This window comes from Magallana gigas, chromosome 2 (assembly GCF_963853765.1).
Source record: "Magallana gigas chromosome 2, xbMagGiga1.1, whole genome shotgun sequence".
In the NCBI taxonomy this organism is placed as follows: Eukaryota; Metazoa; Mollusca; class Bivalvia; order Ostreida; family Ostreidae; genus Magallana; species Magallana gigas.
The window spans coordinates 1,089,028-1,193,746 of NC_088854.1; the positions used below are offsets into that span (position 1 = coordinate 1,089,028).

At 35.1% G+C, this 104,719-nt stretch overlaps 10 protein-coding genes across 18 annotated transcripts in view; 4 read left to right on the forward strand and 6 right to left on the reverse strand.

Annotated features, from left to right (window-relative positions):
• LOC136272619 (heat shock 70 kDa protein 12A-like) overlaps positions 1 to 1,049 on the reverse strand; it is a 5,734-nt gene extending 4,685 nt beyond the window's left edge. The window contains exons 1-2 of one of the 2 annotated variants that reach the window (XM_066074419.1): positions 748 to 1,049; positions 1 to 288 (exon numbers count right to left, since the gene is read on the reverse strand). The exon at positions 1 to 288 is cut by the window's left edge and continues 92 nt beyond it. In XM_066074419.1, the coding sequence (XP_065930491.1) occupies positions 1 to 253 (253 nt within the window). In that variant the 5' untranslated portion in view covers positions 254 to 288; positions 748 to 1,049. Of the gene's footprint in view, positions 289 to 395; positions 432 to 747 lie in introns of those variants that run through there. The other variant, XM_066074420.1, reaches the window with a different exon arrangement.
• Positions 1,050 to 3,139: 2,090 nt separating this feature from the next.
• LOC136272620 (heat shock 70 kDa protein 12A-like) lies at positions 3,140 to 7,507 on the reverse strand. Its single transcript, XM_066074421.1, has 5 exons — positions 7,462 to 7,507; positions 6,643 to 7,002; positions 6,320 to 6,541; positions 6,068 to 6,203; positions 3,140 to 5,613 (listed from the first exon to the last, which is right to left on the reverse strand). The coding sequence occupies exons 2-5, from the start codon at positions 6,982 to 6,984 to the stop codon at positions 4,568 to 4,570; spliced, it is 1,746 nt and encodes a 581-aa protein (XP_065930493.1). The 5' UTR covers positions 6,985 to 7,002; positions 7,462 to 7,507; the 3' UTR covers positions 3,140 to 4,567.
• A 4,957-nt stretch (positions 7,508 to 12,464) lies between these two features.
• On the reverse strand, positions 12,465 to 19,640 carry LOC105336614 (heat shock 70 kDa protein 12A). The gene is made up of 5 exons (XM_034444472.2): positions 19,412 to 19,640; positions 18,535 to 18,919; positions 16,863 to 17,084; positions 16,593 to 16,728; positions 12,465 to 16,275 (listed from the first exon to the last, which is right to left on the reverse strand). The coding sequence occupies exons 2-5, from the start codon at positions 18,874 to 18,876 to the stop codon at positions 15,230 to 15,232; spliced, it is 1,746 nt and encodes a 581-aa protein (XP_034300363.2). The 5' UTR covers positions 18,877 to 18,919; positions 19,412 to 19,640; the 3' UTR covers positions 12,465 to 15,229.
• Positions 19,641 to 21,597: 1,957 nt separating this feature from the next.
• Positions 21,598 to 24,780, reverse strand: LOC105336629 (heat shock 70 kDa protein 12A). The gene is made up of 5 exons (XM_034444476.2): positions 24,505 to 24,780; positions 23,902 to 24,275; positions 23,596 to 23,817; positions 23,118 to 23,253; positions 21,598 to 22,951 (listed from the first exon to the last, which is right to left on the reverse strand). The coding sequence occupies exons 2-5, from the start codon at positions 24,250 to 24,252 to the stop codon at positions 21,921 to 21,923; spliced, it is 1,740 nt and encodes a 579-aa protein (XP_034300367.2). The 5' UTR covers positions 24,253 to 24,275; positions 24,505 to 24,780; the 3' UTR covers positions 21,598 to 21,920.
• A 4,479-nt stretch (positions 24,781 to 29,259) lies between these two features.
• Positions 29,260 to 40,220, forward strand: LOC105336615 (uncharacterized). The gene is made up of 11 exons (XM_034444475.2): positions 29,260 to 29,415; positions 30,111 to 30,383; positions 34,825 to 35,010; positions 35,342 to 35,523; positions 36,358 to 36,571; positions 36,720 to 36,887; positions 38,254 to 38,387; positions 38,725 to 38,840; positions 39,006 to 39,139; positions 39,605 to 39,781; positions 40,044 to 40,220. Exons 1-11 carry the CDS (start codon positions 29,358 to 29,360, stop codon positions 40,199 to 40,201), a joined length of 1,800 nt encoding a protein of 599 aa, XP_034300366.2. The 5' UTR covers positions 29,260 to 29,357; the 3' UTR covers positions 40,202 to 40,220.
• A 350-nt stretch (positions 40,221 to 40,570) lies between these two features.
• Positions 40,571 to 47,931, reverse strand: LOC105336616 (cell division cycle 7-related protein kinase). Its single transcript, XM_034444478.2, has 11 exons — positions 47,737 to 47,931; positions 47,129 to 47,432; positions 46,677 to 46,763; positions 45,871 to 46,006; positions 45,640 to 45,733; positions 45,109 to 45,251; positions 44,419 to 44,560; positions 43,920 to 44,143; positions 43,220 to 43,302; positions 42,005 to 42,154; positions 40,571 to 41,745 (listed from the first exon to the last, which is right to left on the reverse strand). Exons 2-11 carry the CDS (start codon positions 47,352 to 47,354, stop codon positions 41,480 to 41,482), a joined length of 1,551 nt encoding a protein of 516 aa, XP_034300369.2. The 5' UTR covers positions 47,355 to 47,432; positions 47,737 to 47,931; the 3' UTR covers positions 40,571 to 41,479.
• A 2,320-nt stretch (positions 47,932 to 50,251) lies between these two features.
• LOC136272602 (dual specificity protein kinase splA-like) lies at positions 50,252 to 53,041 on the forward strand. Its single transcript, XM_066074356.1, has one exon. The coding sequence runs from the start codon at positions 50,252 to 50,254 to the stop codon at positions 53,039 to 53,041; it is 2,790 nt and encodes a 929-aa protein (XP_065930428.1).
• A 7,234-nt stretch (positions 53,042 to 60,275) lies between these two features.
• On the reverse strand, positions 60,276 to 62,770 carry LOC109619787 (uncharacterized). Its single transcript, XM_020070768.3, has 2 exons — positions 62,121 to 62,770; positions 60,276 to 61,857 (listed from the first exon to the last, which is right to left on the reverse strand). Exon 2 carries the CDS (start codon positions 61,764 to 61,766, stop codon positions 60,276 to 60,278), a length of 1,491 nt encoding a protein of 496 aa, XP_019926327.3. The 5' UTR covers positions 61,767 to 61,857; positions 62,121 to 62,770.
• A 1,463-nt stretch (positions 62,771 to 64,233) lies between these two features.
• On the forward strand, positions 64,234 to 94,637 carry LOC105336617 (glycerophosphocholine phosphodiesterase GPCPD1). Of its 7 annotated transcripts, XM_066074428.1 has the most exons (20): positions 64,234 to 64,369; positions 66,762 to 66,894; positions 70,460 to 70,789; positions 72,068 to 72,228; positions 72,331 to 72,387; positions 72,563 to 72,735; positions 73,631 to 73,711; positions 74,173 to 74,283; positions 75,668 to 75,821; positions 76,410 to 76,545; positions 76,829 to 76,883; positions 77,322 to 77,414; positions 77,940 to 78,014; positions 81,901 to 81,937; positions 84,057 to 84,184; positions 84,541 to 84,671; positions 87,818 to 87,956; positions 88,099 to 88,259; positions 93,221 to 93,329; positions 94,399 to 94,518. In XM_066074428.1, the coding sequence occupies exons 3-19, from the start codon at positions 70,572 to 70,574 to the stop codon at positions 93,321 to 93,323; spliced, it is 2,013 nt and encodes a 670-aa protein (XP_065930500.1). In that variant the 5' UTR covers positions 64,234 to 64,369; positions 66,762 to 66,894; positions 70,460 to 70,571; the 3' UTR covers positions 93,324 to 93,329; positions 94,399 to 94,518. The 7 variants fall into 7 exon arrangements, with proteins under 7 accessions (XP_065930500.1, XP_065930495.1, XP_065930499.1 ...); XM_066074423.1 differs by lacking the exon at positions 93,221 to 93,329 and having other exon boundaries at positions 94,399 to 94,637; XM_066074427.1 differs by lacking the exon at positions 93,221 to 93,329 and having other exon boundaries at positions 72,584 to 72,735; positions 94,399 to 94,637.
• Positions 94,638 to 96,952: 2,315 nt separating this feature from the next.
• On the forward strand, positions 96,953 to 103,607 carry LOC105336618 (putative ankyrin repeat protein RF_0381). Of its 2 annotated transcripts, XM_034444487.2 has the most exons (7): positions 96,955 to 97,171; positions 99,818 to 99,916; positions 100,677 to 100,775; positions 101,292 to 101,390; positions 101,920 to 102,021; positions 102,325 to 102,423; positions 102,630 to 103,607. In XM_034444487.2, the coding sequence occupies exons 1-7, from the start codon at positions 97,037 to 97,039 to the stop codon at positions 102,990 to 102,992; spliced, it is 996 nt and encodes a 331-aa protein (XP_034300378.2). In that variant the 5' UTR covers positions 96,955 to 97,036; the 3' UTR covers positions 102,993 to 103,607. The 2 variants fall into 2 exon arrangements, with proteins under 2 accessions (XP_034300379.2, XP_034300378.2); XM_034444488.2 differs by lacking the exon at positions 99,818 to 99,916 and having other exon boundaries at positions 96,953 to 97,171.
• Positions 103,608 to 104,719: the final 1,112 nt, after the last annotated feature.

The window sequence follows — 104,719 nt, forward strand, 5'->3', positions numbered from 1 at the left end:
CTTCATAACCAAAAGAGTTGAAGGATCTGTCTTCGTTCAGTAGGACGATGGAAGGGGCCTTGGCTGTTTTATCATGACTAAAATTTCCTATCCATTCATTGAGATTGATCTTGTTTTCTTTGATCTGTTTTCTGTCACTGTATGCATACCCTGAGTAGCTTGTTCCTATGTCAAATGCTACTACAATATCCCAGTTGTAGTTGTCGGAAATATGTTCTGATACATATACTGGTAGCTTTTCTTGATCAGCCATATCGCTTTGGAAATAACATTTACACACTTTCACTGCTGCAAAAAATTGTTATTATAAGAATTCACTACTCAAGCATATAAGCAATTCAAAATTAAATTGAAATAATTGGTGTTGTTGAAAAAGAAAATAAGGTATGTAATACCTTAAAGTTTTGAAATATGGGGTTTCCATAATAAACCGAAAACGAAAGTTAAATGACGTAAAAATAAGTGATTTAAAGCTTGAACAATTATTAAACTTTACATGATGAAACAATAAAAAAAAATGACTAAAAAAAGTTCTTAAACATATGCGTAATAATTGACCTACATTTAAACTTCAAACAAAAATTACATAAAATAATGGCCACCATGATTAATATTTTGATTTTATGCATATGCACTAGCTATGACAACAACTTTTATTTTTACTTATTAATTCGTTGTACTACTTCGCTGTTTCTTATTTCTTGTTAAAAGACGTTCTAAATCTATACAAAATGATGGAACACCAACCTTAGACTATAAATCCACGTGCCAGCTAGGTCTCTTTAACAGCAGAATGACGTATTTAAACTGATAAAACGTGTTTGTTTGACATAATACCGAAAACTAAGGGGCATGGTCATGTTTGACCTGATATTTTCAAATGTCTTTTCTTCTATTTTTACTCTTTCAACACTTTACTAATGTATTTCTTATGTGTAAGCCACTGTCAACTGCCGAGTAAAAGACAGAAATCAACCTCTGAATCCCAGTTGGGACTACACAAAAGGTGTTTGTGTATTGTCAATTCCACGTTTATGTTGACCACAAATTTTGTCAGTTATATTCTTTACCTTTCGAACATGCATTAAAATTTAAGATTAAATATAAACAAGAGGCCCATGGGCCACATCGCTCACCTGAGCGATAATAGGCATGATAAAATCAGCTTAATGTAGTCATAATAAAACAAGAGGCGCATGGGAAACATCGCTCACCTGAGCAACAATAGTCATAATAAAATCAGCTTCATGGAGTCATAATAAAAAATATCTGAACAGTGTAGTATTATACATTTAGATCCTGTATGAAAAAATCAGTTTCCCCCTGAATATTCTTATATTTATCATCAAGTCCCTTTTCTAAACTGATGATTATATTAGTCATATCACATTCAGCATTGCAGTTCTCAAAAGACCTTAAACAATTGTTTATATACAGGATATAAACCTACATCAAACTCTGAACCCCCTGTGAGGCCCAATAATCGTCCAGAGGCCAAAGTTTACACAATTTTAAAGAATTAGCAACATGTAAAAATGTTTGCATATAAGTAAAGGCGTTTATAATAACATTTCAGTTTTTGTGAATAATTAAAATGTTTTCCTTTGTACAACTGAATCCCCAATGTGGCCCCACCCTACTTCTAAAGATTTTGATTGACAGATATTCAAATCTACACTATCTGAAGTTGCTTTCACTAAAGATACACCTTTTCTACGCAATTGTTTGTTTGGATTGTTTTTTAAAATTGAAGGATTCTAAAGATTTACTCTACATATTCCTATATAAAGAGTCGATCCCCAATGTGGCCCTACCCTACCTCCGGGGATCATGCTTTTCACAGCTTTGAATTTATACTACCCGACGATTCTTCCAAATAAGTTTCAGTTTTCCTGGCCTAACAGTTTCTGAGAAGAAGAATTTTAAAGATTTACTCTATATACAACTATGTTAAAATTCAACCCCCCATTGTGGACCCACCCTAATCCCGAGGGTCATGATTTTCACAACTTTGAATCTACACTATCTGAGGATGCTTCTACACAAGTATCAGCTTTCCTGGCCTAATGGTTTCTGAGAAGAAGAATTTTAAAGATTTACTCTATATATTCCTATGTAAAAAGTCGACTGCCACTGTGGCCCCTTCCTACCCCTCGGGGTTATGATTTTCACAACTTTAAATCTACACTATCTGAGACTACTTCCACATAAGTTTCAGCTTTCCTGGCCAAATGGTTCTGAGAAGAAGATCTTAAAGATATACTCTATATATTCCTATGTTAAATTTTGACACCCATTGTGGCTCCAACCTACCCCCGAGGGTCATGATTTTTACAGCTTTGAATCTTCATTACCGGAGAATGCTTTCACATAAGGTTTATTTTTTCTAGCCAAATGGTTCTTAAAAAGATTTTTAAAGATTTACAAAATATACTTGTATGTTAAAATTCGACCCCCATTGTGGCCCCACTCCACCCCGGCGGTCATGATTTTCACAACTTTGAATCTACACTACCTGAGAATGCTTCCACATAAGTTTCAGTTTTCTTGGCTTAACAGTTTCTGTGAAAGAGATTTTTAAAGATTTACTCTATATATAACTATGTTAAAATTCACCCCCCCCCCCCCCCCACTGAGTCCCCATTCTATCTAACCCCGAGGGTCAGGATTTTCATAACTTTGAATCTACACAATCTGAGGATGCTTCTACACAAGTGACAGCTTTCCTTGCCAAAAGGTTTCTGAGAGGAAAATTTTTGAAGCTTCACTCTATATATCCCTATGTAAAAAGTTAACTCCCATTGTGGCCTCACTCTACAACCGGGGGTCATGACTTTCATAACTTTGAATCTACACTATCTGAGACTGCTTCAGTATATGTAACAGCTTTCCTGGCCACATGGTTTTTAAGAAGAAGATTTTAAAGATATACTTTATATATTCCTATGTAAAATTCGACCCCACCCACCCCCCCCCCCCCCGCTATTGTGGTGCTACCCCACCCCCGGGGGTCATGATTTTCACAGCTTTGAATTTACACTACCTGAGGATTCTATATATTCCTATGTATAAATTCGATCCCCCATAATATATTTATGGCCCATCCTACCCCCGGGGGTCATGATTTTCACAACTTTGAATTTACACTACCTGAGGATGCCTCCACACAAGTTTCAGCTTTCCTTTAAAATTTCCCGAAAATTTGTAATAATTCCTAGTTATCTGCCGTTATAAAAGCATGCGGTCCTTAATTTTCACAACTTTGAATCCCCTTAGCCTAAGGATGCTTTGTGCCAAGTTCGGGTTAAAACGGTCCAGTGGTTCTTGAGAAAATGTGAAAAGTTTACAGACAGACGGACAGACAGAAGGACGACAGACAAAATGTGATCAGAATAGCTCACTTAACCTATTAGCTAGATACGCAAACAGGAAGGCGGTTTAATAATATCAAACCAAAGAGCCGTTTATATTATAATTAGAGGAATTGGATAACATACTTCATAATAGTCACGAGACGAATGATGTTAAGTTGTCAAAAGAATTTGAAGATCTTTTGAAGTCAATTGAGTTCGTTTGAAGGGGTTGAATGAGCAAAAATAACTTGAAATACCAACAAATATGAAACTCTCAATTGTCTCAAAATCAGTCAAAAGAGAAAATGACTGAAAATATCAAAAGATTTGAACATGTATTAGGTTTTAAGCTCAATGCCCAGAATTGTATTTCTTCTAAAATAAAAAAATTAATAAAGACTTATCCAAAGTGACCAACAGAAATGAACATTACAATAGATCAATGCCGTTTGGTATTTGACAGGCTAACGTGGTTATGGCTAAAAGTGAAATAAACCTGTCCAGGCAATTGTTCCATACCTTAATGAAATAGAATTTATCATTTTAACCTATTGCAGTTTGCTTGGATGAACTATTCTTTAAGGAAGCAAAATGTATTTCTTACACTGGCAAGACAATATAGGTTTGTGTGAAAATATAGATGACACTTTACATGTAAATTATTGACGGCTTAATAAATATTTAACTTTGGTCATTTTTTTTCATATCACTATGCAATTTTCATCGTTTTAAAAGTACCTTTACAAAATTTGACACAATCCAAATTGTCGTTGTCGTTTTATAATATCAAACAACAATTAATTGAAGATGAAATTAACGCGATTAAGGTGATATAACATAATTGAGGCAATAACATAGAATGTAATGAAAGACCCACTTCAATGTAAGTTGACTAAACCCTTGTTGATTTAACTTTTGTGTTACCCTTTACATCATTCATTTAATCATCTATATATATAAAATATGTTTAAAATATCGTATCCGAAAAAATGATAGGTTTTGTTTTACGTATTTCTTTCATATGATATTTTCAAACATATTTGAAGATTTGAAAAGCCTAACAAAAAGGCTTTTTTATGAACTTTTCACTTAGATACTGATCACAAGAACGTAGAACTTTTATATGTTTGATACACATGAAGTATACAATAGCCCCCGTACACCCTTCCGTAAAGTCTCACATTACATAGTATTTTGTTGTAACGCTGTGGTATTCAGTCTAACTCAAACGATGTCTTCATGGGTACTTTATTTGCCGTATCGCAGGTTTCTATCCGGATGTTAGTCTGACCGAAGTATATCTTAATTGTATAGTTTACGATGTCTGGCCAACCATTTTCAGGGGGCTTGCAAACAATTTTTCCAACAGGTTTGAACCCTTCATCTGTAACAAAAGCCAACTGACCCTCTCTGACGTTCTTGGCTTCGTAAAGGATAATTTCTATTGAAACAAATTTCCTATCCTTGTTTCGATGTCGAGAAACTCCGGTATAACTTCTCTCTTCGTCGTACTTTATTAAGTCATTTTTGTACACCAAGGCATGAAAAACATCTTTGCATATCTCATCACCATCAATGATAACAAGTTTGCATTGAGGGTGAATCTTGCTCCCAAACGGCTTATTTACGCGCATACCGTATGAATAACGGCAGATTCTTGCCGAAACAGCACGAGGACTGTAGCCAAACTTCACAGCACCTTGAAGGACCACCGTACCCGGTTCGGGTGGAGAAATTACCTGAATGGTAGAAAAAGCAGGATGACTTCTTATGCTGTCTCTTAAAAACTCTGAGCATGAAAACCCTCCAACCATTATGAGGAACTCAACTGATTCTACTTCAGCAATGATGTTTTCAATGATATGAATTATTTTGTCTTTGGCAGTTTTAAAAAAACCTTGGAACTGTGTTTGGTCAACGTAAATGTGTTCCAATGTCATTGATTTGCCCTGATTTTGGATTTCTGTGTTTGCAAACATTTTTAATCGATTGGGAATCTGGAGTCGGATGTCATCCAGACTTGTATTACAGCTGATTTGTCTTTTCTTGGCTTCAAATTCTCTCTCAAAATCTAAAGCATCTCTAGGGGCTATCTCCCATAACTTATCAATACACTCCTCATTCTTGAATAATCCAGTGACAAACACCTTAAATTCGGCGTCAACAATAGTTCCACCCCAGTCTCCACCGCTGGCTTTATAGACTTCCGCTAATGTCTTGTCCTCCATGATCTTGTGAACCACTATGTCAATGGTACCCCCTAAAATAACAGAGAATGTTACACTTTTTAAATAACTAGCTTCATGTATAGATAAAAGTTTGTAGCTTACTACTGCAAACAAAAGCCCAAAACCACACAAAGCCCACTAGAACAAAACACCATTATTCATTGATATTGTAATGAAAGTCTAGAATAGATATCAGTTGAAAGGATAGTTTGTGTTTAGAACTTATCTAATATTTATCTCTAATAGTGTCTAATCCATAATAATATACCATGAATGTTGTATATGTTACAATCCATATTGTATTGGCGATAGTATTGTTTTTTTTTAATTCGGTCAGCTAGTTTGTTTTTATGCATTTTATTAAAACTTTACTGCGAGTCAAAAAATTGATCCTGAATTGTTGTACAAATACGAATATAAGAATATAAGAATATACATGTTTTTATTATATTTTTATCATATTTATGATCATTTAAGTTTCCTTACCTCCCATATCGAGGACCATGTACTTGGTTCCTGGTTCGAACGCCAGTGTAAGCATATGATCCTGTAGTTCCCTACAGTACAGTGCTGCCGCTTCCGGTTCTAGTGCTAGAAGAATCTGATACTCTGCTATCTCTGCCTGTTTCAAATAACATTTAAATAGATATAGACGTCTTTTTTTTTACATATTAATAGTGTCTTATATGTTGACACTCATTATCTTCCACATAATTAAATGATACATTTTTTATCAACCTTAATTGCGGCCTTTTTCATAAACTCCTTTGCAGATTCAGACCAAATTGCAGGAACCGTCAAGACGAAAAGGACATTTTCACATTTGTACACTGACCCGCAGCCCTTGGCAGCGATTTCAAAGTGACCTTTTAGCACTCTTATTATGTGTTCAAATATGTCAATAGCTGGCATGGACACACTCCCTGTGTCGTCTTGAATCTCAAACGTTTCAGTAATGTTCTATTACAAAAATACAACAACAAAAATAAAAATAACAAATGATCAATGAATTACGATATCTTTCTAAAATGCCGGCAAACTATTATATATAGAAACGGTACCTTTTCATGGTAAAGTCTCATTTTAAAATTGCGAAATCTGTAGCATTTATGGTGCGTTTTATCTTTAACCATCTTAGCGTAATTTGCCTCTGCTTCATAACCAAAGGAGTTGAAGGATCTGTCTTCGTTCAGTAGGACGATGGAAGGGGCCTTGGCTGTTTTATCGTGACTAAAATTTCCTATCCATTCATTGAGATTGATCTTGTTTTCTTTGATCTGTTTTCTGTCACTGTATGCATACCCTGAGTAGCTTGTTCCTATGTCAATGGCTACTACAATATCCCAATTGTACATGGAGGAACATTCTGATACCTGAACCGGGATTTTTTCTTGACTCGCCATATTTCCTGTTGTTTTATTCTGCTGAAAAATGAATTGCTTTTATAAGAATATACTATTGTATCAAGATGTTAATCAAATAAATATGTTACATTGTTGGTAACGAAAAGCTCTTACAACACAAAAGTATGGGATTTCCATATGGAATCGAAAATGAAAGTAAAGTTGAGTTAAGAAAATTAATTTTTTAATATAAAATAATTAAAAATTAATTTTGTCACAATGAAGCATTACAAAATACAAAAGAAAATTAATAAATATATGAATAATGATTAATCATTCTTCAAACTTCAAACTAAAAATACAACAAACAATGGCTCCCACAAGAAAATAATATTATTAATTTTATAAAAATGCATTAAATAAACCGACATTTTTTATCTTAGATATCTTCATTTCTTTATCTTCATCTACATCTACTCTGATGTATCTTTTGTTTTGTAAAATTTCTAAATATATACAAAATACCTAAACACCAACCTTGGACCAGTAATCAACATGTCCGCTAGGTTTCTTTAAATAGAACAATGACGTTGTTCAATTGATAAAAATTGTCTAATATTGACAGGATACTAAAACTTTAAAGGGGCATGGTCACAGTTTAAGCTGAAATGGATAATAGTTGATCCGTTGACGTTGGGTATACAACGCTGACCCAATGTTAAGCCAACGTCGGGTATTTGTTGGTTCGTTGGCATTGGGTACAGTACGTTGGCCCTATGTAGGGTTAAGGACCACATAATGTCCACACATCCTTGCTTGAGTACCGATGTTAGTTGGGAACACAATCTTTAGTCGACGTTAGGTCATCCTTGTAAATTTCTTTTAATTTTAGCGGAAAGCACGACATTTTCCAAACATTGATAAAACGTCTGTTAATTAACAATTATCTTTTTATATTGTAGTTCACCTACATTACAGGGTAGTTTATGTTTGATACACAGACTACTGTAACATTTACTATCTGTATATCAGAATTCCAGAAAATCGGGTTGTTTAAATAATGTCAAACCTAACAATAATATTTACATAATATCATGGGAAACGTGTGAAAATATACAATTTTATGTTTTACCGTTTAAAGCTGCATACAAAGAGCCGAAATCAAAACAAATAGATTATGCAAAATAGTACTCTGTTACATAGTTGTTCAAAAATGAAGAATTTACAGGTAATCTTGAGATCAGAGTATATTCACTGACCAACTAATTAAGAGAGAAAATTCAAGACCAACCAGTTTTTATGGGATTGGTTATATTTGATCGGTTGTTATGTCCAAGTATGCGTTCACTTAGCTTATACATGGAATAAAGTTAAACAGAGTCATGATAAATGCAGGGTTTTTTTTAAGAAAGGATTTTACAGTCATATCCAAGGAAATGAAACATAAATTTAAGTATTTATCTCAATTTTTTGTAGTGAAATTAATTTGGTTTAGCTAATTACTAGATTGGTAAACTCTATATTAAACAATGTGACTTTTTTAATAAAAACATGTTAACTGTCCACTGAACTGTTGTATACTCTACTGAGAAGAATCAATCTAATACTCTAATAACTAAGTAATCTGAGATATTTTAAGTGACTCCTAAAGACATTTTGATATATATTAATTACCATGCCATACCGATAGCAAGTTTCTTACCTCGGGCATATGTACAACCTGATAGATGTTATACATAATCCTTTCCTTTAATCCATTTATTTATTTAGAATCATTTTAACAAGGCATTGGACTTTCAGTAGACGTAACTATCTTTTACTTGCGTCAAAACAAGTTAAATATGTGCTGGTTTCAGGTGAAATATACAGACTGCAAAATCTTAGCTCAAAAGTCAGACAAACCTTGTTGATTTTAATAAGCCATGACTGAGTAGCCAACAATGAAATAGACATGCATACGTTTTCACATTTCACATTTTGCTGGTTAGCGGGTAGTAGTAATTCCGGTGGAGGTAAAGGCTATCTTTATGAACTCTTTGTCTTTTCCTAATTTTTCATGAACACGCCACATGCTCTCTGGCGAAAAAAATGAATTCAAATAACTACCATTTATTAATGATTTGACACGCGTTCATTAGTGTGCAAATCAAGGAAACAAAGAAAAATACATCTTTCTTTTAGTTTGCAAATATCAAATCGTCAAAGTTTCCCATCGTCCTTTTCTTTTCAGTTTAGAAAATCGTCAATCTTTTATACCGCCAATTTGCAGTATATAAAAATACTAGAGTGGACAAGGGAGAGTGATTTGTTACTTTTCTCAATTTCCGGAATTAAGTTAACTGTGGATATTAATTTACCCTTGTATATGGTTGCTAAACCCATTGATGACATCTGATTCATTAAAATGATATTTATCGGGGTTTTTGCATTCTTGATTTCAGTGTTTTAATATTTTGTGTATTGTTTAACCTACATTATATCAATATAACTTAACATTTGGCCAATGTTGAACTAATAAGGGACCAACATTGACCCAACATTAGACCAACATAGATCTTATGTAAAATAGTTTGGCCCACCGTCATTTGCCAATCTAGATCCAACGTAACCAATGATGTTGGCCAAACATTGGCCTAAAGTACGCTATCTATGAGACGCAAAAACTGTGGATCGTAAAAATGGGTCAGGCTAGCTACCATTTAGGAGATTAGATATTTCTTCGCATTTTGCAGTTCATTTCGGAGATTTATACGTTTTGCTTGGATGAACTAAACTTTAAGGAATAAGTATGTCTGTTCTTACTCAGGCTAGACATTTTGAGTTTTTTATGAGATGATAATAAAGATGACAACATACATATAAATTATTATCATTATCAAATTTTGATACTAGTTGAATTATCAACATTCTTAAAAACACTTATGAATGATTTTAGGGACTTATAAAAAACTTATTGTACGTTTTGAATCTCGTGGAAATATGTTCCCTCCTTTTCAAACTCGGTCTTCTTTTTAGGATATTTGGCAATTTTTATTTCTACCATAGCATTGACTAAATTGATATTCAGTCTCACTCAAAAGATTACATAATTTGTACTGTATTTGATGTCTCTTAGTTCTACTCAGTCCGAAGTACATTGTATATCTTGGTGGTATAGTCTACCCTGTTCGGCCAACAGTTTTCAGGAGGGAGCAAACATTTTTTTAATAAACCTTAATCCAATAACCAATTTTCGTTTTTAAAACAAAGCAATTTATTACCATGATTTACAAATAAAAACATTGAAATTGGAACTATACAGTAGACCACGTACAAAACAGTAGAAATACATCGGTTGAACCTTAAATGTTGATAAGAAAAAATGTTTGGGTTTCTTTTTTGTGTATTGGTTTTTTTTCTTGGTTTGTTTGGGGTTTTTTTGGAGGGGGGGGGGGGGGATTTGGGTGTTTTTTGTGTTTTTGTTGTTGTTGTTTTTAGGAGGTTTTTTTTTGGGGGGGGGGGCATAATATTTTTTCTTAGGTTCAGTATGTGCACTTAATGTCGGTAGTGGGTTTAAAATTTTGCGCCCTCTGCGCAGGGTATTGCGCATTACTGTTGTAAAACACAAATTCAAAGTAAAATGTTCAATGATACAGGTTATCATGTAACGTTTTTATTTCAGAAAAATTACACTCAAAAAATTATTTTAAGTGAAATGAATCGTTAGAATAATGTCAGAAGTATTTTAATTTTTTCGCTGCTTCTTTAAAATCGAGGTAATTGTCGTCGGAGTCAACGTCTTATGATGACGTCAGTTGAGACTGTGACGTAACAATTGACAAAAATTAACGTCGTGCATTTTCTATATTACAGCGTCAATAATGAAAATCAAAACTATAATTTGCAAAATAAAAACATATACGCGACCCTTCTACGTTCTGTGTGAGTGGAAATGTATTTTTTCCTCTAATACAAATAAAATTAAATTTGATTCGTAAACATCCTTTTGTATCATACAATTCTATAATGTAAAATGGCTGGCACGGCACGTTTATAGGATCAAACTATGAGGACGGATAGCCTAAAAACCATCCGGTCAATTTCTTTTTAATTTGGCAAAAAGTTTACTTATACGTTAACCTTCCATCGCTGAAAATTGAAAATCGTATGTATGTAGTTTTTAGATATGAAATTGAAAATGAAAACCCTCATTTTCCTGTATAATCCTATATAAAATGTCGGTGATGAATCGGACATACGACCAAAATTTGAGCACGACAAACAAATAAACTATCCGGTCATTTTACTTTATATTTTGCACATAGTTAACTCATAAGTTGACATTTTACTGTAAAAAAACATTAAAGGAAATCGTATGTTTGAAACATTCTCCCCCGAGACTCCTTAAGAAAAAAGATTAAAGCTTTTATAACTGACAAATCAAAAATGTCAAAACTGCGGAATTTCTTATTAGTATCTAGATAAAAATTTTCAAAAATGTAGTATGACATTGGAAATACGTCTCCCACATTGGATAGTCGTGTGTTTTATCGCTGTAATATTTAATCTAACTCAAATGATGCTTTTATGCTTTCTTTATTCGCCGTATCACAGGTCTCTATCCGGATGCTTGTCTGTCCAAAGTATATTTTGGTTGCATAGTCTACCCTGTCCGGCCAACCATTTCCAGGAGGCGTGCGTACAATTTTCCCAATAGACTTAAACCCTTCACCAGTAACAAAAGCTAACTGACCTTTAACCACGTTTCTTGCTTGAAAGAGATCCTTTGTCATCGAAACAAACTTTCTATCCTTGCTACGACGATCTGAATGTGTCGTATGAGTTCTCACTTCTACGTACTTCACTAACTCATCTTTGTATACCAAGTCGCTGAAAACATCTTTGCACTTCTCATAACCGTCAATAGTAGCACGTGAGGATGTATCTTGCTATCAAAGTCCCTTAGAACGCTAAAACCGTATGTATATCTACATATTCTTGCAGAGACTGCACGAGGATTGTATCCAAATAAAACGGTTCCTTTCAGGACCGCCGTGTCAGGTTCATTGGGAGAGATGGATTTAATGGAAGAGAAAGCAGGGTTGCTTTTTATCTCGTTTGTCAAAAACTCCGAGCCTGAAAATCCTCCGACCATAAAAATATAATCTATTTTTTCTAGTTCAACCAAAATTTCTTTGAGAATACCAATAATTCTATCTTTTACAGTGGTAAAAAACTCTTGAAATGTTCATTTTGAACATTCATGCGTACTAATGTTAGTGTTTGCTTATGTTCCTTTTGAATCTCAGTGTTTGCAAACTGCATTAATCGCGCAGGTAGTTGAAGCCGAATGTTCCCCCATTGCATTACTGCTGATTTGTCTTTTCTTTGCCTCCAATTCTCTCTCAAACTCTTAAGGAGCCAACTCCCACAAATTTTCAGAACATTTCTTGTTTTTGAAAACTCCGTTCACAAACTCTTTAGAAATGAGACAAAAATAATTGTTTTACAATATCATATATTCTTTTCATATATTATTTTATCTTATGAATAGATTTACAAAGAGATATAGTGACAACAAACAGTGTTCAAATCAAATGTCCAGAGGAAAATACAAGACAGGAACAGAGCAAAGACGGTCATCCACAAAAATAAGAGGAGTGAGCATCCTCTGCTGACCGGTCACATTCGCCATGTCGCAATCGGGAAAAGGGAAAAATACCATAACAATTAAGTAACAATTACCCCAGTCAGCATCGATCAAAAAAATTAAAAAACTAATGATTAATAATTAAATTGGTCAACCAAACACTGCGTTTAAATTGACCGGTCTGCCAGTTCATCATAAAATTGTTGACAATGACAATTTCTTTATTCTCCGAACTGCATAAATTACAGTGTTGAGAAAAATCACAAAAAATGAACAATAATACATATAATACATACATTGCATGCATTGGAGTGACAGTGAAAAAAAAAGGAAAAAAGTATGATTAGCAATTAACCTAGAGAGCTAACTCTCTCAATTATAACTTTAATGAATTTACACAGATTAATCAACAATTTTTTATTTTTTATTATTAGTATTAAAGAGTTGAAATTTGTAAACATTTGGTATGTATAAAACTCTCTTATCTTTAATTGTCATATCTGTACAATGAAATAAATAATGAAATCCATCTCCTATCTCAATACAGTTACATATGGTACATATACGGCTTTCACGAGGTATATCATACCATCTACCTCGTTCTATAGGCAATTTAGCATCACTTGTTCTAAAAGTACATAAAGATTTCTAATATTTAGAAGGCAGATCTAATAAGTATTTTTCCAAAGATAATGTGGTTTTACAAATTCGATAGTTAATACCTTTTGATGAATTATACATTTCACTATTCCATGACTGCTTGAAATGGTCTAGAAGTATATGAAAAACAGTTTTCTTAAGCCACTGGATATTTACATTTTGTTGATACAAAATAAAAGATAGACCACAATCATTCAATATTCTAACAATAAATTTAAACCAGGGTCCGTTCATTTTACCCATTGCATATTGTAGTTTTGACGAAACTTTATTATTTTGAGAAAAGACAAGTTTACTCCAAAATGATATCATGCAGACTTTAACATTAATTATTAGTGGGTATCGTCCAAGTTCCCCATAAACCATATAATTTGGTGTTGAAGACTTTAGGTTTAAGATATGTTTACAAAATTTCAGATGTAACTTTTCAACCAGTGTTATATTACCAAATCCCCAAACTTCACATCCATATAGTAAAATAGGTTTCGCAATTTTGTCAAACATATCTAATTTACAATCAATTGACATATCGTGTTTTCTACATTTGGCTATTACACTATACATAGCTCTAGTAGCTTTTTCACAAAGTTCTTTCACATTGAGACTAAATGATCCATTTTTACAAAAATGTACTCCAAGGATTTTTTTATTATCTACAATTACTTAAATGAATAATCTACACGTGATCTACCTTTATTAAAAATGACAATTTTTGTTTTATCACTATTAACTTTGAGATGCCAGCTTTTACAATATCTTTGAAAACATCAGGTTGATGTTGAAGATCATCAGGAGATTCTGATAATAATATTGTATCATCTGCATATAATAATACAAAAAGTCTTAGATATAAATTACATTTGTTTTCCAGTTGATATGATAGTGATGTCAAACCCTCTACATCCTTTTTTGATAAAAATTCTTCTAAATCGTTAGGAAAAAAAGGTGACAAATTTTCACCTTGTCTAACACCCACTGTATATGGAAACATATCAGAGGTTAAACTCGTGGCAGTTACATTCGATTTAATTCCCTTATACATATTTGTAATAACATTAAAATATTTGCCATCAATATTGTTCAATAAAATTTTGTTCCATAGACCAACACGCCAAACAGAATCAAAAGCCTTTTCAAAATCTATAAAAGCACAAAATAATTTTATTTTAAGTGTCTTTGATAATTCAATCAAAGAATATAACGAAAAACTGTGATCAATAGTCGAGTAATCTTTACGAAACCCAGCTTGATTTTCTAAAATAAGTTCTACTCTATTTGCATACTCAGTCAATCTTTCATTGAGGATAGAAGTAAACAATTTCCCAAGGCAGCTTATAAGCGTGATTGGTCTATAGTTTGATGAATCAGTATTGTTACCTTTATTTTTATAAATTGGGATAATGTTTCCATGTATCCACTGTGAAGGTATAATTCCAGTTAGACCACTACCTCTCAGCTAATTAAAATTTGTCCGATTTCGAATGGAAAAAACCTAAAAACGCCTCTGAGCTGTTCAACATAAATGGCTTGCTGTTACACAAAATTATACTTGCATCTGAAGTTGCGGGTGAAAGAAAATGGTTTTTGAATTGGACTCGGGAACATAATTCATTGGACTTCATGGCTGAAATGGTGTTCTTGTTCAGTTCCAACAATTATCATGTAGCGTTCATGCTCAATCAATGATTGTATATTTTGATATCTAATCTTTTGTTAAAATGACTGTAGCTGTTAATATTTTATAGATATAAGAATATTGTGAAGCAATTAAAAGCAAAATTTTAAAAAAGGTTAATAATAACTCGAGTTTATTGAAAGTCAGACAATCAGACAACATACAAGTATAACTTATTTTTCTTTTGTTGCAGTTTGGAAATGCAGGTGAATTTTTTATATTTCATATTTTTGCCGCAAAAAGAATTTTCGTTCTTAAATATCTTTTTAACGTTTTTTTCACCTTTTGACAGTTTAGAAATAACTCTCTCACAAAATGAATTTTTTTAAGCGCTGTAATATTTAGTCTAGCTCAAAGGTTGACTTAATGTGTTCTTTATTCGCTGTTTCGTAGGTCTCTATCCGAATGCTAGTCTGTCCAAAGTAAATTTTGACTGTATAGTCTACCCTGTCCGGCCAACCACTATCAGGAGGCGTCCAAACAATTTTTCCAATAGACTGAAACCCTTCATCGGTAACAAATGCCAACTGACCCTCTACCATGTTCTTAGTTTGATAAAGTTCAACCTTTTTTTTAACAAATTTTTGATCCTTGTTGCGATGAGTTGATTGTAAATTTTTCGTCCTCACTTCGTCATACTTTACTAACTCATCTTTGTTTACCAAGACATCAAAAACATCTATACACTTCTCATCGCCGTCAATATTAGCACGTTTTCCAAGAGGATGTATCTTGCTATCAAAGACTTCACAAACACCTATTCCGTAGGTATATCTACAAATTCTTGCCGTAACAGCACGAGGATAGTAGCCGAATAAAACGGCCCCCTGCAGGACAACTTTGTCAGGATCTTTTGGGGAGATAAACTTTATAGAAGAGAAACTGGGGTGGCGTTTTATCTCATTTCTTAGAAAATGTGAACATGAAAATCCCCCGACTAAGACGATAAAATCGATTGTTCCTACCTCTGCAAAAATGTTTTCAATGGCACCAATAATTTTGTCCCTCGCTGTTTTGAAAAAGTCCCTGAATTCTTCATTTTGAACGTATATGTGTGCTAATGTGATTGATTCAATTTTTTTATCTCCGAATTCTATGTTTGCAAACATCTTTAACCGTTCAGGGAGCTTAAGTCGGATGTCGTCATCATCGTCATCGCCGATTTGTCTTTTCTTGGCTTCAAACTCTCTTTCAAAATCTAAAGCATCTCTAGGAGCTACCTCCCATAGCTGGTTAATACATTGATCATTTTTAAATAAATTGTAGACGAAAGCTTTAAATTCTTTGTCAACGATAGTCCCTCCCCAGTCACCACCGCTGGCTTTATAGACTTCCGCTAGGGTACCGTCCTCCATGATTTTGTGAACCACTATATCTATGGTGCCCCCTAAAACAGAATATTGTAGGATATATAGTCTAGAAAACCCGACATAACTTATAACAGTGAATACTAGAATACAGGACGAGATGAAGGAAGTGGTGCTTAAATCAGATGAACTTAGTTATTATATGTGTAAAAAAAAATTCGAATAAACAAAGTAACAAAAAACTACACTAGGTGCGACATCCGAAAGTAAGACATCCACCTATTATATAAAAAAAAGATTGCTATATGTGAATATAACAACATTATAATAGGAAAAATTGCTTATCTAATCGATCTCTAAGAAATTGAGTATAGGTCTTATAGATACACATCCCTACCTCCCATATCCAGGACCATGTACTTGGTTCCTGACTCGAACGAATATGTCTGCATTCGGTCCGGTAAAGTCTTACAATAGAGGGCTGCCGCCTCTGGCTCTAACGCAAGGAGAATCTGACACTCTGCTATCCCAGCCTAGTTAGATTTATTAAATCTATACATAGACATAATGCAAGTACTCATTTGAAATGGTAAATACACGTAAATGTACTACAATCATCTGTTTGAACAAAATATAATTCAAAATGTAAAAATATAGAGAAGATAACCTTCATTGCAGCCTTTTTCATGAACTCTTTGGCGGATTCGGACCAAATAGCAGGAACCGTCAAGACATAGAGGACTTCCTCAGGTTTGAATACCACTCCCCTGTCCTTGGCGGCCTCTTCAAAATGATCCTTAAGCGCCTTTATTGCGTGTTTAAATATATCTATTGCAGGTAGAGATATGCACTTTCTCTCGTCTTGTATCTCAAAAGTTTCCGTGACATTCTGTAAATTTCAAAAAATACACCCAACGAATGGTCACACATAGATTAGTTTTAAACAAGGTATTATATGTCTTTGTACCAACTTGCATCCATTTTAAGTTAATATTTTGATACTCATAGATATATTATTTCCCCTAAAATATAATTTGTAGGGTTTGTCGAACTGTCTAACTAAGTCGAACGTATGAGCTACTAAGTTGTGCAAAGGAATATTTAATCATAATAACGAGATTAAATGTCGTACATACGAGGTAAAACGCCATACGAACGAGATAGTTAGTGGTTATAATGACATCAACTGATTCGTACTTACAAGATAATAAGTCGCTTAAACGAGATAAAATGTCGTACTTATTTATTTTTCATACATTTTATTCATTTTTTACTATATAAAACATTAGTTGCGGGAATAAATGATCATGGCATAGGATTCACGTACTAAGCTAATTTTTATGGATCGAATCGTAACAAAGCGTAACGGGCTTTATGGGATTTGATCACTTGACCAACCCGTATTTATATCCTGATATAAATCCAAAAATGATACCCTATTTCTTAAATAAAGAGATAACATGTCATTCATATGAGATATAATATGTCTTAAATTCGATACAATAGTCAACAATTAGTCGTCTGTACGATATAATGTCATAAAAACAAGATATTAAGTCGTTATAATGAGATCCTTAGTTTTAAGTATGTACGAGATAATAAGTCGTTATGACTAGATACCGGTAATATGTCAGATTTTTATTAAAAATTATTATCTCGTTATAACGACTTGTAATCTCATTATAACGACTTAGTATCTCGTTGAAACAACGTATTATCTCGTCGACATATTACAACGACTTATTTATTTACGTACGTACAACATATTATCACGATTTAGAATCTCGTACGTACGACATATTATCTCGTTATAAGGACTTAATATCTAGTACGTACGACTTAGTTTATGTCATTTATACAATATTATCTCGTTTTATCGACTTATTATCTCGTAGGTACGACATAATATCTCGTACGTACGACATTTTATGTCGTACGTATGACAGATTATCTCGTACATACGACATTTTATCTCATATGTACAACATATTATCTCATAATAGAGACTTAGAACTTCGTACGTACAACTTAAGTTAATATCTCCTATGTACGACTTCATTAAAAGATCATTTTAACTGGCAGCAATACGCTTCCGTAGTTCCGTCAGATTGAATGACGTACAATCATTTTTAAAAATATGTTACAAAAATATTTTATTTCATTTTTCATAAGGTAAATTCCATTCAGTCTTTGATAATCATTTTACATTTCTGTCAATTTCCAGGTAATAAGAAAAAGAATCATAAACATTAAAATATTATTCATTCAAAAGATCTTCAATGATTAATATGTGTATTTTTTAAATGAATTCGAAAAGAAAAGGGGCAATAAATGATTACCTTTTCATGATACAGTTTCATCTTAAAGTCTCGGAATCTGTAATATTTAAGGTGAGTTTTGTCCTTAACCATCTTCGCGTAAAAATCCTCTGCTTTATAACCAAAAGAGTTGAACGATTTGTCTTCATTCAGCATCACAACGGTCGGGCACTTGGCCTTTTTATCATGGGTAAAATTTCCACTCCATTCGTTTAGATTGATGTCTTCTCTCTTTATCTCTTTTTTGTCGCTGTAAGCATACCCCGAGTAGCTAGTTCCTACATCTAAGGCTACAACTATATCACATTTGTATCTCGAAAGATGGTCTGATGTCTGATCTGTGGGTTTTTCTTGATCCGCCATCTTACTGTTCGTGAAATTATTTTCACGCCTTATTTTTCATTTACTGAAAAATAAGATTAAATGAAAAAAGATTGATATATCATCAAACTGTATGTAAATGAATGTAACTACAAATGGCAACTTATTAGGAGCTAGTAGCATTATCTATAACAGAGAGTAGAATTTCTGTTGAAAACGAAAGTAAAAACATAATAAAGTTTTATTACAAATATATACGATTTTAAGTTTGTTTTGCATTACAAAGAAGAAATGAATATAGGATATATTAAGTAATAAGTACTTTTCTGACTATTTAATTTTATTTCAGAAGCAAAGGTTATCATTCATTATATCTATATATATTATCATTCATTTGATGAGGTCAACTCCTAGCGGAAGAAAAAAATTATTACAACTTCATGAAGCGTCATTTTACAGCAATTGTTGATTTATGCGTTTAATATTTTAGATATGCTCCTTTTTCTTGTTTTTATTACTTTACAATATCACACCTGTTTGTATAACCACATTCCTTTCTACTTTCGAATTCACTTACCTGGACTTGTTCTCTCTAATATCACACTTTATTGATTTGGCAAAGGTCCAGTTTTTAGTCATATATACGATTTTAAAGTTCTGTAAAAGGCCAATGATGACCAAATTAGATATCACAAAATGTTCCAAATATGAACTCAACTTTAAATTGCTTGAAAAAGATAGTAGTGGCTGCTCTATTTTTATCTTATCAATGTTTTTAGTACTGCACAGAGCGCATGTCATGGCCTTATTTATTTACAGTAAACATAGTCAGCCTATTTTAGCGGCGAACCTGCTGTTTCTGTTTAATGGTAGAAGTTTGTTATTTGTACCAAAAGGCAATGCAGAGACAAAAGGCACAGATGGTTAAATAGAAAATATACATGTGTTTTTTACATTCAATTTTCTTTGTTGTGACAAGGTGATGTTCACAAACATATTTATGAACATAAAAGGTTTATGGATAATGATCTTCTTTATTTAATTTGTATTTCGCGCCTTTTGTGTATGACTTAGTATTATTTACATTGTCTGCGCATGCGCTAGGAGATAGCGTCATTCGCCGTTGTTTTTATTCTGTAAAGGAGATCGGAGCAAGCCTTAGTGTGGTTTTTTGGTGTTTTTGCGAGCTTTAATTGATACCATACAGTACGATTGTCGTAGCAGAGGGAACATGTGACCTGAGGATACAAACTGATTGAAGACTCAGGTAATAATTCAGGAAAATCATTGTGTTTTTCATCGAATGGTGCTTCGATCGTCCGACTTTGGTGTAAATTCAAATCCGAGATCTATATTCGGACATTGAATTTCTCGGGGAATTAACTGTGAATTACATTTGGCGATTCTTATAACATTTCTAGTGATTGTATAGTTTAGGACTAAGCCTTATTTGCTTTCAAACTCTATAAACTGGACTGTGAAGCAGAATCTCACAATGTAAACAAGAGATCACGTGACCAACAATGACACAATGACGACGCTATGCATTGGCAGTTCACACGTACGGAGATTTCATCAATTCATAGGAACCCACCGATCTTCATCAGAAGTATTTAATATCGAACTACTACCTCAAGTTAGTTTCTTTGGAATTGGTGGAGCGAAAGTCAGTAGCCCGCGCCATCTGCAGGAGTTCGGTTGTGAAATTCAACGTATCAAACCCGTCCACCTGATAGTTCACTTCGGTGGTAATGATCTTGACAGTGTAGAATATAGTGTGGACATTACTATTCATGGCTTAATAGCGTGGTTATCACAAAATGTTCCAAATATGAACTCAACTTTAAATTGCTTGAAAAAGATAGTAGTGGCTGCTCTATTTTTATCTTATCAATGTTTTTAGTACTGCACAGAGCGCATGTCATGGCCTTATTTATTTACAGTAAACATAGTCAGCCTATTTTAGCGGCGAACCTGCTGTTTCTGTTTAATGGTAGAAGTTTGTTATTTGTACCAAAAGGCAATGCAGAGACAAAAGGCACAGATGGTTAAATAGAAAATATACATGTGTTTTTTACATTCAATTTTCTTTGTTGTGACAAGGTGATGTTCACAAACATGGACCGCCTATTGGATATCATTCACCACGTGACCTGTAACCATTACGATTCCGTCATGTCTAGGGTGAAACTATGATAAAGTATTTATTGCAACAGGTTCAGTAATCGGCAATTTTAAAACATACCTAAGAAAATCAAAGGTCTGGGTACCATTAGGCAGACTTTTCATTGTAATTTGACTTTAAAAGGTAGTAAAAACACAGTTTTGGTTAAAAAGACAAGAGATAAGGGAATTTCATTAAAAAAGGGTAAAATTGGCCATTTTCAGCAGTCTAAGTCTTTCTATATTCAAATAGTTATTTTTTCCCGGTAAGTACATAAAGAATTGTTTGTGAGTTTCAGATTCAACCATACAATGTAAGGTCATCTGTTTGATAATCCAGAACTTACATTGTATTCCCAAGAGTCATGTGTTTCACGTCTATTAAATGAATGCAGAAAAAATTGAGGCTTTTTTATAATAGTATAATTATTATCAGCAGTCTTGCATACTTAATCATTAATCATAATCATTTATTACAGATTAACCTATAAAGATAAAGAAGCTATGTAAAAATAGATTTTTTTACGGTTAAATGTTTAAAATATATTACTACTTTCGATAAGTCATTTTTTCTCAAAATTGTTTATACAAACACATATAAACTTACAAATATGATTTATTCTAGAGCAGTTGTTCCTATTGGCTACAGTAACAAAGTAAAACCACAAAATATTGCATCACTCAGTATTATTCAAAACCGAGTTAAACTTATAAATACCAATTTTTGCTGTATCAATTTACTTTTCTTTCATTGTATCCAACGTAAATTCTTAACTGTCAAACTCTGTATGTACATGGTTGGCTGCCAAGTGGAAGTAATAACTCAAATAGAGGTAGTAGTAATTGTACAGTAGTTGTAGCAAAGAGTATTAAAAGTAGTAATTGAACTCCAATAACCTGACAGTTATTATAAGTTTGCTGTATCACAGAAAATCAAATTCAACTTTAACAGTCACATTATTAGTAATATCAAAGTCTTCTATTTTGATTTCAGTTTGTCCAAAGTAAACTTTAGTTTTGAATTCTACAAGGTTTGACCACCCTTCTTTAGGGGCATGACTTATGATTTTCCCTAAGGACTTAATGCCTTCCTCAGTAACATACACAGTTCTATCTCGGGGGATGTTTTTCCCAGCAAACAGTTCCTTCCTTATTGGAATATGCTTCCTATCAGCTTGTCTGTGACTGCTTTTGGAGGTGGCAAATTTTGGATCATCGAATTTGACTTTTTCTCCCTCGTATACTAGAACATCAAACACATCCTTGCAGACAACTTCACCATCAACCTTATCTCGCTTGTCCGCCCGATGTATGGATTCATCGAAGTCTTGCAGAACACCGAACCCGAAGGTATACCGACAGATCCTGTACCGAACATCTTCTGGGTTGTACCCAAACAACACTGCTCCTTGAAGCACGGCAAGACCAGGTTCTTTTGGGCAACAAATATCGATGCCGGAAATGTCACTGTGGCTCTTAAGTTGATCGTAAAGATATCGAGAACTGGAGAACCCCCCGACCAGGATGATTTGGTCCAATCGCCCCACCTCATTCAAAATGTCTTTTATCAGCGATATAATTCGGTTTTTGGGATTCTCAAAGAATTCCTTAAATTTAGGATACTGAACGTATATATGGTCGAACGTTATTGATGACGTCACAGGCACCTTCCCGACCTGTTGTAACCGCGCGGGTAACTTCAGACGAATGTCGGCAGCCTTGTTGCTGATCTGTCTTTTCTGCATTTCGAACTCCCTCTCTAAATCATAGGCGTCCCTTGGAGATAAATTCCATAGCTCTTTTAAACACGTTTCGCTGTTGAATATATTTTGAATATATCTTTCAAACTCGCGATCTACCATCGTTCCGCCCCAATCACCTCCAGACGCTTTATAAACTTCCGCCAGGCCGCCATCTTCTAACACGTCATGCACAACAACATCGACTGTTCCACCTTTAAAAAGACACATAATACAAATATCACTTATATCTTGTGTCGCTCCCAATAGAGGTATTCTCACACAACAAAATAAATAATGTACACTAATTATGCGGAAACAAATTGTGTCAATGTTATGCTCTCTCTCTCTCTCTCTCTCTCTCTCTCTCTCTCAACTCACCGCCCAGATCCAGCACCATGTACCGTTTGTATGGTTTGAACGTGTCCGTCAATGTTTGTTCCGGAAGTGATTTACAGTACATTGCGGCAGCTTCCGGTTCCAAAGCAATCAGAAGCTGGGCCTCTGGAATTCCGGCCTATCAGAATTTTTTACCGTTCATAGTGATACTTATAATATTTCAGGAGATCGAGGAGTATAGATAATACAAAGGCAAGAATTATTTAAAGTTACCATATCTGTGCTTTCATGTGTATAGATCGAATCAATGTTTAAAAACTAATCTTGTTTTTGGCACAATTTTGTCATTTGTTCTTCCCTACTCGAGTACGGTTTTGACACAAGAATCATGATATAAAAATTGGACACATCCATTTAATTCATATAGAGTATGTATAAATTTTAGCTCAATCGTCAGACATAAGGTTATTAATATGAATTCTTAACCAGAGATGCAAGTTTTATTTTTTATAACATGTACCTGCATTGCAGCTTCCTTCATTAAAAGTTTTGCCGACTGTTTCCAAATTGCGGGAACTGTGACGACATAGAGAACATTGCCCGAATCAAACTGCAGCGCCCTCTCCCTGACGGTGTTCTCAAAGTGGGATTTGAGGGATTTGATGGTCTGAGAAAACACCTCTGACGCAAGCAAGGACGCTCTTCCAGAGTCATCCGAAATTTTCAAATCTCGGTGTACATTCTGTAAAAGAGATATACAAAATAATCGGACTGTCACTCAAGCGAAATGTTTAAACATGGACTGAACGAACTAAATCATACTAACCTTTTCCCGGTATAAAACCATTTTAAAATTTTTGAATCTATACCAATCGTCGTTTTTCTTCTCACAGACTTGAGTAGCGTAGAAATCCTCTGCTTCATAACCAAACGAATGAAATCTCATGTTTTTGTCGAACAGCACAGTCGTTGGGGCTTTAGCCTTAGGGTCCGACACCATATTCCCCGTCCATTGGTTGAAGGAGACAGACTTGAGGTCCATTTCTTTTCTGTCGCTGTAGGCGTACCCCGAGTAGCTGGTCCCGATGTCAAAGGCCGCCACTATGTCCCACGTGTGTCGGGGGGACCGCTCGGACACCTGTATCGGGTACTTTACTTCCGTTTTCTCTGTGCCCATATTCACTTGAAGAAAATTCGCGTCTAGGAAAACACAAACAAAGTTGGTGTATTTGTGTTGTTATCCGGTCAAACCAGCTACAGTTTTATTGGAGTTATAAAACTGATGACGTCCATTTCTTACACATGATCGAAATGTTTATATCGAGAAAGAAAATAAATCAAATGTGAAGCTGTCTTGTCACAAAAAATATGTATAAAAATACAAGCATTAACAGTTAAGACACAGTTATTTTTTAGAAGAAATACTTACATAAGAGACCAGACAATTCCCGAGCCCTTTACGTTTTTGAGTATCTGTTTGTAAACATTCGATACTTTCTGCGGCAGGTTCTGACAGACCGATCTACAGGCGCCTATTTAAAACACCTTATTATGTAGGTCACAAGAGTCCCAATATATGTCGATATATATCTATCCCTGGGTATTGATCAGATTCCTGTATTTACGTGAAGATGTGCCTGCTAGAATCGACAAAATGTGCGTACTCTTTGTTCGAGTCCGTGACCCTTTTAAATTAAAACGGTTAAAAACCAACTCGGTTGAATTACTTTTCTGATGAAGGCGTGCACTTCTTAGTATAGACCTTGAGTTCACGAGGCATATCTTTTTTTTTTTAAAGATGTTGGATGTTTAAGAAAAAAGGAGATTTAAATCCATATCTTCAAATTTGACTTTATTTATCACATAAGAATGAAAGAAATAATATTAAAGCATTTTTGAAAGTTATATTTTTTTCAATTCATATCAAGCACTTTCAATATTTAAAAAACATTGCTATGCTGTTCCGAGCTATCTACATAGAAATAAATAATACACTCTGAAATAGATCATAGGGCGCGGTCCAAAACAGAAAAATCAACCCTAGGTGCCAGATCAAACATGTAATCTTGTTTGTATCGTATGCGATACACATAACTAATACTCAAAGAAGATGTTACCGGTATTGTTATACACATTTTTAGGAATGAATTCGTCTCTAGAATTGAAAGGTTGTAACAGTTGCAGAACTTTGTTCAAATTGTTACTCTGTGTTGTCAGCTAAATGTATCCATTTTGTTTTACAATGTAACAGACGGTTTGGATCTGCTGAGGGATCAGACGATATGGTAGCAGAAAAACTGCCCAATAACTTATTCCATCTGTTTTAATGCGGATTTATCACGTTTTTAGCGATAACAATTCTTTTGCCGGTGTAACGAAGAATATTGACCCGGGTTGAAAATTGACCCGGGGGTCATTTTTCAACGTTGAATATTGACCCGGGGGGTCATTTTTCAACGTTGAAAATTGAGACCAAAATCGTGAAATTTATACCCGGGGTCATTTTTCAACGGTATGAGAAAGATTTTTCTAAACTCTGATGACCTCGACCCGTTGAAAATTGATCCTGTTGAGAATTGACCCAAACTTCAGAGTTTTGATCTGATCTGGAACTTACTCTACACGGTTTAAATGTACAATCATGCACATATTAAAATGTACATACATGTACTGTCCGATACATATGCGGACGTGGCTAATTTCTTTTAGGCTGATATGTTCAATTAATCATTTAGTTTTTAGATTGAAAATATGATATCCATTTATCATTACAATACTATGTAAATAAAGCTAAGAAGATGATCGTTTGCTTCGGAATGGAGCAGGCGAGTAGGGCTAGAATACTTTTTTACATAGGTGACATGGTTTTCATTCCCTCATGTGACAGAATTCAAAGTTTAAACTTGTCACAATCTCTGATAAACATATCTAACAAACATCTTGCCCGTTATCGTCACTTTTAAGGCAATTCAACCTCTATTCGACAGGCACCTGGCGTTGTATATTTTTCTAATAATTGAAAATATATAACCTCTATACTGCTTTATTGGGTAAAGGGTATATATATTTAAATCAAGACAAAAGGATATACTGTCAGACACCTATGCTTAATTTGAAGAAGTCAGAATATTTCACTGACAAAATAATAAATGAATGGTTGTCATATTTTTATCCTTTTTCATATATACTGGTTTTTTATACGTATATATACAGCATATATATATTTACACATGTTTTTAATTTTTTACGACTTAAAAATAATTTTTAATAAACTTGTATGATTAACTTTATTGAAGCACCATCCAATTTTCTGCATAAAGAGTCATAGTTCTTTTTAAAAATGCAATTTATTTCTATTATTTTGAGTTTTCAATTCTATTATTTACCAGTAAATTAGATAGGCAACTGACGTAATATATTTTCTCGAAATTAAAAACATATACCCTCTACAGCAAAAATGGTATTAATTTTAAAAAAGTAGGTTTGTATCTAAATATACAGTCGGAGGATGGTTGATCTAATTATATTAATGGCATATACATGAAAAGGTATGCGAAAAGTATACAACTGATAGATATGTTGTTTGGAGCAGCTGTATCAAGGACAAATCCGCTTCATTGCTTAAACATGTACAAATTGAAGCAACCAGGACAATGACAGGGATCAGAGTAAATTCTTCTAAACTAATTTTATATAGTGAGCTTAATTTGGAAACCTTGCAATCTCGAAGGAATAACCATAAACTAATTAAATTTTTTTGTGATATGTTTGTTAATATAGGTGTGAGTGAACATGTCTACCAACAATATGTCATACAATCATATATGATAAATATTCAGATAATTATTTAATATTCAAGTACCTCATGTCTTATATACACATAATATACACATTTAACACGTTTAAATTAAATTTATAAAGTAGGTGGCTGTGATAGCAAGGCCAATCATCTACTCCAACGCTGCTGTGTGATCTTCTCCTACTTATTTCTATTCAAAACATGCAATTTACCAATTTATTGACAAAAACAATTACTGTTAGTAAATTTATGATAAATTTTTGTGATCAAAGCAATTTAGAAACTTTAAAGCAAAATTATATTGTCATCCTGTACAAAAATTAGGTAGCTAAGTTGCTACAGATTCGATCATGAAGCAGAATTGGTAATGCCAAGAAAAATTAGCGATTTGATGATATTTAGTTACATCATAAGTTATTCTAACGGAACAAAAAACCCCACCAAAAATCGGCTTTCAAGATACAGTTACTACAGCATCGTTCATGAAAGAGTACATGTTAGCATATCACCATTTTTGTAAACTGTTATTGGCTGGATGGGTGTGAATACAAAATTCAGATAGTCACAGTTTTAACAAACTGAGTGGGTGCAAACACAAAAATCTCAATATGACATACTGTAATTTTTTTTTATTTACACCTACTCAGAAAATTTACAATAAACAAGATCAAAGTTTCAATTTTCTGGGTGAACGTAAAACCAATAATATGACGTATTGTAATTTTTTTAAAATTATTTATATTTGTACACTTCTCCAGCAAATTAATAAAAAAGAGTTTTACTGAATTGAATAATTTAAAGTGTAACCATGTATACAAATATTATTAAAAACATATATTTCTTTAAAAATATATAGATATCACACAAAACAACAATTATACGCGAAAAGTTTATTATGAATAAAATAGTTATTACATGTACATATTTAAAGGGATACTATGTAAATTCAAAAAATAATTATGTAAGTCTCATTTTAATACCTCACCCCCGTTGAAACATGTGAACATGTAAATCTAAAGAATAAATATATAAAAACTGATAATTTTTAATTAAATAAACTCAAGTTATAATATTGATTCGTTAATTTGTGCTTCTTTGCTATTGAATTTTGAACCGGTTTCATGATCAAAATTCCACGATGCGGGTCAATTTTCAACGGATTAGGGTCTTTATTCAACACCTTTGGTCTCAATATTCAACGTGGAAAAATGACCCCCGGGTCAATTTTCAACCCGGGTCAAAATTCTTCGTTACACCGGTAAATTTGTATTATGTTCCAAACGTCATATTTTAACTTACCTGGCCTCGACTTGTTAAGGTATGCATTCATTTCTAAAACAATACATTGGTTAGCTTTATATTGACAAATTCTGGCAGGCAATATTTTAAAATTAGAAATAGCTTTTTTTCTTTACCTCTGTATTCTCAATTCTACCGTTTGTTTATTGAATTAAGATTGAAAGCGGGTTTTTTTTCTAAATGCTTTTATCGGGATAACTTACTTTTGCAATAACTATATAACATATCATATTATTATATTTATAACGTGTTACTGTTAAATAAAAACCGCCTTTAAGCATAAGAAGTAAATGTTATATTTTGAAACAAACCTACATAATAATAATAAAAAAAAAAACCTAAAAAAATGTCCAAAAACAAGTACTATATATATATAACAACTTATTCTTTATCAAAAATGTTTTTCCTCGGAAAAGAATAATTCAATTTATCCATACTTTGTAACTTTTGAATTATTTAGGGTTAATTTTGGTGGATTATAACTATTTGAAAGGTTCGTTGGGATGTTATTTCGTTAATTTGATTCTATGTACATGCATGATAAATAGAGATCATGTTATTTCGTTAATTTGATTTCATGTACATGCATGATAAATAAAGATTATGTTATTTCGTTAATTTGATTTTATGTACATGCATGATAAATAGAGATCATGTTATTTCGTTAATTGATTCTATGTACATGCATGATGAATAGAGATCGTATTTTATGATTTGTTGGGATTTCCACTGAGCCCCACAAAATAAAGTGGATCAAACGAAAGTGAAGAAAAGACTGGATTAAAATTTTCATTATCATTTGACGAAAACCGCACAAATTAAGCTATGGAGGTTTTGCTCATAAGTCAATTTCTTGGAAATTATAGTTATCTTTTGAAAACAAAATTATCAAACGAGAATAGTTTTGTTCATACATGTAAATTAGAGTTGACAATTACTAACTTATCAATAATTTTATTTAAGGTATGAAACGTAATAGTTAATGTTAAGTGTGAGGAAGGAGGTTGAGCGTTGTTAAGTGGGGGTGGGGGGTGAGAGTGGTTCGTGCCCCACCGTGCAGTGTTACAGAGTTTATCTGCTGTATCCTATGACTGTGACAGCCGATCCACACAGCCGTGTCACCGTTCCACTCCACTGACGCCGTGATACCGTACAGCACTCAGTCTCAACAGCAGGTGGGAACCATGGCTTACCTCTGCAGGATTATTCTACTGTTATTGACCATTATTGTTACTAGAGCAGGTAAGGAAGACTTTGACAAAAATGTTTAGCGGAAATACAACCTTTACCATGTCAATCAAACTTGATACATGATAGCAATTGTTTGATATACTTTTAAGTAGGATACATGTATATACTTTACTTAGGAATTGTGAATGATTGACATTTTGCCATTGACAAGGAATTTTTCATTTACACTTTCCTTTTATCGCATTTAAAATACTTGCGTAGGTTTTTTTTATACTGATTCATTCGAACAAAGTTTAATCATTTTATATCAGATGTCTACAATAAAACCAATCACTGACGGCGATATGTATTGTATTCATAGATACATGTAGGTCAGTCATAACTTAAGGTTCTTCACGCGTATGTTTCAACTTTAAGGTTTTTTTCTTGCTTGAGTTAAAATTTTGGTGTCTTATATTGACACGCATTTCAACAAAACAGTGGTGGTTAAGGGCTGGATATATGGTAGATCTCAACCTAACCTTAACCCTAAGTAAATTGTCGATTTGATTTGATTGAAAAGATGAGAACACTTTCTTTTGAGATTTACATACAAAGCCATGGACTTTCTTTTTGACATGTTTAGCTTTTGGCTTTCCTTCAGTCGTCAAAATAATTTTTCGTTCTTGAAAATAATCAACTTATTAATTATTTTTTCAACGTCCAATCAATTTTGTGAAGACTTATCTTTTTTTATGAACAAACAGGTGTTGGCGCTTTTGATTTCCAGTACAAGTCTATCGGACCCGGTCCTTGTGTGCATGTCACTCTTGACGCCATTTTGACTCTCAAGTTAAAAAATGAATCGAACACACAAACCTTGTCCTTGACCGGGGCCAAGGTTACTTCCGGGACGTGTAAGGCGGACAAAACGGAGCTGACCGTGTCTACTGCACAGTCGCACAGAGTCCACTTCCTGTTTACCAAATCAGCTGATGGCGCCGTGTCTATTTCTTACAAAGTTGATTACAAGAGGGAAGGTAAGGATAGATGTGTAATATATTTAGCTGTTACCTGTACAACTCTGTCTACAAGGGATTAGGCGTGGTATATCTGTAACGCATGCACATAATTATTTCCTATACAAAGTTGAGTGAAAGGCAAAACACGGGTAAAAAAATTTCAATCCCCCAAAATGTGAATATAAATGCAATGGTCATCGAACCAATTTACTACAGATACCCACCTTGAGTCAATAATTTTACCTAATTCCTTTATTGTGATCGTTGCATTGAACTCTTTGGTGGGTCATCATGACTCTTTATATTTATAAACATGTGAGAAGGGAGATATTTTTCCATCTTGCTACATGAAAAAAAAAAGTACACATTTAATGAAACCTCACTGCGACATTTTGTTCAATAAGGCGAAAACGTATAATTCTGTGGATAGATAAGATATTATATGTTTATCTAAAATGCTCCTTTAATAGCAGTTTTACAGTGTAAATGGTAGAAAGGCAATACTTTGTTCATATTTCGGTATATACAGGGATTATTAAATCATACAGTTAGTTATATCCAGTAAACCTAACATTTATCAGTCGTGATAAATCAACAGAATTTTTTGTACAAAATATCCTTAAACCTTCTTTGTTATTGATTTTTGGGGTTTGATCTTTAATATAAAACATTTTATAACTATTGATTTCTCTATATAAATACATGGAAATGCATTGAACCATATACTCAATAGATAAACCTCATCCATGTGTTTAGATTAAACACAAATTTTCAGAAATTGAATATAGTCATTCTTTTACATGGAATAACAAAACATGTATACAGTTTAAAATTTAAAATTAAAATAGATTTATAAAAAGACAATACCGTCTGGCTTTTAAAACACATGTTTTATGCAATTCAAATTTGGCAAGTTTAGATATCTTGGCTTAGTACACACTAAATAGTACAAGTTGATTATAAGACATTTAAAAATCACAGTGCATTTTTAGTCAATGCACTATAATCTGAAATCAGAATTTTTGCTATAAAAACTTATGATAACTTCATTATCATTTTTACACGTGTGTAAAAAATGGACCTTTCTAAAAATTTCTCTGTAGGTTCCATAAGATCATTCCAATACTTCTCTACACCTCTAAAGTACAACTCTACAGACTTCCTTAAGATCAGTCCATTGCTTATTTAAGACTTTTATAAGATCTGTCCAGTATTTATCTACATTCTACTGTTCCATGGACTTCAGTAAGATCAGTCCGGTACTTTCTATAAACTTCTATAAGATATGTCCAGCACTTTTCTTTAGACTTCTATATCATCAGACCAGTAATTCTATAAAGCCTTTTAAGCTCAGTATTTCCGAACATTCTTCATGAACACCAGTCAAATACTTCTCTATAAACTTCCAACTCTCTAAAGACTTCTATAAGATAATATTGGTCTTAATTCGATTCGTTTTGATGTGCTTGGAACTGTTTTATACACTACTACAGTACTTCTCTGTATAGTTCCACAAAGTAGGTCTACTCTTACACTTCTAAGATATTGAACAATTTATTGACATTTCCAGCATCTCCCTATAGACTTCTGTAAGATTAATCCAATACCTTCATTTCGTCTTTTACAAGATCTGTCCTATTCTATTTTACAGAATTCCATAACAACAGTCCAGTACTTGTCAAACGTTTGAATTAGTTCTGTTTCTCAATTAAACTGAAGTCCTCTAAACTTCTTTAAGCACTTATAAAGTCTCCTCTTACACTACGATCAACCTAGTACATGCTTTTAATTTCTGTGAAATTAGCCCTGTCCTTTTTATGGCCAGTCATATATTTCTCTATGGACTTCAAGAAGATCAAGCCACTTCTTCTCTATAGAATTTTAAACATTTTGGTATGTCCTATTTATTTATTTCTGAGTTCGTACTTGTCCTTTTCTATACAGGTATGAAACAAATGTCCAATACCTTTCTAAAGACTTCTTTAAGATCGCTTCAGTATCTCTTTATAGACATTAGTTCATTTGTCTACTGAATCAGTTCATTATTTTCATTGAAGGTTTTCTGATGGACAAGATCAGTGCTTTTTATGATCTAATATCAAGATCAGCACCTCTGTTCATTGGTTATCATATTTCTGTTCTCTCTCTCTCTCTCTATTGGTTATCCTACTTCTATAGCACATCTCAGTTTTAACGTTCATCAATACCTCTCTCTATTGGTTATCCTACTTGTGTAGCACATCTCTTTTTTAACGTTACTTCAATACCTCTCTCTATTGGTTATCCTACTTCTATAGCACATCTCAGTTTTAACGTTCATCAATACCTCTCTCTATTGGTTATCCTATTTCTATAGCACATCTCAGTTTTAACGTTACATCAATGACTCTCTATATTGATTATCCTACTTCTATAGCACATCTCTGTTTTAACGTTACATCAATACCTCTCTCTATTGGTTATCCTACTTGTGTAGCACATCTCTATTTTAACGTTACTTCAATACCTCTCTCTATTGGTTATCCTACTTCTATAGCACATCTCAGTTTTAACGTTACATCGATGACTCTCTATATTGATTATCCTACTTCTATAGCACATCTCTGTTTTAACGTTACATCAATACCTCTCTCTATTGGTTATCCTACTTCTATAGCACATCTCAGTTTTAACGTTACATCAATGACTCTCTATATTGATTATCCTACTTGTGTAGCACATCTCTATTTTAACGTTACGTCAATACCTCTCTCTATTGGTTATCCTACTTGTGTAGCACATCTCTATTTTAACGTTACGTCAATACCTCTCGCTATTGGTTATCCTACTTGTGTAGCACATCTCTATTTTAACGTTACATCAATGACTCTCTATATTGATTATCCTACTTCTATAGCACATCTCTATTTTAACGTTACGTCAATACCTCTCTCTATTGGTTATCCTACTTGTGTAGCACATCTCTATTTTAACGTTACTTCAATACCTCTCTCTATTGGTTATCCTACTTGTGTAGCACATCTCTATTTTAACGTTACTTCAATACCTCTCTCTATTGGTTATCCTACTTCTATAGCACATCTCAGTTTTAACGTTACATCAATGACTCTCTATATTGATTATCCTACTTCTATAGCACATCTCTGTTTTAACGTTACATCAATACCTCTCTCTATTGGTTATCCTACTTCTATAGCACATCTCAGTTTTAACGTTACTTCAATACCTCTCTCTATTGGTTATCCTACTTCTATAGCACATCTCAGTTTTAACGTTACATCAATGACTCTCTATATTGATTATCCTACTTCTATAGCACATCTCTATTTTAACGTTACGTCAATACCTCTCTCTATTGGTTATCCTACTTGTGTAGCACATCTCTGTTTTAACGTTACATCTATACCTCTCTCTATTGGTTATCTTACTTCTGTAGCACATCTCTATTTTAACGTTACGTCAATACCTCTCTCTATTGGTTATCCTACTTGAGTAGCACATCTCTATTTTAACGTTACGTCAATGCCTCTCTCTATTGGTTATCATACTTGTGTAGCACATCTCTATTTTAACGTTACGTCAATACCTCTCTCTATTGGTTATTCTACTTGTGCAGCACATCTCTATTTGGCTTTTGCCTCTCTCTTCATTGGTTATTCTACTTGTGTAGCACATCTCTATTTGGCTTTTGCCTCTCTCTTCATTGGTTATCCTACTTGTGTAGCACATCTCTATTTTAACGTTACTTCAATACCTCTCTCTATTGGTTATCCTACTTCTATAGCACATCTCAGTTTTAACGTTACATCAATACCTCTCTCTATTGGTTATCCTACTTCTATAGCACATCTCTGTTTTAACGTTACTTCAATACCTCTCTCTATTGGTTATCCTACTTCTATAGCGCATCTCAGTTTTAACGTTACATCAATGACTCTCTATATTGATTATCCTACTTCTATAGCACATCTCAGTTTTAACGTTACTTCAATACCTCTCTCTATTGGTTATCCTACTTGTGTAGCACATCTCTATTTTAACGTTACGTCAATACCTCTCTCTATTGGTTATCCTACTTGTGTAGCACATCTCTATTTTAACGTTACGTCAATACCTCTCTCTTTTGGTTATCCTACTTGTGTAGCACATCTCTATTTTAACGTTACATCTATACCTCTCTCCTTGGTTATCCTTCTCTGTAGCACGCCTCTACTTTGGCAGTTGCCTCTCTCTTCATTAGTTATTCTACTTCTGGAGCACATCTCTGGTTTAACGTTACATGTATGCCTCTCTCTTCATTGGTATCCGATTTCTGTAGTACATCAGGCCTCTCTTTTTCTTGGTTATCCTCCTTCTGTAGCACGTCTTTATTTCAGTTGTAGGCCTCGCATTTCATTGGTAGTCCTGTTTATGTAGCCCCAACCCTTATGTTTATCACTGTTTGACTCCTCTGTTCCAGGTACGACTGACCTGGTCATGGACAGTGAGTCGGCGCCCCTGACGGACACTAACCAGACCTACACGTGCGCCTCTGTGGACGCTGTCCTTCTCCACGACGACTCCGGACACAATTTCGGAACCTTCTTCGTCTCTAACGTGACCTACCAGGTGTTCGGTTCCCTTAATGGCACCTTTCCAGAAAAAGGTCAGATTAGCCATTGTTTCTTACGTATGTTTTGTTACCTTTTTTTGTTCTGTTTTTTGTATTATTGAGGGGGGGGGGGGGTTGATTTATTTCAAATTTTCAATTAATAAAGTTTTATGATTTTTTAACTTTGTTAATACTTCTGATTGTTGTTAATATGTTAAGATACCTGCGTGAAGTAGTTGACACTTTCTATTTAAAAAGCAAAGTATTAAGAGATAACTAACTTCAAGCTTACATGTTGTATTACATTCGTGGCAAATGGCTTTCTTTATAATCATGTCTTAAAAATACAATTAGCCTTCTGCCTTTTTTATTATCTTTTTTATAGTTAAAACGTGTTCGATTGACAGCGCAAACTCCACGCTACATCCGGGGAACCGTTCTGAGGGCGAAGACCTGACGGACGGAAGTACAGAGTTCGTTCTAAAGAACGGGTCCGGTGCTGTCTGTGTCCGGATACATGGGGAGCTGGAGTTACAGTATCAGTACCAGCTGAGCGACGGAAACCTGGTGAGTACAACTAGTAGTGGTACTAACAGGCCACTTACAGCGGTCCAAGTGAGTGTCGGCGCCATGTGGAGGCGTCATTTGTCAGGGAGGTACTTGTAAGCGTTATCATTACATTCTGTATAATGTATTGATCAATGTTATCAGCATCTGTTTACTTTCGTTAAACTATGAAAGTTGATACAGATGTGTGTGTAATGTGATATATTTAGTAGTGATCCATTGCTGTTTTTCAGTCGGTCGATCATAATTTATAAAAGAAGGGTTGAGAGAAAACTAACACCAATATGAAATTACGATCGAAATAGAGGACCAATATACATAAAAAAAGCTTATTTTTAAAATATGGATTCATATTGACGAGGACTGTTTTTCCAATGGACGAAACACGTGTAAACTTATCTCATTAACATTGAAGTGCAACTTTTTAAATATTTTTGCTGATACATGTTTTCATGTAAAATTCATTTTGACAAGAATTCAAAATTCTTGAAATAATCGATTGTATTCCATATGCATAAAATGGCATTATGAGTTGGTTGCAAGTCATTTTTAAACAAATCACTACATGCGATTCATTTAAGTCAACTTGTAATTTATTTATGTTCACATGCAACTTGCAAAGTACCGTTTCTTTCAGAGAAGATATATATATAACGAAACTTTTATTAATTCTAAGCTTCATTTTTATGCAAGTCAATATGGATATGTTGCATACTGACCTCAATATCTTGCAATTCATTTTAACATACAGGAAAATATATTTTTATTTAGGAACAGAAATGTGCATCCTTGTAGACAGTATACATGTACATCTGGGTTTTTTTATCGCTACAGACCACCGTGAAACTAGCTGTTCCAAAAACGGCCCTCGTCAGCGGTTTCTGTGATGAGGAGAGGTCTTACCTTGTATTACGTTATAAAGAAGGGGAGGCAAACAGAGCCGTCGTCTTCTATCTACGTCACAAAGGATCTCAAACATTATTGGAGAACATCGAAACCATCATCAAATTAGACTCCGCTAAATTCCCAGGCGCCAAACTTGCGAATGGTTAAAATTTGAAATTGTTATTGTCAGTTTGAAGACGGGCAGTGGATATATTTTGGAGATCATCGTATTTTTCTCTCAATAGAAATAGTATACATTCTTGTACCCGTAGTCTAAGTACTTGCATTAGATGCTATGATGCTTTTTTCAGTTTTAGTTCGGTCTTACGGACGAATTGACTACCAACTCGAAACAGAGGGTAGTTTCTATGGGTGCCAGCACGAGAAGCAGTTTTTAGGAGCCGACTTTGCTCTAGTGACACGACATCTACGATTCCAGTCATCTGGCGCCAGTTTGGCCGAAGGTTTCTCTACTACAAGTAAGGTTAAAGAAGTAAGGTCAAAGTTTGTTAGTAAGATTCAGTCTGACATCGTAATAATGCTATTACTTTCAATTATTTTGGCTTGTATATGCAATTCAGATCAAATTATCATGTATGATACCTGTCCTTTCATATATTATGTATGACATGTATTTGTTGCATTTAATCTAATCAAAATAATAATTTAAATTAAAAATGGTAACGGGTATAATGTTTAAAACGCAACATAACATTCTTTTTATTCTGAAGACACGTCTACTGTCGATCAATCAAATATACAAATATTTTAAAAGTTTGAAATGTAGTAACAAATTGTTGCCAGGTGGTATCAGATTAAACAAATGGGCGAGCTTATCAAGACGACGGGATAATCGATAGAAGCACTTAGACATCACAGTCAAATTAACGTATACTCTTGTTTTTGTCAAACTTAATGTATCAGTCCCTGATCGAACACAGATCGCATAAATTATGAAACCAGATTCCTACTGCCTTAACTGTTGTGAAACAGAAATAAGCGGTCTTGTCGAGGTATTATCACACACTGTGCAAGCTGCATGTTATTGTACAAGTTGTTACAGTAATCATATATGCAACAGGTGCGCTGGGAATTCGATATTGATTACCGTCCCCTTGTCTCTATCTGTTTTACTTTAATTCACACTTCTGACTTGTAACAACACTTTCGTTGGTTCTGAGATGAGAACAGATAAGCTGTTATTGCAGTACCGATCAGACCCAACCTAACACCAGAGTAAACCCCATGCGCGGATCCAGAAAATTTTTCCAGGGGGGGGGGGTCCGAAGGATAATTGTGTTTGCCAGGGGGGGTCCGAGGCATATTTTCGCGATAATTTTACTATGGTAATTTAATAAATTTTCATTTTCCAGGGGGGGGGGGTCGGGACCCCCCGACCCCCCCCCCCCCCTCTAGATCCGCGCATGAACCCCTACTAAACCCCGGGTTTACTTTTTGGGTTTACTTGGGGTTTACTTTTTGAAAATTTGGGTCCACTCGGGGTTTACTTTGGGTTTACTTTGAAATTGCTTTTGAGGTCAACTGTATGCACTGAAGTGTGAAGCAGACTAGTATTTTATCTTACCATCCTACTGCCTGTAATTCCTACCCTTTGTATATTCCATATACACAGTTAGCGTCTGCCTTCAGGGGTATACATGTACTTCTGACTTGGTTTACTCTCTGTGTCCACTCTGGGTTTACTTTGGGTTTACTCTGGGTCCACTCGAGTAAACCCGAAGTAAACCCAGAGTATAAACCCAGAAAGTAAACCCATGGTTTAGTTGGGGTTTACTTTCTGTTAGGTTGGGTCTGATCGGTACTGTAGTTATGTTATTTCTGCAGGAACTGGTTGTCCTGAGGATGTAGTCAAAATGACAGAGACGGAAACGTTCTCCTCCAAGGAGGGTAACCAAACATGTCTTCTCCTGTCTGCTGCCCTCAGATTCTCCATTCCTTATACCTCCCGCCAAAACAAGGTACGTCCCTCGCTCATACCACGTGACCTCCTGCCCAAACAAGATACGTCTCTCACGCACACCACGTGACCTCCAGCCAAAACAAGATAGTCTCTCACTCCCCTCCACGTAACGTCTTCATTTAAAATAGAAGCCTCGAAGCAACGTAAAACAACGCAAAATAATTATTTTCAAAACTGGCTACAATTTGTGTCATTATTGTCTGTAGGTTTTTAAAAATAAGATGTTTGGCTTTTCATTGATTTCATGTACTAGTCTATAAGAGACCCGCAGAGTAAATGTAGTAACCTGTCAATGTGTAACCTCTATTTCAATTTTTATTAATTCTATTTTGCAGACCGAGAATCAACTGGTGAATGTCCCAGTTTCTCCAGATGTCGATGTCTCCGGTCACTGTAACTCCACAGTACAGCAGGACCTGACGTTGTATTTCTACAATAGCTGGAAACTCAGGTACACAGAGGCTCCGATAGACCAACTTTAAATCCAATGTTACACTCTGTTGTTCCACCTTAACCCATTCTTAAGTTTTTCATTCACTACATTTCCCCCCTATAATGCATTGAGTTTCTATGTGTACAAGTTGTTTAGATATTAGGCGTGTTTGTCGTTGTACAGGTTTGTATTCGTGTCCACGTCCAGTACAGGGGGTTCCCCTGGCTCCTCCATCCTCGGCTACACCCTGGATAACGTCACGCTGACGTACGAGGAGAACCCGCTGATTTTCTATAATTCATACACAACGACAACAGGTGAGCGTAACCAGCTTGCAACTGGCCAAGGTGTACTTTCTGTAAGAGACAGGTATTTTCAAATTTGAAGAGGAAAAACAACACTTTTTCTACTTTTGCCACCTCTTTACTAGAATACGCGCGATGGAAAATGCTAAACCCTACAAGTACAATCCATGCACTAAATGACTATCTTTCATAAGAAAAGGCCGCCTTAAGCGGCGAGTTGCACATTTCATACATTTTCTTGGAACTGCAAAGACCTCTCGCTCTTTTAAATGATTGCGCTGTTCCTTGACAACCAATGATCACTGCTCATTTCGAACGCGACTTCAAATAGTACATTGCAATACATAATATAAATGTAATGCATCAGCAATGACTATTTACTATAATCAATTTTAAAGCGAAGAATAAAATACCAGTGGTTGAATAGAGGATAAAATATTTTTATTAATGTGCTTCCACTGTTCATACTTTTATAAGGCCCGGTTAGGACGGTTTCCAGCGAGACATTTGAAACTCCCCTTAAAGCAACAGCTAATGGACACTATCACTGCGACAGCACCATGGAGATAACCTTCACAGACGGGATCAAGCTGGAGGTCAAGGACTTACGTTTCCAAGCTTTCAGGAGGAGCGAGTCCGGAGACTTTTCTGGGGGTGAGTGTCGATAGTACGTTTATTTTGGGTTTTTGTTTTTGTTTTTTTTTTGGGGGGGGGGGGGGGGGTGGTGGTAAAACTTAAAGAATATAAAGTCTCTCAGTAAAGCGATTCAAAGTCATGCTCTGTTATGATGTGTTCTGTTGATATTGTTAAAGTTGCAGTATAATGAACAGAGCACGTTTTGTCATGACGTTTTTCTCCGTATAACGTTACATCATGATTTTTTATAGTGTGTATTACTCTGTTGTCTGTATTCCAGACGTGTCTACGTGTGACGCCCTCTCCCAGAAGCAACGTCACTACACTGTCTACGTCATAGTGGCCCTGGGGGTCGTCGCTATCATCGCCATCATTGTAGTGGTCGGGGTCATGGCCATGAAGAAAAGGAAACGTAACTCTTACCAACACATGGAGTAATAAATTTACAGAAATGAGATTTTCTGGGTTTTTTCGTTTTCCCATAGGTTTGACAATTTGAGACTTTTTTCAGATTAAATGAAATTTTAAAGCAAAGTTATATTTAATCTTTAAAATATAATGTATTGTAATATTGCAACTGTATATTTAATGTATCTACCTGAAAATGTATGAATAACGTGTAATGATGTTCATCTGCTATGGTTTATGTGAAAAATGCTCAATCCAAAATAATAAATTATTGGATTTCCAAAATACTTTTCCTTTCAAAATGATTGTCATGAATCTTCTCATTATGAATTTAGCTGGGAATAAACCTCAACAACAATCTTCCTTTGTAATGGACTCATACAAACCATTTAGTAGAAAGTATATTTTATTTTTAATAAATTAACACTTAAGCTAAATAATATGAACATTTTATGATTACTGATGTAAAAACATAAATTGAGTAAGAGTCTGATTCTGTTTAAGAATTTGATTCACAAAAATATCTTCTCCTGTTAACTACCAGATAACAAAAAAATAGACAAATTGGACAAACATTGCTTTCATACAAGTCATACACAATGTCATGTAGGGCTTTGAAATATTGAAATACACATGTGCACTTCTTAATATCATACATTTAGAAGCATACAAGAAAATTTGTAGGATGGAGTATCTTTCAAAAATACTAACCTCTATTTTAATGGTGGTCTTATTAGATAAAAACTCACATTTACAACATTTTAGACAAATGCAAATGTACCAGGTACAATAAATTTTAATCAAGTAAAATTGAAAAAAAAAAATCAGGTTCCACATATTTATCATCTTAGTACCATCAACTGATTAACACTTTCACTTTACAAATAAACAGTTACATACATTAAAGCTGCCTTCGCAATGTCATTCAACAAAATTCTTCACAAAATGTTCATTCATCTTCAAAGACTGATGATGCTGCTGAGCAATATATCAGCTGCCTGTTGAGAAGAAATACCCTGTATTGTATCTGATTAAGTGGACTTTCAACTGAATAACTTTATGAAAGTTGATTCCTCTGACAATGTTTGTGAGCACCACCAACGACATAAGCTCCATCAATGTAGTTGACTCAGACTCTGAGAATGTTGAACAAACGTTGATACAGACTCTGAAAATGCCTTTCACAAAAGTTGTTTCAGTCTAAGAACACAGACACCGATGGTGTCAATGTCACTGAGCAATACCTCAAGCTGATTCACTCTGAGGATGTCGGTGTGCAAGAGAATGTTGCCTAGCAACACGAGGACATCAGCTTTGTGAGGAGGAGAAGAACTCGTGCTGCAGGGCTTGATCGGCAGTGATTCGGGTGAACGGATTCATGTCTAACAGTTTCTTTAGTAAGTCATATGCAGAGTCAGGGATGTTAGCCCACGATGTGAACGCCTCTTTCTCTTTATCACTGAGCCCCTCCTTATGAGCTGCATGCTGATTGGCTGCCGGGCCAGCACGGAGTTTGGTACACAGGACCTTCAGGTCCACGGGCTTGTTACCTGGGTGACATAGCAAATGTTTTCCTGAAAATTAGAAAATTGGTCATTAGATATAGCCAAAAAAAAACACATTGCAATAAAAAGATTACATTTCTTGTATTTGAAACAAACAAAAAACAAACTGGTATCAATGTTTATGCTTTACAAACTAGAATTAACTTATTCAGTACAAACCATTTCTAAAGACATGAAATGGCTTTTTAACTTTTTAATAACATTCATTTCAAATTGTCAATTGGTTTTGCATTTCCAATGTTCAGCAAAAGTATAAACATCGACTTGCCATATGCCTTGGCCGATTGGCTGACTTCCTCACTTCCCATGATGCTAATGATCTGTGCTAGTGCCGTCATGTCATCATTGGCTCGAAAAAACGGATAACGTCCACTCAGAAGGGAGAGAAAGATGACACCGGCAGACCAGATATCCACAGCTGTAATCATTAAACATGTATAATCATAAAAGTAGTGTTCTTACAAAACAAGCCTCACTGATTACTCACAAAAAATGTGTAATTATAAAATATGTAATCGGAAACATGTATGGGTATGTGTAGTGAATTGAGACTATAGCACAAAGCAAGAAATGACTTTTGGATATGTCTACAGCAGTAATTGAAAACTATATGTAAGGTCAAAATAAAATTAATTTTTGTTTGAAATTGCTTCCTGCCTCATTGAAATACCACCCGCTGATAGAATTTTAATAGCAAAGAATAAAAAAGCTTCTTTTGTATGTGAAGATTTTTATTTTTTACCAATTTTTAATTAGTTAAACTTCAAGTTTGAAAAAAAATTAAATTCTCTATCTTCCTCCTGGGTCTAGAAACCTCCAGGTTACAATGCCAAACAAACATTTTCTATAGATAGCCTAAAGGTGTGTGAAGTGAAATAGGAGATGTACATGTACTTGTACATGCTGTTAGAAAACGGGTACACACTGTACATTTGTCATATGTAGGCTTTGCCATAGAATATCAGAGCACTATATAAAAAGACTGTACACAGGTCACATATAGATAGAAAAGCTACTATAGAGTTAGTGTTCATTTTCATGTTAGTTATAGATGCGGATATTGTGTTGGATAACATTAAAAGCACACATTCCAGAGATTTCCATCATTTATGATTTGAATGTGACACAAAGAACTTAACAACTTTTGTTGATCACTGACATTTTGTCATCTGACAAATAAATGTACAAATTGTTGTAGTAAACATACATGTTTTAAAGTTTTAATTAATATCAATTCTTATTTGACTGAAATCTATTAAAATAACCCATCTTTCAAGCAGACTTTTTAATATCAACAGAACTTTATGAAATGTGGCAGATGTGGTTGTGGCATAGATATAATTCACTGTAACCAAATGTTTTAGTGTGGTGCAGAAAACAAGTTTACAGTTGCATTTGTACTTAGTAATAAAACTGTTCATTAAAACCTGAAATTCTATTAAATGACATGTGCAAATATATCATAAAAGAAATTTTAACATACCTGTTGACTGATCAGGAAATTTCATCAACACCTCTGGAGCCCGGAAACCGGGGGTCCCAGCTCGGGGGGCTTGCTGATTGGCTCTGGGGGTAAATATCGAATCGAATTGAACATATTTTATTGATTAAATCAAATGGATTAGACACAAGTTCTAAATAACTTAGATAGTCTTCTCCTAATAATGAAATTTTATAAATATTGCCAGTAATAACATTAGATATGAATACATAAATATACATGAATTAACAATCTACTACATATATAATATCACCTTATAAATTCAGACATTTTTTGAAAAGCGACCACATTCACTCAAAAAAATTTGTACCGTCTTGAAAATTTCAGTGTTTTGTGTATTTGTCAAAGAATCATCCCCCCATAACAGTAAATGTGCATCTATAATGTGTACATAACGTAATGTCAATAGCTAATTCATTAGAGAATTCCGAGCTCATGTATACTTTTTACAGACAAGAATATCAGATTCATAACAATAGACCACACTGGACTGGAAATGTTGGCGTCCATACCAAAGAATTATTTTTTAATACAACACATGACATTTATTATACATAGAAATGTTTGAAATCATTAACTTTTCTTTGATGAAATATACACAGATTTAAGAATGGAAATTTGAAATTTTAATAAATTTCATACTAAAATCTATATTTACATGTAATTGTCTAATGTAATTTACCTTGAATTACAGATACTGCAAATTTGAGGTTTCCCATAGCAGTCACAGGTGGACATCACAGCACTGACCTTGGCCCCTTTGTCAAGGTCAGAGGTTTTATTTTTAGCCAGCAGTGCTCTTTTAGCCAGCAACACCCTTCTGGGAGACTTTACTCTCCTGGCAAACGTTGAGTTCTCAAGTTCAGGAGTGACATAGTTCTGTGACTTTTTACCAGCTACTATTTTCTGTAAATTTACAATTAAACATACAACTTAAATCTGAACTTAGCTCTAACACTAAGTCAATGATAAAATAAACGTTCTGTATTAACTTACTTGTTTCATTTTAGTTTGCATTAAGGTTAAGGGATAATTTAGATATAACCAAATTATAACTATCACAAAAACATACTGTAACCTTTTACCCTTATATGGTATCCTCATCCTTATTTGTAAACATAATCTTCATGCATAATAGTCATTATTCGTAAACATTATCATACATGTATATACATACATACCTGTTTGTTGTCCTGTGAGGAGGTGGTGGGTGACAGTGGATTTCTGGGGGGTTTGACTGAGGGTGTCTTCTGACTTTTTAATTTCATTTCATTGGGCTGGGATTTCACTTTGTGGGCTAAACCAAAATCCACCAGTGCATATCTGCCAAAACAAGGGGGGTTACTGATTTCTTGTTTTTTAAAGCTTTTATATAGTTGCATCCCTAATTTACAAAATAGTCTCTCAATGAATATTTCTAAAACCTATACTGTTCTAGTGTTCTTGATACCACAAAAAGTATCCATTAAAAATCAACTCTACAAAACCCCCTCTTTACTTTAGTATTTTTAACAGAATTTAAATATCAGTTTTGAAAGACTGGAATCAATTCATTTAACAATTTTCATTATTCTCTACAAAAATGCCAATCCCATGTACTTATTATAATTATATTATTCAATATCTATCAACTCTGTCTAACATAACATTGATTTCTCTATACTTCATTTCCCATGACCCATACTCCTTTGCTTCACATAAATCAAGCTCCGAGACAGCTGAAAAATCGCGAACTTACTAGATGATACTTTGTACTAAAATTATTGCATCTTAATATTGATAACAAAATGCATCACTTGTTTCCAATCAGCATAGATAACAACAGGAACAAGTAACATATTTAACAAGTCCCCTTTCGTCATTGTTCTTACTGTTTGGTGGCGCTGTCATAAAGGAAGTTACTGGGTTTCACATCTCTGTGGATGACATCAAATTTATGCACACGCCTGAGAGCGATCAACAGATTTTTTATGTATCCTCGGACTTCGTCTACACTGAGTGTCAGAATATAGTCCTGGAAAGATACGAAAATAGGATGTTACTCTAAATATTAGATTAATGATCCATTCTTTAAAAATCTGAATTATCATAGAGAATAAATATAACAGCAATGACACTGTTTAAACAGAATCTACACTGATTGTCAGAATATACCCTTGTAAAGATACAGAAACAGGATGTCACAAAGATTACTGGAACAATGATCTATTCTTTAAACAATCTGACTCCTCTGAAGACTTATATGGAAATAAAATTAAACATTTGATATCATAATTTAAACAGAATTACAATAATTTCAAGCAAGGACTCCAAATAAAAACTATTTGAAATGAACAGCAATTTTGTGTGAGCTAAAGGTAACCACGGTAGGACATCCTCTGACAGGATCTACTCAGATTTACCTGGAATTTCCTGTGTGGAAAGTAGGGCATCACTATGACAACATGGTCCTTGTGTCTGATGCAGAGTTCTACCCCCATTACATTGTCACATCCACTGAAATTAAATTTTTTTTTATAAATTAACACTCGATCTCTATCTAACACTCTATAAATAGTTATAAACACTTCATCTCTTTCTTACATTTTATAAATACACACCCAATCTCTTTCTATAATTCAATCCATACAAACCCGATTTCTTGCAGACATCGGAGTTCTCCTTCAATGCGACTAGGATGACTTGTTGGTATGATGTGCTTCAAGGCAAACTTCTGTGGTAACTCTTTGTAGTGCTTTAACTGGGCCAGGAAAACAGAACTGAAAGTCCCTACAATAATACGACAGAATAATATCCTCAATACCTCATAAAGGAAAATAATAAGACTGAATGATATCAAACTATCATAACAAAACTGAATTTTTAACAGATTAATAGTAATCTTGAAAATTATATCAATGTGCCTCCTCTACTTACAGAGCACCTCTCTTTAAGTATGCAAATGTAATGAGATGGGAAAAATAATGACAGACCAGACCGGAATTGGAACCCGGGCCCCCTGACTCTCTAGTCAGGTGCTCTACCAACTGAGCTATCTGGCGCTGTATTTAAATTGGTCTGACCCGTCATTATTTCTCCCATCCCGTTACATTTGGTGCCATGCCAACCCCTGGAACTGATAGGTTAACTCCTGCCAGGAGAAGAGCCTGGGGTGATCTCAAGGGCCAGAGTCATTCAAGGGGGAGGAATTTGACAGTCAGACCGGTTCAAATACCAGTGCCAGATAGCTCAGTTGGTAGAGCACCTGACTAGAGATTCAGGGGGCCTGGATTTTAATCCCGGTCTGGTCCATAACTATTTCTCCCATCCCGATACACAATATTATTTAAACTCTTATTCAGAAGCAAGGTGATTCTTTGCATTCATAAATTAACCCTAACAATTACAAAATTATAGGAGGATATATATTGACATATTTCCCTATAATAGTAGCACTTACCCTCTCCTATTTTGTCAATAACCACAAAATGGTGATCAACTTCTGGAACAAACTCATATAAACACTCAATCTCCTCCTGTACATCATCTGCAAGATATATATATAACAATTAAATCTTTCTTTAAGATATCCTTCGTGTATTTCACTGTGTTCAAAAATTTTTAATAAGCAGAATGAAGTGTTATTCCATTATGTATGAAACAATTAATCTAAATTCCAAAAATGTTTAAAATAGTAAAAAAAAAAAAAAAATTGACAGAAAAAAATCTTCTAAAGAGTCAATTATATTACCGGTAAATGTTTTTTTTTTTTATACAGATCTATAGAAAGTAACATTTATAATTTGGCTTTTTTTTGGAAAATGCCAGTTTTTTTTATCTAGAATTTGAAAAAAAAATGCCCATATTTACAATCTGTCAATCATAAGATTAAATCTCAAATTTCCAACATACATGGTAAAGTCTTGATGTCTGGTGATAATACTGCAGATTTCAACTTTTTTGGAGATGAGCAGGTTTCTTCCGGTTCCTCCTCGACGTAATGAGACCCAGGAGCTCCACTTACATTCTCTGTTCGACTGAATGTAGGATTTGTCAAACTGGCTGGATTGCTGAAACCCCCATACGACAAACTGGCTGGTATATCGTCTTTCATTATTTCTCCCATTCTCTCATCCATTTTTTTTATATAAGTTGATAAGTATTCTGTATACTGTATGGGATGGCGTGTTATAGCTTAATATTTAGCAAACTTCATCTGAAAAAGTAGCAGAAAGAATATAAATATTACTATTATCTGTGAACCTTTATATGTTAACTAGGCCTATGATAGATTTACACATTTTCGATTTGTTTTTACAACAGAAAATTACATTAGATTTAAAAGGCATTTTCGCACAGTCAAATCCGAGAATACAATCATATCATTACAACTGTACAGTTTTTGGTATAAAACATTAGCATACATAATCACTTTCATAGATAATAGAGTCTATGTAATGTAGATCTGAAGTCTACTGCAGTAAACACTGTAAGTCTATATACTATCATAGCGTACATACCTCGGTCGATTAAAGCAGGAGAGTGAGGAAAGATAAGAAATTCGGCAAAATATATTTAGCTAATGCGTTTAAATACGCATGGACGGCTGTGGGTAAACCAATGGATATAATATACAAAGAAAATTGTCGTTTTCCCCTGTTGTCTGTTACAAATAAAGCGCCAACCGTTTCGCGGCCAATCAATTTACACTGTTCTATGTTATCTGTATCCCGAGCCCGATTCATTGGTCTGTACCTTTCTGCAAACAATCGCTACAAAAATACAGTTGGACTTAGTCACCAGATTGATTAGTTCAAAATATAAGTAATGAAGATAATATAAGATGCTCACTGTTATTTATTGAAAACAATTGACCTAATTATAAGTTGTTGGGTTTTTTTAATTTGTGTTTTAATAAGAAATTTACACTGAACCTTCAAAACAAGGCCCATTGGCAAAGAAAAACACCTTTATACCGAGCGCAGCGAGGCGGCGCGAAGCGCCGCTCGCGTAGCGAGCTCCATAGACAACGTGTACGAACGGAGGAAATTCGAGTTAAAATCTGCACATTGTTCAAAGTAGTCTCGTTCAACCAGACGCTCGGCTGTCTCCGTAAAACTCCGACGAGCAGATAGTCTCGTTCAACCAGACGCTCGGCTGTCTCCGTAAAACTCCGACGAGTCGGAGTTTTACGGAGACAGCCGAGCGTCTGGTTGAACGAGACTAACGAGCAGAGAGTCTGGTAAAGCGTCACGTTGATAACCGCTACCGATAGGGGGCGCCGATTTAGTTTCAGTTTGAGTTTTAACAGCTGTTTAATGGCTACCCCGCTAAAAACAAATGTTGTATCAATTGTGCCGTCTAAGGATTTGTGTGTTTCTTGTTCCGTCAGTTCCAACCAAAGGTATTATATTGTAAAGAAATCTGGAGAGAAAGGTCCGGGTTATGCCTTAGCAAGTGAAATGTAGTGTAAACGCATTGTATTATTGTATGTGTATTGTTATGCATGACCTCTGACCCTGGTCCACCCCAACCTTACCTGGTCCAACCTACTGGAGCTCCAGTTCTGATCCTGCCGTATAGCGCACTACACCTGTTACCCTGTTTTTCCTTATATTTTTACCATTGTCTGTTGTCTGCCGCATATTGTCAGGTAAGACACCAGATATTTGTACTATATGTTTTGTAGTTTCTCGGCTACACAACATTGGCGTCGCCGGTAGGATATGTTTTGTAGTTTCTCGGCTACACAACATTGGCGTCGCCGGTAAACTTTTATCGTATTTTTGGATATTTTTGTCCACACGGCGATACACATATCGCCGGTTGGATTTTCTCGGTCAAATTCGTTTTTGAGCATTATATTTTTTTATATTTTGCATTGGGCGTTTATTATAAGCGTCAGGTGCGTTATTCCTGCAATTTGACCGATAATTTCATGTTTTCATAGTGTTTTTTTGTCACGGCGTGCTGACAGTTAGCACGTGCGGCGTCGTGATAATTTCATATCGGAACTCAATATTGTCATTATTTTTTCTATTGTGTATTGTAGTTTACTTGCGTTTTCATAAGCGTACTTAGAGCGAAATTTAGTATAATTCGTCTTGTATTTTTGTCACTCGTGTTTCTGTAAACACGTGGGTGACCGTTTCTCATGCATGATAATCATGAATTGTAAACACGTGTTCAAGAGTATAAAATTTTCGTAGTTTTTCAATTATTTTTCGTATTTATGTAGTATATTGTCACACTCAAGTGTTTATCTAACTTTGAAAGTCATACTTGTAGTTATTATTACCTAGAAAAGGTTTTTCTTATTTTTGACATTTTGTTTACTGTTTCGGTCGTCTTGTCTGTCGCCATTTTTAGCGCCAAATCGACTGTGACGTTTTAAAGTGAAAGTAACTTTCACTTTCGATTTCACTTTTTCTGAAAACGTGTTTGTTTACATTAGACTAGTTAGTAGTTTATAAAATATATTTTCAAGCTTTAGTTAGTAGTTTTAAGTAAGGTTATTATTGTTTACATAAACATTTACTTTATTCATTAGGAGAAGTAATATTTTGAAATATTTTCTTGAACTTTTTTTGCTGCTGTTGCAGTATATCAGTTGTGGGCAGCATTATTTGATAAGTTCACAATATCATAAGGTCTTTTCATATCTGTTGACAATTAAATTGTATTAAATTAGTTGAACATATCATAAGTTCAAGTAGTTTGGGCTGTTATATTTGTTAATTTTTCAGATTTTTTAAAATTACACTTTAGGGGGAAAATTGTTTAAAAAAAAGAGAGAGAATTTTTGTTTTTTTTCTAAATTTTTCAAATTGTTTTTTCACTGAACTAGGTTATTATTGTTCAGTCTCTGTTTTAAAACAAATTTTTGAGTTAGAGATATTTCATTTATTTGTCAAAATTAGTTCAGGCTTTGAAAATACTAAAGTTAGAACTGATTACTTGTGATCACCAGCATGCAGTCAACTATGCAGTCAATAATGGACAAATCATTGACCTACCATCAATATGATCAACAATATGTATTATAATCCAATCAACATTGGATATATTAGTGAGGGGGTGAGTGCACAGAGTGCATTTCAGCAACCATTAGTAGGTCCAGTGTCTACAGGCCAACTTTCCCTGCAGACAGGTACAGTGCTACATGGTCATAATGCCCCTCCAGGATTCACCCAACATTACAGTGGAATCCCTGCACCATATGGAACACCATATTCAGCTCAATACCCTCCACAAAGTGCTATTCTAAAGCCATGGGGGGTAATGTCAGGTGTTTCAATGGGACCAGAAAATAACACAAATATGTTAGTTGGAAGTTCTTCCATGACACAGGGAGGTTATTTACCGTCAAATGTCAATGGAATGATGCCAACTGGATATACCGTTTCAAGGGCCACTGGAACAAGTAACACTGGTACATTTTCCCAGGCACAGGGTGGTTCGACTGGTTCCATACCGCCAAGTGTTCAGGGGTTAATGATGCCATACCAAACAACATCAAGTCTAAGTGGATTTCCTTCCCATGCAGCAAGCAGTTTCCAGTCATCGGTTTCTCAGGCATCAGTACTACCAACCACCAGTGTACCCATACCACAAAGCGGCAATATACCATTCAATGGTCAGGGTACTATTGTCAACATAGTACCATCTACCACCAATATACCTATACAACAGGGTAGTTATGTACCATTTAATGGTCTGGAAACCAATGTCAATATAGTACCATCTACTACCAATGTACGCCTACAACAGGGTAGTTATGTACCATTTAATGGTCTGGAAACCAATGTCAATATTGTACCACCTACAAACAATGCATCCATACCACAGGGTGGTTACGTACCAATAAGTGGTCAAGATACAAGTGTCAATAATGTACCATTTACCAACGGCGTACCAATACCACAGGGCATCTATATACCGATGAGTAGTCATAGTACGAATCTCAACATGGTACCAGGTACATATACCAACAGTACTCCTATACCACAGGGCGGTTACTTACCGATTAGTGGTCAGGGTACAAACGTCAATAATGTACCACCTACAAACAATGCATCCATACCACAGGGTGGTTACGTACCAATTAGTGATCATGGTACAAATGTCAACATTGTACCACTTACCAACATTGCACCTGTACCACATGGCGGTGTCATACCATTCAGTGGTCAAGGTACAAACTCAAACCTGGTAACAGTCACTACACCACAAGCGGGTTACATTCCATGTACTGGTCAAGGTGTTGATCTCAAGGTTATGTCACAAACATTGTACCCACCAGTTCAATCAACACAGAACTCAAATACTTCCAACCAGTATGTGCCATGTACACCAAATCAGGCTATGCTAAACAGCACTAAACAACAGGTACTGACACAAAATCATATTCAACCACCACCAGGTTTCCAACAACTGCAGCCACAACAAGTTTCACAAACACCCAGCCTGTTTCTTCAATGTACACAACAGCAGACTGTACAATACAATCAACAGGCTAACATGCAACCATTGAGAACACAATTTCAACCTACACAGCAGGTTAACTCTCAACAAATAACAACACAAGATCAGCTCACACAACAGGTACATGCTCCGACATTGCCAACGCTAAATCAGCAGACACAAAAGATTTACACTCAAACACTGCAGACCCAAATCAACATGCAACAGCCGCAACAACACAATTCTCAGACACAACTTGATCAGATTATCTCTCCACCACAGCATTACACAATGCAGCAAAGCAGGCCAAGTGTATACCATGTTGGTCAAGTACATCAACAAACTCAAATGCGAGATGTACCATGTCAAATACTGCAAAATGTACCATGCCAAAATACATGTGTGGCACCAGCTCTGATGCAGGATCTGACCCCAGGCCTAACGGATCAAGTCAGTCCGACTCTGTTAAATGGCAGTGAAATACCGGTACCTCCCCCTGGAGCAGGTTTGACAGTTACGGGTAGCATTCAGTACCAAGTTAATCCGGCAAAGTTACATGGTGGTTATGTACCACTAATGGCTTCAGCTAGTACTGAATCTATTCCTGGTAATGTGGAGAAGATTTCAAAGATGCAGATGCCTTGCTACAATTCTGAGTCGGTCCAGACAGTGGGCGCTTTAAAACCGCTAACTGTTGAGGTATCTGACCAGGGTTCTTCAGTGTCTGGCAATATCATTTTAACAGCTAAAGCAAGTGTTTGTTCTGACCATGCACGGATCACACAGCCCTATGGATCTAAGCAAACACTCATGTTATTGCAGCAGTGCCAACAACCACATTTGCAAGGTGTACTTGCGCCACTCCTAGCACTTCAGTTGCCTCCTGAACAATACATGGCACAACCTCAACATCAGCCAATCATGTCGCTCTCACCACACCAACAGTTTGTAGAATGTCCACAAGAGCAGCAGATGACACTGACCACTATCGAGCAGCAACCTGCAACAATGCTTCCAAAGCAACACTTGTCAACCCTGCCATCATCCCCAGATCACGCTAACACAAAAAGTGGTAACATACACAATGATTGTGGTGAAGATGATAGGCGAGATGTTTGGAATGAACATGAAATGTCAGATCTTGCTGGGGCACTGACTGATGGAAGAGAGCAGCCAGAGGTGTTTAATACATCTGAAGAAGACGCTTTGCTGCGGACAGTCAAGAGACATTATGTTGAGGTCTATCAACGGCTGTCCACCCTGAAGAATCATGTCGACTCTTTGGTCATAGACATGCAGACCATCACAAAGGGAATGGAGGCAATTGATCTTGAGCAGAATCATTTGAAATATGACTGCTAGTGAGAAATAACTGTAAATTTGTTAATAACTTATTATGATTCATTAAGCAGAATGTTACATGTATCAAGACATTTGCAGCTGCTGATAAATTTATGTTATTGACAAACCAGTATGAACAACAATTAAATGCTATACAGTTGTAAAAGTAACTTAAATACTATCTGACTATCACTATTTTAGTAGACATTTGTTTCAAAGCCAGTTTTCGTATTAGAACTTGTAATTATTAGTTATGTAGTATTTACTAGTAGTTTTCGTAGGTTAGTATAAACAAAAAACTGTACAGATACAATATGCATTTGTTTCAATATGTAAGATATGCATCATGTTCTGAACAAGTCAGTAGAATGTTATATGTTCGTCATTTGCACTACTGAAGTTCAATATACTTAAATTATCATATTATTGGTATGTTATTCAGGTACCTTATATTTCATTTGATGATGAAGTGGAGTTCCAAAACCAGGGTCACGTCAAATTTATAGTTTATTATTACCAATAACAGTATACTTAGTCAATATGTGTCATGTAACATTTTAAAGTTAACATTCCCCGTCCATGTTTTCATATTTTTGGTTGTTTATATTTTGATACAGTGTGTAGTTGAAAGAAGCATTCCTTTTTATGTAAAACTAGTTTGTTTTGTTATTTATTATACAAGAAATAATTTGTTACTCAAGAAAGGGTGATTGTCATAATTAGATTTAATCTATTTTGTGCTTTGAATAATTGATATTTGATAGCTCTCCGTTACTGTTAAGTTAGTTAATCTACCGGTATATATAGGAAACATCAGCTACTGCTTCAACATCCTCAAAGGTTTGTATAGACATACATACAAACAATTCCGGAATCTGACCTAATGCAACAGAAGACCATTTCCAAGTTACAGAATGGTCAGCTAGATCAACAGGACTTTTCCGAAGTTCATGACGGAGCAGAATGTTCTGCAGATCATGAGACGGCGGACTAAGAATGTTGCATCTTAAACTCAGCTGTAGATTTTACCATATGGATCAGAGCCTTTTTCCACATAGGCCCACATTAGTTATTGTTTATCTTGGTATATACCTACCTTCACTTCACCAGAATAAAGCTGCATTTAGACAATAATTTGTTGGTATATAATTGTACATACCGTACAAGTGTTTGTTAGTGGACTCTGATCACTCCATTACATAGAGGCCTTACCTTGCTCAGCATTGTCTGTACCCTAACTGTGAAAGGAGGGGAGGATCACCTTCAGCACCAGCACATCCTCAAGATATTTAGAAATATACGTCCCGTTTACTTAATTGACGAGACTGCATGCGATGAGCCAACTCCAGTACTCAAAATTCATATCTTTGATAATAGGTGCCTTAGGACGCTGATGTCCACAGCGCCATCACATTGTAATGTTCCTGCTAAATTTAGGGCTAGATATTGTTCTGCCCAATTCAAGTGGGATTTGTACTTAATCTCGTTGTATTTTCATATGGTAGTTTTCTTAAATAATTCCTCCAAAACTTGTTTAGAGAAATTTTAGCATATTTTTCAGTATCTTGTATTGTCAACCTTTTTAAAAAAGAGATTACCTACTGTAGTCTATGTACATTCATCTTTTTATTATAAAACGGGGAGGAGTGTAGTGTAAACGCATTGTATTATTGTATGTGTATTGTTATGCATGACCTCTGACCCTGGTCCACCCCAACCTTACCTGGTCCAACCTACTGGAGCTCCAGTTCTGATCCTGCCGTATAGCGCACTACACCTGTTACCCTGTTTTTCCTTATATTTTTACCATTGTCTGTTGTCTGCCGCATATTGTCAGGTAAGACACCAGATATTTGTACTATATGTTTTGTAGTTTCTCGGCTACACAACAGAAATATACAGTACTTCATTTTATTGCTGTGAAAATTATGGAAGTTACGTGTGTAAAACTTGTTATAGACTTCTTGACAGAATTATAGAAACCAAAAAAACCCAAGACAGACTCTCAGTTCGTATTTATCAAAATTCACAATCATTACAAATTCGTAAGACAGAGAAAAGAGTCATAAACAGAACGCCTAACAGCAAACAGAAGATTTGCCTGTATTCCTCGGGTACCTTGCTTACGCCTCAATCAATCTCTGCTCGTCGGAGTTTTACGGAGACAGCCGAGCGTCTGGTTGAACGAGACTATGTTCAAAGAAAATTTTGTGGACCCGCGTGAAAACGTTCTACTATCCCAGTGATCCTTTGCGGTGCATAGCAACACCGTGGAACAGGAAGTGTTTCTATAGAAAATTCTTACCTCTACATCGCATACATCATTTTCATTTAACAATAAAAAAATCCTTCTAAAAACATTACAGTAAACAAATAAGCTTACGTAAAAAAAACCTGAACTTTATATGACGTCATTTCCTTCTCCGAATTTGTCCGACAATTTACGAAAACTGTCGAGCGCAAACGAATGTTAACTATGACGTCACAAAGATTTCGGGTTTTAATTTCCCGCGATACATTTAGAGGTGGATCAAGCATATGTACTGGATCATGTGGGAAGTACTCAGTATCAGTGTTAACGGTGACTTTTGGCTGATTAGTTTTGTTTTGATGACTTTTTTTTTTTTGCTTAGTAAATACACATGCAAGTTCCATGCTAAATTTATTGTCATATTGATCCAATCATATATGCATACGTTAGGTAGGTGACAAAAAATTATTAAGAAAGAAAAGTCTAATCATTATTAGATCTACCTGCAGCCACGTCATTTTGTAATGAATAGATAAAAGAAAAGAATTAAACTGTTAAAATATCTACCGGTACATGTATTTGTTATATAGTTGCATATGTGGTCAAATAATATTGGATATCACACACTAAGAAAGGGGTGAGGGCACATGTCTACAACGCAGCGTCGCTTATATAGCGTACAAAAATTAAAAAGATTTAAAACAAAATTAATGTCACAGAGGAAAATAATTATAACACAGGTTACAACAAGGAACAAAATGAGAAATAACAGACAAATTAAAATTTATTTTTTACTGATTTTAATGATCATTATTAAAAGGTAAAGAAAAGATAAAACATAATTGTATCTACATAAAAAAACGGCGTTGTGTTTATCAAAATATTTTAATACAATGTAAGTCTGTTTAACATTTTATTAATGCTCAGTGGTAGTTTGTATAAGTGTATAAGACTAGGAAGGGGCCATTGGATAACTTCGGGTTCCTTGCGGTGGTAAAAGTTTTCGAGACAAAGCCAAAGTTTTTTGGTTAGGGCAAGTCCACGGGTTGCATTTAACAATGATGACAGATGTGTGGTTCCTTCTGCGCTCGCCCCAACGGTCACACCGTAAAACATATTAAATTATCGACACAACAGAAGGAACGACATATAGACAAACATATGATTACATCTAATGACAGCATATAGAGACCGTCGCTGACTCATTGTAGTTAAATCATTAAGTTACCGTGGTTACTGTTACTGTGGTTACCCGATTCGAGGAGGTTCTGACTTCAGTCAGGTCAATATTCCTGTGTAGATGACAACAATTAATTTACTCCGACATATTATTTGTCCAATAATTAGATCAATCGGCATGCCCTTACTTGATTTTTCTTGAATAATTGATTGCTACTTCTCATAAAATATTCAACATAAATCGCCGGTAAAAGTTTTAAAATATTAGAAAACAGTAACTATACTAAGAAACTTCGTGGGATACGCATTTATTGCCTAATTTTGCAAATATTGGTCAAATAATAAATAATCGTACAAAATACAGTTATCTGAGTAATTTCACTACTTTGATTTTTTTTACTGTAAAATCAGCGGGCGTGTTATATATTACTAATTTTAAAATGTGTACATTGTAATCGTTCTGCTATTTACATATGCGTTTTCGTGATGCCGGTACAGGTTGAAAAAGGTAGTTCTATCAGAATTGTTATAAATTCTCATCTTTACCATAAAATGAGTTACCGTGGCTTACGATTAGAATTACATTGACTTTAATTCTCAATATTGCGAACGTTATCATCGTCATTAAGCGAATTAGCAGCTACAAGTATATACGGTAAGTTAAATCAGGCTCCCACTTTTTTGGGAGTATGTAAAAAATTGATATGAAAATAAGGAAAGGAGGAGTGAAATTGAAGTTATATACTACGCCAGCCCCCCCCCCCCCCCCCCCCCCCCCCCCGGATTAGGATTTTGAAGATTTTAGGAAAGTTTTAATTTCCCCCTTTTTTTTCTTTTTTTTTTGCTTGTCAAGATTTTTTGGATGAGTCTGCCCCCCCCCCCCTTTCAAAAACGATGCTACGTGTCTGTAAATGGCTCTTTGTATTATTATGACCAAGCTAATTTAATATATCAATGACATAAAACAGTGAAAGGTCTAATGAAATTAAACAATGTAGGATTAAATGACATATCAAGGGATTATCAGGGATCTAATGACATTGAACAGCGAGGGATCTAATGACATTGAACAGTGAGGGTCTATGTAATGACATTGCACAGTGGAGGAACAAATGACATTGAACAGTGAGGGATCTAATGACATTGAACAGTGACGAATTCAATGACATTGATTAATTAGGGACCTAATGATATTGATCAATGGGGGATGTAATGACATTGAACAGTGAGGGTTGTAATGATATTGAACGGTAAGGTATCTAATGACATTTATCAGTGAGGGAACTAATGACATTTATCAGTGAGGGACCTAATGACATTGAACAGTGAGGGATCTAATGACATTGAACAGCGAGGGATCGAATGACATTGAACAGTGAGGGGTCTATATAATGACATTGAACAGTGGGGGAACAAATGACATTGAACAGTGAGGGATTTAATGACATTGAACAGCGAGGGATCTAATGACATTGAACAGCGAGAGGTCTATATAATGACATTGAACATTGGGGGAACAAATGACATTGAACAGTGAGGGATTTAATGACATTGAACAGCGAGGGATCTAATTACATTGAACAGCGAGGGGTATATATAATGACATTGAACAGTGGGGGAACAAATGACATTGAACAGTGAGGGATCTAATGACATTGAACAGTGAGGGATTTAATGACATTGAACAGCGAGGGATCTAATGACATAGAACAGCGAGGGATCTAATGACATTGAACAATGAGATGTTTAAAGACATTGATCAGTGGGGGATCTTATGACATTGAACAATTAGGGATCTGATGATTTTGGACAGTGAGGGATTCAATGACATAAAACAGTGTAAGATTGAACAGTGGGATTCAATGACATTGAACAGTGAGGAATTCAATGACATTGAACAGTGAAAGGTCAACTGACATTGAACATTGACATACTAAGTGACATTGAAAAGTAAAGGATTTAATGAAACTAATAACGAGAGATTAAATGACATTGAGCAGTGAGGGATTTATTGACATTGAACAGTGAGCGATTAAATGACATTAAACAGTGAAATGTTTAATGAAACGAAAAAGGAGATGTTAAAGGACATTGAACAGTGAGGGATTTATTGACTTTGAACAGTGAGGGACCTAATGACATTAAACTGTGGGAGACCTTATGACATTGCACAGTGGGGGAACAAATGACATTGAACAGTGAGGAATTCAATGACATTGATCAGTGGGGGTGTAATGACATTGAATAGTGGGGGAACAAATGACATTGAACAGTGAGGGATTTAATGACATTGGACAGTAAGAGATCAAATGACATTAAACAGTGAGGGGTTTAATGAAACGAAAAACGAGATATTAAAGGACATTGAACAGTGACGGATCGGATTTATTGACATTGAACAGTGAGGGACCAAATGACATTGAACCGTGGGAGACCTTATGACATTGCACAGTGGGGGAACAAATGACATTGAACAGTGAGGGATTTAATAAAACTGAACAGTCAGGAATCTCATCGACACTCTGCATGCGGATATGAGTCTACATGTACAAGCTCCATCTTTGTTGAGAGATGGGTATACATGTATGGGGTCAAGCTTCTGTAGGTTTTCACGATGTGCGGGATTTTATTAAAGTGGACAGTGAGAGATTCAGTTTATTTTAACAACGTGGGTCGCTAAATCGCTAAAGTGCATGCATGACTAAATGAAAAAAAACCCATGAATTGACAAACAGCTTGTAGCTGTCTTTTTATTTGCATGTAATCATTTTGCGATAACAGTGATAACAGTATAAGACAGCTTATAAAGGTAACAACGGAACATGTTAGTTATGACATACATAGAAAATCAATGAATAAATGAGCAGTTTCAGTATTAACATGCATGCGTGCAAATAATCACGGATATAAGGATTTGAAACAATATCTTGATTTTTGAGCAGTTTGAATAAAGAAAAGTTTCCTGGTATCAGTTAAGTTTATGATTTTTTTCCCCTGAATATCTTTCAGCGATGAAAGGGCAATATGATAACATACTTTTCTCCGCCCTCCCCTCGGGCTTCACCTTACCGGAACCCTTCTCTTCGCCATCAAAACTATCTGTACAAACAACAGTATCAACACCGTGAATATATATATACCGGTATATGATGCTTGTCGGGTGACTTTCACAGAAATCGTTGCTAACTGAATGATATAAATGTTACCAGACATGTCTTAACCAAATATTACTCAGTAAATTTTCGTACACGAGTCAATATTATACATGTAGTACATTTTAAAAACAATAACTTAAATTGCGATGATAACAAAAGTTCAACATATAGTATTGAACTATTAACACATAACTGTATTGCAATGGAAACATAGCTTTTTGAGAGGTGTTTCAAAAGTTAAGGTACACCGTTTAGCTATGAATGCCCATAGCAAATGCGCTTCCCAAATTAGTGTTTTTAATCAGTCGAATCTTTGGCTATTAAATTAAATGCCCTATAACTGTAAAGATCTCTGCAGGAAGTGACGAAATTCGAGATTGTTTTAAACGACACTAATTTGTATTTTCCTGAACAGTATAGGTGATACGTTATTATGACAAACACTGTGTATGACATGCATTTAAATCAAAATTAACTGTTTTCGGTTAAGAGAAAGTGGCTACTACTGGCTGATGTACAACTTATTAATTTTAGAGTACATGTTTTGGTATATTTAACTGATTTAAATTGAAACGCCCATAGTAACAGGTTTTAAAACACGTATAAAGTAATGCCATTTTTCACTGTTGATCACTTTGTTCTTTGTAGGCGTGCATCAGTGACAATAGTATCAAAACCTATCATCTTGTCTCTCTGTGTTTGTGAAGGACAGCTTTCGTCGTCTTTCCTGTAGGAAGTCAACGAAATCCTCTAGGGAGGGGATCAGACTGTGGAGCCCCGCCCTGGTCTCTGGCTGTCTGTACAGAGCCCCACCCACCCCCGCCCTGGTCTCTGGCTGTCTGTACAGATCACCACCCACCCCCGCCCTGGTCTCTGGCTGTCTGTACAGAGCCCCACCCACCCCCGCCCTGGTCTCTGGCTGTCTGTACAGATCACCACCCACCCCCGCCCTGGTCTCTGGCTGTCTGTACAGATCACCATCCACCCCCGCCCTGGTCTCTGGCTGTCTGTACAGAGCCCCACCCACCCCCGTCCTGGTCTCTGGCTGTCTGTACAGAGCCCCACCCACCCCAAGGGTGACGGCAGAGAGGTGCGGGGAGTTGCATGACGCTGACCGTTCATCGCCGGGCGGGTAACAGGTGGACGACATGCGTTTGGGGACACTCACGTTGTGTTTCAGGGTCTTAATGTTCCCTGAATCTGTTTGATTTGCATTTCGCTGTGTAGCTGGTCCCTGACTTGAGTTAAATTCGTAATAATACTGGTCATCATGTAACGTTTGATTTACATTCTTACACTGAACCCTATTACAATTCTCATCAAAAGACATGTCACTGCTGTCTAATGAGATCACATCGAAGGATGAATGCTGGTCAATCTCACCCAATCGTTCACTTCCTATAATCCGTGGTCCCTGGGTGTTTTCACTATAGACGTTCATTCTCGTTATTTTGTGCTGTGGTCCAAAGCTACGAACGCGCGTTCTGTTTTTTGTAAGTTCCGAAGCGCTGTTGACATGACGATTTACATCGGATGACGTAATGAGACGGGGGTCTTTGATCAACTTCTCCGGCATCAGGACTTTAACCAGCTGATTATCGGGAGAAAGAACCACTCCTGCTGGTGTTTCCCGGATTTCCCGTGTCCTGTCACGCGTTGAGCGATAGCCAGCCATGGAACAGTTCGACCCTCCAGTTTTACTGGATACAACAGATATCCCAGAATCCGGATCCACATAGCTAACACAGCTTCCGGACTCGTGCTCGGAGTCCCAGGATCCGGTCGCTCTCTCCCCACGGCTGGGTCTGTGTTGTGGGTGCGGCGTCACGGATACATTGACCTCCTTGCTGTACACGGGACTGTTGGGGTCATGCAGACTGTGAACGTGAGGGGCCGGGACTTCTGTAGACCGGAGTTGTCTCCTCCTGCGTCCCGTCGTCAGCGCGTCATGGTGACGTAGATGGAGCAGACGAAACCTGGCCCTTGACAAGGAATTACGACACTTCCGGTTAATGAAGGCGATGACGATTCCCATGATGATGAGGACGGAGACGAAGGTGGCGATCAAGAGGTAGGTGTCCCGGGTTTGGACCGGAAGCGAGTTGTCTGGCCGGATGTAGAATGGCGTCGTCGTCCCGTTCTGTGCGGTGATCGAAGTCATGTTACCGGAAGCATTGCCGGCTATTTCTGCCCAGAGAGATCATTCTGTCTCTTCTATTCTGATCCCCTGTGTCATTTGGTCAGGTATATGGCTGTAAATATATATGAGAATGTTGTAAATTTTTAATATATACACGTATACGTGACACTTAATTGCGAGTACACCTTGTCGACTGACGTGCGATAAATAGAAAATACACGTACCTTGTGTCTATGTGCTTGCCTGGAGCATTCATAGATTAACTTGAAATTCTAGTATATCTATAATAATTCTTTATTAATGCAGAATATAAACTTCTCAGAAGGTAAAATTTTATTTTCAAAAAAGAACAAAAAATTAACCTGCTATACATACCCAGAAAAAAGTTAATATCCGAAGATATGTAATATATAGTGCGCTGTTTATTTTGAGCTGTGACGCTGGGGCAGAAATCGACGATTTTCTGACTTCTTGTGTCCAGTGGACGGGGCGCATTGTTTGGGGGAGAATAGAGTTTCCTTGGCGATCCAACAGATGTTCTGATTCGTCCTCCATCGTACATGAAACGCAGGCTGAGTCACCGCTGTGAATGAAGATCTGAACAGATCGCTCAAAATCGATCAAGATTTCACAAAAGTAAATTTCTCAGGACGGTGTCAATAGGCCATGATAGAAAATCCTTATATGATTTTGTTTGTATTAAAAAATATTGTGCATGCAATTAATGAAAAATATTTATCAGATATAACAAGTAAATGTATATTATACCAAAACCGGTATATCCTGTATTTCATAGGTTTTAAGGGATTGATCAAGCGACCAACCCTCGAGTATCCTATTCCCCTCATGCTGTCAACAGAACCCTGTTACTAGTGTATGGATCTTACCAATTAACAGTTTTCGACATTTCACGAAGATAGCGAAACGAATTATCATCTGACATATACATGTATTTTTAATCTTATAGATCCATTATAGCTTTCTGCCCAACTGGTGTGTATAGTTGTACATGTCGATAGTTTGTAAAATGATACACAGCATGGCAATGTAAAATGTCGGTGTTTTATAGTTTTTTATCATTTTTTTTTTTTGGGGGGGGGGATGGTAATGTCGTGTTGTGAATTTTGTATTTCACACGACAGTGAGAACATTATGTGCAAAACGGTCTCCATTTCATTTAACTTAAATATTAAATTTCATATAATGCCATGCAAGATATATAAATATACCTATAATGGTGATGGGGGTATATCCTATGCATCAAATTTTCATAGTTTACAAAGTTTAGGCCCGCCCTCTTTTAAACGGCCTCATATTATATTCAATAATTGACTTCACTTGAAAACTATACAACTACGAGCTGTCATAATCCAAATACTTACTATGTAAACAACACCAGTAACTGTTATTCTATATATGAAAGGAATAGTTTTTCGAGATTTACATACGTCAATCAAAGTTTATCGCCATTATATATAATTCACATTCGTAAACTATAAGGTTTATGTACAACTGTCTGGTCATATTTTAAATCTAAATACTGTAAACTATAATTTTCTTTTTAAGGTAGGAATGTACATGTATCAATGATTTAAGAAAACAATCTAATGACAACTATGACCATTTTAACAAGACCTTGGACTTTCGGTAGGACGTAGACCTTGGACTTTCGGTAGGACGTAGACCTTGGACTTTCAGTAGGACGTAGACCTTGGACTTTCGGTAGGACGTAGCTATCCATTTCTTGCATCATAACAAGTTAAGAATAACGCTGGTTTCAAGTGAGATATACACATACTACGTAGCCTTAGCTCAAAAGCCAGGCAAGTCTTGTTGATTTCAAAGACCCATGGCTGAGAAGCCAACGATGAAATTCTAAGACATGACAGGTTACTTTATATGAAATGGTATTTGAAAAAATAAGAATTATCACTCCTTTTTTCTCTTTTAATTAATTAATGATTAATGTCTATATCAAGTTAGGGTTAGGTTTTACGCAGCCTCGTATTATTTTTTTTTAAACTGGGTGTGTGTATAGGGTGAGGGTGTGTGTGTGGGGGAGGGGGAATCTTGACCAGCCAACAAATAAATTAAAGGAAAAAAATGTGAACGAAGTGCTCCCATTGCTAATTTTGAGAACTATGAGTGTAAAAATTATAGGGAGACTTCAAATATTTAGATACTGCACCCCTTTCTCTCCATCCCCACGGATATAGGGGTTTTGAAGAATGGTACGAATATTTTTTTCTTTTTTATTTGATTTTTTTTTTTTTTTTGGCATTCAGATTGTCTAGATTTTGACCCCCTCCCCCCCCCCCCCCCCCAACTTCCACCACCACTTTCAAAAACGATGCTACGTGTCTACCTCTCCCGATAATTTTTAACACAGTCCGATAATTGGAGTTGTCAGGACAATTTTGGTTGCAAAATAATAATTGGGGAAGGGGGCACCCTCCAAACGCATACAGTATTTTTTTTTCAATTTTATCCGGACTCCGATTTATTGCAGAAAGGGAGCCAACTCTAATAAATGGTGTTGTCACCTTGATTGATAAATCATTAAATGGATACAAATTTTAGTGATTTTAGCCAAATAATTAGGACTTGATGAAATATTATTCAAGGTAATAGATACATATATAACTGTTTTTTTATGGATGAGAATAGATGATAGATATAATGTTAGATTAGTTATATACATTGAGCATTATGATGAGGTTGGTGGTCACCACAAAAGCCAGAGTAAAGGAAGGGAGTTTTGTCGGAAGCTTGGCAGCAGGTAGCTAGGTTGACAAACAGGATCATTTTCTTTCCGTTTAATTCTGTTGTTTTTTGTGAGATATTGAGCTAGCTGTACAAAATACTACCGTGTATACAGTAACCCGAGTTGTCGTCCTTGTTGTATCATTATGTGTCCGTGGGAACCACATACAATATAAAACAACAAAATATGAACAGCTACCAAAATAACCGGTCTGATCCTTGTACAGTATCAATTATCAACTTGTGAAGGATCAGCATGAAAAAATGTACTTGATTTTGTTTCATTGTTAGAATTATTTCACTATTGAGATTTTTGGGTTCAGAAGGTAACATTTATACACAATACACAGGTTGAGACCAATCGCCCAAATGGGATATAATAGCCCATTCAGGGTATAACAGCCCAAATGGGATATAAATTTAAAGTGCATTCAAAAAGTTGTTGCATTTGAAATATATTGAAGCGGATTTAAATCAAAAATTTCAAAATCAAGAATTTTTATTTTTTGCAATTTAAATTTATATCCCATTTGGGCTTTTATACCCCGAATGGGCTATTATATCCCATTTGGGCGTTTGGTCCCAAACTGTTACATATCATGATTATCAGAATCGATTTTTAAAAAAAATTTTCATTATCTCAAAGAAGAGGGAGGTTTAGTCCAGTCCTCAAGCATTTGTAACATGTATTAGCAAAGGTGTATGTCAGGGGACTGTCATAATCATGTCACAAATTACAAATATACATGTACATGAAGTGTCATATGATAGACTTACTAATACTGTCAAAATAAGGAAGGTGAATCCCAAAAATGTGCTGTATGGAGACAGAAATTAAGTAGAATTGTCTATAATTTAGCAGAATGGTGAAGATTACTCAATTTAACAACATTTTTAGTTTGGACGAAATGAACAAAATGCTTGCTCTAGATTTCTGTAGTGTCAGATGAGAATGATATACCGGTATATATCATTATTCATGTTATTTATAATGATGAATAACAAGGAAAAAGTGAAAGATAAATGTATTTACATGTATTATTTAAAAAAAACCCCAAATGCTAAAATATGAAAACCATTTGATATTTTATGGTTCGATGGACTTTACATTCTCTTTTACTCCCTATGTATGTATTTGTACATAAAAGGTGGGTATAGAATACACATGTAACGTGTATATCACATGTAGATAATGATTGTCCTGTCTGGAACTTGAAGGTTAAGTGCGGATAGCTAGAGACTTTTCAGGGTCACAGGAAATGTTCACATTATCATTATTATGGCAGTATCGCGGATATTTTACTGATACAGGACACACACAATATATATAAACTTATGTAAGTAATTAAGTGGTGAATGTTTATAAACCATGCTGTATTCCTGTTTAGCCTAAAAAAAAAAAGGTGTGTGTTTAGGGTAACCCAACCTAACCTACAAAAATGCCCCGATCCTACCATTTTTAGATGTCTATTTCTATCCGATTGTGAATTTTATATTAATTCTATTAAAAATTCCGTTTTTTAATTTGCTACAAACAAATATTCTTAGGATTCATGCAGAAAAAAATATGATAAAATTAAAAAAAATCCCTACCTACTTAACCTAATTTTTTCATCAGTGTTACCCTAAACACACAATTTATTTTAGTAGGCTTTATGTGAGTTGTTCTCAGCTGGGAGTAATATTGACAACAGCTGATGCTGATGCTGATGCTGATGCTGATGTTGACGGAGCGACTCGCTGATGGAGATATGTTTAATGTTTTATATCAGACATGAATGTAACTGAATTCTTACACAATAAGATATACACATGTTGGTGATGATAACGCTATGCCTTGTATTGTAAGTTACAATTCTTGTGATCAGAGTTGATATACATTTACTTAATATAGACTAGTACATGTACAGGATCTTGTATTGATGAGAGCTAATGTGTGGCAAATTTCTGTCTGAACTCTGAATGAAGAATATGTTCATGGGGTCTGTTATCAGTAGGACCTTGAATCAGGCTGTCTTATATAAGCAGTCATATACAGAGTAAACTAGACCTCAAAGACTACATACAGTTAACTAGAGTTAACTAGCCTATAACACATGTATTGTGAGAAGATTCAGCCACTGAAACAGTTGTAACAACATTTTCTGTGTCTTTTGTGCAGTGCCTGTTTATTAATGAGAAGTAAACATTTTGAATGGGATTTTACAAGAAGTGCTACTTAAACTTAATTTAAATTTTAATTTTCTATTGCAGATTTTTAGTAAGAATTTAGCCAGATCACTTGAGTACAGATTAAGTAGAGTCCTGCTGTGTATTGATGAGAGTATCTGCAGAATATTAATAGGAAATATTCTAAGGGCTGTCTCCTCCACTTAGTCTCCAAAAGGTAAAGTGTGTAGACAGATATGTGAATGTGTTTGTACAAAGACTGTTTATATGTCTATTGATTAGTTAATATTCATCCTAGAGAGTGGGATTTGAATGCAAGTATATATGAATTATCATGTTTGTATGTTTTGTTGGAGTTATGAACTACTTACAGTACCAGAGGTAAATGAGTTTAGACTGTTGTTTTGGTGCGAGATCCATCACTTAACTATTCTGTTCTCATTTTTCATTTTCCTGTACTTTGTAGCTATATATGGAGAAAAAATAAAACATTTCATTGATATTTTCATTTCTAGTAAATTAATATATTTACAGTATATAACAAATTTTCAAAGAAGAAATCAAAATCTTACAAATACATGCAGGACCCAATAAGCTAATTTTTATTTTCTTCGGTGCTGCAACATCAGGTCTTACTTGTTGCATTGATTAATTTGATGTATTGAAATCAATTAAATATTTTAAAATGTAAGAGGGCTGGATGGGCCATTTTTGAATTCCTTGTATGAGTCATGCAAACCATCAACAGGTGAATATCCATGAGAAGAAATATTTTCCCAGTAATTTAGCATTTGCAGTGATCAGTTGATTTTATTCTGGTCAGACAATTCACATGCACATTATTTTGAATAGAAATTTTGGGTTGTCTTTCTTGTTTCCATGTCAGTTTAAATAAAAGTTCTAACTGAATTTTGATAGTCATGAGATGATTGTTGATTACATACAGACAGAACATTGTATGCCAAAGAAAGGCTCCCTAAGTATTAGTAAATTGAATACTATAAATTAAGAATTCACACAACAGTTTTGACATTATAAGCCATTAAGCCAATGGTGCAGATGTCAGCTCATCTCTTTTGACCTATGAGCACATAAGACGGATTAACTGATAAAAATATATTAACTTTAATCTGCTTGTCAGTTTTTATCGCTGACAAAGAGTCAGAGTCCCATAATCAGTTAGGCCGGGATAAGATGATAACACCTTAACTGTTTCATCAGGGGTTTATTATCAAGGCTGTTTTCACTTCAGGTTCAAGGTAACTTTACTTTTTTGCAATTTCTGTATGGAAAAATTGTTTATATAAGCAAAATTTTAAAATTAATTTTATCACTTATAATGGAATATCTTTTTTATTTTTGCTAAAATATATTGGAATGGGGGGGGGGGGTCACTGTGGCCTGTGGACAGCTCTGCTACAACATTGAATAGTTCAGTGTTGTCAGATGTAAAATTTTGTTAATATTACATGAACTCATTATTTTACCATGGACCTAACTTTTGTCTGCGCTTTTACTATAGTATACAAGCTCTGCTACAACATTGAATAGTTCAGTGTTGTCAGATGTAAAATTTTGTTAATATTACATGAACTCATTATTTTACCATGGACCTAACTTTTGTCTGCGCTTTTACTATAGTATACAGTAAAAAAGAAAAAAGAGAATCTTCTTCAGTCATTGCATTGATTTGTTTTGTAATACCATATTTAATATATATATATAATATTTGTATACATGTACACCATAATTAAATATGTGTATAAGTACACAATAGTTATATACAGTACATGTACACACTATTTATATACATGCACAAGTTCACAATTTACTACAGACTTTTGTCTATTCATTGATGTATTGGAATTGAAATAATTTTGTGAAGCATATGGAACAATCGTATTTATAGTAAAACTACAACTAGTTGTCTAATTAAGTGTAAAAAATATTGCTGGGACTACACACCTGAGTAACAAATAAGCTTGAGCTTGGAATAGGGGATGGGATGTATGTCTGTTAATAGAAATCTGCATTTATTTAAAATATTCATCTGCACACCATATTGCATAAAAGTTTACAGTACACTCTGACAGTAGTTGCACACAACAGAAGAATTAATATCAATTATGGGATGGAGTGGGGCCTGATTGATGAAAAAAATTTTTTTTTAGAGATCTGTAAGGTATTAGTAAATACGACATAGCTGTATAGGGAATGAAAAGTTAACTCTGCTGTATTCCTGATTCATGTTGGCATTTGATGAAGGCTGCTGAACTTCTCTCTCAAACTATGTAAGTCCGTCTTAAGATGGAATAATACATCATCACAAAATGGTTGACCCCTGATGGAAGCAACATTTTGTTTTATTAAAAGGATTTTATCAACGACATCTAACTTGCTCCTTGGCAGAGTGGATAAAGTGTCGGTCTTGTGATCAGTACATCCAGAGTTCGAACCCTGCAGGGGCTTTTGTTTTGACTTACTAAATTGAATTTTTTTTATTAGATTATATTCATTTTCTTCATCCTCAAACTACAAATTTTTCATGTATTTGACATGTGTATAGTTCATTTATCATTATACCTTTCATAATCAAATAACTTACTGTTAATTTGAGTGACATTTTCCAGGTGTGCTATACCACCTTAATTCAACCTTACCTGGATGCACAGGTGTTAGGAATTGCGTAGTACAAGTACTTTTAAAGTTGTATTGAGTTAAGGACTGCTAAATTTATTCTGGTATAAAGCACAATTTTTGGACATTTATGTAAAGATATAAATTTTACTCACTGTATTTGATTTATACACAAACTGTTTTAATCTGATTATAGAGTGTTGTACTACCAGGTATTCATGGAATACCTTTTGTTTCATGGAATACCTTTTGTTTTATTTTTGATGACCTAATTTTTGTAGTCTCTGGTTAATATAAACTGAACACTAGTTTTTGAGAAATGAGTTTTATGCAAAACAAGGTATATCATGATATGAAAACAAGTTACAGATGTTTCCATTTGCTCAGCTGTAGAAATAGCATGAGAGGGGGGGGGGGGGGAGGGGTATCACCTGTCATTTGATATGCTATACATAGTTAGCAAAGCTCTTAAATGTTTGCATATTTGGTTTGTGTAGACTATGCAATGAGTGGATTGTATTTATTAAAATCTTGTACTTAATTTCATGGTAAGATGGGAATTTGAATACTCTTCCATAAATTGTATGCATTACCACTGAGAAATGGAATCAGTTCAGTGAGTCTTTTTCAAACAAGTTTCTTAACGAATTTATAATTAAATGAATTCATAAACATGTTGTGATGTATGGAGTTTAAAATTCTTACAGCTAATCAAACCCATTTTTTCTGGCTTGTTGGACCATGGCAAAACATCAATTTTAAACATCCTGTTTCAAGAAGCTTCTTAAATTCTTAATTTGCTGCTCTTAAATAAAACCTGGTTTATTGAACTGGAAATGTTTAATGTTTATTTGTTATTCATAAGTCTAGTCACTCTAGTGGCTCAGATTTTGCATTAGGTAGGTGTTTTTTTAGTTTACAAGTAGGATAGATCTATACTATCATTGCAAGGTTGATATTACAGACTGATCTATTAGGTAACATTGCATGATATTACCGGTACTGTTATTACATCATATTGTCTGGATTCTTCCCTGTTACACCTTAGTTAGGGATTTACCTGTGTGTTACATTTATTGATTACATTCAAGTACACATTTCACAAACATTAAGTTACATATGGCATTTGTTGTTTGTATTTTCAGATGACAGAGATAGAGAAAATCTACAGCTGACAGTGGAGGAGAAATAGACAGAAAAAGGCCACCTTATTGTTCATTACATTTGAGATTAAGTGTACACAAAGATCTCGTCACCATGACGATGATGTCGGTCACCTTCGAGGTGATGTTTCGGGTTGAGGCAGAGGTGGAGAGCGGTGAGGTAGTGTGTGTGGTAGGGGACTGTGACCGCCTCGGGAACTGGGACCCCCACCACGCCGTGGTGCTGAGTCGTGAGTCCAGCAGTCCTGGCCAATGTCGGAAAAACAACCAGCAGATGGAGAACAGGTGTGACAAAGAGAACAGAAAGACATGGTAAGGACCGCATGCACTAGTCTAGTATACACTGTAGAAACAGAAAGACATGGTAAGGACCGCATGCACTAGTATACACTGTAGAAACAACCAGAGAATAATAAAATTAGGGAAGGATATAGTACGGACAAGTGCCATTGGCATGATGTAAATGATTTTATTAGCCAAAAAAGATAGGAACAAGATCAAAAGATAAGGTTTTGATACATTTGTCCACCTGTGTATGAGGATGGTGGGATGTGGAGGCTGTGAGTTTATGATATTGTAGGTCTCTGTGTTCCCGCACAGCAGTAGTGACAGGGCCGTGTTTTAACATCTGAAGTGTTTTCTCAGCAGTTGATGCAAACACATATGGAGCATACTGTTTCTCAGTAACTTTATTATGTAGACACACGAGACCTTGTTCTGTCTTTGTAAGGATCTTAATAATGATGTAGATGTCGTCCATGGATTCAAATTTTGCTTCATTGGACTTAATTACATTTTCTCAGTGTTTTTTGGGGGATCTGAATTAGAAACAACACCAATTATTACATAATAATTTAATTGTGGTTTTAACACGCTTTCTGATTGGCTAAAAAATTATGTTATATTGTATAAAGAATGTTGCCTATGTCAACTAAGACTAACGTCAAAAACGTATCAATACGCCTAACGTTACGTTTGAATTTTGTACAATTTTACAGCATTTTAAAGGTCAAATGACCGTTTTTATCTACAATGAAGAGTAAAAAAATTAAATTATAAGCAGTGAATACATGTATGTATTTAAGGAATGAATTCAATATTTATTAGTTTTATACAAAATAAAATGGTTTGAAACAGTTTACACTTTTTTATAAACCGCTTCGCGGTTTATAAAGCGTAAACTGCCCCAAACCATTTTATATCATATAAAACAAATAAATATTGAATTCATTCCTTAAATACATCCATGTTTCAGTAGATGTATGTCATTGAGTTAATAAATCATGTCCTTGAAGTTGTTTCATTTTATTTAGACATGGAAGTTCAAAGTTTCGAAAATATTGACCATCAATCATTTATCATTCATGTTTATTGTATATCTTAATAAAAAAAGAAAATGCACAGTTCCAATTGAAAGTCTCTTTAACACAAGCGCTTTCTGGATTTAAACATTCGTATTCAGTTGAACATACATAAGATGTGTATTGTTTATTCACAGGCACAAAACTGAGTTTAAAAAGTTTTGTTCTCACATTAATGCCTAAGTGTACCTTGAATGATATTAAGGTGATTTTCTGGTCACTTTTACAGTGATGTCTGGAGAAAGAAAGTCAAACTGTGTGGGATGAAGAACTACAACTACCGATACTTTGTGTGTCAGATCATCGAGTCGGACAGCGAGTCCACGGAGCGCACGGTCAAGGTCATTCGCTGGGAAACCAACATTCTACCCCGAGTCTTCTCTCCAGCAGGTCAGTATCAGGTCAAACTGTTGTAATGTCCCAGGTATACCAGGGTGTACAGGTACATGTATTTTAAATGGATAATTGAAAAATTGTTTACTTTCATTGTAGATTACATGAAGGACCCAGGAAAGTACGATGCAGAAATCATGAAGTTTGGAGAATACGGTAAGTGGATAGAGATAGCATGGAGTTGTAGAACTTACTGGGATCATCAACACTCTGGATATATTTCATTTCTTGAAATCAAAATCATGTTGACTTTTGGAATTGGATTTATTACAATAAAATGTAGCTGTAAGTAGACTTAGTTTCTTAATATCTCCTGACTTCTCTATCAAAGAAATACATGGTATTTCTATAGGTGGAAAAAACCATGTAACAAAGGGCTGGCTGACTGACCAATCCGAAATACACATCCGAATCCACGGGAATCCGATCCGTATGTGGAAACCCAAATACAGAAAACAGACCTACAGGATCAAGTGCACTCCTCTGGATCAGCGATACAAAGATGTGAGAAGGATAATTTTTTTAAAGATTTTGTACAATGCTTTTACATACTTACAATGTTCAGATATTTATTTTTTTTTTACATTAAGACAGTTTTTCAGACAGTTGTTTTAAATTTGTCTTTTAAAAATATTTAAAGATATTAATTTGATGAGTATTGTGATGAGTAGAGCACCAGCACATTCAGTGTGTCCTGTGTTGTTCACATTGGGGTTGTGTTGATACTTGTCATATTTTCTATGTGATCACGATTGCAGTGTGTCCTGTGTTGTTCACGTTGGGGTTGTGTTGTTACTTGTCATATTTTCTATGTGATCACGATTGCAGTGTGTCCTGTGTTGTTCACGTTGGGGTTGTGTTGTTACTTGTCATATTTTCTATGTGATCACGATTGCAGTGTGTCCTGTGTTGTTCACGTTGGGGTTGTGTTGTTACTTGTCATATTTTCTATGTGATCACGATTGCAGTGTGTCCTGTGTTGTTCACGTTGGGGTTGTGTTGTTACTTGTCATATTTTCTATGTGATCACGATTGCAGTGTGTCCTGTGTTGTTCACGTTGGGGTTGTGTTGTTACTTGTCATATTTTCTATGTGATCACGATTGCAGTGTGTCCTGTGTTGTTCACGTTGGGGTTGTGTTGTTACTTGTCATATTTTCTATGTGATCACGATTGCAGCATCTAGATGAGAGAGAAGGTCAGTGGGAGACCCAGGTGTCCCCCTCTTGTATTATTCTCAGTGTTTTTATTATGCTGATACTTACCAAGTTCTCAGTGCTTTTATGTTGTTTACAGCATCTAGAAGAGGATGAAGACGAGTGGGAGACCAATATGACCCCCCTTGTATTATTCTGTGTGTTATAATTATTTGAAACTTATTGTGATTTTGTTGTTTACAGCATCTAGATGAGGATGAAGAAGAAGAAGAGTGGGGGACCCATGTGTCTCCCCCCTCCACCTTCACCAAAGTACTGGTCTCTGTAAGTACTGGGTAGTCAAGTACTGGTCTCTGTAAGTACTGGGTAGTCAGACTCTGTATGTACGGTACTCAGTAACTAAAGCATTCCAACAGACAGTCTGATAAAGATACTGACCCCACAACCCTCTAAAGCAATATATAGTCAAGTACTGGTCTCTGTAAGTACTCGGTAGCTAGCATGCCAACAAGTCTCAGTAAGTACTCTATCAGAGGAAGAGTAGAAGCCAGCTGGCCAACAGTCTGATACTAAAGAAATTTAAACTTTTAATGTAATAGATAAATAGACTACAACAGTTTGATAAGAGAAATACAAACTATCTGTTCCCTGCTAATAAACTTAAAATATTAATGTTATTTCTTTCATTCTGACGTTCGAAAACTGACATTAAAAACCTAAACTTAAGTCCTTATAAATCTAAATAAATTTAAAATATGTGTGTACTTTATTTTTTTCTGTTGTAGACTTTAGATGAGAGACAAATAAACCACTGTGTTCAGAGTGAATCAGGAACCATCTTTGAAACAGGAAGTTACATGATTTTTACAGCAGAAACCACAGAACCTGAAAGTTTGGTAGGTTAATTATCAGAAAACCAGAAAGCTTGTTAGGTTGTCAGAAAACCAGAAAGCTTGTTAGGTTGTCAGAAAACCAGAAAGCTTGTTAGGTTGTCAGAAAGCTTGTTAGGTTGTCAGAAAACCAGAAAGCTTGTTAGGTTGTCAGAAAACCAGAAAGCTTGTTAGGTTGTCGGAAAACCAGAAAGCTTGTTAGGTTGTCGGAAAACCAGAAAGCTTGTTAGGTTGTCAGAAAACCAGAAAGCTTGTTAGGTTGTCAGAAAACCAGAAAGCTTGTTAGGTTGTCAGAAAACCAGAAAGCTTGACGTTAGGTTGTCAGAAAACCGGAAAGCTTGTTAGGTTGTCGGAGAACCAGAAAGCTTGTTAGGTTGTCGGAAAACCAGAAAGCTTTAGGTTGTCAGAGAACCAGAAAGCTTGTTAGGTTGTCAGAAAACCAGAAAGCTTGTTAGGTTGTCAGAAAACCAGAAAGCTTGTTAGGTTGTCAGAAAACCGGAAAGCTTGTTAGGTTGTCGGAGAACCAGAAAGCTTGTTAGGTTGTCAGAAAACCGGAAAGCTGGTTAGGTTGTCAGAGAACCAGAAAGCTTGTTAGGTTGTCAGAGAACCAGAAAGCTTGGTACACTGTACACTAGGTTAATTTTTAAAAACCAGAAAGTGTTACTGCGTCAACAAGATAGGTTCTTATATATTATATACTGTATATTTACAGATATTCACATTCCACATATTTTTTGCTTGTAAAGTGTGTTGAAAGCTACGGCAGTTATAACACTGTAATACACACAGGGTACTCAAAGGTTAAAATGACGAGTTTTATTATGACATCACAAACGTTGAACGCTGTACACTGCAACGTCACAAGCTGAAAATCAAAGTTCAGGCTTGTGGCTGTTACTGTGGCTTTCCATTAATATGAACTTATTACCCTTAGGATAAGATAGGAATTTCAAGGTTTAAATCACATTTGCAGACAAGGCAAGAAGTTAAAAAAAAATGTAAATATAAGCATTAAATCATGATTTTTTGAAGTATACAGTCTCATAACTGCAGCGATGTGTGCATACAAATTTTCATAATTGCTCAATTTGAATATACACACCGCTGCAGTTATGAGACTGTATACTTCAAAAAATCATGATTCAATGCTATATAGTAGTTTGTAAAAAAAATAAAAACAAAGACAAAAAAACCCTGAAAGTTTTTAGGATTTAAAGAAAAAAATGTTGTAAGACCATTTTTACAGTGGTTTCATCAAAATTCATTAAATACCAATTTTCGTGGATTTTGTATTTTGTGATAAGTTAATCCTGTTCACAATGACATTCTTAGCATTTAAAGGATTAACCTTTGATATCAATTGTAATTAATTGATTAATTATGATTTCAGGGGTTCCAGTTTGATTTTTATGTCAATCAGGAGGGAGTGACTCCGAAACATATCGGTTACTGCTACCTACTTCCTGTCGATCTCAAGAAATCCAACGACACCAAAACTGTGCCAATCACCGGGCTCAATCACAAGCCCATCGGGCAGATTGACCGTAAGTCACAGGGCTCAACCACAAGCCCATCGGGCAGATATACTATTAGCTCAAAGCCTTCATTGTGGAGTATTAATACAATGTGTTCAAGACAAATGTGTATGATAAATGTGGTAATTTTTTAGTGGTAATTAACTAATGATGGATGAAAATTTTGTGAAATTCTTTTGATTTAGAGCACTGTTATCACCACATTTCTTTTTATAAATCCATATTTTATTGTTTCACATCCATTGGCATATTTACATGTATTTATTCAAAGATATTTCAGCTGATGAAGAGGGACAGAGATGAATCGTTGGCTTACATTGTCAGAAATAAAATCTTTACTTTATTTAACCTCAGTTTCTTTGTAAATTTGTAGGTACCGCTGCTGATACAGTCCAAACAAAATCACCATATATTATCAACTCTAGTATTTCTTAAAGGTTTACTCTCTGTGTACACGAGAGCTTGTTCTGGACAGCAGAGAGTCTGGTTTAAACGCCACTCTCCTCCTGCTTCTGTTTGTGGGGAGTTACAAGGTAAATAACATTGATCCTTTTCCGATAGTCCACATGGTTTGAAGGCGATGTAAATTTCTTGCAGTGGATTATCTAACTGTGAAACCAGTGCCAGGTCTAGATCTGAAAATGGATGTGAGCTACCAAAACTATTGGAAGTTTGAGCGCAAGTCCTTGGATGTCGGCCATCGGGGAATGGGCTCGTCATACAAGCACAAAAAGTAAATCACCACAGTGTGATGTTTCTGTCAAATCTTATGTTTACCCCGATATCAGTCAAAGCAGGCCTCTAAGATGGCTGCTCTGTCTAGCTGACCGTCTTTTTAGTTAATCAGATTGCTTTACCACCATGCTTTTAACTGTTTATCATAATATGGTACTGAGAGACTTTTCCACCTCTTATATTATTTCACTCAACTTCTACATTCCGTGATATTGAGACTTTGCAAACTACATGGTCATTATAAAGGACCCTTTTCAGTTGTTTTCCCATCTATGTTGTAGGTTGGCAGCAGTGAGAGAAAATACAGTCCAGTCTCTGCAAGACGCAGCCAACCATGTAAGACAATCACATATTGTTGAGGCTTCATTGTAAACACACTTAGAGAAGCTATTGCTTCCTATCCAGTATCCATTCTTTTTAATTGCATAAAATCTTAATTATAATTATCAATAATAGAAGAAATGTAGACAGAGATTTCACCTGCAGCTATGATAAAGTCATTGCAGTGAAAGTTGCTCATCTAGATCTGGATGTATTTGACTATTCTGATTTTTCTGGTTTGACTTTCTCTGAATTGATTACACCAAATGATCTACTCTATTTGGATAGATTAAAAAATTATTTATTAAATGCATGTATTAAATGTTGATTTTGTCTATATGAAAATATTGTATTTTGATTTTGTGGATAGATACATGTAATATGTTGATTTAATGGATAAATACCTATATGTTAAGTCAATAATAGATAGAAATGTATGTTTTTTCTCCACAGGGAGCAGATTATGTGGAGTTTGATGTCCAGCTCAGCAGGGACATGATTCCAGTCATTTACCACGACTTCCATGTGGCCATCACCTACAGGAAGGTGAGAGAGGGTTGTGGATTCATGTAATGTACTGTGGAATCATTTTTATTTGTGGGGGTCAATGTTCGTGGGTAGCCAAAATTCTCAGTGATGAGTCCACATTATACTGTATGTAGCTAGTACCACCAGGAAAGTGTACTTATGTATACTACACAATATGCAGAGGCAATATGTTCTCACCACTGCAGCTTGAGTTTGATTCCTATGATTGGAGCATTGATATGTGGGGTCTCTTCTGGGACTTAAGCTTACTCGCTCATTAATTACTCCTTTGTGCCTACATCGAGGCAAACAAAAGATGTTGAACTTGTTCAGCAATTGTAAAATGTTGGGGAAATAATTTATAGGTTAATTTTAACTCTTAATGTATGCCATAGTGGATATTGTTTGTGTGAATATATATTGATATATTATATTGTGTAAACTATGGATTGGTAACTTAGATTACCCTGTCAAACCATCCACTGAGATATGGAGTCCAAGATCTTGCAATATTTTATGATATATATTATTTGACACTTTTAGAAAAAACGAGAGGAGCTGGAATTTTACCAAGCCTCTGTCAAAGACCTGAAATTGTCAGAACTTCAATCAATGAAGGTAAGATTAGTTCATGTCAGTCATGGAAACAGATTTGTGGTCAGGTTTCAGGGGTCTACCACTGAAAACCTGACCTGATCAATGTCCTGATATTGTCTCTCAAACTTGATACACAGGATAAGTACCATATATTTCTCTGGAGAAAATGTCAGATTTAACTAATGATTGTTTAGTGATTTTATCAGTGGAGTTTAGGAGAGGCTGTATATGTTTCATGCAGCCAACATGAAATGGCATAAAGTGATACCCCTAGCTGATGGTAATTCACACACTGATTAAAAAGTTATGATAATTTTCAGTATTTTTGGATTATTTTAAAATCCTTGGGAAGTAGTTTATTTCTATTCACAACCAATTCAGAAAACTGAAATTAGAAAAATCATAATGTCTACTAGAGTATGGCTGGTGTCGGCTGTAGACAGATGTTAGAGAAGTCTGTAGGTACTTATAAAACTAAAGATGATGATATTTTTCTCACCTGATAACAATCAATTTAATATGTCTGTTTCAATTTGTTATAGACTGATATGATTAATAATTATTGCTGTTTTTATATAGGTCAGGTCGACAATGATTAAGCTAAACTCAAAGGACAATGTTCACATCACCCTTTGGCTTGTGAATATTGTTCTTTTTGGGTTACTAAATCATTGTATTGACCTCAAAACATATAATTGTAAAATTTTAACTTAAATATTTTGATTTGAATAAGATTAAGAGCATAACCTAGTTTTATAGTTGTCTGATTCTCAACATGCAATACTTTTTATAAAAATATATGTGTATGAATTTAAATTGACTATGGTATCCAGATGGATTTCCAAGTTTTATAACATTTTGCCAACTACAGTCGCACCTGTTTTAAGCGGCCACCCGTGGGACAATGCCAAACTGGCCGCTAAAGACAGGTGGCCTCTTATTCCAGGTTTCAAAATAATGGAAAAAAAAAAACATCGAGTATTTTCATTTTGGCTCTATTGCACAGATTTATTTTAAATAGCATCTGTAATGGCGGCGTACACAGAGATGGTGAATGCACAGCTCGGAATACTAAATAAACAGTTTATATTAATTCTAAATGGCCGTTTTAGTTCCATTTATCTATCAAGGGATTAAGAACAAAACATTTTCTGCTAAATACGCCCAAATGATAATTTTCAAGGGATTAAATGCGGTAAACAAACAGAAGTGGCGTTTCCGTACAAAGGCTACTTACTGAACTACGATAGCCGATGCTTTACCTTGTAAAAAAAGTATCAAAATTCCATTCTTATATATATTAAGACCCCGTTTTATTATCTCAAAGAAATTTTCTAGGAAAAAAGTGCATACTACCGGCTATTTTGCACATGTTAAGCTCACAGTTCAGCGCAAGACTGGCCATATACAATGACTTTGTAATGAAGTATATAAGTACGTGTCGATATATAAACAACACAAAACAGGTGTTATGATAATCAATTATCACATTAAATCTCAGCAGACTTCAAATAACACACTCAATTATTTGTCATTAACTCATTATCAGCTTTCGAAGTTTGGCTTTTTTCGATACGGGGTCACATGTCAGATTCAAAAGTCATGTGACAAAACAGACAAAATGGCCGTTGAAAACAGGCATGTTAAAGCCACGGGACCTAAAAACAGTGGCCGCTGGCCGCGTTAGACTGGTGGCCGCTTAAATCAGTTAAAATATAGTGTAAAACTAAACGGGCGGGATTAAAACTGGCCGCTCATGGCGAGTGGCCGCTGATTAAAGGTGGCCGTAACAGCAGGTGCGACTGTATAGGCCACCATTAAGATTTGTTAATTGTCTTTTCCTGATCAGCTGATTGAGAAGTACCAAACTGAAGAAATTTTATAAATAAATATAACATGTATTAATCTTAAATCCAGGTGTTTGCAGTTAAAAAAAACCCAAAACAAACATGTTCCCTACCTAACGACCCGAAGTTAAATCCAGAAAGAGGAGGGGGGGGGGAACAACTTTAAAAGTGGCCTAATATTTTAAAAAAAACATGGTAGGATCCAGGAGGTGTAGATAGGTCTACATGTATAAACTTAAAACTGTGGATTAGGAGGGTCAACCCCATAACCTTTGATATTCTGGGATTTTATATTTACCACTTAGTCAAAGTCACTTCATGATTATCATCACATGATCAAAAACTTTTTAGAGAAGGAAGTGTGAACATGCTCAAACAAGATGTCCTCCTGGCTAAGTGACAGTTCTACCTTTTGGTTGCTAAGAAAGTCTATGTGTACACTGTCTTAGTACAGTAATACATTGAAACAAACTTAGTATTTTTACAATTTTAACAGATAAATACAGTACATGAATTTGTTTCTCTTTGACAAATGATTGTCTTAACACTTATTAAAAATAGACTGAAGTTACAAAAAGGAAAGCAATACAAATGTAATAGAATTTTAAAAAAAGAAAAGAAAAATCATGTCCTTGAGAATATTTGTCAAAGGAGGATAGAAGAAGAAGAATTATTCTGTAGATTTGTTTTTTATGACAGTTCTTTATTTAAATACTAGCTTTATTATCATAGCGTTAGACTAGTTTCTACGAGAGCTCATTATGTAACATGTTGGAAAGCTATGGCCATTCACGCATTCACTTACTGAACCAGTGGCCAATTTGTGGAACTTCTTACGACCTCCAAAAATAAAAGAGTTTCTCTCATTGGTGATTTGAGTCATGAGAACAAGAAAAATTCAATGTGTTGGCTCATGGTCAGTGAGCGTAGGCGAGATTGGTCATTGATCTTTGCGGATGAATTGGTAATTACTTTTATGATGAGTCTGTAATTACTGTTAGGGAAGTAAAAGTTATTGAGTTAGACTATTCTTCAGACCAAATTTTTGTATGAACTGTATACAGGCAAATTTTCGCCCCCATTTTATTTTCGCCCCTTAGCCCTCGTTGTCAGCGGGCGAATTTAAGACTGGACAATATTCAATATCTCAAATTATATCTCTTTAAAAGCAACTATGTCTTGATAAATTTAAGAAACTATTTGCAAGTGTAGATGGGTGAAAATTACACTGGGCAAAAATAGCCATGTAGACAGTAATGGTTTCCATCCAGCTTTACATGTTTTGCTGTGTAATGATACATGTGTAAATATGAATACATAATGTATCATTGATTTCATTTTTGCAGATAATTGTTTAACTATATGCAGGGAAATTATAACAGCTTTTTCAGTAAAGCATAAAAGTGCTCAATTGAAACCTAGCTATGGCATTCATCAACTTCAATAATTAAGTTAGTATTAACTGTTCACAGATCTCATTTCGAAACTTTCACTACAGTTTAATTTCTCTCATCATTTGTCAACAAATATAGGGAATTCAAAAAATAAGTGTAATGAAATTTAGCCAACATACATTTTTTTATTATTCTTGTATCAAATTGCTTTTTAAAAAAACAACATTATTTACGAAATTGTACATTACAAGATGCACTTTTATGTTTAAGTTTTGAATCTCTCTAATACTTTTAAATCTCAATATAGCAAGTAAAAGAATTAAGTCGGTCAGCATTAAGAAAACATACATGAAAATTATACAGTAAAACACGGTTATAACGAAGTGCCAGGGGCGGGCAGTTTTGATTCGTATAAGCATAATTCATTATATCCGTCAAGTTTACAACATGATATATAGTCACAGGGAATGAAAATTACTTCACCGTAAGCATCAATTTATTAAAAGCGTGTTCGCTATAACCATGTTTTACTGTATTTTCATCTATTGACATGTTTTTGCCAGTGAGAATGTCTTAATTTGAGATTGTCGTTTTAGTACAGTTGTATTTTTATGTACCATCACTAGTTAGGCAAACAATGTGCAAATCAATGTTTGTATTTTATAGCTTGCCCACGCCTCTCGAATCTTCGATAACGACAGGGGTGAGTCTATGTCAACACCTGCTCTATAATTCACCACTTGGGGTTTGAGCAGCCATTATTTTTCTGTTGCCTTCATGTTCATAAATCCCCTGCCCCTTACTTCTTTCTCTTATCATTAAGTACTGTAAATGTATTATATTTGGTGTGTACGATATTGGTGGAAATTAGTTTTTGAACAAGCTGACATGGATTTGAATAAGCTTATTCCTGAATGTGACTATCCTTATACATATGTGCCTGGCATTTAGCAATGTACTTGATTTAGCGGAAGCCGCATTCCGCCAAAAGCGCTAAACAGAATACACACCAAATGTAGTATGTTTACAGTATGTTTACAGGACTTTATCCACTTTTTTCACATTTTCCCTGATATAATTTTTTGATTCATATATAGAACCATTTTAACAAGGCCTTGGACTTTCAGTAGGATGTAACAATCTATTTCTTGCATCAAAACAAGTTAAAAATAGCTCTGGTTTCAAGTGAAATATACACTGATTGCTAGTCTTAGCTCTAACACCAGACAAATCTCGTTGATTTCAAAGAGCCATGGCTGAGTAGCTAGCAATGTAATAGACATGCCTACATCACATTGCTGTTTGACACAACTACCCAAAGTCCAAGCTCCTGTTAAGATGGTTCTATATGTCTTGATTTCTAATGCAATAAACAACAGATGATGTGATGTTTTATTTTTTTTTTTAAACTTGAGCTTATCAGCTTTTCTAGATATACCAAAAAAAACCCCTGCTTTTCTTATTTGCACCTTCCTATACATTCACATTCAAGGTAATATAAGGATAATATTTTTGCTAACAACTAATACCCTTGTGTGGATCAGTAATTCACTGTGTAGGTTTTCATAGCTCTATTAACTCCTTGGGTGCTCTTTCACATTATGAATAATTCATCGTTAGAACATCGAAACATTGAAAAAAAAACCATAATATTATTCTTGCATAAATTTGCACCAGTCAAATGATATTTATTGTCAGTTTTAAAGTTTCTTTATAATTTTCAATAATTAAGTTTTATTGATTCATAACTGATTATAAAAAAGTCAATCCGTGTTACATACAAATGAATGAATGTATTAAATGTTTTAGAATTCATCATCATCATCATCACAGAAAAGATTTTTTGCAGTATTATTGCCCAGTAACCTCACTGATTGTCTTTCACCATTTCTTTCCTCAGATACACTGGTACATGCTCTGTACATTTTCCCGCTCCATATAGACATGGACATCATAGTGTATACATTATTGACAGCTCCTGTTACACTAAATCCTCGCCATTACAAGTTTTATGAACATGAAGCAACAGTGTGAAATATTGAATGCTTATATAATTCTGTAACATTCTTTTCGTTATGTAATTTTTTGATTTTATGTGTCTGTTTGATTATTATTATATATAAAATGACAAAATGCTTATTGTAAAATGTATCAGGATTTGCAGCGATTCTCTCTAAACCTTGTCAAACTTGTTTTTCTTATCATTTGTTCAATTTTTTTATTCTCCAAATCACAAGCCATGATCTCCATACAATTCGATCATTAATCATTTTAAGTAAAGGAACATTTTCCCAAATGGATTAATCATATTAAGTTCTTTTTTTTGAGTCCCCAGTTATCTGTTCAGCTAAGACCAAGAGGTACATTAGGGTCCATTTATTACATCATATCTCTCTGTTGTATTTTTGAGATCAAATATTTTATCTTCTTGTTTACCTATGTAGTTCCGAAATTAACTAACTTGAAGATGAATAGTTTTTTAGGTCCATATTTGGGTTGGAAGGGTTTTAAAATGAGTCAATAATTTTTTTGGAATCAAATACATTTCTTTAGTATTTTTCTCTTATTAAGCATGCAATCAATAGATATGTACCTATATTACAAACAGAAATATTAGATCCTTTTGTGACTTGGATCACCTAACATTTGATTCAGTTATCATAAAAAGCTAAAGAAATGTTTACTTTTAAATTTATTTAATACTATAATATCTACAGACTGTTATCAGTGTTTTGAGTGAGTGGTTCTGCTGAGCTGGGTACTCCAGATTTATCCTTTCTGAGAATCTTCCACTGATTTCCAGGTTTTTGTATGTTTTGCAGATGACATCCATGAGGACGACATAGATCCAACGGATCTGCAGCCGTTTCCGACCCTGGAAAGGGTGTTTGAAGCGGTGAATCCGGCTACTGGGTTCAACGTCGAAATCAAGTACCCCCAGGAAAAAGTGGTAATTTATTAGAGCTTAAAATGAATTGTGTAGGGAATCCCCTAAAAAACCTGAAAGATGTGTTTGATTTAATGTGTCAATAAAATAGAGGTAAACTTCAATGAGGCTCCTTAGAACTGATTTTGTACATTGATAACATTTATTTTTCATTATCATACCCTATCTGTAACGAGTCCATGTATGTATTCCTATTTTGACCAAGTCTGTGTATGTTCCCATTTGTACCATGTTTGTGTATACTGGTATTCCCATCTGTAATGAGTCTGTGTATATTCCCATTCGTAACATTTCTATTATCGATAATGAGCCCATGTATATTCTTATCTTTTCATGTGACAGTACCATCTTTTTTGTAGAATGGGGAGTTTGAAGAGATCAATTTCTATGACAGAAATAAGTACGTCGACATAATTCTAAGGGTTGTCATGAGAACGGCAGGGCATCGGCGGGTGGTCTTCTCCAGCTTCGACCCAGACATATGTATTCTGTAAGTGTTACCACCTCTACATATATAGATTTAATGTCTCCAAACATCTCCTAAAGACTTGGTCTTCTCCAGCTTTGATGCTGAAGTGTGTTGTCTGTAAGTGTCGACACTCTTACATATATTTACACCAAATATCTCTTAGAGATCAGGTCTTGTCCAGCTTTGATACTGATGTATGTACTCTGTAAGTGTCAATAATCTTAAATATGTATTCCATGAGTCACCAAACCTTTCTAAACCTAGACAGGATCAGTGCAAACCTAGACAGCTGGATCAGTGCAAACCTAGACAAGATCGGTGCTTTATTCTTTTTTTTTTTCGTTGTGAATTATTATACAGGTTACTCTCGATAGCTCGAAGTCCATGGGACCGAGGAAAAAGTTCGAGGTTTTGAGTTTTTAAGATTTCGGACTTTTCTAGGTTGACCGACGGGTTTTAAAATTAGTCTTACCGGATGTTATGATTAAGCCATTTATTTAGTGCTAACTTTAGGCACGTGCTGGGATGTTTTTAAAAATACATACAAACAACTATTGAATAAATTCATAATAATGATTTATTTTATGCATCATATTAAGACCAGATTGCTCAGTACTACTGTACTGCGAGACGATCAACATGTCATAAATGTGATAACTTAGTATCACCCATTGTTCCAGCTGTATGGGTCCTTCACCAGCTGTAAGAAGTTGTTCAGCAATGATCATTAGAAAGGCAACAATGCTGATAAGCATAATTTTTACAGTTTTATGATTCTAAAATTTGACCATGGCTCAATATTATCGTCATCTCAATTAATTTCCATTTTCATTGGGTCTCCAAATTATCGTAAAATGGTTGGTGTTGATTATAGATTAGGTATCAGTATGGGCAAAGATCAAACAATTATCACCTTGCAGGACAAATGTCACCTGAATAATCAACCCGTGACACGGGTCCCGCGTCTAATGCCTGGAGCCATTTAAATGACCAAGTAGGTGTTAATTAGGTATAGCGCTTGGAGATACAGGGCAACTTCGAGGTATCGAGAGTAAGAAAACTATAGAGTATGAAGAACGGGACTGCAGTTTGATTTTGAGGGATCAAGGGTTTCGAGAGATCAAGAGTTTGAGAAATCAAGAGTAAATTTGCTTAGTTATATAGGGAAAAAAATCAGGATGCTTGACTCACTTCGAGCGATCAAAAACTTCGATAGATCGCAGTTCGAGCCATGAGAGTTACCTATACATGTACCATGTACAGATAACATGATCGGGTTTGAATTTTGTGTTTCACAAATTTTTGTTTTCCATAAATTCAATCTACCACAATTTGCTGCAAAATGAAAAAAAACATGATCTTTCCAACCATGATTTTTATCTGCTTTACGGTATTTTTTTTTTATTCTTTATGAAATTCAATATGTTGTTTGTGTAATTTCATCCTTCCAGATGCAATGCTCTCTGAAAATCTTTATTAAGAATTTTAATTCCAATTAGTAGGGCGTAGCTCTTTCCAATGAAAGAAGTTTGTCTTTGAGTTTGATTATGTTGGTTATGGGAACAGTATGACATTGGGATTGACTTTGTTTTATTGGGAACAGTTTGACATTGGGATTGACTGTGTTTTGTCATGGGAACTGTTTGACATTGGGATTGACTGGGTTTTGTAATGGGAACAGTTTGACATTGGGATTGACTGGGTTTTGTAATGGGAACAGTTCATCATTGGGATTGACTGTGTTTTGTAATTGGAACAGTTTGACTTTGGGATTGTCTGGGTTTTGTAATAGGAACAGTTCATCATTGGGATTAACTGGGTTTTGTAATGGGAACTGTTTGACATTGAGGTTGATTGTGTTTTGTAATGGGAACAGCTTGACATTAGGATTGACTGTGTTTTGTCATGGGAACAGTTTGACATTGAGGTTGACTGTGTTTTGTAATGGGAACAGCTTGACATTGGGATTGACTGTGTTTTGTCATGGGAACAGTTTGACATTGAGGTTGACTGGGTTTTGTAATGGGAACAGTTTGAGATTGGGATTGTCTTGGTTTTGTAATGGGAATAGCTTGACATTGGGATTGACTGTGTTTTGTAATTGGAACAGCTTGACATGGGGATTGACTGGGTTTTGTAATGGGAACAGTTTGACACTAGGATTGTCTGGGTTTTGTAATGGGAACAGTTTGTCATTGATATTGTCTTGCTTTTGTAATGGGAACAGCTTGTCATGGGGATTGACTGGGTTTTGTAATGGGAACAGTTTGACATTTGGATTGACTGGGTTTTGTAATGGGAACAGTTTGACATTTGGATTGTCTTGGTTTTGCAATTGGAGCAGTTTGACATTGGGATTGACTGGGTTTTGTAATGGGAACAGCTTGACATTGGGATTGACCATGTTTAGTAATGGGAACAGTTTGTCATTGGGATTGTCTGGGTTTTGTGATGGGAACAGTTTGACATTGAGGTTGACTGTGTTTTGTGATGGGAACATTTTGACATTGAGATTGACCATGTTTAGTAATGGGAACAGTTTGACATTAGAATTCTCTGTGTTTTGTCATGGGAACATTTTGACATTGGAATTGTCTGTGTTTTGTAATGGGAACAGTTTGACATTGAGGTTGACTGTGTTTTGTTATGGGAACAGTTTGACATTGAGGTTGACTGTGTTTTGTCATGAGAACAGTTTGACATTGAGGTTGACTGTGTTTTGTCATGGGAACAGTTTGACATTGAGGTTGACTGTGTTTTGTTATAGCAACAGTTTGACGTTGGGATTTGACATTGAGGTTCACTGTGTTTTGTAATAGGAACAGTTTGACATTGGGATTGACTGTGTTTTGTGATGGGAACATTTTGACATTGAGGTTGACTGTGTTTTGAAATTGGAACATTTTGACATTGAGAATGACCATGTTTAGTAATGGGAACAGTTTGACATTGGGACTGACTGGGTTTAGTAATGGGAACAGTTTGACATTGAGGTTGACTGTGCTTTGTAATGGGAACAGTTTGACATTGAAGTTGACTGTGTTTTGTAATGGGAACAGTTTGACATTGAGGTTGACTGTGTTTTGTAATGGGAACAGTTTGACATTGAGGTTGATTGTGTTTTGTGATGGGAACAGTTTGACATTGAGGTTGACTGTGTTTTGTAGAGTACAGAGGAAGCAGAACAAGTACCCGACTCTCCTGCTGACTAACGGGGAGGATGTGGAGAAATATGTGCCGTACCTGGACCTGAGGACCCGCTCTATTGACATGGCCATCTACTTTGCTACATTCAGCAATCTGTTGGTGGGTTTCCTTGGTCATTTTCATTGAAAAAAGATGAAATGCTTAATAATTCTTTGTAAGATTGCAAGAAACACAGCCTTGAATGTATCTTTGGAAGTGAACAGACATATTGTTTTAATGAGTCATTGTTTTTTTTGTTTAGGGAATTGACGTCTTGACGTCCACACTTTTCCGCAACATGGACAAAATAGAGAAAGTGAAAGAAGCCAAGCTGGTGCTGTTTTGCTGGGGAGAGGACAATAACGATTCAAATGCCATCAACACGCTCAAACAGAAAGGAGTGGACGGGATCATCTACGACAGGTGGGTCACAGGTGACAGTTGTTAACTGGTCGTTAATGACCAAACCCAGCCTTGAACAGGTAAAAGAAAGGAGCAGGTTCAGGTGTGGGTAGAAAGCTTAATTTTACAAACATTTGATGGTTTGAATTCAGATCAGGAAATTGGAACACAATTTTTAAGTGGAATTACATGTACATGATATGAATGGTACAGTCTAGATTGTGGTGAGAACAGGTTGGTGGATCAACAAGAATAGAGCTTTAAAGTAAATTAACTTTAAACTGATGACAAGTTCGAGACCTTGCCCAGGGCCATAATACTTTTATGGCCCCAGGGCCTGACCTCTACATGGAGAAGGGCTCATATTTTTAGCTTGCGTTAATCTGTCTCTTTTATGTCATTACTAAGTGCTTGCTTTAATGAGTGTTAATGCTTTTTATAATACATGTAGCAGTTAATGTGTCTGTAAATTGTCATCTTTATTTCTAAGATCTTTTGACAATTGTGATGTTAATATTTGTGTTAAATACTTGCTTTGCATGCTTTGGTTCTGAAATCTACAGATTTTAAGTGTACAAAAAGTGTGTATAAATGTATTGTTGCCATAATGTGTGTCTGCACCATTAAGTGAGATAATGAGAGAGATAATGAGAGGTGCCATTGTGCCAGAGTAAAGAGTTTCTTTTACCCATAGATGTCTGGTTGATTGGACTCTGGAGACATTATATTCCCAGGTACATGTATATCACCTAATGTCTTTCCAAACCTTGAGTTTCCTTAACATGTGAAGGATTCGGCAGAAAATCTCGTACATGTATATCACCTAATGTCTTTCCAAGCCGTGGGTTTCCATAACATTTGAAGGATTTGGCAGAAAATCTAGCATCACTGTTAACATGCTCACAATTCTGAAGTCCTTAGAACAATTTCTCCTTGTACGTAAACATTCAATGAATCTGTGACCCACTTAAACAGGGACATATGAAAAGTTGGTTCATGTGTAGCTAGTATGTAGTCAAATGGTATTGGATAGTAAAGTACTGGTTCTGGTACTTTATAGATTACTCTCCTAACTTCCAGATCATCATTTGACCACAGATGGTTTTGGATTATCCTATTAATTATGTGTCCTTTTCCTTCGTTTTCCCTTCAGTATGGATTTTTTCCTCGCCTTAAGTTTTGTGTGTTTTTAGCTCACCTGAGCTGAAAGCTCAAGTGAGCTATTCTGATCACATTTTGTCTGTCGTCCGTCTGTCCGTCTGTCTGTTTGTCCGTCTGTCCGTCCGTCTGTCTGTAAACTTTTCACATTTTCAACATCTTCTCAAGAACCACTGGGCCAATTTCAACCAAACTTGGCACAAAGCATCCTTAGCCTAAGGGGATTTAAATTTGTGAAAATCAAGGATCACGCCCTTTTGTAAAGGGAGATAATTAGGAATTTATGAAAATTTTCAAGAAATTTTCAAAAATCTTCTTCTCATGAACCATAAGACCAGGAAAGCTGAAACTTGTGTGGAAGCATCCTCCGGTAGTGGTGATTCTAATTTGTGAAAATCATGACCCCCGGGGGTAGGATGGGGCCACAATGGGGGGGTCGAAGTTTTACATAGGAATATACAGAGTAAATCTCTAAAAATCTTCTTCTCATGAACCATAAGACCAGGAAAGCTGAAACTTGTGTGGAAGCATCCTCAGGTAATATAGATTCTAATTTGTGAAAATCATGACCCCCGGGGGTAGGGTGGGGCCACAATTGGGGGTCGAAATTTAACATAGGAATATATAGAGTAAATCTTTAAAAATCTTCTTCTCAGAAACTAATCAGCCAGTAAAGCTGAAACTTGTGTGGAAGCATCCTCAGGTAGTGTAGATTCAAAGTTGTGAAAATCATGATCCCCGGGGGTAGGGTGGGGCCACAATGGGGTGTCGAAGTTTAACATAGGAATATATAAAGTAAATCTTTAAAAATCTTCTTCTCAGAAACTAATCAGCCAGGAAAGCTGAAACTTGTGTGGAAGCATCCTCAGGTAGTGTAGATTCAAAGTTGTGAAAATCATGATCCCCGGGGATAGGGTGGGGCCACAATGGGGTGTTGAAGTTTAACATAGGAATATATAAAGTAAATCTTTGAAAATCTTCTTCTCATGAACCATAAGACCAGGAAAGCTGAAACTTGTGTGGAATCATCCTCAGTTAGTGTAAATTCATAGTTGTGAAAATCATGACCCCCGAGGGTAGGGTGGGGCCACAATGGGGTGTCGAAGTTTAACATAGGAATATATAAAGTAAATCTTTAAAAATCTTCTTCTCAAAAACTAATCAGCCAGGAAAGCTGAAACTTGTGTGGAAGCATCCTCAGGTAGTGTAGATTCTAATTTGTGAAAATCATGACCCCCGCGGGTAGGGTGGGGCCACAATTGGGGGTCGAAATTTAACATAGGAATATATAGAGTAAATCTTTAAAAATCTTCTTCTCAGAAACTAATCAGCCAGTAAAGCTGAAACTTGTGTGGAAGCATCCTCAGGTAGTGTAGATTCAAAGTTGTGAAAATCATGATCCCCGGGGGTAGGGTGGGGCCACAATGGGGTGTCGAAGTTTAACATAGGAATATATAAAGTAAATCTTTAAAAATCTTCTTCTCAGAAACTAATCAGCCAGGAAAGCTGAAACTTGTGTGGAAGCATCCTCAGGTAGTGTAGATTCAAAGTTGTGAAAATCATGATCCCCGGGGGTAGGGTGGGGCCACAATGGGGTGTTGAAGTTTAACATAGGAATATATAAAGTAAATCTTTGAAAATCTTCTTCTCATGAACCATAAGACCAGTAAAGCTGAAACTTGTGTGGAAGCATCCTCAGGTAGTGTAGATTCATAGTTGTGAAAATCATGACCCCCGAGGGTAGGGTGGGGCCACAATGGGGTGTCGAAGTTTAACATAGGAATATATAAAGTAAATCTTTAAAAATCTTCTTCTCAAAAACTAATCAGCCAGGAAAGCTGAAACTTGTGTGGAAGCATCCTCAGGTAGTGTAGATTCTAATTTGTGAAAATCATGACCCCCGCGGGTAGGGTGGGGCCACAATTGGGGGTCGAAATTTAACATAGGAATATATAGAGTAAATCTTTAAAAATCTTCTTCTCAGAAACTAATCAGCCAGTAAAGCTGAAACTTGTGTGGAAGCATCCTCAGGTAGTGTAGATTCAAAGTTGTGAAAATCATGATCCCCGGGGGTAGGGTAGGGCCACAATGGGGTGTCGAAGTTTAACATAGGAATATATAAAGTAAATCTTTAAAAATCTTCTTCTCAGAAACTAATCAGCCAGGAAAGCTGAAACTTGTGTGGAAGCATCCTCAGGTAGTGTAGATTTAAAGTTGTGAAAATCATGATCCCCGGGGGTAGGGTGGGGCCACAATGGGGTGTTGAAGTTTAACATAGGAATATATAAAGTAAATCTTTGAAAATCTTCTTCTCATGAACCATAAGACCAGGAAAGCTGAAACTTGTGTGGAATCATCCTCAGTTAGTGTAAATTCATAGTTGTGAAAATCATGACCCCCGAGGGTAGGGTGGGGCCACAGTGGGGGTCGAATTTTAACATAGGAAGTAAATCTTTAAAAATCTTCTTCATGATCCATAAGACCAGGAGAGCTGAAACTTGTGTGGAAGCATTCTCAGGTAGTGTAGATTCTAATTTGTGAAAATCATGACCCCCGGGGGTAGGGTGGGGCCACAATTGGGGGTCGAAATTTAACATAGGAATATATAAAGTAAATCTTTAAAAATCTTCTTCTCAGAAACTAATCAGCCAGGAAAGCTGACACTTGTGTGGAAGCATCATCAGTTAGTGTAAATTCATAGTTGTGAAAATCATGATCCCCGGGGGTAGGGTGGGGCCACAATGGGGGATCCAAGTTTTACATAGGAATATATAGAGTAAATCTTTAAAAATCTTCTTCTCAGAAACTAATCAGCCAGTAAAGCTGAAACTTGTGTGGAAGCATCCTCAGGTAGTGTAGATTCAAAGTTGTGAAAATCATGATCCCCGAGGGTAGGGTGGGGCCACAATGGGGTGTCGAAGTTTAACATAGGAATATATAATGTAAATCTTTAAAAATCTTCTTCTCAGAAACTAATCAGCCAGAAAAGCTGACACTTGTGTGGAAGCATCCTCAGGTAGTGTAGATTCATAGTTGTGAAAATCATGATCCCCAGGGGTAGGGTGGGGCCACAATGGGGGGGGGTCAAAGTTTAACAAAGGAATATATATGGTAAATCTTTAAAAATCTTCTTCTCAGAAACTAATCAGCCAGATGATTCTTTATAATTGTTAAGACTTTGGCCCCAGGACAATTCTTAGGCCTCACAAGAAGGTTCAGAGTTTATGTACGTTTATATCCCATATATAAACAATTGTTAAGGATTTTTTTGAGAACTGCAATACTCAACATATGATATGACTATAAAAGCATCCTGTTAGAAAAGGGACTAATGATTTTAAACATAAGAATATCCAGGGGAAAAATGGATTTTATTTATACAGGATCAACATGTATTATTGTACATTGTCCAGATAGTTTGTATTATGACTCCATTTAGCTGATTTTATCATACCTATTGTTCCTCAGGTGAGCGATTTGGCCCATGGGCCTCTTGTTTCTCTTACAACTCACTGGTTTTATGCATATTTGATATTGAGCAAAAAACGGTATTAAAAAAAATATTGATAAAAATAGACTCCATACTAAACAAAATTTTTGACATGCAATTTTTATTCCCCGTGTTGATCATGTTTTCCTCAAAGATCATACACATTTACAGGGACAAATGGTTGACTTTTTTGAATTGTTTGATTTATGATGCATTTTTATGACGAAATATGCAAGAGTAGAGATTATTGAAAGTCAATGAAAGCTGAAGAATTCTGCATTGAGACAAATGCAGTGAGAGTGTATGTGTTAAGCAGCCATTTTTTGTTTTTCAGAACTTTGATGAGTAATCACTGGCAAGTTAAATCTGAAATATTCGAGGCGCCGGCCACCTATCGCCCCAATGGTTTATCTCGCAGTGACTCATCTAGTTCCTAGTCTTTAGTGAGTCTGCCAGTCGTACATGTTAATGTAGCTGCACATCTTGCTGTTTGTGTACTTCTCTAACTAATACACCCTTTTCTTTACTGCTTGATCATTACAAGTGATTGGGTTTGAGATTCTTTTCATTCATTATTAACTTGTATGTGTATGTATCGTCACAAGAGAGCCGTCTTTTAGGGTCTCTGATCTGTCAGTGCTTGTCCTTTTCTGCGTCTTTTTATGAAAAAGCTTGAAATGTTGGCTTTTGTATTTTGTGCGTAGAGTGGTTTGCTTTATCCATGTTGTTCATGCCATTTTTTTTTTAGATGGGGAATGTCAATTTCTTTGTTTATGATAAAAAAATCAGTACATGTACCAGAACAATAGAAAAATTTTCTTGTTTCATGAGTAAAAGAAACCAGGGGATGAGAGTGAATTGATTCCAGGATTTTTTTAACAATTAGTAACAAAATCAAACTTCATCCCCTCCATTATAGTTTCTTTCATAACTGAAACTTGCAGAGATTGTGTGGAAAAAACCTTGATTTGAAGTTGATAAATGATTGATTAAATCCATTCTTTTGATAAGTGAATTTTGGTAAGAATAATTTTACTGTGACACTTGATTCAGTACACAGCACATTCATGTGCAGTACTTATTCTGCATTGGTTTATGTCTTTCACTTACAGTGCTTTCTGATTAATGTTTTAATATGTAATTAGTATAACTAATGTAATCAATACTTAAGTACCAACTTGTATTTGAAGTGGGCCAATGACAGTCAACGACACAAACCAAGTCAAGCTTCATGCCATGATAATGCTTAATGCTGCCTGATGCATTCATTTTTTATCATAGAATGTTTTTAGATCATAAATATGAATCTTATTCAATTTATGATACAATTTGATGTTTTCCTGTAATATGTTTTAAATATATTTATAAAGAATGTGATGATGTAAGTAAAGATATGATGATGTAAGTAAAGATATGATGATTAAAGTAATGAAAAAAAGTGGCAGCTTGACCCTGTGTGACATAGTCCTTGTGGGTATAGTTCAATACTGTATGTCTGCCCTTTACTTTCAGAATTGATTTCTTTAAATCTGGAGACAAGAGCGTCTTTCAAGTGGAGCAGGAACAGACGGAGAGGATCCTGATGAGTGCCGGACTTCTGAGTCCAACCGACACACTCCAGAATCTGGAGCCGTCGTCCGGATCGGAGAGTGAGGTCAACAGCTGAACTCCCCAGCCGATTCTCCAGTCTTCTTCTTTATATCTGACCTATGCTACAAAGATTTAGAAAACATTACTTACAGTAGGGCTTTTAAAGTCACATCTGTGTACTTGTATTTACAGAGCATTTATTTATTATGTATGGAAACTTGTCATGTACTGCGTTAATTGTGATATCCTGTGTGTTAAAGAAAACTTTTTAATTTTATCAACATAAATGCACTGTACAAGTTCTGTTGTAAGAAGATTTCACTCTATCTGTCTGTATAATTGTCATTCTTTCATTGAAATACGTATCACTGACTTTTGTACCTACTACATAAACATGTATGTGTATTCTGGGTAAATAATTTATGATATTTGTCAATGCTGGTAAATGGATGTATTATATTCATCAATGTCGATCACTGGAAAGGTAACTTCGTTGGTACTTAATATCATATAATCTAAATCATTGATTTTGTAACTAAGAAGTTTCTGTGAAACAGTTGATTCATATTCTGCTAGAATAACAGTGTTTCTTGGTTAGCATGCATTCTGTGAATGATCATGTGTCAGTCATAAAGGACATACAGAGATTGGTTGTACAATTTGGTTTTGTTCCTACTTTAATGTCGTGATATATTTTGAGCACTATGCATGCATGCGATGAAATGTCTGCTGTCAGCAGATAACTGTAGATTTTGGTCATTTTTCCTTTACTCAGTGAGCTGTATGTGAGGTGTCCCATCATATTCATTTACACCTTATGCAGTAGTTAGTGTTTTGCCTTTTTTAATATTCGTTTTGTTCATCTGGACCGGAGGTAATCTCACTGTATTTGCCAGGTTATACATGTAGTTTTTGTTTATCAGGTAAATGCTCTATGACTGTCTAGTCTCTTATATTTGATGCTCCTTTATTTAGAATCTAAAGTTATATAAACTGCAACACACCACAGTTTCGCAAATCGATATTGCCTTCTTCACAAAAATAAGTTTTATGACCATTCTACAAAGAATTGTATTATGATTCCACAGTTTTATTTCCCCTTTATCCTTGAAACATAGACAAAGAGTATAAACTACTTAATTTGCATGTCTTATTGATGAAATTAATTATACATTCATGATTGTATATTGCTTACTGATAAAATGATAATGAATTGTTTGCTTTGACATGTACAGAAATACATGTGTGTGAATACACTAGGTGCACACTTACCATTTAACTGTTTGCAAAAATGTTTTTAAAAAAGGGTGTTTTTAAATCTGGGAATTGTATAATACAATTGAGGTTTTGCCTTTTGTTGTTTTGTTTAGCTGCTGTTGATGATTTAATTAAGATATATATGGATTTTGTTTGACTCAGACAGATGGTTTAAATTCCTAAGTTTTTGTTGGTGTGGGATAATATTGGTTCATTTACATGTATTATTTTCAATGTTGATTCAGGTAGACTTTGCTTGATGTGAATGTAATTTTTTTTTAAATTGTACACCATTAGTGGATTTGTGTAGTTACATCACTAGTAATTATATACAATCATTGTTTTTTTTACTGTGAATATATCTCTATTCAAGACAACAAAAGCACAGTTTGCTTGAATATGCTTATTAAACTAAAGAAAAAATAAACTTGAAAAAAAAATACCATAAATGTTTTGTTGTTCATTTTTCACTTTTTTTGCAACACATCATAATATGAAATATGACATTAACTTGATTTCATTAAGAAATAAACAGCAATTTAAAAAGTTCATTGGGATATGAAGTTGGTTGGTCACGTGATCAAATCCTGTGAAGCCGGAAGGGCTTCTCAGTAGATTTGATCACGTACGAACCAACTTCATATCCCGGTGAACTTTTTAACATTGCTGTTTATTACTTATATTTACGTTTGAAAAAGACAAATCGTTCAGAACTGTTAAAATTACCGAGATTTTATGTTTACAATAAGACATGCGATAAGCGCTTGCTATGATCCTTGTGACGTCACGAAAAAGTTCATACAGAATTGAACGTTTTGGCTATTCTATAGGTTCATATAAGGAAACATATATTTGCAAATCTAAATATTCATTTGTAAATTAGGTAAGAGCTAGTACCCAAAAGTTTAATGTTAATGTCAAAGTTATTTTCACTTCTATTTTTATATATTCTCCCCAAAAAGGGGGGAGTGGCAACTCCATATTGTAAATTGAACAAAAATGGTGGTTGCAATAAACATTAATGCTATGTGCCTGCATTTCATTTGGAATGTATTTGTAACCATCTCTCTCTCTCTCTCTCTCTCTCTCTCTCTCTCTCTCTCTCTCTCTCTCTCTCTCTGTAACAACAACAACCCCCCCCCCCCCCCCCACACATAAACATAACGGAAAGATGAGGGTCGTTCTTGGTTTTGTAAAATAATATCACCTTTGCGGTTAGTACAATGTTTTGAGACAAGAATGTTTGCATGTACAAAGATAAAAGAATATTGACATTGACAAAAATGCAGTCGACAGCATCAGAATGAATAATTTTAAGAATGAAACAAATGATTACAACAGATTGAAGAATGCTGTAAGTGCAACGGATGTGACTGCTATCAGGAGATTGATTAAGGGTGGAGTTAATGTCAATTCACGCTCAGCTGCACAGGATTGGGTATGTGATTTACCTTCGCTAACTTAACCATTTCGTGAATGCATGTTTACTTTTTAAAAATTGTTTAAAGAAAATTTTACCTCGACGAAACTTGTGCGACTTTGAATAAGTTGGCGATATCCTTTTATCTGCAACGCATTGCCAATACACTAACGCGCTAAAAGTATGTCCATTTTTTATTTTTTAACCGGGTTTTCCAACGGAAAAATCCGGTTATTAAACTGTTAAAATGGTGAAAATGGCGGGCGGGCGGCTGCCAAAAGGGTACCCTCATTATACGGATAACTCCTCCTACAGTTTTCAAGATAGGAAGTTGTTCTTTTGCAGATCAATTGTACATATATCAGTGGTGTGCATATTGCTAGGATTTTGATTTCTGATAATTTATCGAAAAAATACCAGCTTTTGAACTTAGTCATTTTTTGGCAAAATATTGCATATAGGGTACCCTCATTGTACGGATAACTCCTCCTACAGTTCTCAAGATAGGAAGTTGTTCTTTTGCAGATCAATTGTACATATATCAGAGGTGTGCATATTGCTAGGATTTTGATTTCTGATAATTTATCGAAAAAATACCAGCTTTTGAACTTAGTCATTTTTTGGCAAAATATTGCATATAGGGTACCCTCATTGTACGGATAACTCCTCCTACAGTTCTCAAGATAGGAAGTTGTTCTTTTGCAGATCAATTGTACATATATCAGAGGTGTGCATATTGCTAGGATTTTGATTTCCGATAATTTATGAAAAAAATACCAGCTTTTGAACTTAGTCATTTTTTGGCAAAATATTGCATATAGGGTACCCTCATTGTACGGATAACTCCTCCTACAGTTCTCAAGATAAGAAGTTGTTCTTTTGCAGATCAATTGTACATATATCAGAGGTGTGCATATTGCTAGGATTTTGATTTCCGATAATTTATGAAAAAAATACTAGCTTTTGAACTTAGTCATTTTTTGGCAAAATGTTGTATATACATGTAGGGTACTCCATTTCACTGGATAAGCTTTGACATGGATTATGGATACAGTTTACATAATAGAAAACCCGGTTTGCTGTCATATTGACAGCTTTTCACTTGTCTATATACATTTCATTGAAATCAAGACTTAAAAAAAGTTTTTCTGGTGTTATTTTTCGTCAGATTTTAAGTTATGTAGAACAATAATGTTATTTATGTATCTTGTCTGACGTCATGCATTGAAATAGTTTTTTTGACAACTCATGTGTGAAAATTGATATTTCAAACAACACATAGATATTTGAGAGCTCTACTATTACTTATTAGGATAGTTACTGACTCACTACGGAAATATATTGGGTTGATCAATCTCATAGATGGCGAGGTGAAGCCGAGCCGTCTATGAGATTGATCAACCCAATATATTTCCGTAGTGAGTCAGTAACTAACCTAATAAGTGTTTTGTTTTCCCGAGGACTATCAAGCGACATATTTATTCACAAATAGCGATGATCTAACTCATTTAAACTCTTCAAAATTTTCAATCTCACCTTTCAAATACTCTTTAAAAATCTTTGCTTCACCCATGTTTACTTACAATGTTTTGTTGCTTCTCAATTTTAAATGATTTCTCCCTTTCCTCTGCAGAAATTTGATCATTCGACGCTGCCGTTTTGATCTGCACCAAAAAAAACCAATGTGACGTCAATATATTCTAAGGGCAACTACTCTAATTTTAAAGAATTTCAAAGGGCAATTACTCCAAATACTTTAAGAACTTATGGCATGCGGTTTATGTAATAAATACTATGAAATGTCGAAATGAGTAAACAAAACTTCGGCCAATGACGGCCATATTGCCTAATATTATTTCTCACCGAACAAATATAGAGATATATGAGGCAATCACGTGCTATGTTTAAACCAATGAAAGTGTGACATTTCAGTCCAAGGGAAAACAATACTACTGTATGACCTGTATCTATCTTTTGCAATATGCAAGAATTGCAAGCCAAAAAAATCTTACTTTGGATTGTTAATATCAAATCTCTGGAACAGAAGGTTGGAAAAATATTTCAATATGATGCAAATAAAGCTAGAGAGCTTCTGAATTTATAAATCCAGATCTTTTAAAAATCGATCAAGGGGTTACTTTTAAACAACTCTTTGAAAAATATTGGTTTTCAATGAAATATTGTGAAAAGAAAAAAAATGACATATTGGCACCTAAGTTTTAGCATATGCCGCATGGTTCAATAGAAACTCTTCATGTCTATATATATGCTTTTGTAGTTTTTTTCTGGGAAGAGGAATTTATCAAGGAAAATGGGGATGGGTTTCTTTTGGGGGTAAATCAACATAAAACAAATTTTAAGATAGTTTTTTAAAGGTTTTATAACGATATATCTGGTAACTGTAACATAATAGATGAAGTTAGGAATAACAGGTCTACAAATTCACAAAATGTGTGATTTCGGTGAGTTTTGCGAGAGTTGGCTATCCCGTTAGTATATATACGTCCCTGGTTAAACTTGTTACGCTAAATTAATAATAACATACATGCATGTACATAAAGGACTTCTTTTCTTCAAATGGCTTTACATTATTTGTTATTTTAAACAGGATACAGCCAGTAAGTCTCGTATTTCTTTAATCATTAGTCCTTTATTGTATTTTAGAATGGAACCACTATCCTTCATGTAGCCGTTTCCAGCAACAATCCAGAAATTGTGAAGCTGCTTCTGAGTGCAAAGGCTGATGTACAGAAAGCTAACAATGTTTGTGTTCCTACACATGCATATTTATAGCTAAATCTCATCATAATCCCTTAATTACTCTGCTCAGGATATTTGGTCCAAACTTTGTTGTTTTTCGAAATTACATGTAATACATTAGTGGGAATTAATATATTGAATAGTCTCACCAGCTTTATTATATATGGCAGCTTAAATCTTTTTTTAATCATTCTTTGTAATTTCATTTTCATTTTTCATTCATACTACAATTTATTTAAGTGTTATTCCTATTATGAATTTAAAATCAGCTTCTCCGCAATGTCCTAAGGTTGACACTGTTAATTAAACTTAAGTTTATGTTGTTGTAAAGCAGGGAACCTTCAAAAGGTACAGAGCATTGCCGACATATTAAACCAATTACACCAACTGTAAATTATCTGTAAAACTGTCAGCAACATATAAAATAAGAAGGATATTTGAGCTCCAGCCATTTTCGAAGTGGGTTTTGTCAACCCAACATGCGAAGGAAGTTTGGGTCGAATTCCCTGAACGGAATGTTCTGATTCATATTCAATTAAGTTGTTAATCGGAAAATCCTAGCAAATCTGAATGTATCTTTTGATGACCATAAGGCAGAACCCTCTACATTCATAAATTGTTTTGATACAAGGAATTAATTCTGCAGATGATATGTAGTGCTCTGTTTTCAATTGCAAGTAACACTGAATTAATTAAAACTGTCATATTACGACCTGGTGTTTGTTTGTAAATGAATTTTAAAAAAAACCTTTTTAACTGATAGCAAGGTAGAACTCCTTTGCATCTTGCTTCAAGATCAGGGAATGCTGAGATCACTAAACAGCTGATAGACGCTGGCTCCGACGTCAATGCCACAACAAACGTAAGTTGTTATACAACTGAGATATATCTGAAGTGAGTTCAACAAAGTTGGCGCTCGCCAAATTTTGTGTTGTGCATATAGGGAATTTTGGCGAGTGCTCGCAAACACTCGGCTCTGTTGAACTCGCCTCAGATTGTAAAAAAAACTCATTACAATTGGAATCATTCAGCGTGTTGAAATTGTGACCTTTTTTATTGTTCAAAATTAACTTTTCCTTGAATCAAATGATAAAGCCATCAGCTGATTAATTGTTGCAAGATTAATAACTTTCTACAGCAACAGACTGAAACTCTTGGGGGGGGGGTATTTTTATTCAAAGGAATTTGTTGTAGATGTAAAATGAGTTGCTTCATTTTGTTTTATTGATAGGATTGTTTTACTTTTGATATACTTGACAGAAGGATTGATTTTTCTGCTTTGTCGTACCTGTAATGTTGTTACACTAAATGACCTTCATTTTGTAGTACAAGTACTTTAGCAATTTACAGTGTTTAATCTATTTTTTATCACCTGTAGGATTGTAGAACTGCTTTACACACAGCTACCTGGCGAGGTAACACAGAGGTTGTTCGACATCTTGTTGCAGCTCAAGCAGATGTCAACATTCATGATGGGGTCAGCAAAAATATAAAGTCTATATAAACTGTTTTGAACTTTTGTAAAATAGAATTGACAACTATATACATGTGCAAAAATTATATCTTACATTCCTTGCATGTAAATTAAGAACACTGTATACAGGGAAATATTCACCCCATTTTAATTTCAATGCTTTTGCCCTCTTGTCAGTGGGCAAATTTTAAATAGCTTTGTTAATACGAAAGAGTATCTATTTCAAACTTTGTTTTGGCAAATTCGGGATGGGATGAATCCCTTTGCAAGGTTAGAAATATGAAAAAGAAACAGTGTGAAAAATAACCCTGTATGCTGTACTATATACCGTACTACACTGTAATGATAGAGGCATACTGAACAAACTGTTCAACCTTTGTTAATTAAGTTGCAGGAAGATTAAATTTTTGTCTTGTTATAATTTTAGATTTTGCAAGTAAAAAGAAGAGTAAAGTAAATAAATGTTCAATGTAAAGTTACTAAAATGCAGAGAGAATATACATCCCGTAATATCTTTCATATATTTGTGCAGGACAGCTGGACTCCATTATTTTGGGCTGCAAAATTGAACTACAGACAAATAACGCAGCTTTTAGTGGAACATGGGGCCGATTTGAATCATCGCATAGTGAATGTAAGTGTAGCTTTTTTTTTTTTTTTTTACGGATATGTATTGTAGGTGCATGTACATGTATATATACAAATAATACTTGTATTTATAATCCCTGCATAGAAAGCATGTGATGGGGGGGGGGGGGTGACATGAAGTATGCGTCATGTTATGTACAAGATTAAGAGGGATGGAAAAGGATATGACATAGTGGTAAAAGGTGATGATGCAGGGGGGAGAAGGCCAAAAAATAAAATAATAAAATCCTTAATTTATGGCATGTATAAACATGTAATCAATACATAGTTAGGTTCTTATGTTTTTCAGAAACAATACACAGCTTTGCATGAAGCACTACGCAATGGACACATTGGCTTGTCCAAGTATCTTATTCATGAAGGGGCTGATGTTAACATGAAAGCTAAGGTAAACTTTCTTATTTTTATGTAATGTCTTAAAATGGGATTTCTTTTGTATTTTTGATTAATTCACAATCTGGAGCAGGAAATGCCCAACTGATTTTGTTGAAAATTCATATGATATCATATTTTGTTTTTATTTTCATACTCTTATTAATAACACTGCAAATACTGTATCATTATATATAACATATCTTTCTCTGGTTGTTGCAGAGTGAAGGCATACTAGACTTGCTGTTGAAATCCCAACACCTGGACCCTCCAGTGTTCACAGACATGATGGACTTTTGCTTACTGCATGGCTACAAAATCTCTAGGGACTTAATGACAAGGAAAGTCCAGTCTGTTAAAGCTCTACAGAATTGTGAGCAGATACAGAGGTGGCTACAGAGAGCGTTTGAGACTGTTCCCTTACTGTCAAATATCTGTAGAAACTTGATAAGACAACAGCTCTCCATTAGAAAGAAAAACAGACTCCAGAAAAGCATAGAAAATCTACCTCTTCCATTTCTACTCAAAGACTTCTTAGCATTCAAAGATGAAGAATGTGAATCCTTGTTAAAGTTAACATTTTGAAAAAATATCGTTTTATTGGATCAATCAGTTTGTGTTTTACAGAGGAACTAAGTTATAGTGAAATCCTTGGGCCTCATGATTTTACTTTGGTATATTTGTAGTTCGTATTAATTGTGTAACATATGACTGTATGTACAAAGAGATAGTGAATTTGCAATATACATGAACATGTTTTTTTTTATTTATAACTATTGTAAATGCCCATTAAAGTATTAAATAAGTATTTAAGACCAAAATAATCTTGAAAATTGTGATGAAATTACCAAAAATGTTGTTTTTTAATAGTTTAAATTATATTTCACTTTTTTCATGTTTTAAATAATGTAAATTCACGCATATAAATATTTTTGGATTTTGAATTGTTGAGAATGTATCTGGGAAATCTAAAAGCATTGCTTTATCTGTCAAATAACTGTATTTGTATTCATTGACAAGTTTTTCTCTTTTTGTACGTGTTGGACGATGGATAATTCCAATTAAATATACTTGTCATTTAATAGGCAGCAATTTTTTTTCATGTGCAAGATTTGTATATGAAATTTATGTGGTTGTTTGAAATTGAACATATTAAAGTAACTTAAAAGTTGTTTATTAAATAAGTTCATTCTAAAGATCCTTCTGTGTTAGAATTTAAAGATTGTTCAAGCATGATTTGATGGTTCCACAAAGGGGCTCCACAAGGGATTCAACGCTAACAATAGAAACCATTTTAAAAGTGTGTGGGTTATATTGATAATAAAATACCTGACATGAATGCTGAAGTAAAGGATGCCTCATCTTTAATTTAAGAATATATTTTTATAATGTCAATACAGACACACAGAATTTCAAGTTTATCATACATGTACAACACTTTGGGGGTAACAGGCTAATTTGTGTGTCTTGAAAGGGACCAAGTTTTATAATATGATATATAAACATGAAAGTTAAATTGACTTTTAAAATCAATTCAAAAGCAAGACAAAAGGCGGCTCTATTAAGGAGATTAACTTTTAACAAAAAAGATGTAGACTGTTAAATCGGAGAAAAAGCTGTATTAGTCATTGAAATATAGCAGTAGGATATGAGTAAGTCAGACAAAAAAAGACAAATGAAAAGATGAATACGAACTGATCAATGAAGACCATAGAAACAGGAGTTTATAAAATACTGGTAAATAAAATATCAAGAATAAAATCTATGTTGAGAAGAAAACAATTGTTGAAATTGTTGAATGTTCTGCTCAGTGGAAGAAATTACAAACAGAAAGACCTGTACTGGTCAGTGAAAACCCTCAAATGGAATACCATACAAAGACCTGTACTGGTCAGTGAAAACCCTCAAATGGAATACCATACAAAGACCTGTACTGGTCAGTGAAAACCCTCAAATGGAATACCATACAAAGAAAGAGATATACACTGGTCAATAAATAATCACACACAGAGAAACATATATACTGGTCAGTGAAAACCCTCAAATGGAATACCATACAAAGAAAAAGATATACACTGGTCAATGAATAATCACACACAGAGAATCATATATACTGGTCAGTGAAAACCCTCAAATGGAATACCATACAAAGAAAAAGATATACACTGGTCAATGAATAATCACACACAGAGAATCATATATACTGGTCAAAGAAAGACTGCTCAATGATTAACCCCCCCCCCCCCCCCAAAAAAAAAATGATATGAACTGGTCAATGAAAGACCAAAAACAAATATGAACTCAGACAAATA

What these genes read in the sequence shown, in the direction of transcription:
- LOC136272620 (XM_066074421.1), bottom strand. Translation starts at nt 6,984, where the DNA reads ATGGCGAGTCAAGAAAAAATCCCGGTTCAGGTATCAGAATGTTCCTCC. An exon ending in TGAGACTTTACCATGAAAAG is followed by an intron (nt 6,542 to 6,642) that starts GTACCGTTTCTA and finishes TTTTTGTAATAG; the next exon opens with AACATTACTGAAACGTTTGA. An exon ending in CATGGTCCTCGATATGGGAG is followed by an intron (nt 5,614 to 6,067) that starts GTAAGGAAACTT and finishes CTGTTATTTTAG; the next exon opens with GGGGTACCATTGACATAGTG.
- LOC105336614 (XM_034444472.2), bottom strand. Translation starts at nt 18,876, where the DNA reads ATGGCGGATCAAGAAAAACCCACAGATCAGACATCAGACCATCTTTCG. An exon ending in TGAAACTGTATCATGAAAAG is followed by an intron (nt 17,085 to 18,534) that starts GTAATCATTTAT and finishes TGAAATTTACAG; the next exon opens with AATGTCACGGAAACTTTTGA. An exon ending in TGAAAAAGGCTGCAATGAAG is followed by an intron (nt 16,729 to 16,862) that starts GTTATCTTCTCT and finishes AAATCTAACTAG; the next exon opens with GCTGGGATAGCAGAGTGTCA.
- LOC105336629 (XM_034444476.2), bottom strand. Translation starts at nt 24,252, where the DNA reads ATGGGCACAGAGAAAACGGAAGTAAAGTACCCGATACAGGTGTCCGAG. An exon ending in TGAAGGAAGCTGCAATGCAG is followed by an intron (nt 23,254 to 23,595) that starts GTACATGTTATA and finishes AAATTCTGATAG; the next exon opens with GCCGGAATTCCAGAGGCCCA. An exon ending in CATGGTGCTGGATCTGGGCG is followed by an intron (nt 22,952 to 23,117) that starts GTGAGTTGAGAG and finishes GTCTTTTTAAAG; the next exon opens with GTGGAACAGTCGATGTTGTT.
- LOC105336615 (XM_034444475.2), top strand. Translation starts at nt 29,358, where the DNA reads ATGGCTTACCTCTGCAGGATTATTCTACTGTTATTGACCATTATTGTT. An exon ending in AGGCGCCAAACTTGCGAATG is followed by an intron (nt 36,572 to 36,719) that starts GTTAAAATTTGA and finishes TGCTTTTTTCAG; the next exon opens with TTTTAGTTCGGTCTTACGGA. An exon ending in TACAATAGCTGGAAACTCAG is followed by an intron (nt 38,841 to 39,005) that starts GTACACAGAGGC and finishes GTCGTTGTACAG; the next exon opens with GTTTGTATTCGTGTCCACGT.
- LOC105336616 (XM_034444478.2), bottom strand. Translation starts at nt 47,354, where the DNA reads ATGGATGAGAGAATGGGAGAAATAATGAAAGACGATATACCAGCCAGT. An exon ending in TTCCACACAGGAAATTCCAG is followed by an intron (nt 45,252 to 45,639) that starts GTAAATCTGAGT and finishes GTATCTTTCCAG; the next exon opens with GACTATATTCTGACACTCAG. An exon ending in CCTCACAGGACAACAAACAG is followed by an intron (nt 44,144 to 44,418) that starts GTATGTATGTAT and finishes GTAAATTTACAG; the next exon opens with AAAATAGTAGCTGGTAAAAA.
- LOC136272602 (XM_066074356.1), top strand. Translation starts at nt 50,252, where the DNA reads ATGTATTATAATCCAATCAACATTGGATATATTAGTGAGGGGGTGAGT.
- LOC109619787 (XM_020070768.3), bottom strand. Translation starts at nt 61,766, where the DNA reads ATGACTTCGATCACCGCACAGAACGGGACGACGACGCCATTCTACATC.
- LOC105336617 (XM_066074423.1), top strand. Translation starts at nt 70,572, where the DNA reads ATGACGATGATGTCGGTCACCTTCGAGGTGATGTTTCGGGTTGAGGCA. An exon ending in CCGAGTCTTCTCTCCAGCAG is followed by an intron (nt 72,229 to 72,330) that starts GTCAGTATCAGG and finishes CTTTCATTGTAG; the next exon opens with ATTACATGAAGGACCCAGGA. An exon ending in CATGAAGTTTGGAGAATACG is followed by an intron (nt 72,388 to 72,562) that starts GTAAGTGGATAG and finishes TCTCTATCAAAG; the next exon opens with AAATACATGGTATTTCTATA.
- LOC105336618 (XM_034444487.2), top strand. Translation starts at nt 97,037, where the DNA reads ATGAATAATTTTAAGAATGAAACAAATGATTACAACAGATTGAAGAAT. An exon ending in ATGTACAGAAAGCTAACAAT is followed by an intron (nt 99,917 to 100,676) that starts GTTTGTGTTCCT and finishes TTTAACTGATAG; the next exon opens with CAAGGTAGAACTCCTTTGCA. An exon ending in ATGTTAACATGAAAGCTAAG is followed by an intron (nt 102,424 to 102,629) that starts GTAAACTTTCTT and finishes TGGTTGTTGCAG; the next exon opens with AGTGAAGGCATACTAGACTT.